The 123,648-nt window shown below is 39.9% G+C and overlaps 4 protein-coding genes across 5 annotated transcripts; 3 read left to right on the top strand and 1 right to left on the bottom strand.

The window, feature by feature from the left end:
- The first annotated feature begins 7,098 nt into the window (after nucleotides 1–7,098).
- Nucleotides 7,099–29,121, top strand: slc24a5 (solute carrier family 24 member 5). Its single transcript, XM_052040585.1, is given in 12 exon segments — nucleotides 7,099–7,161; nucleotides 7,327–7,506; nucleotides 13,120–13,202; nucleotide 13,798; nucleotides 14,485–14,588; nucleotides 17,193–17,293; nucleotides 18,526–18,809; nucleotides 23,876–23,889; nucleotides 23,891–24,064; nucleotides 24,066–24,084; nucleotides 26,868–26,969; nucleotides 28,752–29,121. Coding segments are annotated over 11 exon segments (1,266 nt in total). The 5' UTR covers nucleotides 7,099–7,161; nucleotides 7,327–7,439; the 3' UTR covers nucleotides 29,069–29,121.
- A 3,386-nt stretch (nucleotides 29,122–32,507) lies between these two features.
- On the bottom strand, nucleotides 32,508–55,450 carry myef2 (myelin expression factor 2). Its single transcript, XM_052040458.1, has 18 exons — nucleotides 55,318–55,450; nucleotides 50,921–51,126; nucleotides 44,905–44,957; nucleotides 44,438–44,445; nucleotides 43,425–43,518; nucleotides 40,412–40,606; nucleotides 40,173–40,326; nucleotides 38,963–39,012; nucleotides 38,814–38,874; nucleotides 38,575–38,676; nucleotides 38,412–38,462; nucleotides 38,247–38,336; nucleotides 38,017–38,169; nucleotides 37,566–37,679; nucleotides 35,336–35,419; nucleotides 34,319–34,539; nucleotides 34,183–34,234; nucleotides 32,508–34,095 (listed from the first exon to the last, which is right to left on the bottom strand). The coding sequence occupies exons 1-18, from the start codon at nucleotides 55,389–55,391 to the stop codon at nucleotides 33,932–33,934; spliced, it is 1,926 nt and encodes a 641-aa protein (XP_051896418.1). The 5' UTR covers nucleotides 55,392–55,450; the 3' UTR covers nucleotides 32,508–33,931.
- Nucleotides 55,451–62,081: 6,631 nt separating this feature from the next.
- clpxa (caseinolytic mitochondrial matrix peptidase chaperone subunit Xa) lies at nucleotides 62,082–98,287 on the top strand. Of its 2 annotated transcripts, XM_052040456.1 has the most exons (14): nucleotides 62,082–62,465; nucleotides 66,603–66,751; nucleotides 67,471–67,591; nucleotides 71,942–72,096; nucleotides 72,548–72,707; nucleotides 80,706–80,747; nucleotides 87,548–87,724; nucleotides 88,378–88,542; nucleotides 90,128–90,216; nucleotides 91,432–91,596; nucleotides 92,163–92,462; nucleotides 93,254–93,346; nucleotides 95,634–95,740; nucleotides 97,337–98,287. In XM_052040456.1, exons 1-14 carry the CDS (start codon nucleotides 62,387–62,389, stop codon nucleotides 97,425–97,427), a joined length of 1,893 nt encoding a protein of 630 aa, XP_051896416.1. In that variant the 5' UTR covers nucleotides 62,082–62,386; the 3' UTR covers nucleotides 97,428–98,287. The 2 variants fall into 2 exon arrangements, with proteins under 2 accessions (XP_051896416.1, XP_051896417.1); XM_052040457.1 differs by lacking the exon at nucleotides 80,706–80,747.
- Nucleotides 98,288–103,935: 5,648 nt separating this feature from the next.
- On the top strand, nucleotides 103,936–114,892 carry pdcd7 (programmed cell death 7). The gene is made up of 5 exons (XM_052040545.1): nucleotides 103,936–105,582; nucleotides 107,153–107,291; nucleotides 112,212–112,448; nucleotides 113,081–113,165; nucleotides 114,164–114,892. The coding sequence occupies exons 1-5, from the start codon at nucleotides 103,969–103,971 to the stop codon at nucleotides 114,291–114,293; spliced, it is 2,205 nt and encodes a 734-aa protein (XP_051896505.1). The 5' UTR covers nucleotides 103,936–103,968; the 3' UTR covers nucleotides 114,294–114,892.
- The last annotated feature ends 8,756 nt before the right edge of the window (nucleotides 114,893–123,648 follow it).

The following is a 123,648-nucleotide window of genomic DNA, read 5'->3' as shown; positions in this document are numbered from 1 at the left end:
TGATAGTGGCAGGGAAGCTGACTGCTTTGTTAACTGGGGTAAAGGCATCTCCTCACTTGCCTCATAGAAGTCTGCAGAACAGTGTGAGATTCTGATACGTATCAGACACCCAAGAACGATAATTTGCCAAGATCCCAATGAAAGGAATTTAAAAATCTACAGATGTTGGAAATTTGAAATTAAAAACTGAAGGTCAGGCAGCATCTGTGGAAGGAGAAACAGAGTTGATGTTTGAGGTTGGGGACCCTTCATCAGATGACTGGACATGTAAACACTATTTCTCATTCCAGCATTTTCTGTTCCCAGTGGGAGAAGTTTTGGCTCATCCAGGTCTTGAGATCACGGAGTCAATTACAAATGGGCAGTGATGAAGAGCCAAGTGTCATTGATATACGTGTTAAGGTTGACTGCTATATTTGGGAATTTATTCTCAATACTGCCTTGAGTTCAGCAGAAGTGTGCACTTCATTCCATCAGCCAGCATGTCTCTTATCCGAGTAATATAGGAAGGTGAAGGGTAACACATCACAAAGGATTACCCTCAATTTTCCAGCTTCCCATTCCATGGGACCTCCTTGCTTTCATTGATGGAAGTATGTGTGTTCTATACATTATATCCTGGACTACAGATCAGCACACATAATATCATTGAGCATTAGACAGGAAGATAAACAAGTTAGCATAAAACAATAAATATTATGACACCTCCATGGTATTGAAAACAATAAAACCAGGGCAAGCCTGGTCTAACTCTATCAGGGATACTTCCTTTATCATGGAAACATAAATGTAGAAAAATAAGAGCAGGGAGAAGCTAATAAGTCCTTTGAGCCTGCTCCACCATAAGATATAGGAGCAAAATTAGGCCATTCAGCCCATCAAGTCTGCCCTGTCATTCAATCATGGCTGATTTTTTGTTTCTCAACCCGATTCTCCTGGTTCCATCTACACACACAGTCCACCCACGGGTCCCCATCCCCTATGTGGTTCTGGTCCCACCTGCCATGCACCTCTCCCCTAATGGTTCCCATTCTCACCTCCTTTACTTATCAGAGTCTAGCACTGGTTCCCCTTTGTGTTCCTGCTCATCTCCCTCCAGCAGCTTCACACTCCCCTCCCCCACCTTGCTCCATCTGCCTTTTATTCCCCCCCTCTCTGTCTGCCTCCATCAATCATTCACCTGCCACCGTCTCTCGACTCCACCCCCGCTCACCTCCCCTACCTGACACAAACTGCCTGTCATCTTACACCCCTCCTCAGTCCACCGATCACCTCAGACTCCTGTCTTGTCACTCCCCTTCCCCTCTCTATACCGGCCATCCCGCCTTTCAACTCAGTCCTGATGCAGGGTTTTGACCCAAAACGTCGACAGTTCCTTTCCTCCCACAGATGCTGCTCGACCCACTGAGTTCTTCCAGCGGATTGTTTGTTGCTCCAGTAAGACAACACCCTTACTTTGATATGCAGATTATACAAATGAAAATATCATTGAAAATACCTATCTGACACTTAGCCTACTGAGAGTCTAACATTTCTCATGGCACAAGCAAACCATGAAGTTAAAACTTCCTGTTTTTGCTGGGGTTCATTACCAGGCGATGACAGAATGAACCAAAGGAACATGTATTCCCTGATTAATTACGTTATTACCTGAATTCAGTGAGAGAACGACCCTTTTAAGTGGTCCCATGATGGCTTAAACTTTCCCAGTTGTAAAATAAGCCAGGGGCCAAGCTACCTCAGACAGGAAAGTCCCATCTCAGGAAGGGAAGTCCTTTAAGACAGAGAAATATTTCTACACCCTAAATAGGTTTCAAGGAAGAAATTATATAACAGAAATGTTAAATTATCCTCACAAAGGGCAATTTCACAGAATCAAATTACAATTTTACTGCAAATGAAAGTGGTCTGAAGCTTGAAATGGATAACTGCAGGCTGTTCTGAAGTTTTTAATACATGTTTATTGTACTGCTTGGCATTTTTGTAGCACTCCACTGTGTGAATTGCTTAAATGTCAATAAATTAACTAGTAATTTGTTACATCTTTCAAGAGACAATAAATTTTCAGGTTTTATTTATATCTAGGATGTAGGAATATACACTTGCCTGTCCTTCATTGTCCTGATAAGGTAGGGCTTCATTTTTAATGATTGCTTTTACAGTTACTAAGATGCCAAGGGTCAACCACTTAGTGTGGAACTATGTCTTGGATCAGTTGAGGGATGATAGATTCCCTCCCCAAAAGAAAGTGAACCCACCAAAATTTTACAATAATCCAGAAGCTTCCATTTTCTTAGAAAAAATGCATTTGTACCAGTCCAAACAAACAGATCTGAAGGATTCTAATTTCATAATTCACCATAGTGAAATCTTGAGGTACGACTTCAGGTTGCTAACTCAGCACCTTAATCATTACACTACCACAGACCCTCTATGAAGGTACCCACACTCTTCAGGATACCACTAACAATTGGTCTGAGCAACCCAACTAAGGCACAGGTTATCAATGGACAAGAGCTGGGGTTATTTGGGAGATTTCTGATACTTTAGAAGGCTTAAATGTCAGTCTACAATTAGTCAAGCCATTTAGAACTGGTGACATGTGCCTTCTAGTGTGTGTGTTCTATCAAAGAGAAAACAGGGTTCTTTAATGCACTAATTATGGAAAAACATCTTAAATGATTTTTATGAAGATTATACAATCAAGTTTATATACTTTATATACAATCAAGTTTCACGTTCCTGCAACAAAATCAGTAAAACAGGACGTGACAACTATTTCATTGCTCTTATTATTTGGTGTTTATTCTGTGCGAAAAGAAAATTGGTAAGTGTTTGTTATGGAGGATAGAGATGGGATCATTGTCAGTAATAAGAGCCAGCAATTCCTGACACCAGCCACACCCCTAGCGTTTCCATTCACAGCCAGTATTGCAGCCATGTATACACCTGGCTTGGTCCTGTGCACAGCTGTGTTATCCACAGGACCTGAGTGGTTGCCAGAATGGTAGAAAAGGAGAGGAGCTCAGATTGGGAAAAGTGAGAGGGGGAACTAGGCAGGGAAAGAGGTGGAGAAAGCAGAGGATGGGCTCTGTAGGTAGAAAAAGAGAGCAAAGCAAGTTAGGAGGCATTGAGAGAAGAGTGGATACAAAGGGGTAAAGGACTGGTGATGGGAAAACCTGGGAGCAGTGAAAGGGAGGAGATTGGGAACAGATCAGCAGAAATGTAAAAAGAGACAGAGGATCACAAGGGGGAAAGAGGAACTCAGAGTGGGTGAGGGTGTGGGAGAAAATAGAGGAGAGATGTTCAAACATCTCCTGGACATTGGCAGTGCTGAAGTCCTTTCGGTAGGTAGTTCACATCCTTAAAGCACATGGGAAGGGAGGGACCACTGCTGCTCAGTGCCCATGAACTTGGTGCAGGGTTGGATCACCCAACACCCTTTGTATCAATCAGCTGAAGACTGCTAATGTGCTGCAAGTATGGGGAATTCTTCATCAGCACCCACTTTTGCTGAGAGGTGGCTTCTGAGATACCAGTGTTTTTCAGGGTTTCACTATAGATTGTGTCATAGAATCATAGTGGGCCAATGCGCCTGTTGCTGTGCTGTATGACTATGTCCATGCTGACCATCAAGTAACCATCTGTACTAATCCTATTTACCAACACCTTTTCTGTAGTCTTCTATATAATGGTGATTCAAGTGCTTGCATGAATTCTTCTTAAATGCTGTGAGTATATCTGCCCCCACCACCCCCTTGGGTCTTGTGTTCGAGATTCCAAACAACTTCTAGGTGGAAAAAAAATCCTTGTCAGATCTCTTCTCAACCTTTTGCCTCTTACTTTAAATCAATGCCCTCTAGTTTAAGAGTCATACATGGAAACAGACCCTTCAGATTACACTGACCATCAAGTACCATTTACACCAACCCTAAGTTAATCCTATTTGACTCTCCCCACATTCCCCTCAACTTCACCTAAATTCTATCAGTCACCTATCCCATAAGGACAATTTAGAGTGGCTAATTAACCTACTAATACACACACCTTTGGGACGTGAGGGGAAACCAGGGCACCTGGAGTAAATGCACACAGTTACAAGGTGAGCATGCAAATTCCATACAGATGTTTAATGCCAGGCCTGTCTTTTTGCCTGCTTCAGTGAGGGCATCAGTAATGCTTTGGAGCTCAGTCACACACTCAGAAGTTAGTTGCAAAGTGTAATTCAATGATGGAGATTGGGATGATTTTGGATCTGAGTGGAAATGAAGGTTGAACAGTTCCTTGTTCTTCCAGAAGTGGAAGGATAAGCACATTAAACATTACAGCACAGTACAGGCCCTTTGGCCCACAATGTTGTGCCAACATTTTATCCTTCTCTAAGATCGATCTAACCCTTCCCTCCCACATAGCCCTCCATTTCTCTATCATTCACATGTCTATCCAAGAGTCTCTTAAACGTCCCTAAGGTATCTGCCCCTACAACCTCTGCCAGCAGTGCGTTCCACGCACCCACCACTCTCCATGTAAAAAAACTTACCCCTGACATTCCCCTTATACCTTCCTCCAATCACCTTAAAATTATGCCCCCTTGTGTCAGCCATTGTCACCCTGGGGAAAAAGTCTCTGACTCTCCACTTGACCTATGTCTCTTATTATCTTGTACACCTCTATCAAGTCACCTCTCCTCCTCCTTTGCTCCAAAGAGAAAAGCCCTCACTCACTCAACCTATCCTCATAGGACATGATCTCCAATCCAGGCAGCATCCTGGTAAATCTCCTCTGCACCCTCTCTAAAGCTTCCACATCCTTCCTATAATGAGGCGACCAAAACTGAACACAATACTCCAAGTGTGGTCTAACCAGAGTTTTATAGACCTGCAACATTACCTCGTGGCTCTTGAACTCAATACCCTGACTAATGAAGGCCAACACACCATACACCTTCTTAACAACCATATCGACCCATGCGGCAACCTTGAGGGATCTGTGGACGTGGACCCCAAGATACCTCTGTTCCTCCACACTGATAAGAGTCCTGCCATTAACCTTGTATTCTGCCTTCCAATTCGATCTCCCGAAGTGTATCACTTTACACTTTTTCGGGTTGAACTCCATCTGCCACTTCTCAGCCCAGCTCTGCATTCTATCAATATCCTGTTGTAATCTACAGCAACCTTCTATGCTATCCACAACACCACCAACTTTTGCACCATCAGCAAACTTACTAACCCACCCTTCCGCATCCTCATCCAAATCATTTATATATTAAAAAAACACAAAGAGCAGGGGTCCCAGAACAGATCCCTGCAGAACACTAAGTGAACTTGTGTCAGTGTCCTCTCCCAGGTTAACATTCCTCAGCATCAATCCTCTGATAGCATTCAACCAGCCCATTGCCCAACACCAGACTGCTGAAACAAGTACCCCATCTAAGCTGCATCATGGGGAAAGTTTCCAGGAGGATAGAGAAAACATTCTCAAAGTTTCCTTGGAAAAAAAGGAACACTCTCATCAACTCATGGCCTGGCCCTCGACAGCTCAACATGGAGAGATAGCATTTGGAAAGGTAATAAGCATCTCAAGCTTCCACCACATGAAATTGGGAAGACCAGTCACAAATAGTGGAAGAACAGAACCACATCCCAACCTACCCACCTGCCCTATCAGTCGTCAACTGTGGTAGTCTGCTGATCCTGCAGAAAACTCTTCAATCACCTTAGAACCCACAGAACTGGAGTGGGAGTCATTCAGCCTCAACTCCACGAGCATGCCCAAAGAGGTTAATTACTGAGGCCAAATCACTGGCACGCTCACAGCAAAGATATGGTGTTTACCACAACATGGTTGATAAAAGCCAGGTCCACTCTTAATCCCTGCCAGTTTGCTTAGCAACTGGAAGAGGTGGCGTTATGAAATAAATCTCTCAACTTTAAAATTTCAGATGCATAACAGGAATTACCAGGGAAGGCAATATTTTTCCTAAGTGGGATGAAATCACTGTTAAGGTGTAATATAGCAACGTTCCCAATTTTTACGAGTTCTGACATATACTATTCATTAGGTGCTGCTTATATTAAAACATTGTAATCAGTTTTGCTAATGCAAATACTGTATTTAGCATTGCAAATTCTAGTTTGTTTTATTATACTGTAATTTATACTTTATTGCAATTTACATACCAATAAACAATAATAACTGTCCAGTTACCCTTATTATAGTAACTTCTTAAACAAAGAATTGCTACAGAATATTAGGGAAAATTTAAAAACCCAACTGTGGAGATTAGATTCCTCCCCCAATCAAACGTGCCCCCGGCTTGTCATCGAGACTCTGACATTCAGAATGGTACACGCGATCATTTCTTCTGTAAATTTGCGTATGTTTTCCGTGAAAGCCCCATTATTTTCACAGTCACGAGAAATAGTTGTGATGCAAGTTTTCAAAAAAAAGTGGGCGTGGAAACAGTTTGTTATAGAATCTAATCAGAGGCGTAAGCACAAAACCAACTGTATCTAAAATATACTTACGTTGGTCTCTGTGCAAAGCTCTTTTTCTCGCAAGACCTTTCTTTAATCTATTAAATTCAATAAAGGCTTTGGCTTTGCTCTTTAGATTTTTCTTGTTAAAACTACGTAACCAAAGCATCTAACATTCCATATTATCTAATGAAATACAACCTCCTCCTTCCCTAGGGGACCGCTCCCCTTTTCCACCTCAAACCCTTCTCCCTGGTCAAGGAGTTAATTGGCTATTTGGAAAGGCTGGTTCACTCAGATGATTAGTTAGCACAGCTCGTGACCCATGTCATCTGAGCTCCAATGCGTTCCAATCAAAAGTTCGCTGTGATGAGCGTTTGAACCCATTTCAGTGCCTAGAACCAAAGCTAAACTCATTAGTTGCCATTAAAGTGTGATGTTTGAGGTTTGCCAGTACTTCTTGCAATCGGGAAACATCGTCTAGATAAAGTTGTGAAAAGTCCAGTCAGATCAATGATGAGTACAGTAGGAATTCTGAAGCCTAGAAAAAGACGAAGCGAAGTGATCTTCCTTGCAGTAGGAATCTGCCTGGTTGTCTATGGAGTAACCCATCTCATTCACAAAGTGGTAGCCTCGTTCTCCAGTCTGGGAAACACTCAGCGAGTTCGCCGCGCTGTAACGGGTTAGTTGCTGCTCATCCCTTTCATGACACAACTGATTGTTTATACAGTTTAAACAAGTTCTTGAGGTCGCCTATTTCTCCACTGTTTAAGTTGTATTGTTTGAATTGCATTGGTATTTATCTAGTTCAATTGCAATGTTATGCTTTTTTTCTAACTTTAAGCAGATAACTTAACCAAGTGCGTAAAGTCTCCTTCATCGGAGTTCCCTGAAGGAATTTTTACGCCTGAAGAGAGACGAGAAGGAGGCATAATTATTCACTTCATCATCATTCTCTACATGCTGCTGGCTATAGACATAGTTTGTGAAGAATATTTCCTACCTTCCTTGGAGGTGATCAGTGAACGTAAGTGTGAATGTTCACTCTGGGATATAATCACTCGCACCTGCACTCACTTACAGACGACAAAGTTCAACTTCCTGTGGACACCCCTTTAGAAACTGCTGGGGCACGGTAGTATAACGAATAGAATCAAAATAATAAAACTGTAGATGCTGGAAGTCCTAAAATAAAAACAAAATGCTGGAAACACTCAGTGAGTCAGGCTGCGTCAATGGGAAGAGAAATACTGATAAAACATTAACTCTATTTTTAATGAGATTAGAAAACTAATCTGGATGTGTGGATTAAAGATTTAGATATGCTGGTACAAATGCCTCCAGCAGTTTCATTGTAGTATTTATAAACTTGGAATTAAAAAAATAATAGATTTGGTAGTGAAGTTATTGGATTCACAAATAGCCACAAAAAGGTTAATTGATTCACAACTATTCTATGGGCAGGAAGTCTGTTGCCTGTACGTGATCCTAGATAAACTACTTGGGTGATAAATGTGCTGGCAACACACATCACTGAGGGTGGGGAATCTTGACTATCGACTAGTACTCAACTTCACCACTCCAGTTACCTATTCCAACCTCCTCCCCATCCCCCCCCCCCCCCCACTGAACGCACTGCCCTCCACTCTCTCCGCACTAATCCCAATCTTACTATCAAACCCGCAGACGAGGGTGGTGCTGTTGGAGTCTGGCGGACTGACCTTTACCCTGCTGAGACAAGACATCAACTCTCGGACACCTCCTCTTACTTATCCTCAACCTGCACCCCACCAAGGAGTATCAGGCCATTGTCTCCCACACTATCACTGACCTCATCACCTCTGGAGATCTCCCTTCTACAGTCTCCAACCTCATAGTTACCCTACCCCACACTGCCCATTTCTATCTCCTACCCAAGATCCACAAACCAACTGCCCTGGCAGACACATTGTTTCTGCCTGCTCCTGCCCCACTGAACTCACGTCCTCATATCTTGACTCCATTTTGTCCCCTTGGTCCAGTCCCTTCCCACCTACGTCCATGACACTTTGCATGCCCTCCATCACTTCAATAACTTTCAGTTCCCCAGCCCTGACCGCCTCATTTTCAACATGGACATCGAGTCTCTGTACACTTCCACCCCCATCAGGAAGGCCCCAAGGCTCTCGGGTTCTTTCTCGACAACAGACCCAACCAGTTCCCCTCCACCACCATCCCCCTCTGTCTGTCAGAACTGGGACTCACCCTAAACAACTTCTCTTTTGGCTCCTCCCACTTTCTCCAAACCAAAGGTACAGCCATGGGCACTCGCATGAGCCCCAACTATGCCTGCCTCTTTGTCAGCTATGTGGAACAGTCCATGTTCCAAGCCTACACCATTAACGCTCCCCAACTCTTTGCTACATTGATGACTGCATTGGGGCCACTTCCTGCACCTGTGCTGAGCTCGTCAATTACATCAACTTTGCCTCCAACTTCCACCCTGCCCTAAATTTACTTGGTCCATCTCCGACACCCCTCTCCCCTTTCTGGATCTCTGTGTCTCCACTTCCGGAGATAGATTAACCACCAACATCCTTTATAAACCCACTGACTCCTGCAGTTACCTTGACTACACCTCTTCCCAACCAGTCACTTGCAAGGATGCCATCCCCTTCTCCCAGTTCCTCCACTTCATCTCCCATGATGAGGCTTTCCATTCCAGGACATCTAAGATGTCCTTTTTTTTCTGTAAACGGGGTTTCCCTTCCATCACTATCAATGCTGCCCTCACCCGCATCTCCTCAACTTCCCACACGTCTGCCCTCACCCCATCCCCCACCCGACATAACAGGGACAGGCTGCCCCTTGTCCTCACCTACCACTGCACGAGCCTCTGCATCCAACACATCTTTCTCCGCAACTTCTGCCACCTCCAATGTGATCCCGCCACCTCCAATGTGATCCCACCACCAGGCACATCTTCCCCTCCCACCCCCCCCCCCCCCCACCACTTTCCACAGGGATCGCTCTCTCCGCGACTCCTTTGACCACTCATCCCTCCCCATTGATGACCCTCCCGGCACTTATCCCTGCAACCGTACAAAGTGGTACACCTGTCTCTACACCACCTCCCTCACCACCATTCAGGGCCCCAGACAGTCCTTCCAGGTGAGACAGCGCTTCACCTGTGAATCTGAGGGTGTCATTTATTGTATCCGGTGCTCCCAGTGCAGCATCCTCTACGTCGGTGAGACCCCCGACGCAGATTGTCTCCAACCTGACGGCCTCTACATTGATTTCTCTAACTTCTGGTAAACCCTCTCCTCTTCCCTCCCCCTTCCACCCACCACCCACACCCCCCCCCCTCGGCTCCCTGATCTTCCCTCATTCCTGTGGCCCTCTCACTCCTTCTCTTTCCCCTCCCCTGCCCTCATGACCTACCAATCTATTCCCCACCTCATTCCCTTTTTTCCATGGTCTCTCCTACTGGATTCCTCCTTCTTCAGCCCTTTGCCTCTTCTACCCATCACCTCTCAGCTTCTTGCATCATTTCCATTCATCCCTCCATTTTTTTTTCCCTGCCCCCCCCCCCCCCCATCACCTGGACTTGCCTATCACCTGCAAGCCTGTACTCCTCCCCTTGCCCCTCCCTGACCTCCTGATTCTGGCCTCTGCCCTCTTCCTTTCCAGTCCTGACCCGAAATGTCAACTGTTTATTTCCCTCCACAGATGCTGTCTGACCTGCTGAGTTCCTCCAGCATTTTGTGTGTGTTGCTACAGATTCCAGCATCTGCAGAATCTCTTGTGTTTACTGATTATTCAGGGTATGGCGAATTTGTACAAAATGTGACATTAAAATAGTTCAATAAATAGTTGTGTAATAATCATCCCTTGAATGTCATTTAACAAATGATCATGTTAACATTTACTGGTCTGGTTTGTTCTGTAAGAAGCTAGTGATGGAAAAGTGGAGAAGACAAGAACCAAATTAGCAAGTGTCCAACAAATATGTGAAAATGCTTTATTCCTCTCCACAAGACATCTTCTGCTCCACATGTCAATTAATGAGCAAGGACACACTGCCAGTGGCAAGTCAGCCACACTCACTCCTGGCATGAGAAAATACAGACTCGCCTGTTATAGATCTGTCAAATGTCAGTGAGCTGCCTGGTGCCAACCCAATCTTAAATGGCACCGCAGCAAGGCTTTGCACAACATAATGTGGGAGACTAGAACAGCCCCTGCACATGAAGCAGCTGAGGAAATGTTCTGATGGATGGCAGATGTGCTCCAGGTTTTGATGCTGCTGAATATCCCCGATACTAAAACTGTCCAAAACAATTAAACATCAATTGAAAAGTTGAAATATTAATTATTGGAAAAGTTTAAAATACTTTTAAACAACTAAAACCATGAGAGGGAACTTGACCATAAAGCAAATTACATTGTTTCAATTACCCCTTCCCCTCATGGCCATCTTGCTGTACAAATGAATGAACTTGCTGTTGCTGCATTAGGTCCAGCAATACTCCGGGGGAATTTTGTGCTTCACTACCGGACTCTAGTGCTGGAATGAATCTGGCAAATAGCTTGCAGAGCACAGCAGCAAGTTTGCAACTTCCACATTGGAGCTGTAAGTGTCCTGACTCTTGGGACCAGCAGCATTTTCTAGTCCATCATGTAAAGTGTTTTGATGAAGTGACCAAATGCTAGGCATTGGCCCATGAATTATTTCAGCAGGTACAATGTAATCTTGAGCATTTTCACCAATTTTCTTTTGATCGTATTACCCACCGAATCTCCTACTCCTCTGGAGGCAAGAATTGGTTCAGGGTCAAACCATCCTCCAGTTAAAGGATCAGGAGCTCCAGCTGCCAAGGCACTAAGCTCTAGAATATCCTCCTTTTAAACATTCTTTGCTTCTTCTCGCAAAAGACACTTTAAACTGACCTTTTTTTTAAATTGAGTGTCTTAGTGTCATAAAGCTCTTCTTTAGAGTATTTGTAATTGGTGTTTTCTCAATCATTCCAGTGATGCTCCTTGCAATATTTGAGGCCAAATTGCTGGCATTTTACCACAGAAATATCAGGATGTCCACAACATGGACCAGCTAAGTGTGCTCTGTTGTCCATTCAGTCCGACAACTAAGCCAGAATTTGCTGAGTTGCCCAGTAGTCTCAATGGAGGATGTTTTTGCTGAATGGGGCCAAGGTTAGAACTGGTGCAGAAACAGCAAGCTGACCAGTTTCAATTAACCTTAAATTGATGCAAATTATTTGAGAGAGACCGTGCATGAAATTCAATGGGATGCATATAATTTTTGGAAAAAAAACTTTATAATTATACACTATTCAGAAGGGAAATCCTGAACACTAAGCTTCAAAAGCTTAAATCAAAAGTGAGATTCATTCTCTTGATCCAAATTGCTTTAACCAGATGCATGGATAAAAGTTGCTGCCAGTTTCAATTTCAATTGAGAGGAACAGCTACAAGGGAAAAAATCAAATTAATAAATTACAAAATCTTTTAATTGTTTGCTTTACTGTTATTACTTAAATGTCTTAAGTGATTTTAATATTCAACATTTAATTGTTTCATTGACTTTTTAAAAGCTTTTGAATTAAGGAACATTCGGATGCTTTCAACATCTTTGACAGCCAGCAAAGCCTTGGCTGTGCAGCTTTGCCAGTTGTCAGTTCTTTCTGCTGTTTTGTAGAAGGGGCTTGTCTGACCTAGCCTCCTGATAGCATTACACCATGCCACCTTAAATACCTTTGGCATTTACAGTGAGGATGACATTGAACAGCAAATCAACATTGGGAGTTCCACAAGTGATCCAGTTCCCCTATATCAATGTGAATGTTGGTAACTTGCAACTGGTAGCAACTTCTATCCATGCAGCTGGTTAAAGCAATTTGGATCAAGAGAATGAATCTCACTTTTGAATTTAAGCTTTTGAAGCTTAGAGTGTTCAGGATTTCCCTTCTGAATAGCGTATAATTATAATATATTTTTTCAAAAATTATATGCATCCCATTGAATTTTGTGCATGGTCTCTCTCAAATAACTTGCATCAATTTAAGATTTTCACATCACTGGAGTTGAATGCTCAACAATTTAACTTTTACATCTTGCATATTTTTGTAGTTGCCTTTAAGGGATGGGAAGCCTTGCATCTTGTGAAGAAAGAGTTCAATGTAGTTTTTGTTCTCTTTTTATGTCAAACTATGTGTAACATTCTCAGTTGGCCTGAATTTTCTTCTTTGGAGTATTTGTAATTGGTGTTCGAATGCTTCAAGAAACCAACTAAATAGATCTCAATAAAAATGCATTTAACAGAATTTCTGATGTTGTTCAACATGTAATTATTACAGATTGCTGAATTGAAGTTGAAATGTCAGTTTTGCTTTGATATAAAGTATGACTGCAGAATTACATCATTTTTACTCTGGAATGTATTTGTACTTGACCAAGTGAAGGCCCTTGGGATAATCGCTTCATGAGGTTTTGAGTTGCTATTCTGTGGTGCATAAAACTCCCACCACAAGGCAGTCTAAAGACAAGTTTGTACCCTTTCTTTGTGTAATGTTTCAGCAAACTTCTTTTAAATACATAATACTTTGAATTCCAATAATATAACAGCATTTGTAATTGTCAGGTCTCGGTCTCTCTCAGGACGTTGCTGGAGCAACATTTATGGCAGTTGGAAGCTCTGCACCTGAACTAGTCACTTCTTTTCTGGTAAGATTTTTATTATCCTTTTTAAAATTTTAGGCCCCCTATCTGCATGAACACAAAAACATGTTCCAATTATACTCATTGGTCACTTCCATCAGTCTAGGTTTGACTTTAGTGTTAACTGAATACCTTGAATCTTTTATATTTAATTTTTGCAACTTTATCTTTAAAGGATTCTGAGGAATATTTTTAAAACATCTTTACCATTAGTTTGAAGTTGCTTATTCTCCTAGAAATTTAGGTGTGTCCTAAAGGTAGCCAGTAACCATTGCAGATTGCTGAATTGAAGTTGAAATGTCAGTTTTGCTTTGATATAAAGTGTGGCTGCAGAATTGCATCATTTTTACTCTGGAATTAGCCATTAGCCACTGTGTCATCAGCCCACTGTGTCAAACTGGGTGTTACCTTTTTTTTTCAAAATGTGCCTCTGGGCTCCAAAGATGAGCCAGAGCCCTGACTGGAGCTGGGGACTGGGGTTGCAAGGCATTTAAGGCCTGAGTTGGTGTTTTGGGGTGGAGAAGGAGGAATGATCAGCAGAGAGAGAGTTTGGTGCCTTAGTGGGTTGGGAGTTGCTGGGGTGGGGATGGAAATGTGAGAGGGTCTGGGAGTGCATATTGGCATTTTTCAGGTTTTATTGGGCTGCAATAGGAGGAGTGGGAATTGTGGGCCAGAGTTTGAGTTTAATTCGGGGATACAGGTGGCTGATGTAAATGCAGGTCGAAAGATATAGTTAAATATTTTGCTTGTCTTGAGGCCTGCCAATTTGGCACTGCAGAAGTCTGACCACTGACCTTCTCCAGGATGTGTCCAATGTTGGCAGTCAGAAAGAAAATGTGGATCACTTTCATTGATTCATGGAAAACATTGATGTCATTGTCTGCATTGTTGCCATGGGGATAGCATTACAGGAAGTCATTGTCCAAATGATGCAAAATGACCTAGAAATGGATGCTCTTATGGTTCACTCAATGGGAAAATTGATTTTTCAATTGCATAAAGTTGTATAAAAACAGTATTAAAGAACTGAATTTCCAGGCAAATTTGTGTAAAATCCTGGAACTCTTTTGCAAAGTTGTCAACAGTAGTTGTTGGACAAAACAGGTAAACATCCCACTGATGCCACTTTTCAATAAGTTCCTATTTTGAAATATTCTTTAAAACAATCTCGAACATTTACATTTGGATTGTATGGAATTAAACCTTGCAGTTTTGGTTAAAGTATGCATTCTAATAGAATACTAAGTTGTGAAATATTGCTGTCTGATCTCTCACTCTTCGTACACAGGTGTCTTTGTGACAAAGGGAGATATTGGAATTAGTACAATAGTTGGATCTGCAGTTTACAATTTGCTTGGTATCTGTGCTGCATGTGGACTATTAACCACTATGGTATGTAAATAGAATGATGTCACTGACAATTAAGAGGTGAGATTAAACCATTATCTTGTCAAAATTTGAAGATTCTTTTGTTAATTTTATTGGTGATAACCACTCATTTTATGTTTATGATGTAGCAAAATATCCCAAGACATTTCAACAGACAATTTTCAAACAATTTGATAATATGAAATGGTGATGTAATAGACAAAGATCTAACATTCAGAGAGGTAGGTTTTAAGAGAAACAAAGGACTTCAGATGCTGGAATCTAAATATTAAAAAAAACATGATGATGCTGGAGGAACTCAGCAGGCCAGGCAGCATCTGTGGAGAAAAGCAGGCAGTCAACGTTTTGGGTCAGGACCCTTCTTCAGGACTGAAGATAGGAAAAGAGGAAGCCCAATATATAGGAGGGAAAAGCTGAGCAGTGATAGGTGGACAAAAGAGGGGAGGCAGGGTGGGCACAAGGTGCCGATAGGTGGATACAGGTAAGAGACAGTGATAGGCAGGTGCGGGGGAGGAGGGGAGAGCAGATCCACCAGGGGATGGGTCAAATGTAAGGAGGGGTAGGGAAAAAAGAGGCTGGGAAAGGGAAGAAAAGAAGAGGCATGGTGGGTGTGGAGGGGGGTAGGGGTTACTTAAAGTGGGAGAATTCAATGTTCATGCTGTTAGGCTGCAAGGTTCCAAGATGGAAAATGAGTTGCTGTTCCTCCAGTTTGCGCTTGGAATTCTCCCGGCAGTGGAGGAGGCTGATGATTGATATATCTGTGATGGAGTGGGAGGGGGGAGTTGAAGTGACTGGCAACGGGGAGATGGAGATCACAGTTATGGACGGATTGCAGGTGTTCTGCGAGATGGTCAGCTAGTCTGCGTTTGGTCTCGCCAATGTAGAGGAGGCCACACTTGGAGCACAGAATGCTGTAGATGATGTTAAGGGAGGTGCAGGTAAATCTCTGTCTCACCTGAAAGGACTGTTTGTGTCCCTGGACGGAGGTGGTGTAGGGGCAGGTGTTGCACTTAAGGTGGGGGCAGTGGAAAGTTCCCAGGGTGGGAGCGGGATGCATGGGGGAGGACGAGTGAACTAGGGAGTTGCAGAGAGAGCGGTCCCTGCGAAAGGCAGAAAGGGGTGGGGAGAGGAAGATGTGCTTGGTGGTGGGGTCCCGTGTGAAGTGATGGAGAATGATGTGCAGGTTTTAAAGTGGATTCCAAATGAGGAATGTGGTAGCAAGGTTCAGAGGGAATTCTGAGCTTGGGTCACGGAAGGCTTGAGGCACAGCCACTAATGGTGGAACAAATAAACCTGGGGATGATTGATAGGATTTGTTTGCAAGGCTGGAGATTAGATATGAGGAGGGGTGAGGTCATGAAGGGATTTGAAATCAAAGGTGAGGATTTTAAAATAGAAGTGTTGATTGACCAGAGCCATTGTAGGTTAGTATCCACGGTGACAGTAAAACAAGAGAGGCTGGGCAGGAGATTATTGGGACAGTAGATTCTGGAAGAAAGGAGTATGATAAGGTTTTCAATAATAGATGAGCTGAGGTCCTGGTAAAGTCTAGTGACATTGGAGGTGGAAATAGGTAATCTTAGTGATGTTGTCACTATGTAGTGGGAGAGTCAAATATTATACCACGTTAGTGAACTGAACTGTTTCTGATATGTGGGAGATTTCATGGAATTGGTGGTTAGTGAACGTAGTCAGTTTTGGCCTTGCCAGTGTTTAGCTGCGGGAATTTCTGCTCATTTGCCAAGTTGAAGACATGGAGGGAGGGTCTGGAGAGGAGGTGGTGAGGTGGAGCTGGGTGTCATCAGTGTACATGTAGAAACGTGAACTGTTTGCGGATCATCACTGAGGAGCAGTGTGGAAGATGGATAGGAGAAGCGTGAGGAAAGATCCTCGCAGGACACCAGAGCTGAGCATGCAGGTGTGGAAAAATAATTGGTGGAGTAGGTGCACAGGCTGCAATTGGATAGGTGAGCATGGCCCCACCCAGCTGGACAACAGTGATCGGGTTTTGGAGGCAGAAGGCATGGTCAACCATGTCAAAGGCTGCAGACAAGTTAAGGAGGGAGAGATTACCTTTAACTACATTCTACATAATCATAACAGTGACAGAAAGGCTGGAAACTTGGAAGGATTCAAACATCTGAGAAGAACAACATGAATTTTGGAGTCCACAATATTGGAGAAGAGTGGGGGTTTGGGGATGGGGCAGTAGTCTGTAAGGATGGTAGGATTAAAGTATTTTCTCTTGGAGCGTAGTGTAGACTTGGAGATGGAGCAGAAGCCAGGGAGAAGTAACACAAGCTTACTAAGGGCATGTAGGGAGGGAGTTAAAGGAGCAACAAGCAAGTTCAGTGGATCACTATAAATCTTTCCCAAACTGTGTATAAGTCATGCCAAATGTCATAATCTATCAATGGAACTTGCTCTTAAGCTCTTGCACTCGTTGAGTAAAAACCCAGTCATGGGAAGGAATTGGAAAAAGATACAAGTGGTCATTAGCATTAATAATGAATTTGTTAACTATCATGTAGAGGAAAAGGTCCTTTCATCAGTGCAGTGCAGACATGTTAAGTATTTATAATTTCTTAATTTTGTAAACTTTTCTAGGTTTGCAAGTTGACTTGCTGGCCACTGTTCAGGGATTGTGCAGCTTATGCCATCAGTGTTGCGGCATTAATTGCTATTATCTTTGATAACGTGATACACTGGTAAGACTTTTCAATGTATTATTAAAGCATAATTTGAATGTAATTTCTCCATCTAATTATTAAGTATGTAGTTGTAATTCTGGGCTGTGCATGCGAACGAGATCCCAAAATCACTGTTTTGTTTTCTTTACTCAGTCAACCAACTTTCCTAACCAGCCACCTTCATCCCAGGACTTCTCTAACGAACTAGCCAACGAGAAGCACTCAGTGACTAAAGACACTGGCTGGGGGCAGCTTGTTGCATTCAAAGCTATAGCCTCTTTAGAAAACTGGGGAATTTGATGCACAAAACACCCTTGTATATCTTGTTAGAGCTGTGCTACATTCCAGTCTATTCTGTTTCATGTAAACGTTGATAATTAGTACCATTTAATTTTTTTCAAGAGAAAAACTTTAAGACTGGACCAAGTGGTGTCATAACCATTAAACTAATATGCCACCTTCTTGGCTCTAATTTCAAATTTCATTGGGATGAATCTTATCCAAAGACTCTGTGTGAATGAGGTTAGAACAGTTTTGATTTTTGTGAGCAAAAACTATTAAATTCACCAGGGGATGATAAGATGAATGATGTGGAAAAGTGAAAGCTTCAGCAGTGCAGCTTTAGAAATTCCTCCAAGCCTGGGGGTATGGGGAAGCTTTAATCTACATCCAGCTGCACTACATGGATCATATTTGCTCATGTCCAAAAACAAGGCATTTTCTAATTAGCTTAAACATTCCTCATCTTTCATCACTAAAAATTGAATCTAAAATTCAGTAGTTGCTTGTAATTATTTAAACCAAAACTATTAAACAATTGCAACAAGGAGATGGATTTTTAAATTAAACAAATTTTTACTCCCTTCATGCTAACATTCCACATTTTCCTTCAGCTAGACAGATTTTAATAATTTGCATGATCAAATCTATGGGTTTCTCCCACCCTCCCTCACAATCTGGCCGGGAATACGCCCCAGAAAAATTCCGCTATGAGTTTGAATTTGGTTTGAAGTTCCACTTTCAATCTTTGGTCCATTTTCATGAACCCAGGATTTAGCTTATCTATGTTTTTGGTTTTTAAGGAGCTTTTAAGTTTGAGTACTGATACAGAAGTGATCACAATATTGCCCACGGTAATAAGTATTGAATATCAAGTGTACTTCATAGTACATGGGTGACTATCATTCTCAATGAAAACAGTGCTTGAGTTAATTGGTGTGCTAATTTGAAAGTTGTCTATTTTTTTCCAGGTACGAGTCTGCTTCTTTGTTATTGATTTATGCAGTATATGTTGTGGTCATGTGCTTCGACATTAAACTAAATCGGTACATAACAAAGAAGTTTAGCCCATGCTGTACTTGCCTGACACAAGCAATGGAAGAAAGCAATGAACAAGAGGCACTAATGGACTGGCAGGGGAAAACTGGACCACTAATATATCGCCGTTCTCGATCAGATAGTGGGATCTTTCGGGATGATTCTGACTATTCCCAACACTCACTCAGTTTACACGGACTCTCAGAGATTACTGAAGGTAATATTGGGATAAGCCATTTGGATGGATTGGTACATTAACATCTAAACATGTCTACTTGGATAAGAAACTTTTAGCAATGAGGGTCAATGGGAAGTGGTTCACTTTTTTTGTGCATGGTGCCAGTTTAAAACAACCAAAGGAATGTCACATTAAATGTGCATTAAGATATCAATACAAAATCCATACTGAAACCCCTATCTACCCAATAATAAACCACACCAACCCCCCCCCCCCCCCCCCCCCCCCCCCAAAGAAGGTTATTCTCTACCCGCCCAAAGAATGTCATCTAAGACTTCAGTATTGAATTTTGTGCAATGGACTCTGCTAGAAAAAAATGAGATTGGGGAAATTATTTAACATACTTTTCCCACAGAAAACCTAATGTACTTGCTAGTATTTCTAAGTGATAATTCCCTTGTTTTCATGCTTTCAAACCACTGGCCAGTTGCTCAAGAATTTACTCGTACTTTGAGTGATAGATCCAGACTATCGTGTTTTTTTGTGATTTCACTGCTTTTGATATTGTTGCTCAAATGATGTTTCACCAGCTACACAGAGATGAGGTAAGGTAAAATTAACCAAAGTATTCTTTGAAAGAGCCAACATGGGCACAATGGGACAAACAAGCTCTTTATGATTCTACTTTTTGCAGGCTACATCAGTCTAATAGTTTGTTCTTGTTTTTTTTTGACACTTGTTCAAAGAATGATTTGAAAAGGAGTGCTGAATGTACAGCTATCTTTTGAGGACATTCAATATTCAGTTTAATAATCTGTATTTGCTAAACTTTGCAGAACATTTGATGTATTCTTAAGTACATTAAGATAATTCAATCTAGTATATTAGCATTTTTGAAAGCTGGATTTTTATGGAATATTTGAACCACTTAGTAGGAAACAAGATTGGACCCAGATATGCAAGTTCATAGGTTGGTATACAGAAAATGGTGCTACAACTGTGTGTAAGGTATGATAAAAATCCTCAATCCCAAGGAAGAAAAGTAAAAGGACGATCACCTTACTATATTTTCAGAATTATTGCAGAGTTATTCATTTTGAACAAATGATTGGATAATGATTTTGTGAAGAATTTAATTATGAAGACAGGTGTAAACTTTGCAATAATCACAGACCTGATTGTAGTTGTCATTCTTCAAAAATAATGACCATTTTCCAGTTTACAATAACTTGTCCAGCTGGAGTGAAATTAAATCATTGTAGAATATGTGGTAAATATGTTTAAAAATCATGACTGCTGTAACTAAGCACAAGTGAAGAGTGCATCAGGCAACATCTCCAACCTTCAGAAATCGAGCGGTGATTTAAGCAAGGCTATTAATAGAATCAGAAAAAGGGAGAGTAAAAGGTGCAGTAATGTTACTAAAATATCTGCCCAGCTCAGTTCTATATCCTTACAAAATCATCCAACAAGGATCCAGATATGGGATCTGGTCAGTCAAGTAACAGAATGAAGATGTAAAAAGTAAAGGCAGCTCGAACGCTTGATCAAAAACTGATGATGAAGAATTGGAAAGTAAAAGCGATAGGAGGTGCTGGAAGTGTTTAGCGGTTTGGATAGCATTGCTGAGAGAAACAAAGCTGAAACTTTGGTTCTGTCAAAGTTTGCTAGTATCCTTGTATTTAAACTACAAATCAGATTCCCAGGTTATCTATATTTCCCATTGCTTTCCTTTCCCTTGAATTTGCCCCTGAGCTATTCACACCTCATTTTTAATTTTCAGTGTTGTTTCTTGTTGATCCTTCTGAGATTAAAAAGTACGTCTTGGATTTAGCTTTACCATCTACTGAAATTTATATTTTCAGTTTCCCTTTTTTTAAAAAAAATCCAAAGTTACAGCTTAAATATAATGATCAATGATTTGTGCTTTATGATGCAGGCTGACTTGGTCTTCCTGACTTCCTGGATTTTATCTAGGGGAAGTCATAAACACACTCTTTATAAACTAGTTTGCGATTCAGTTTCAAATGCATAAAAGGTTCTCATCCAAAATGATGTGTTCAGAAAGAAATTTTAAAACATGCCAGATTTTTCACTGACTTTATCTCATTATCCCATCTTGAGTAAGATTCTTATAACTTAAGTAAAGGAGAAGATATATTAAAGTTTGGCGAACACTAAGTTGCCTTTTACTTTAAATATCCAATTTAACACATGGGAGCATACTTGGAGAAGCTTTGATTAACCAACCAGCATGAGTAAATATGATTGAACTTGGCTGTGATATCCCTCCACCAGTCAAATAGCCTGTTGCATTTGGTCATCTGATGAGGTGTTGGAAAGTTGTCAACAACAAGTTTGAGTCTTAATCTTCGTAAAAACAATGAGCTGTAAATTGCACCTTGAACAATGAAGGCAGATGCTGGAAATTGGGTGGGGGGTTGGGGAAGAGGTGGTGGAGAAAGCGTGTGGGAGATTTGGCAGAGGAAGCTAAGATTTGGATGGACTTTTGTTCAGCAAGTGAATGGAAGCAAGGCTTGTAAGTAACTTTATTAAAAAAAATATCAATTATAATCTAACATTAGCAGAACCGGCTCAAGGGACTGAATGGAAATCACCTGTCCCCTAACGCTTGGGGTGGCATGGTAGTGTAGCGGTTAGCGTAACACTATTACGGCACCAGCAACCCAGGTTCAATTCCGGCCACTGTCTGTAAGGAGTTTGTATGTTCTCCCCCACGTATCTGTGTGGGTTTCCTCCGGGTGCTCTGGTTTCCTCCCACATTCCAAAGATGTACAGGTTAGGAGTTGTGGTCATGCTATGTTGGCGCCGGAAGAGTGGCGACACTTGCGAGCTGCCCGCAGCACATTCTCAGTAACACAAAGGCACATTTCACTGTGTGTTTCGATGTACATCTGACTAATAAATAAATATCTTATCATTTATCAATACTAAAAAAATTTTGATTTGTGTTCTCAACAGATGCAGACCAACCTAAATACTGGGAGAATTTTCTGCTTTTAGGAATAGCAACTTTATACACACAAAAAATGCTGGAGGAACTCAGTGGGTCAGGCAGCATCTGTGGAGGGAAATGAACAGTTGATGTTTCAGGCCAAGACCCTTCATGAGGACTGGCTGAATCCTGATGAAGAGTCTCAGTCTGAAACGTCAGTTGTTCATTTTCCTCCACAGATGCTGCCTGACCCATTGAGTTCCTCCAGCATTTTCTGTGTTGCTTCAGATTTCCAGCATCTGCGGTCTCTCTCGTGTCTCCAACAACTTTATACTATATCTTTGCATCCTCACTGGTCGGGAATAGTGCCAGATGATTTGGATGGGGACAAATATTGTTTTTTTGTTCAAGAAAGGGAGTAGGGATAACACTGGGAATCACAGGCCAGTGAGTCTTGCTTCAGTGATGGGCAAATTACTGGAGAAGATTCTTAGAGACAGGATTTATAGGCATTTTGAGAAGCATATGTTGATTAGGGACTGTCAGCATGGCTTTGTGAGGGCCAGATCGTGCCTCATGAGCCTGATTGAATTCTTTGAGGATGTGACAAAGCACATTGATGAAGATAGAGCAGTGGATGTGGTGTATGTGGATTTTAGTAAGGTGTTTGATAAGGTTCCTCATGGAAGGCTCATTAAGAAAGCCAGGAGGCATGGGATCCAGGAAAACTTGGCTGTGTGGATTCAGAATCGGCTCGCCCATAGAAGACAGGGTGGTTGTAGATGGAGTGTATTTTGCCTGGAGGTCGGTGACCAGTGGTGTTCTGCAGGGATCTGTTCTGGGACTCCTGCTCTTTGTGATTTTTTTTTATAAATGAGTTTGAGGATGTGGAAGGGTGGGTTAGTAAGTTTGCTGATGACACAAAGGTTGGTGGTATTGTGGGTAGTGTAGAAGGTTGGTGTAGGTTATAACAGGACATTGATAGGATGCAGAGATGGGCTGAGAAGTGGCAGATGGAGTTCAACCCGGAAAGGTGTGAAGTGATACACTTTGGAAGATTGAATTTGAAGGCAGGAATACAAGGTTAATGGCAGGGCTCTTAGCAGTGTGGAGGAACAGAGGGATCATGGGGGCCCACGTCCATAGATCCTCAAAGTTGCCGCACAGGTCAATAGGGTTGTTGAGAAGGCGTATGGTGTGTTGGCCTTCATTAGTCTGGTATGGAGTTCAAGAGCCATGAGGTATGTTGCAGCTCTATAAAACTCTGGTTAGACCACGCTTGGAGTATTGTGTTCCGTTCTGATCACCTCATTATAGGAAGAATGTGGAAGCTTTCAGAGAGGATGCAGAGGAGATTTACCAGGATGCTACCTGGATTGGAGAGATGTCTTTGAGGATAGGTTGAGCGATCTAGGCTTTTCTCTTTGGAGCAAAGAAGGATGAGAGGTGACTTGATAGAGGTGTACAAGATGATAAGAGGCATATATCAAGTGGACAGCCAGAGACTTTTTTCCCAGGGTGGAAAATGGCTAACGTGAGGGGCATGATTTAAGGTGATTTGAGGAAGGTATTGGGGGGGATGTAAGAGGTAGGTTTTTGTTTTACAGAGAGCGGTGTGTGCGTGGAACGCACTGCTGGCAGAGGTGGTCGAAGCAGGATACATTAGGATAATTAAGAGACTCTTAGGCACATGAATGATAAGCAAAAATGGAGGGGCAATGTGGGAGGGAAGAGTTAGATAGATCTTTAGAGCAGGATAAAATGTTGGCACAACATCATGGGCTGAAGGGCCTGTACTGTGCTGCAGTGTTCTGTGTTGTATACCTTGTGGGTATACATAAATCATCAAGGCCTTAAGTGTATGGCATCACCAGATTCTGCAGCACAAGTACCATGTGATTTTTTTTTGATGCACTGGAATTATTTAATCAAATTGTGTAATTAAAAACAGAAAATGCTGTAAACACTCAGCAAGTTAGGAGACATCTGTGGGAAGAGAAATGCGTAACATTTTAGGTCTGAGGCCCTTTATCAATGCTCCCTGACCTGCTGAGTATTTCCAGCATTTTGACTTTATTTCAGATTTCTAGCATCTACAGTTTTTTTTATTATTATATAACCAAAATGTGTGTTTTTATTTTTGGTACAGACCCATCAAATGTGTTTTGCAATGCCTGAATCTGATATGAAGCGGATTATCTGGGTGCTGTCTCTTCCTATCGCCACACTATGTTCATAACCACCCCAGGACTGTCGTAGGCATCAGCGGAGAAAATGGTTCCCCCTAACTTTCTTCATGTGTGCTGTGTGGATTTCTGGATTTACATATGTGTTAGTTCTGGATGGTAACCATTGTGGGTAAGAAGAATTGTGTTTTAGAATCTTTTTATGTATAAATGAAGTAGTACACTCTCTTTTGGCAATGGGTTTGTAAAGGTTCACTTTTCGGTTTTTTTGTATAAAAGGCACCCAAACTTGTCATATTGACTTTGTGTTTCACATTATCTAATCCACATCAGTTTTACTAGAACCCATTATGCAAAATTAATATTAACTGTTGTAGGTTCACTTAGAAGGTCACTAACTTTGCAATACGTACACAATGATTAATTTGGGTTTTGCGATGTGTTAAAAGCTACTTTGACAATATCAGGTCATGAAGTGAACCAACAGGAGGTGTGATCTCATCTTCAATTTATCCATGTTAGCATTGGCAGAAGGACTACCGCACTGTACTTGTGGGGGTAAAGTCCCTGCCTTCACAGCGAGGGCACCCTGCATTCTGTTGTGTGGCACTATGGATGTGCTAAATGAGATAGACCCAGCTCAGAAATGGGCATTCGTGGGCACTGTGGACCATCAGTAGCGGCAGAAATATGCACTAATACAATTTGCAACCTTTGGGTCTACCATTACCATGAAGCCATGGTACCAAATTTGGTCCCAATAAGGAGTGCAAAGTGGTATGCCAGCAGTAGCTACAGGCATACCTAAAAGAGGTGCCAGCCTAGTGAAACTGCATGGCAGGACTACATGCATGTTTAATAGCTGAATGAGTAGCAGTGGCCAGAGTTAAGTGATCACACAAGCAATGGAACAGATTGAAGCTCTGCAAAACTACCATATCTATTCATAGACAATTAACAAGCTGAAGTGAGGTGCCTCCTGGAACATTCCCATCCTCCACAATGGTCAGGTGCAGCATGTGAGTCATGTGCACAAGGCTGAAGCCCTTGTAACAGTGGACAAGACAGTGTGGCATTCCTCAGTGTCTGCCTCTACTTATCTGTTCAAATCTCTCATGGGATTTTAACCTGCAATCTCTGAGTTGCTGTGAGTGCTACCAGCTAAGCAATGACTGATGTGACAATTCATCTAAAATCACAGCCTCCTGCTTTAGAGATCTGAGCACAAATACTTAGGTGTTTAATCTGGTAGACATCAAAGAATCCAAGACACTATGTCTAGGAGGAGTGAGGGAGTTATCCTAAGTACTTTTCCTTGAATTGGTGGCACAGTGGTACTGAAGGAAGTGTAGCTGCATCATAACTCCAATGATCCAGGTTTGATTCTGACCTCTTGTGCTGACATGTGGTATGTTTCCCCCTGAAACTGTGGTGTACCTGTTTCTTCCTACATCCCAAAGTTGTGCTTGGTTTTTAACTGGCTGTTATAAATTACACGGGAGAATTGAGAGGGGTTAAGTGTTAAGGGGCATGTATGAGAAAATATTTGCGGGGATATATGTGGGGGAATGGGATTGCTCTGAGCACCAGCATAACTCATTGGGCCAAATGGTCTCCTTTTTATATTAGGAAAGATGAATTGGGAGATTACCCAGTCATTATCATTATTACTGTCTGTGGGAGCTTGCAGTATATAGATCGGCTTCTGGGTTTCCTCTATTTACAACTGTGACCATACTTCAGAAGCAATCCATTGGTTGTAAAGCACTCAGGGATGTCCTCAATGAGATGTAAAATTCTTTCTTTGCTACAAATCATAGAGAACCAGATTGGACCTCCATTTTTTTACTAACAACTATGCAGTACTTTGTTAAATTACCATGCTTCTGCAATGAAATGCATACAAAACAGCTTTATGAAAAACTGGTGCATATTTTGTTTTTTCTACTGATTTCAAAAAGTAGATGCTATTAAGTTGCCTTGTTGCTTGTAAGAGTATTAGAATTCATGAAAAAGGCACAGAATTTCTTTGAATAAAATGTCTAGTACCAATGAGCAATATTTAATTATGTAAATAATGCCAAGATATAAACATTAGTGGAACAAGTAGTAAGATGTTATTACAATGCATTTACATATTACAGCATGGAATTTCCTTCATGCCAATGTTCAGTGTCCTAGTTATGGCACAATAGTATTTTCCTGTTTGTTCTTAAACAATACACATACGCATCAAATCATTTTACATTCTCTAACTTCTGAAACTAAGACTGGACTGCCCCTTCATTCACAAAACTGTCACTTATGTATTTCTTTAGATTTATTGAACAGATTTTTATGAAAGCAAACATTGTAAAATTTATCCAAATATTGTATATGCACTTTTATGTACATTTTGTAGACAATTATTTTACAATTGGGGGAAGAAAACCTATAGCTTAATGTATATGCACATTTTATTACAGGGTTAATCCATAAAGAAATTCCTAAATTTCTCATCCAGGCTTTGCTAAATTTATTGACTGCAGATGGGGTGGAGGAACAAGGTGGAATAAGATTAGGAAATTAAATGTCCCCTCAATTCCTGGTGTCTCAGCTTATTTAGATCTTGAATAGCAAGGGCATTCAGAGCACTTAAGGTGGTACATGCTGCAGTTACTGTGCAGTGTTGGAAGGAATCAACGTCTAGCATGGTGCAGATGAAGGAGTTCCTTCTCTGAGATCTTGATTGACTCTGAAGTATTTTGAGAATGTCCTGAGATTGCAAAAGGCATTATATAAATGTATGATTTATCAGCTACAAAAATTGTAAAGGTGTGTCCTGCAGTTTCTTCAAACCATTGGTCTTTTGTTATTGTAAGGTTATATAACTTTACACAGTTGTACTATTAAACAAACTGATTTGGAAGTGCTGTTAACTCTGATAATCTAACACTGTTCAAATAATTAATTCAGGAGAAACTCTGGACATTCCTGAAACAGTGATGGGTCTTACACTGCTGGCAGCAGGCACCAGTATTCCAGACACAGTGGCCAGTGTACTTGTTACCAGAGAAGGTATGAATGCTTTTTAAATGTAAAATTGCAATTAGTTAATATACAGTATTAACTTTATACACTCGCTGGTGTCTTGGTTCTTGCAATCCCTTTAAACTTGCTATGTTTACAGAAATGTTACTGTGGAACACACTTTCAAAAAGTGAATGAGAAGTCTTTTTGAGTATAAATAACATCCAATAGTCCAGATAATCTGCTTGTCTGGCATCAAAGTTCTGCACATGCTGGATTAATGCAGTTTTACTGTATTAAAATAACTCCATTCAGTCACAAATGCTCTTTTAGTGAGCCAGATGTCCTGTTTTTAATCCATGTTATGTGACTTCAACCCCAGAGCTATGTGGTTGATTTTTAGCTGTTCTCTAAATGGCCAAAAAAAGGCACCAACTTTAAGGTCTTTGGATGAGCACTAAATGCCATCTTGCTAGTTAATCCAAATCTCCATGAATGAATAAAACCAGTTGCAACATCTTGGATGCAGTGTTGAGCTATAATGGGTGCTTTCTGCATTATTGAAATGGACTAATATTGTTCAGCTACAGGTGACATTACAAGCTGTTCATGACTGCTTTCAGTTATCCACAATCCTTGCTGCAGATCACATCCATAAAATGGGATAATTGTAGTTATTCTCATGCCTTGCCCGATATTATCTATATATCATAGATCAAAGCCAAAACATTAATACTGAGCAGTTTGTATATTTTTTAAAAAAGTTTTATTGGGTCAGAGGAAAAGTGAAAACCTACTTTAATGTCACAACTCAATAGTTTAAGTACTAGATTAATGTACCTAAGCAACAGATTTATTTCCCTCCAGATACTAGTTTGTTGAGTTGCAACACATACGTATACAAAAAATGAACTCATTCACAAAAGATGCAGAAAAAAGATTCCTAATAAACTGTACCAACAAAAAAAACACAAATTAACACTAAATTAGAATTTCTAAAAGAAGCCTTTGTTTTTAGTCTTGAATGCTTCTATTTAACAGATAATAACTTCATTTAAAAGTTGTTCCTCATGTGACATCCTGTTTGCAACACAAAGGGTGCAAGGAATGCTATCAGAGAAGGGACCTTGGAGGAAAATTAAATGCAATAATCATAAATTGACCTTGCATCTTAAAGGTTTCTTGACCTAGTACCTACAGCCCATTTGGATTTCTTTTAACCAGACATGGGAATAATAGATTGAAGATCGGTTTATTTACCAACTATTCTGTGGCAACATTCAAAGATTCAGCAAACCACTGCCTAGTTAATGCAACTAGGTGGATTCTGGAATATTAAACATTGTTTGAAAGTACTTCATAGCCAAACTAGTACTTCTGCACCAAAGGTATAGAACTCCCTTATTTCTGCAGTGGACTCTAATATAATACTTCAGACTAAAAGCCATACCATCATTATAATTGGAGAAGCCTGAACATCCTATCCACTAATTTATTACCTCTTAATCTTCAAGTAAGAAAAGGCTCATCCTAAAGTGCCATCTCTTGGATAGATTATTAATTATCTGAATTACATAAACATAACCTTTGTTTCTATTCCATCCAGCACGTGGCTTCTGATGCTTTAAAATTCACACACACTTGTTCAAATCTAATACCCATCCCTTATTATTCAAAATAAAAACTACCCCAACCAAAGCATTTGTCTTAGCCACTATCTGAATACACTGACATTTTTAAGTTACGTGTGCTGCATTCATGAAAGAGATTGGAAATATATTATTGCATTCACTTCAATAATGAATACAATTTCTTCCTCCTTGCCCCCAGGTAAAGGAGATATGGCTATGTCGAACATTGTGGGCTCCAATGTATTTGATCTTCTCTGCTTAGGTGCACCTTGGTTTGTTAAGACCGTATTTGTTGACTTATCACCTGTAGAAGTGAATAGCAGTGGCATAACCTACACAACCGCTTCTCTTCTCCTCTCCATCGTGTTCATATTCGCAGCAATTCATATTAATGGATGGAAACTGGATAAGAAACTTGGAGCAACATGCCTTTTTGCCTATTTAGTTTTTGTCATTATTTCAGTTCTAAATGGGCTAGGAATACTAGGCAATGTTCTGGCGAGGACATGCAATTAATTGAGCTACAATCAAGGTAGTACAATTATGACATGATTTCTAACAAAAATGAAACTTCCCCCATCATGCCCTCACCCTACCCATTTGGATAACTTTATTTCAACAAGAACCAGACCAAGCAATTGGGTACTGGTTTCCAGAGGCAAAATTGCTCCAGGATTATGTGGAACAGCAAAGAAGCTTTTCTCCAGTACCAGTCTCAAGAATTATTTTCCATGCCACCCTTAACATCGCAAATGTTAATAAAAATGACACTGAATCATCAGGAAATGGAAGACCAAAGCCCTTGGTTAAAGGGAGGCTTTAGAAATAAAAGGGTTGAGGGGAGGTGGGAATGCCATCCTAGGGCTAAAGACACTGTTATCAATGCTGAGGTGAATTTAAAATGGGTAGTTCAAAAAGTCATAGGACTGATAACATGGGCTGGGGAGAATAAGACACAGATAGGGCTCAGTATCAAGGGAGGATGCAATTGGTGGCTAGCAAGTGAAGTTTGTAACAGAATGCAAAGATAATGTGGATTTTTCTGGTAGTTACCCATTTAAATCCCAGAAAGCCTGGGCTTCAGAGTCCAACATGGGAAGTTATTTGTGGAGAAACCTTTCTACAATCCTCTGGTGGATTGTACTCCCCAGGTCATAGGTCCTGTGTTAGATTAGATCTGGTGTAGGAGCTAGAAGCCCATTAGACTTCCCTGTAGAGCTACCAGGAAGAAATGTTGAGCTCCTATAATCCATAGTTTATTAGTCAATGTGTCTAACTCCAGAGACACAAGAGACTGCAGATGCTGGAATCTGCAATTAATTTAATTCTTTGTTTTTGTTAAAGGAAGAATTAAAATACTTCTGAAAAAAAAATCAGGTGCTCAAACATCTAAACTCCAACAGCTTTGACAATTGGCAAAACCAGGAACATAGCTTTGCCAGCATTCGTGCACAGCTTAGAGCCCTAGTCACTGGACCCTAGGATGCTTGAGGCACCAAAATAGGCCCCCTCCATGTCAGAATAAGGGAGGTTTGGGAGAGCAGCAGTTGCACGTGACTAGTTTGTGTAACTGAAATCAGAGCCAATGACTTTGATCTTCCCAATGAGGAATTCCTGCTCATCTTTCTGGCTTTTGGACCATCTTGACAATTTAGAGATGGTACAGTATCAAAACCTGGTGGTTTGGCAGAATAGTTGTTGAAAATAACATTCTTCAATGTTTCTAATAAGCAACAAAATTAATAGAAACTGAATGCAAATTCTTGGAACACCAGAATAGTGCAGGCACAGATTGTCCTTCACACATGATGCACTTTCTACTAAACAAGAACAGTATTAACTATGTTCTCATCTAGCCAGAAAAATACAGGAGAGGCAGTGTGTAGATTTGGTCAGTTGTGGCAATAAGGGTTCAAATGGTTCAAAGACTGGAAGGAATTATCTTTCTCACACCCACATAATGACTGTGACGTTTGTCAAAGCTGATTGAAGGGACCCATGTGTTTCAGGTAAAACAGGCACAAATGAGAGCTATAATCTGTTCAGGGACTTGACTGACATCGTAGTGGCAGTGGTGGTTTACAAGAACTTAAAGGTAGTGAGTAGGATATTTGAAAGAGGCAGTGCACCCAAGAAGAATGCACATTTAAACATTCGCCAAGAGCAATTGGGTGGTGAGCAGTTTAGTTGAGGGAGCAAGAGTTTGCAGAGGTTCTGAGGATTGTTGGAAGAATCTTAAAGCTCATCAACTAATAAAAACTTATTTTCTGTTCCCTCCCTTTGAACCTTGTTGACACTCAGTGGAATTCAACCATTTATTTTCCCCAAACCACTTCCCCAAGCCTATCATGAGTCAAAAAAGATCAACCTCTCACAGTTGATACTAGCAATATAATAAATTATTCTCCCTTAGTTAATTTCATCATCCTTTCAGATATGCACTTACTCCACTCTTAACCAAACATGACGTCTTTAAACGACCACCACCATCTTCACTTCATTGTTCCCAAATCCCTACTCTAAAATACTACTCAAATGTTTACACCCAATTATGGTTCTGATCAGTATGTTGTGACCTCTAATCACAGTGTACCATCTCGCATCCACTTTCCTCTGTTCAAGCTGCAGCCTTGCTCAACCAGACCTTCCACTCCCCTTATCTAGCTCAATTGGGTCCACTTTCATTTAGATTCAGTTTTACCCTTCCAGACAGTATTGCAATCACTTCTTCCAGCTATTTCTTGCTACATGCTATCCCTTGGTAAGTGCTGTAGAAGACAGCTTCCACACTGTTACCAAACCTCAAGCATCAACTCTCAATCCCACTACTGCATTCAGATTATTCTTACCACATCTCATCTTAGATGAGCTAAAATCTCCTCCAGGAAACTCCAGAAAGTTAGATACTATTATTATTACTAACCAATTCCAACCTTCTGCCTGTCTACTTAGGCTGAGCTGGATGTTTGTAACATTAAGCTTCTGATTGCACCTGGTGCCCACCATAAATCCTTGTGTGTAATATTGCTGGCCTTCACTCCTGCCTCACCCAAATGACTTCAATACAATCCTGCCAACCTCTTACCTACCCTCCATAAACAGAACCTTTATTTTAACTCCCACCAGGCACCATTGTGCACTGATCGACATTGGCTCTTTGCCCACAGAAACTCATTCAGTCCTCATCCAGTTCAGAAAACATTTCTCCGTAAATCATCTTCACCCCTAAAGTAATCTGTTCCTCTCAATCCAATTGCTTGTGCAATCCTATTTTACCTCACCACCAGAAACCTTCACAGTGCCAAATTTCTGGATCTCCTTTACAGCATCTCCAATGGCTAACCTACATTAATCAAGCTTTGTCTATCACTACATGTAATTATGGGTCAGTTTGTTTCATTTCATTCCTATGAAACACCTGGGAAAAGTTTTAAGTGTTAAATGCAAGTTGCTTAAACATTTCACAGGCTAGCTCTGGCCCTAATGGACATTAAAAAAAACTATTCAAGCAAGAATGGAGGTACATTAGAGGGAATTTTCAGATATAAATGTATTACAAAACTGCTTAGTCATGTGCAATTTTAACATTACTATGTTAGTGATGTTAATAGCTTGTATTGTAGTGTATTATTTGTCAACCAATTTCATTTTGTGTTTACCCAAAAGCTTTCAGTCATCCAGAAACAGGTGTAGTAGTGACTGAAACCATGAAGAGCATTTAAATAAGAACTCTCAGCTTCAGATTAACACAAAATATTTTTGTGGGCAGAGCTGAGTATTGAACTAATAACTTGAACTTTACATCAGTATAAGCTTAAAATGTATATGCTACTCTATCTTTCCTAAAGCATGAATACAAAACGTTAGCTATAATCAATTTGAATTAAAATACTATCAAGTCATTTAAACATCCTAACATACTCCCAACAAAGTAAAAGCCAATAGTATGCAAGGAGTTGATCAGGTCATTTATTCCACATTTATCCTCATTTTACATCCTGAAAACCCTTGGTTACAGAACATGCTTGGAACTGCATTTAAAAAATAAAAAGCACTTACCACTTTATGATTCATATTCTTCAAATATAAGCACCATTCACATCATGAGCAGAATATTGTCCCTTAAATTTATCATTGGGACAACTGGTTTAATACATTTGGCACAAGAGATTAGAAGACAGTCAACAGTGAAATCAGATCAAGTGCTGTGCACTACGTTAACCTGGATTTGCAAGGCTTATGTCAGCAAGTTCATCAAGGTAGGGAATCTTACTTTTAAAAATGCAGGATCTTAATAATTGGAACCTTACTACTGGTTACATCTTCCATGAAACACTAAGCTCTGTACTGTATTTTAGAGACAAAGTGACAAATTCAAAGCACACAATCTTTCCTGGAAGCAAACAAGTAACAGGGCAAAATTAGTTTATCAAGTACCAGTGTTACTTTAACCACTGAAGATTTCCAAATATTTTTATGCATACTTAAGCAGTAAACTATTACACTACACCTACCATTAGGATGTACAAGCCATTATTAAAAATGTGCTATTCCCACCAAATTCAATCAAATGCAGTTCCACAGGATCCCCTTGTTCAGTCAGTGCAGGTTAAGGCATGCATCATCTACAGTCAAATGTGCATTTCAATTTTGCAAGATTGAGTAGGTAGAAAATCTTTTTGAATTAAAATATTCTCAGTGAACTTAGGTCCAAGAAGACTATATTCCTATTGAATGATACTTCAAAGACATCACAAGGTTTTGGCCAAACTTAAGCAAGGTTATTCAAATACAAAAATTTTGACACTGCAACAATGTCAAAACAACGATCCCTGGTGTTCAGTTTGTGGAGCGCCAAATTGTAACCTCAGGGTTTTAGGGGAATAAAAGTAATCAATATACTGCAGAGCACAGACCAATAACACAAATCAAATTCCGTTACATTATGAAGAGTAAGACCTGGTGCTTCCCCAACAGATCTTCACACTTAGAGGGAGGGAAATGTATACAAGCTTTACACACCTTTCTACAAGTGGTGATTTTACAAGTCTTGTCATAATGACATTGTAAACAAAATTCAAGTAAATTTAAAGTTGGACAACATTTTATTAAAAAGTTTATCCATTCAAACAGAAGTGACCAATGTATTATCTAAATTACTATATATATATAATATATATAAAAAAAAGTCAGTCTGATAACAGAAATTACATAAACAAGTCAATATCCAATTTAAGTTGGCAATCTTTAAAATTACATTATAGCTCACATAACAGGTAAGCTTCCACTAAAGCCGTTGGAAATCACTCCAGTACAAAACAAAGCAAAACAATAAAGCTAATCAACATGCTGTATCTTCCTATACATCATAGTCTTCATTCACGCATTACGATCCATGCGCACATCTATCTCTCTCCCGTTGATTTTTGTGCCGTTCATCATTCTGCAGGCTTTCTCTGCCACTTCTGGAGAATCAAAGCGCACAGTCCCACAACCCTTGGACTTGCCATTTTCCATTTTTATTTCAGCAAACATTACGTGACCTAAAAGGCAACACATGAAGAAAATTACTTTTCCATATATGCAGATGGAACATTAGGGCAAAATGACAAGACTACATAGATACTCACCACATTGACTGAACTTTTCTTTTAGCTTCTGCCATGTTAGATCATATGGAAGCTGAAAAATAATAAGTTCTTACAGTTCTTATTTGTGCATAAGTTTTCAAGTAAAAGTTTTAACGAAAGCAAAATAGCTACTTACATTTCTTGCAAAAATCTGACAGCCTCGAAAACCACTTCCACGGTCTCTTAATCCACTTCCCATTGTTCCAGTGTTCATACTTCCAAATCCACGATCCATATCCATGCTTCTATCAATCGCTACTCCCATTCCAGTTCCCATTCGATCAAGACTGGAACCCATACGATCCATGCCCATTGCCATACCTCCAGCCATGCTATTCATAGCAGCCATTCCAGCACCTGTGATATTCAGATCAAGAAGAAAATGCTTCATAATTTCAAATCTGAGATATCAAGTTCCTACTTTCAACCTTGGGGCAGAGATAACATTAGAATATAGAACAGTACAGCACAGGAACAGGCACTTCAGCCACGATATCTGTGCCAACCATGGTGCCAAATGCAACTAATCTCATCTGACTGCACAGGATCCATATCCCTCCATGTTCATGTATTTGTCTAAATGCCTCTTAAACATTACTCTCATGTCTATTCCTCTGCCACCCCCTTGGAAGCGTGTTCCAGGCACCTACCACTCTGTAAAAAAAAACTTGCCCTGCACACCTCTCTTAAACTTTCCCCCTTGGATACAGTACTAAGAGAGTCTTTCATTTTCTCCAACAGGCTCTGGCATTTCTAATGTTACAGTATTAGTCACTTTTGTATCCCAGCATTGAAATCATTTATGGACTACATTTGGATTCAGCATCCTACACTTATCCCACAAAGGCAAGATTTCTATGCAGGATATTTTGAACAGTAAAAGCAGGTTTTATAGCAAATGGCCACTGTGCAGTGAACTACAGTAACTGTCCCCAATGTTTTTATTTCCACCCACATGAAAGCACACCACTACATTCCTTGCTAACAGATTCTATATTGCAACCTGCAATATAACGATTGTTGAGCAATGCACTGACATCAAAACTGGCTTGCTCCCATAGGAAACAAAGCTAAAAATTTCTTGATATACATCCTGGAATTTTAGGTTTGAAGGCTGAAGTCTTAAACAGTCAAATCAGTAAATTAATCCTACCTAATGCAGAAGCCATTGGGCCCATACCAGTGGTCCCCATTCCACCTCCCATGGTTCCTCCAATACCTCCACCTATTCCACCACCTAAACAAAAATGAAAAGAGATGTTTGCCAATTATAAACAACACATTTAAACAGCAAAATGTAATATCACTCAGAATTAGATTGAACCAATTTATAATCAAGTCAACCAGCTAGGCAAATATTCATAATTACTTCCACTCAAAAAAAAAATGAAGTGATGAGTGTTATTACAATTAAATCAGAAAAACAAGGACGACAGCTTTACATGAGGTACTTCAGCCATAAGCCTTTGAGCAAAAGCAAACCCCTCTAAATATGATACAAATGAATGCCACCAAATTGTGCAAAGTATCTCCCCCATGGGACACCTGTTTCAAGTATTTCATTTGCAATTAGCAGATGGCATGGGCAAAAAATTTCCACTCCAGAGGCGATCAGTAATATGAGTGAAGTGTACAGCTTCGCCAATTAATGTACAAAAGGAGGAAAGTGAGAGGGAGATGAATATATAATCAAATTTTTAGTTTTATTTACAAGAGGTTTGCAATTAAATACATTTTAATCAGTGATACCCATTTTTGTTCTAAAAACTGATGAATTCAGCAACATGAGCATTGTTAATGCTAGGAAACGGAACACACTCCACTGGATATTCAGCTTGGTATCAATTCTGTTTACTTTGCACCAAAAGTATTCAAATCCTGCTGTGAGAAAGGTTTATTGCATCAGCCAAATAAAGGCAATGTCAGAAATTGGTGTGCTGTGCACCATGCTCATTGGTTACAGTCATACTGAGCATTAAACCAAGGTGTCTGCATCTAGAACACTAGCAACACCAAGCTCCCCATACAAAAGTAAACAAATTACACAGTAATCTTTGAATTTCACTTTTTTGGAAGTATTGCTGTTTACTTTCAGAAATTAATCAACTGACCATGCTTTTGTTAAAACTGAAGATAGGAATGTTAGTACAATTATTGTTTTGAAAGATTTATTTCCATAGAATAGGATATACCCACTATTATGCAACAAATGCTAAAAATAATGCATTGTTAATGTTTCAGGGTAGTATCTTTAGTTTTTCCCCCTGCACTGCTGCAAAGACTACTTAACATGAGCTTTACATGCAAAGAAACAGATTTTAAAAATATGCAAGTATATTAAAAAAAAGAAAATAATAGGCCACTCAACCCCTTCAAGCCTACCTTGCTGTTCAATATAATCATGGCTGATCTGCTCTAGGCCTCATCTCTTCCTTTATTCCCATTGTCCTCAATTCCCTCATCTTTCAAAAAATTCATCTAATTCCACTTTTTATAACCTCCAATGATGCAGCCTCCACAACCCTCTGGGGAAAAGACTTCCTGAGATTCACCACCCACCTGTGAGAAGTTCCCATGCACCTCAGTTTTAAATAACCGCTCCCTAATCTTGTAACCTTGTCCCCTCATTCCAGATTCTACCACTGATGGAAACAGCTGAACATTTACCTGTGATGCCTCCTTAGGATATTGTGCATTTTAAAAAAAGATTACCCCGATTCTTAACTCCAAAGAATATAGACCCATTCTGTTTTTAGCTGCTTATGATAGGACAACTCTCCCATCCCAGGAGTTAGCCTAGTGAATCTCTTTTGGATTCACTGGTCCCCAATGCTAGTGTATCCTTTCCTAAATAAAGGGACCAAATCTGTGCACAGTACTCCAGGTGTAACCTCACCAATACTCTGTACATTATTTTCCTATTTCTAAATTCCAACCCTCTTGTAATAAAAGCCAATGTGCCATTTACCATCTATCCACTTGCTGTATCTGCCTAACTTGTTGCAATTTGTGCACAGCACAAGAACAGCTAAAGGGTGGAAAGCTTTAACAAAAATTCTGAATGTGGTGCTCAAGCTAGATCTTCATAGCATTGTTTGTACTTTTAATCCAGTGCTAACTTTTTATTTTCCCACTTCAATTTCACAAAATGAGAACGTGATAAAATTAATGGCATATAATGTTGAGTACCTTAAGTTCTCACTTTGGGATCTTTCAAAGTTTATGGAACTGCACTGTGATAATTAACTAAAAGGTGTGAATGGGATGGCCTGGGTAATTTTGAAGAGAGATTTTTCAAAACAGGTCAGAATTGCTAGAATGAATGAGGAACAGAACATCTTTCAAGATCCACATCATGCATCAAGTTTTTCTTCCTTTCTTACCCATTCCACCAAATGAATCACCAAAACCACGGTTCATAGCCATGTCACTTCTTCCAAATTCTCGATCAAAACTACCTCCCATACCAGTAGATGCCATTCCTGCACGATATATATCTGGAACAAAAATACAAAGGCAACATTCCAGATTGGCAAAGCAAACTAGATTCAAAATAAATTCAAATGTTTACATTGCTATAGATTTGCATATTTAAATTTCTCCACCAAAATTCAACTCAAGGGCACCAAAACCAATCAGTTCATTTCCTTCAGTTAACGTCACAGAAAAAGTTAGATGGAATCCAGGAGATTTTTCGCATTTCAGCCATTAGTAATGACTCACTGAGGAGTCAAGTAATGTGATCATGTTTGATAACCGTTAAATCTGGAAGATGATGCAAGTACAGCTACAGCATTATTGAACTTATTACAACAGAAAGAAAAAGATCCTCACCTCCCATACTGCTTCCCATTGCAGCTACACTGTTGCTCATTCCACCAATGGCACTCATATTGCTGCCCATTCCTCCCATGTTTCCACCTATCCCTCCCATGTTTCCCAGTCCTGGGGCCATATTTCCTCTGAAGTCTTCTATTGTGCCCATACCTGCAATACGAATTAAAAGTCACCAACCTAATCAAGCATGATAAAGCCTCAAAGCAGTCAGAAGAAAAAAAAGTTACCTGCCAGTCGACCCATATTACCACCACCAAAGCCTCCCATGTTGTTCATTACGTCCATTCCACTGCTAAAACCAGTGGGTCCACTCATTCCTTTGGGCATGGAAAGAAAATGACTTTAATGAAAAAAAACAGTAAAAATTTTGGTTCTAAGAAAATAAAACTTACCTCCACCCATTCTGTTCATTCCCCCATAGGCTGGTCCATCTATTCCAACTCCTAAGACAAAGGCAAGAGGCATAGTAATTAATCAATCATGGGTAAATATATAAATTTATCATATGTAATTTCCATCTGTCATTCAGAATCTCATAAGGATCAAGTCTCATACCTCCAGATGTCATGCTGCCCATTGCACTGTTCATATTCATTTGATTTGCAGCAATAGGCTGTCCTCCAGGTCCAAGTCCCATTCCAACACCACCAAGCCCACCTGAATCCAACCGAAACAACAGGCATGAAACTATCAACTGGAATAATTTTGCAAAGCAGCAAATTTCATAACTATACTGTCGTGGCACACATATAAACAGATGAGTTTTTTGGTTTCGTGTGTTGTATTAGACTTACGAGGTAATTGAGGTGTCTTGTCAACAGAACGGAAGTCATCATGTGGAACGGATCTGTCATCCTTTATGAAAAGGAAAGAATTTGTTTGGAAATGGAAAACCAAGTTTCTTACGCGTGTATACTGTTGTAGCAACAAGACAAAATCTTACCATTTTCACGTGCATTGGTCTGTCAAACAAAAGCTGTCCATTAAACATAGCTATAAACAAGTTAAGAAAACTAACAGGAACAGAGTTCCTAATTTGGATCAAGGATTTATTAGCTCTTTCTGACATACATAAATTTGAAAAGATTTTGCCAACTACAAACAGTAAGTGTGCAGACTGGAATGCACCTTCAATTAGATTTATTTTATTTAATACCGCAGAAATACTTAAGTATCTATGCTGTGCCCACTAAAGCTACTATTTTCAGATTTTGTATTTAGTATCTTGAAGTATGCTTTCCTTGCGCCTCATAGCCATCATGCACAAAATCTTAGATCCACAACCCATGAGACAAACAATACATAGGGAATTTTAAAAATATATTTTGGGACTCTCAAGATTAAAAATTGAAGTTCATTTTCATATAATGAAGTAATTTAGTTATTGGCAAAAAAAAATGGAGAGTAGCCAAAGTAGAAATCAATTGCCCAAATACTGCCATGAGGGAATTCAATGATCCTGTATCAAACAGTATAGTTGTTATTAATGTGAAAAATTACTTGCCAGTTTGCACTGCTCTGCCATTAGTTTCATGAACAGCACCTTGTTCCAAAATTTCCTGTGATTTTCATGAAGTTGCTGGATTCGCACAGTAATTGCCCATTAAACTCAAAGTCTTAGTCATTAATAGCACAGGTATTTTAATACTATGAAGTACTTTTAATGATATAATCATTAACCACTGCATTAACTTCTTTAGATGAAGTGAATTATTAAAAGAGTAAGAGTTCATGTCTTAATCTACTTATGAGAGATGTTTTTTTTAAATGATCACCTTCTCTCTAAATCTAATTTTATTTCTATATACCCAAGTGGACAACCTCGCACACTAATTCACTCCTTGTGTAATTCTCAAATTTTATTGGTGAAGCAGACAGAAATTTGTCCTGGTGGATGACAGATCAGAGGTAATGCTGTGCGCACTATGCAGTTAACAGCAGCAATGCCAGCAACCTTGTGAACAAATCAGAGCTCGAGCATGTAGAAAAGTGAGTGAGACCCTGCTACAGCATGTCCTAGGGTCTATTTTCACTTCATATGTTTGAATATCAACATGACAACTGAAAACATTCTTTAAATTCCAGAGGTTTAAAATCATCAAAAGAATCTGGTAAACTAAATTCCAAAGCTACAACCATAAGCAAAAGGATACAGATAGCTTGAACAGCTTCAAGCGGCTGTTCGAATATCACAGTCCCTATACCACGGCTCTTGCCATCTTTGTCTTCTTTGATATCTGCACGTTTTACAGTCCCGGCCATAGAAAATACTTCTTTCAATTTCTTCCAACCCACTTTGAAGTCAAGCTGTACAAACAGAATGGAAGTTCAAAAGAGCATATTCATTTTGCAATGTTTCTCCTTTATGTCTTCCAAGAAATGAAACACTTACATTAGCAACAAATACTGTTGGTAAAAGTCTTCCAGCCTGCAGAGCAGTGAGGACTTCAGGAGGTATATTTGGATTGTTGACGAGATTAGGTGGCAAATTAACAATTGGCGAACTAATATCCAGCCCAGGTCCACCAGGGTACGAACCACCCCCTGCACGCTGCATAGCCCTGCGAGCATGTTCTCCATCAGTATCCTACAGAAAATAAAAGCACGTGTCAAAATTTTTTTAATGTTAGTACAAATGTGTATTCCAATGAAAATTAGATCAGCTCCGAAGTTTCATCCCTGCTGCAAATGAACACCGATTTAGAGGCTACCTACACAGTCATTTTGTGGTGCCAAAATTCATTTATATTTCTCAATTAAAAGCAAAATTAAAATGTTGAAAGGTAATTAGAACAATGAGTTTCTGAGCAAGGCAACATTAATAGGAATGACAAAATGGAAGGTTGGTGAAAATTTTGAAAGAAAATGGGTCAACGTCTGATTCCCCCCCCCCCCCCCCACCGAAATGTTTCAACACAGGTTGAACAGTACTAGCTACTGTGTCCCTTACAAAAAGGCTAGGTTTACTGGAATAAAATAGTTGGGGTCCATACTCAGTCTCTTCACCAGTGCCTGCTTTTTTCACACTGTTTGCAGCTCTGCTGTTTCAATCAACTTAAGGCCTGCTTGCCTTGAAATGGTGTATCCTGATGACTCACCTTTTTGACAACTCTGCTCCAAATTGGTGTTCCAATATCTCTGATACAAACATTTAAAAGCAGTTCAAATCAAATTAAAATAAAATGAAAAATACTAGGATTAAAGCTAATAGGATTGAAACACAATAATATGAAGTAATTATAAAAACCACCTCCACTTCATTTCAGAGAAAACACTACAGTAATCTGCAAATCACATTTTAATTCTGCAATGGGTACAGTGCAAACAATCAGCCTGTCAATTTTAGTTAGGTGGGGGGGTGGGGGGGGGGGGGTGGGGGGGGGAGAGAGCGGGGGCGTCCTGTTCTTGCTGTAAAAATGACATTTGGGTATGTTTTAGTGGTGTACACAACAGAAATCATATTGCACCACTTCTGAAGTATTTGAATCTCTTGATACATGGCCACATGTTTTAAGTTTTTAAAGATTATTTCTTCAATTAAATGCAAATGTGATGTCAAATTTGTATTCTTAAGTAATAAAATTTGAGGAGTGAAAAGTAGAGGCCGAATTAGTGAAAAAGTTCAAAGTCAAATTGGGTGGAATTTACAAAAGTTGAATAAAGCCTTGTGACTTCAACTTTGTACATTCCAACTCACAGGTTGTGCAATCTTGTTGGCAAGTCTAACTGCATCACGAGTGCTAGACTTCAAATCTATTGGCCATGAAGTATCTCAACTGAGGACAAAGGTGATAAGTATTATTGCGTAAATAAAAACAAATTTTAAGTTTATTTTTCTGCCATTGAAATTATGTTGTCATATGTTAATGGAAAAAAAATCAAAGTTATATTTTAAAAACTATCAAAAAGATTTTATAGCTGATAAAGACCCTAAAAAAATCTCAAAATTATGGCTAACGTAATACAATATTTTATATCCATAGTTGGTATAAGTCTATAAAATTGGCACGGCAGCTAAATTCACAAAATGTAAAAATGTTTGAAAAAAGCCTGTAAAAAAAAGGAAAACAAGGAAAATGCTGGCAGAAACTGATATTCTTTCCCCTCACTCTCTAAAATTAATATAGTTCTCTCATTAAGGATTTTTTTCTACTTTGAAAAGCATTTAAATATTGGCAAGAAAAGTTAGTTCACACAGAATGAGAGTTATTTTTTTCCACTCCCAGACTTTGCTTTTAGTAGATGGCTTTAACAGTCAAATACATCTTGAACTATTACCTTCAAGTTTACAGTTGTTTGACCATTACTTTTTAACTAAACCAAAGCATCTACCATGGTATTCGGAGAGTTTTATAAATTTAAATTATACATGCATTTATTGCAAATGGACAGTTTTAAACTGAATTCTTCTCGACATCCAAAACAGGCCAGATTCCACCTGCAATATCCTTCCATTATTATCTCAACTACACAAGTTCCATACTGTAACAATTTGAGTTTTGGCCAAAGTGATTATTAGATTTTATTATTTATCTACTCCAAAATGGAAACATTTCCATCTTTACTCTAGCAAGTGCATTCATAATTTTAATCCCCAAAATGTTGCCCTTCAATCTTTTCTTAAAAATAGCCCCTTCCTTTTTAGATGTTCCCAGAGTCAAAACCTCTCTACTCTTGCAAAAACAAAATAGTTACACATACAATTTTCAACTTACCCAGAATGCTAAACAAAAATCAATCATGCATCCCCCTTTGATTATTTTAAATGGACATGTGATGAGCAGAACAGACCATCTCAAAATTCTTTCCCCAGACCATGTTTCTCATATACAATAGGATAACTGATACATGCTTGGAACTACAAGTGTTCCATTCAAATACATGATGACTGAAAATGCTCCTAAAAGAATAACAGCCCTGGCTAGCATGCCCCTTTCTAACCTCAGTAAATTTGATGCCATTCAAGACTCTGTTCCCCATGTCCTGTTCATCCATCACCTTTGTCCTCATTGTCAATGACTGAAACTGGCTCCGAATAAAACAATTTTAAAACTTGCACCCTCAATTTAAAATCTTCCCAAAGCTTTGGCCTTTAAGATCTCTAATCCCCTTTAGCACTACAAGAAACTGCAATGTTCCAAATCCAGCCTTAAATTTCCCTCAATTTAAATGCTGTACCACTGGTGGCCAGATGTTCAGATATTAAGGCTCCATGTTCTTGAATTGGTACCTTACACCTTCCTATCTTTCCTACTTCCCTTAAGTAATCCCCAAAACCTAACTCTTTGTTCAGATGCCCCAGGTCTTATTATCAAAATTTGAGAACCTGTTAAGTACCTTCACTTTGCCCTGATAAAAATGCTGCTTAAATACAAGTTGTTATCTAGCAAGAAAATACCACTCACCTCTTTTATGGTGAGTGGTCTTCCACCAAGATCATACTTGTTCATAACATCCAAAGCCTTTGTAACTAAGTCTTCCGTTTTGAATTCTACAACACTGCAGATTTTGATCAGAAAATACATTAAAAAGAGAGCAACTAAGAGGCTTTTGATCATCAAATTAAACTTCTAATGAGAATCAATTCAAGAAATCTGCTTGCCAGATATCAAACACCATAGCACAATTTCTAGTTAGTCTATTGCTTAAAATTCCAAATTATGTGTCAAGGATTTGACAGCAGTTACATAAATATATAAATTAAGCCAGATTTCTTAAAATTATACAAGTAACATTCTGAACAATGGGCAAGAACAGTCAATATATTTTGGTTGACATTTTATGTAAATGCAACTCTCCCAGGTTTTTCCAAATGTTAATGGATTTCAAGTGTTTTTATGAACAAGATATACGAGAGTATAAATTAACAAAATAACAGTTGCATTCTTCACAGGATGCCTGGAATACAAAATGTTGTATTTACTATATTGTAACGTGGTGTAAAAAGAAACATTTCGCATACAGAAGGCCAAATTCCCAGAATTCATGGGACGCTCATACTTGGCATGTTTTTAACACTCAAGTCCTTCGTATTCAACAGTATTCGTACTCAGTGCAAATTTCTGACTCAGCAAGACCACCCACTGGCCACTGGGATCAACTTTAGTTAGTCAAAACCCTCCAGTATTCAACACCATAAAGATGTGTGATGTTGCACTTTGAGAAGTGGTAGCATATCCACCGCTCTAAAAGCGAAGATAAAAACAGCAAAACTCCGAAATATAGTTCTGAGAATTTAGTGAAAAGCTAAGGTGGTCAAATGCACAATTCTTAAATATGATGCACCCTTGGTCCGAAAGAATTCCCCCCCCCCCCCCCCCCCCCCGGAAACAAAAGCTAAATTTTAACTAGATACAAAAGCTAAATTTTAAGTAGATAACATCATGGCAGCATAACAACTGAACAGTAAGTTACTTACCCACAACCCTTGAGTCAGATGACAAGTCATGGAAAAGATGAGGGGGGGGGGGTGGTGGGGGAAGAAAGAAGATATTTTAGCACACACGATTACAACATATTGCTTTATTTTAAATCTTACTACATGTAGGAAAAAGGATTCACAAAAACAATATTTTCCATATTAGAGGCTCTTGGTGCAACTACCTCCTATATTTTATGGTTACTTTTCTGTAAAAGCAATGCATTACAACTTGTTTATAGTAACACCAGTCCAATCAATTAACATGGAAATATCCACTGCAGGCCTCCAGATTATACCACTCAACACAACCAAACTCCAGCATAAAGCCGAGTTGGCAATAAATACAAAGGGCATCCTAGCTAACAAAAACACCTTAAAAAATTGAGCTACCTGTGCTAAACAGTAAGTAAAAAATAAAACTGCTGAGGACCTTATGAAACCCCAAGCAGATTTTTCCCACTTACCCTTGACTTTCCTTCAGCATCCTTAAAGAGTTCCACGTATATAACATCACCAACTACATGAGATATACAGAGGGGAAATACCAAAAACAATGCATTTAAAAGACCACACACTTACTTCACTGTTGCCGCTTAAACAACACTACAGAGGAACAACCCATTATTCACCAACAATCAACACCAGACCAGCACACCTCCTAATAATTACAATGCATAACAATTTAAAAAATGAAAATCAACATTTGCCCCAAAGATTTGTCACCTGCATCATCCGAATCAAATTCAAACAACATTTTCCATCATATAGCAGCAAATTAAACAGATTTGGCCTGTATGATATGGTTGGTGAACAAATAACAGACATTGTTACGACCATTTAATAAGCAATCTGACATTGCTAAAACAAGTTACATTTCCTGTCAATGCCAACTTTGTGGCAGTCAAAATACACTGTTTTAAGGTGACAAAGCTTACAACCCTCGATGTGTTAAGTCACAAATACAGAAACACAATACTGCAATGAAAATGCTTATTGCACAACACACAAAAGCAATAATTCAGCCATATCATGGCATAAAATCCAAATCCAAGACATTGAGCTTCACAATTAAACTGGGTGTCACCTTACAACAGATGCAGAAATCAAAGTTACAGACATTGTTCTCAGCACAAGTTCATTTTAAGCTCCAGTTATTGGCTCAGTAATAAAGGCATTAAAGAGAGAAACTTGGAACCAAAGTCCAACTTAATTAAAAAGATGAGAAAGGATGTAAAACAACTTCCATTTTCCCCCTTTGACATAAAGGCAAGCGTCAGTAATTTTCCACATTTTCTATTCCAGTTGCAATTTCCTTACACCATAAAAAGCCTAGAAAGCCATTTGCACAATAAGGAAATTTCACTTTCACTGTATTTATAAATTACAATACTCAACTATCCATTGTAGGACTTCAATAATCCATCGAGGCCTGAACTAAAACTATACAATTGGCTGCTAAACAAAACAATTCCTTATTTGGAAGGCCTTTATGCTGATACTTTGGTCTCTGGAATGCTTACACAGCTCTGCTAATCAGTCTCAAATTGCTCTTGGTCATTCAACCACTCAAAATAAGTTTTACCAAATATGCATTGTATATTGAAGAGATTTGAAAAATTAAAATCATACTCATCCATAATAAAATTATTCAATGATTTACCACCCAAGAGAAACGTTCTTGTGTGCAGCAAGCTGCAGCCAGGTATTTCTATAATAAGAGATCACCTACCTTGGGTACATTTTACAACATTTACAAATATAGCTCAACTCACAAAAAAATTAAAACTGTTATCATTCTGTAAGGGAAAATACCAGGAACACTGTGCCTTAAGAGCTTTATGCCATGCTTTCATTAGGTGCTCAGCCAACACCTGTACACATTTAATTAACATGTGATGTATGCTTACAGTGTAAAGATGCAATTCAAAATTAAGGGCACAATAGTTTTACACAGTTGAAGGAAAAACCAAAAGAAGTTTCCATGGGAAGCTTAAATAATATTCCAAAAGGCAGAGAAAGATCAGATCTTTCTCAGGGAATTATTATTCACTTATACATCTGACTCCAGAAGTAAAATATTCATAACACAGACAAATTTGAAACACCATTGTTGTAAAATTAGCTGTCAAACCAAGGAAATAGATTGTATTATTCTAAAGGGAGGCATAATTAATAAATTTGCAGATGACACAAAAGTTGGTGGGGTTGTTGATTGCAAGGCTGCAGCAGGATATAAATCAGATGGAAAGTTGGGCAGAGCATTAGCAGGTGGAATTTAATCCTCACAAGTGCAAGGTGATGCATTTGGGAAGTCAAGTAGGGGTAGAACACACATAGTAAATGGTAGGGTGCTAAGGAATGTTAATGAACAGAGGGGCCTTGCGGTTCAAATCCACAGCTCCCTGAAAGGAGCAACACAGGTAGATATGGCAGCGAAAGGGTTTGGCATGCTTGTCTTCCTAGGTCAGAACACAGAATACAAAAGTTGGGACGTTATTTTGGAACTTTACAAAGCACTGGTCAGACCGCACTTGGAGTATCATGTGCACTTCTGGTCACCACACTATAGGAAGGACGTGGTTGTGCTGGAGAGACTACAGAGGAGGTCCATCAGGATGTTGCCTGGATTGGAGGACTTCAATTACAAGGATCAATTGGATTGGCTGGGTTTGTTTTCCCTGAAGCGATGGAAGCGGAGGGGTGACCTGATAGAGGTATATAAAATTTAACGAGGCATAGAAAGGGTGGATAGAATCTTTTTCCTATGATAGGGGTATCAGAAAAAGGAGGGCATAGGTTTAAGGTGAGAGGAAGGAGTTTAAAGGGGGTTTAAGAAGAATTTTTTTTAAAAAAACATGGCGATGGATATCTGGAAGACACTGCCAGAGGTGGTAATGGAATCAGATACAATTACTACATTTAAGAGGCATTTAGACAAGCACAAATAGGCAAGGCATAGGATGCAATCCTAATACAGGCAAATGTAAATGGGCAAAAAGGTTGGCATAGACATGGTGGGCCAAAGAGCCCGTGTCTGTGCTGTACAAATGCAGCATACAAAACTTTGAAAATATACATGGATCTTAGCAACAAGGGTACAAAAGGCCAAAAGGTGGCAAGAACTACAAAAAGGATGTACGAAAATAAGTTTACAAGGGATACCCAAGTCAATATGAATGTTTACCATGAAATTATGAAAAGAGCACTACCATAGAACAATACATCACAGGTATAGGCCCTACGGCCCATGATATCTGTGCCGACCATGATGCCAATTTATACCGTATATCTACCTGCATATAGTCTATATCCCTCAATTCCCTGCCTGTTCACAGGTCTGTCTAAGTACCTCTTAAACATCGCTATCATATATAGCAACATTGCTCTTATAAGGAGCAAAGTGGATCCCAAAGGAGGTATTGTAAATGAAAATGAAGAACTGCACATAATTACATTTTTCAGGAATATTTACAGTAGGACAGCACACCACAACTTGAAAACAAATTAATAATGAATTGGGGACAGAAACTTGAAGGAAACAAGCAAACTATTAGCGAATAACAGCACTAAAAAGGCAGGAAATCCCAGGATCAGATGGTTTCCATACTGGAATTTTAAAAGAAATCATTCAAATGTTGAAAGTGTCCCAACTCTAATCTTCGTCAGTTTTCTTGATATGGGGACATGAAAGTTTGATGTGCTGACCAAATCTTTTCAAAATTGGAGAAATAGGAAGGGAATTGCATGGATGGTAGCTAGCTTTTATTTCCCCATAAGAATTTTGCTAATCTCCTTCATAAGAAACAGTCAGCTGAAGTTGAAGCTCAGGAATCATGTACAAACCTATTAAAGTAGCCAAGCTTCACAGGCAGAAGGTAGGAATGATGAGCAGGTAATCATACTTACTAACCAAGCTGATGAGATGAAAAAAAAAGCCCCAAAATCAAATCTTCCTTTGACAAATATATCACAGATATTTTAAATAATGAAGGTGGAAGTAAGAAATCTCTAAGATTTTAGTGTAAATCTTCAATTCCCAAGATTGCCAGTGCCAGCTACCTGCCTTCAAACCGTTCTATTTCTACTAGCGTGGCACCAGAAGCCATCACCATGAAGAACTAGTTAATTGGCATGGCATACTGCACTGCACAAGTTATTTCAGTGCAAACTCAGACTCACCAGGCAGATTTCCCAGTGCGAGAGCTGGGAAGTCTGCAGAAGTTTGTGCTGCCCTATTGGATTCCATGAAATGTCACTTGTGACATTAAAAAAAGTTAAGCCAATGGTCAACTGCGGCTAACTTGACTGTAAGTAAGAATAACCAGAATAAGCCATTCAGCGCCTTGTGCCTGCTCCACTTTTCAATAGGATCATGGCCAATCTGACATTCCTCAAGTCCACTTTACTAATAACCTTTGATTCCCTTACTGATTAAAAAAAATTTCCATTCATTTATTTTGGATCCAAATGTAAAAATGGAGTATTTTCTGTATGGTTAAAAAGTAGTAGGGGTCCAAAGAGAAAGAAAATAGATTAAAGTGTCATAGCCAGTTAGAGGAGGAATAAAAGCCTAATAAGACACTGGCCTTTAAATGTAGAGGACTAGAACACAAAGGAGCAGAAATTATGCCAAAAGCTATACTGATTATGTGCACCACAACTTAAGGGTACAACAGCCTTAGAGGAAGTGCAAATGGTTGACCAGAATTATACTACATTCCAAGGCTTCAATTGCATGAACTAGGGTTGTATTCCATAGAATTTACAATACGTGTTGATCTCAATGAAGTTTCCAAAAGATTAAGGGGAACTGTGAGCAACCAGGAGCGCAAGAAAAAGGCAAAGAGCTTAATTGCGGAATTAATTGAAAACAAAATCCAGGTGGTGGGATGGGAAGGGAATGTAATTACTGCATTTTACTCTAAACCAAGCTGCTGGAATAACTGCATGCTCTCAATCATCCATGTCTTTCCTTTTGGTTACTATGAAATTGGTTGCAAGCAAATTTATTATCACAATGGTAATTGCACTTCAAAGCTTGGCTGTGAAGCATTTTGGAAAAATAATGTGACACAGCAGACATGCATGTCTAATTTTCTTCTCATGAACAAATACATTTTGGGGCTTACATGAACATCAAAACTGTCATATCCTGCCACCTTACATGCATCCCACGTTAAGGAGGTCATGCTTAACAGTGTCAATGACTAAGAACTGATTTCATCCCATCCATTGGATCCATTAACCAAGTAATCGGTAATGATTTTAATAATTTTACTTGAACCTAATTTTTATTTCATTGAGAGTATTTAAATTCAACTTGCACAACCATTTCTTATTATCGAGCAAGAGTCCAAATTTTAGAAACTAATGGTCGGAAAAACTGAAATAAGTGTCAAAATATCCTCGGTTTCAGCATTCTGTCTGGAAAATAATTTCTTTTTTGGGAGAGGGCAAAGGCACAAGTGCAGTCAAGTGAGAAATATTATAGCCTCTATTAGCAATCTTCTTCACCCTAAAGTATCAAGCCTATCTGAAATTTAATCAACAGTAATAGGTCAGTTATGATTACTACTCCAGAAAAAGATGTTAGGAGACCACCTTTTGCTACTCCCATTTTTCATACAAGTTTTGATGTAATCTACACATTTATGCCCCCTGCCAACTTCCCAGTCAAGAAAAAAAAAGCGAACTGTCTTTTAGAAAGTTCACAACATAAATGGGGGCTGAAGCTACAACTTCAGTGCCTTGGAAATAATTTCAATGCTCTCAACATAGGTTGAGAATAGCTAACATTTCAACAGGTATCTCAACAATCTACTTGAATTAGAAAAGCTCCACGCGTTGGCTTTTCAATCCCGCCAAAGGTACATTCTGTACTACAAATATCTTATGTTGCAGACTTCTTGGATACCTAGAGAACAGTAGAATAGTTTTTTTCTGAAATATGTTTTTGAGAGTCTAGGTATCAAAAAATCAGTGACAAACTTTTGGTTGGATTACGTTAACGATACAGCTCATGAAAGCTTCAATGTATTTCTGCTTGTGAAGTACAGGATATTGGAACAATTAAAGCACATGAAGCAAGCACATGGAGCTCTTAAAACAGCTTTTCTCATTTCTCCCCACTATAGGACAACAATTTTTATTTTTATGCACGGTTGATCTTATTGTTACAAATTAACTACAATAAAATATTTCACTTGTTTCAGAGCAAAAGGTCAGTTTTATGATCATATCTACAATTGCCTCAGAAACTGCTATGTTTCATGGCCTGATTTTGGTTTCACGGCCTGATTTTGGTTTCACTACCACTGCTTATAACATGTATATACAGTAAGTTACTTAAATTTTAGCTTTTTAAGTTACTTTCAATTACTATTCATCAGTAAATCAAAAACAAGCAAAACCCCAAAGTCTGAAAGACGTTAACATCTGGAAGGCATAGTTATTTTATGAAAAATTGCTTCCATAAGTTACCTTTCTCTCGCATGAGGTCTTTAATCACTTGCCACTTTGTATCATATGGAATGTTGCTGATAAAAACTCGGTTGCGGTTATAAGCCTTCTTGTCGCCATTTGCCGTCTTGTCTTTTGAATATGGATGAAATCTGTTGGACTTCTTAGTTACTACAGGTTTGTCCTTCAAACTTGATTTTTCGTTTTTTGAAGGCTCATCTTCTTCACTATGTGTTAAAGAAAAATACAAAGTCACACAAAATACTCAAATGTTCTCAAAAAGACACACCTTTCTAAAAATTACCACCCAATAACAAACAAATTTTAATGGAATTTAAGTGAGGCAACAACACAAAATTTTACAATATGTTAAACTTCGTTTCAGAATGTTCAATACATAAATATGTATTTTCAAAAAGCCAAGTGACTGCACATTGAACTATCGGTGATCAATGATTCAATTACCTCAATCCTTAATTCTGACAAAGGGTCCTGCACCTGCAAAGTTAACTGTTTCCCCTTCCACAGATGCTACCTAACCTGCTGAATGTTTCAGGCACATTTTGTTATCATTCAGTTATCCCTTGCTTGCACCCAAATTTTCACCAGGGAAACAATACCAAGCAAATTGAGGAGTTCCTGGCTGACAGGTCTCTGGGTCCTGGTGAAGTTCACCTTGGGGTCTTAAAATGAGTGACTAGAGGGACAGTTGATATGTTTCGTTTCAATTTTTCCTGAATTTCCTCAATTAAGGTTTAATTAAATTCAAAAATAACAAATGTAACTTAAATTAAGGATTTCCATTCCCAAGGGAGAAATGCAACATCCAGTCCCATCCAGCACCAAAAATAAAGGTGCCATAGTGACTAACCAATGGGACAAACCATCCCCCAATCATGATGACATCCTGGAGGAAAGGGGAAAGGTGTGACACAGGGAAGAGTGTATCTGGCCAATGGGAAGCTTGGAGGAGGGGTCAGCCCAGAGGTGGATAACAGCTTGCTGATAAGGTCTGGGGGCAGGTATTTATTTCCTTCCATCCCTTGTTCTCAGTTACTAAGCTCTGTTACAGCACATTCAACATAGGCTCTCAGAATAAAGTACAATAAAGCAAAACTCCCACAAACAATCACACCCTGGATCTGATGCAGCAGAAATCCTTTTGAAAGCTGAAGGAAACAGCAAGCCTAGTTGTGCGCTGTTGTTAATTCTGTCATTGGTGGGGCCCAGGACAAGGACGCAGCCAATAGGAGAAAAGAGCAGGAGTAAACAAAACTTTCCGTTTGACACAGCGTAAGCAATTTCATTACATCACCGATCAGCAATTACCAAAATATTTGATCCACAAGCAGCAGCATCATGGATTTTTCTCTTTTGCCTTTTAATAGATGAAATAGCACCAAAAAAATGTGACAGCATTCTACAAGCATGTCATATACTGAGTTACAAAGTATTACTGGACTTGGAAGTTCAGTCTGAGCCAAGAGAAAAACATCTGTTATTTAATCTGAGCCAAACATCTGTCATTAAGAAAATATTGCGAACTCTTACATGGCACTTTGAAAAATTCAAGGTAATCAAGCAAAGTCAACATAGTTTTGTGCAAGGAAAATCATGTTTGAAAAATTCATTACAGTTCTTTGCAGAAGTAACATACTGTGGATAACGGGGAACTGGTGGATTTACCACCTTTCCAAAAAGCATTTGAAAAGGAGCTCAGTTAAAGTTCCTTAGGGAAAATAAACACTCATGGTGTAGAGAATAACAAAATGGCTTAGTTAGAAGGTTGACACACCAAGAGAAAACAGTAGGTATATTTTTGTTTCCCATTGGTAAGATGTAATGAGTATTATTCACCAGGGATTAGTGCTGGGACCTGAACTTTTCATAATTTACAAAAATAACAGCAAAGTTAAAGATATGCAGAAAAGTAAATTGTGAAGAGAATGAAAGGAGGCTACAAGGGATGTGGGTTTAGTGAATGGGCAAAGATTTGACAAATGGAAGACACTGTTGGAAAATATCCATTTTTAGTGGGAAAAGTAAAAAAAAATCTAAATAGTGAAGATGAAGAACCCTGAGCATCCTTGTGTACGAGTTGTTAAAGGCTGGTATACAAAATACCATAATATAATGGAAAAAAAATTATTGTTAATTGCTGTGAAAAATTATAAACAGGATGGTTGTGCTTCAGTTATGAAGGGCATTTATACAATCACATCTGCAATACTGTACAGTAGTAGTCTTCTTATTTAAGGAAGATGTTAATACATTTGAAACAACAAGAGAATGCTAACTAGACTAAAACCTGGAATGGATGAAAAAGTTGGACAGGCTAGGTTTGTATCTACTGGAGTTTAGAAGAGAGAGAAGGAACTTGAATGAAATCCTGAGAGATCTTGACAGGGTGGATGTGGAAAAGGTGTTTTCTCTTTGAGGAGAATCTACAATTAGGGGTCACTATTCATTTAATGGTTGCCCATTTAAAACAGATGAGAATTTTTTTTCCTTTCAAAGGGTCTTTGGAATTCCTCCTCAAAATAGTGAGGAGGTAAGTAGATTCTTGATAAGGGGGTGAGTGAAACTTAACATGGGTAGACTGCATTGTCAACTCAAGGTTACAATCAAATCAACCATGGTCTTATTCAATGGCAGAATAGGTTTGAGGGGCAGAGTGGTCTACTCCTGCTAAATGTTCATATGTCCAAATCATGCCATTAGATTTTTTAACATGCAGCTAGACAAATAGACCCCCAATTTAATTGAAAGACCAATACCTCTAACCATATAGCACTAACCACATGCAATTCCTGGACTAGGCTTGAACTCACAGAAGATTGCTGCCAACAGAATAACAGTCACTTTGCAACACAGGTGTTGATGTGATTAAAAAGTCATTTCTTTCATGCCTACGGATCCCATAAAACATGGAACCTGGACTTCAAAGTCAGATTAGAAAACAACAAGATGCTGGAGGAACTCAACAGGCCAGGCAGCATCCATGAAGAAAAGGAGATGTTTCGGGTCAGGACCCTTCTTCAGGACTTTCCTGAGTCCTGCTGGGTTCCTCCAGCATCTTGTTTTTACATCTAGATTCCAGCATCTGCAGTTCTGTATTTCCCTTCAAAGTCAGATGCCAGGATATCTCTTGCAAGCATCACCACTGAAATACCACACATAGGTCATGTTTTTCCGAAAAGTTGGTTAAGTCAGAATTTAAAAAAAAGGAAGCAAAAATAAAGAGGATTCTGCTAGTCTGCTCAATTCACCTGTTCTAAATTGGATAGTCTATTAAGGTGCTGAAATTCAAATTTAGTTGCTGAAAAGCAGAATACTTCTTGAATAATATAGAAATTTGCGAGGAGTAACTTAACTGAAACCGCATTGGCAAGTTCTCAAAATTACAAATGCTAATTGAAAAATACCTAAACGTCACATACATCACTCAAGAGTAAATAAATGCAGACACCGTATTCTCCATATATCAGCTTTCCGCCCTTACATTTACATTTAAGTAGCAGTGGAATCTCTTCCACACACCACTATTATGCATATTCCCTCTACAAAGTACTGCTGTAAAAATGCCCATGTAAACACAGATGGAATGCTGCTTTTCCAATGTTCTGAATGAATTAAATGCAAAAAGCTTATAACAGTACACGTGGGCAACTTTGTCAGCCGTTTAATGACATAATTACTGCAATTTTCCTCAATAACAAAGATGAGAATAAAATAATTAGACCACAAATGCACAAATAAACATTTGGATCGTGGCTGCGGAATGCTTGATCCATACTGAGTATTCCATAATTAACCAGCCTTTAACATTGCCAAGATCCAAGTCTTAGGAGTCGTTTTTACAACGAAGAATCACCGAAGGGAATAAATAAAATCCCCCAATACAAAGGCACCCTGCTCAAATCAGGAGCACGATTTCCTGCATTTTCTATTCAACTCCACATTTAAATACGCATGCTGCACGCAAATTAACAAAGGGAAAAACGCTGATGTTGCGTTTGACTTTAAGGGTGCTCAATGAAAGAACAATCGTGGAGTCAAGCCCTGAGGTTTTCCCAGACGAAAAGATTCCGGACACCATATTGCAACGAAAATTTGCATTAAGATCACACGACAAAGCGAACCTTTACTCGCAGAAGGGGGGATGTGAGAACGCCGGCTGTTGAGCCTAGAGTAAAACTTTGGACCTCCGAGGAAACAAGCTGTCAGCTGAGGGGCGGTGGGGTGGAAGGGAAGGGAGGGAAGACCGTGCCCCATCCCAGCACCAGGGGCTGACGGTGCACCACCTGCAGCCGGAGGCGGGGGGCTCGCCCGCAGCCCGGACCGCGGGCCGCGCGTCCCCTCACCCAGGTTCGCCACCCAAACACCACATGGAGGGATGGAAGAGGAAAGCTCATTACGTTTTATCTGGCGTCTCGTTCTCTCCGTGCGGGCTGCTTTCGCCGTGCTGGGTCTCCTCTTTGATCTCTTCCATCACGTTCCTCCCGCAACACGGAGCCGACCGCCGTCGGACACCAGAGCTCCCCGTCCCGGGCGCTCCGCGAAGCGCTGCGCAAATCCCGCCCTCCCCGGGCGCGCAGTATCGCGAGCTTTACATTGCTCGCAACACGTCTGCCCTTTCAAACACTCCAGCGACTGGGTCGGTCCTGTGGTCCAGCATGAAGATCTGGGTTTTTTTCTTCACCTACTGCATTTCCAACTCTACTTTTTAATTTTGTCGGTATATTCAGGTTTAGATATAGTGATATGCCAAACTGCTGGCACCGGACTGCGTTTGCACTAATATGACAACTAATAATGACATGGAGAAACAGGTATTTGCACATCACCCTCCCAAGACTGCTTTACAGGCAATGGCTTACTTTTGAACTGTGGTCACTATTGCAGGAATGGCAGCAGCCGATTAGAGCGAGAGGCGGAACACCACAGGCCACCTCTTGTACTACCATGGACTTGTCTCTCTATATTTTTGCACTAATATCTTGTATTGAACACTTTTTCTTCAGTGGTATAATTTATGTGTAATTTGTGTTCTGTGTGTTGTCTGAATCTACGTGACTGCGATGCTGCTGCAAGTAAGATTTTCGTTGCACCTGTACCTCACCGTACTTGCGCATATGATAATAAACTCGACTTGACAATTTGAACATTGCTAGCTTCCATGACAGCAATTTAGTAAAGGCCAGATTTTCCATTTTAGTATAGATTGGGAGGTTTATATCGGCCAGAACATAATGAAAAACTCCATTGCTTTTCTTCGAAGTAGTCCTATGGGTTCTTTTTTTAAGTTCTCCTGAGAGAGTAGTTCATTCATCCTAAAACTAGTCTGGCACTGTAGTGTCAGCTTAGATTTTTGTTAGAAATCTTCTAATTTATAACTCAAACATAGCAGTGCTACTTACTAAAATAGATCAAGGTGAATTTCATTGGCTAATGTCAATGACTCTGAATGCAACCACCATTGTTTAGCCATTTAAATCGTAGTAAGTCAAATGGCACAATAAATAATGACACTGTTTCACAGTTCCAGAGATCCAAGTTTGACCCTGATCTTGGACACTGATAGTGTGGGGTTTGCACGTTCTCTTTGTAAACTTGTGGGTTTCCGTTGGGTGCTCTGGGTTTCTCCCACATCCCAAGGATGTGCTGGTAAGTTAATTGGCTAAACTGCCTTGTAGGTAAGTAGAAAAGAACCAAAGGGAGAAAAAGCTGCAGGAGTACGTGGAAATAAGGAGAGGGGGAATAAAACTGAAGGGATCTTTGATCTGCTGGATGCTGGTGATAGGCCTAATGGCCCCCTATGTCGTATTATGTACGTAAATCCAGAACAACCAGACTTGCGTCATCAAATGTGTAAAATCTAAAGAATGTATTACTTTTTAAAATATTTTACTTACATTTTAATAAATATTTAAAAACTGTTAAATGGTGTGAAGGTTTTACAGCTGTTATCACTGGGGACAGGGCTTTGCTAGCTATCAAAACCATAGGGGCATTTCAGGACTTTCTGACAGTGATACTTGCAATCCTGCCACTGTTCAGGTCATGTAGCTGCAGTTCAGGATGCTTTAGACCAGCAAGGGAGATTAGGCAGTTGTCAACCACTCCAGCAAGAATGGGCTCAATATTCAATATTCCTGTGTATTAAATGTACATTACAAAATCATTTCCCATTATAAACTAGTATTTGGTCAATAATTTCAGGATGATAGTGCAAAAGATATTAAGAGACATTTGCCTATAAACAACCTCTTGGCTTCTGGACTGAAGGTTGAAAGTTGCTGTAATTAGTAATCATTGCAACATGCCTCCCTCTGCAGAGATCTGGGACAAGGGTCAATGGGGTAAACAACCATGGTTATCTGCTCAACAAGACTAAAGAATGATTAACAAGACAGACAGAGTCCAAGTTGGCATAATGGCAATGCCAAATCATGTAAGTAAAGCATACAGAGGACAAGAGAAGTGAGATCAAAGTGACAGTAAGAAGTATAAAAACTATTTTTAAAATTTCTTTATTTACCTGCTCAAATTTTAATTGTGCTGTCTCATATAAAAAATGCTCAAGGGAAAATTCCTTTTAAACATTAATGAGTGGTGGAATCTGAATTGTTGCAAATGTTTAACTTGCTGTGTCAAGTTAACTTGAGATTTAATTTACGATTCACCCCAATATAAACAGTCCAGAATTTCTGCAATGCCATTATTGAGGACAAATGCTTTGAAGCTTACACCCGAAATGTCTGGTGAAAAATTTACTAGAAAAGATGTCACTATAAGGAACAGTTGTGAATCAGAATATGAAAGCCAATGAATTCTTTGATCCTAATAAGAATTCCATCTGTATGCATGGCCCATTGTTTATATTGTCAGTAATACCGTTGCCAAATGTTACCTGTAGGTAAAACTTCATGCCTATATGGAGACAGTCATAGATAACAATCAGACCTGAGCTGATGTATAACAAGTAACATTTGTGCCATTCAGGTGCACACAAAATGAGTCTGACCATCATCTCTTGATGTTCAAGGCTATTGAATTGTCACCATTAACATTCTAGGTTTTGTCATCGACAAGAAACACACTTGGACAAGTCTATTATATGCCATGGCTACAGGAGTGAGTCAAATACAAAATATTCTGCATGAATTAGCTCACCTCCTAACTCCCTAGAGTTTCACCTTCATCAACATGGTATGGGTCGTGAGTCTCTATACCCTCGAACAGTTGCAGCAGTATAACTATGCAAGGTTCTCAACACCATTTAAGGTAGACCAATCTGCTTGACCACCAGCCCATCCACCAGCTTAACTATTCACTCCCTCCACCAATACACCATGCCTGCAGTGAGTACCAACCAGGGGATGCACTGCAGCAGTTCACCAAGGCTTCCAAAAGAGCAACCCTCAAAATTATTATCTCTACTGTGTGGAAGGCGTGTCTCTACTGTGTCTTCAGGTGTAAGAGAATCTCCAAATCATGCACCATCTAACTTGAACTTGTACTGACACATCTCCATCACTACTAGTTCAAATCACTGAATCATCAAGTGGATTGTGGCCATAAAAGGAAGTGGCTGAACATCAACTTCTCAAGAGTCAACTTCAGATTGGGAATTGATTCTGGGCTTGCTATTGCATATAAATTTAAGCAGACAACAGTAATTAACAGAAAGATATGTATCTCCATTGCTATTTTCATAATCAGAGTATATTCAATATATTCTACAGTCAATGAAACACTTGCATTGTAAGAAACAGAACAGTTAATTTCTACACAGCAAGCTTCCACAAACAGCAACATGGTAACAACTAGATAATCTTTTATGAATGATTTTGGTTAAGAGATAAGTATTGACCAGGACACCCAGCAGAATTCTCCAGCTCATTTTCAAAATTGTATCATGGGATTGTTTACGTTCACCAGTGAGCTCTGGTTTATTAACCCAACTGAAAGATCGGGCAACTAACAATACATCACTCCAACAGCACTAAATTGAAGTGTCAGCCTAGATCTAACTGGTAAATTATATCACACACAGTTTACATCTAGGGTCAAAATCCTGAGCCAAATGTGATTTTAAAAATGCAATCTATGTTCATATTATGAAATCCCCATTTCCAACTATCCCAAAAGTTGAAATGGGTTCACATAAAATTTTGAAATCTTTCCTCCCATCCGTTTTGTTTATTGGTATTGGTTTATTATTGTCACTTGTACTGAGGTACAGTGAAAAACTTGTCTTGCATACTGATTGTACAGGTCAATTCATTACACAGTGCAGTTACATTTAGTACAGAATCCATTGATGTAATACAAGTAAAAACAGTGACAGTACAGAGTAAAGTGTCACAGCTACAGAGAAAGTGCAGTTGAATAAGGTGCAAGGTCACAACAAGTAGATCGTGAGGTCATAGTCCATCTCATTGTATAAGGAAACCGTTCAATAGTCTTATCACAGTGGGGTAGAAGCTGTCCTTAAGTCTGGTGGTACATGCCCTCAGGCTCCTGTATCTTCTACCTGATGGAAGAGGAGAGAAGAGAGAATGACCCAGGTGGGTTAGGTCTTTGATATTGTGTTCTCACAAAGTAAGAACTATTGTGGATATTGTGGCAGGACTCTAAAAATTGAGGATACCAATGAAATTAGGGATACGTTATAGAACTAGCTACCTAACCTGAAGCTGAGAGAATCCAAATATATGCTTAGGGTCGGATCCATGATATAGCAAACCATTTGGTTTTGGGTCTGGTTGGAACATGTTGGCCAAGACTGTTTGACTCTGTCACCAGTTGGCAGCAGTATTATTTTGGCACTCAGCTAAGGACTGAATGAAGTTCTTGATGTGGGAGGGTTATTGTTCAGATATTGATTTCAAGCTTGCCTCTGTGTCAGCAGCAGATTGCAAGATTCATCAAGATATAAGGAACGTTGCCTTCAGCCTCAATTTGCTTCAGATAGGCAGTGACATCCACCGATGGTGAGTGAACAAGGCTTGGGATACCTTTTCCAGATGCAAATGATAAGTCTGACTCAGCGTCAGTGTTGGAGCGCAATATTCTGCAAATGCCCCCAGGTTGGGCAAAAATATAGTATTTAGACTCATGTTGGATTCAGATTTGCTGTGATCAAATCAGATTTTAATCTTATTCTTGTACAGATCTCTAATTGTCCTTGGGGTGCAGTTTGTAGCTTTGATTCACCCATTTCCTTCTTCCCCAGCTGCTACCAACTACACCTCACCGGCACTTGTGAACAGATGCAATTATGTCTCAGCATACATAATTACACATTAGTTTCTTACAGAGATACAACAGACATCTCCCTTCCAACCAGGTGTTTTGTTTTCTTAAATGGCTACATCATCTTTCTCATCAAACTTCTTCAGCCCTACATTTTTCATTGAGCTCTACCGCAATGGAGTACTAAAGGAGGAGCAACTTTTGATGAAACATTAAATTGTACACCCATCTGTCTATTTAAGTAGATGTAAAATATCCCACAGCATCTTTCAGAAGAACAGAGCAAATATCCAGGTGGTTTGGTCAATATTTATCCCTCAATGAACATCCCAATACCAGTTTTTTATCACATTGCTGCTTGTGGAATGTTTCAAGAATAAGTGAGCATGTTAGCAGCATACATGTGAAGCTGGCCTGTTTTTGGATGATATCGAGATATGTCGTAGAGAATATTAAAAAGGACGCAAATGTGAATCCTTGGTGAACAACTTAAGTAGCTTTACACGTAGCTATGCTTTATTTAAAAAATGAAGATATGTCCGTGGAGTTTTGTTCCAGCTTGTCACAGGGCTACACCCAAAGAACATCTAGAACTAATTAATTAATATCTGGAATGCGCTGTTTGACAAGAGTGATACTGGCAAATTTGATCAACTTCCAAAAGAGACCTGCATAAGTACTTTAAGGGGAAGTATTTACAGGGAATGGTATGATAGGCCAAGTGTGCTCCTTAAGTGTTGTACAATTCAATGAAATGGGTTAATTTAGAGATAATATTGATTTGTAATCTTAACCCTAATGGAGAAAGTGCTGGCTGCTCTGGAAATGGTCAGCAGCTATTAAGATGCAGCAGGTCAGTCCCCATTAATATAAAATCCAGCTGTTTTTGTAAAACTGATTTAACAATTATAGCAGTAATTTTGGTTATTTGAATCAATACTGACTACTTGCCACATCATTACTCATAGAGCACATTTGGAGGGCATTAAAATACAATCGCATGCAACACTTCAGGTTGCTTGGCTCCTCTATTTAAGAAAAAAAATGACATTCTCCATCAATCGCCCCTCTTGTTTATTTGATGTTGTGCTAAAACTTGGTTCATACCATCATTCACTGCTCAAATAACAGGTATTCTAATCTCTACCACATCACTCACGGGTTTGTTGTTGGTAAATTGGCTGCTGCATTTCTTGCGGCAGGGTTTCAATGTCTGTGATGGTTTGTGGAGACTACCCTTCATCTACAAAATCTTCTTTTACTTTTAAAAAGCATTGGATTGATGAGGCTTGGAAGCATGTGACTGACTTTCCAATATGCCCAGCTGTCATCTCCACCTCATGTCCATCCACCAACCCAGTTGTCATCTCCACCACATGTCCATCCACCAACCCAGCTGTCATCTCCCCCACATGTCCATCCACCAACCCAGCTGTCATCTCCCCCACATGTCCATCCACCAACCCAGCTGTCATCTCCACCACTTGTCCATCCACCAACCCAGCTGTCATCTCCCCCACATGTCCATCCACCAACCCAGCTGTCATCTCCCCCACATGTCCATCCACCAACCCAGCTGTCATCTCCACCTCATGTCCATCCACCAACCCAGCTGTCATCTCCACCTCATGTCCATCCACCAACCCAGCTGTCATCTCCACCTCATGTCCATCCACCAACCCAGCTGTCATCTCCATCTCATGTCCATCCACCAACCCAGCTGTCATCTCCCCCACATGTCCATCCACCAACCCAGCTGTCATCTCCACCTCATGTCCATCCACCAACCCAGCTGTCATCTCCACCTCATGTCCATCCACCAACCCAGCTGTCAGCTCCACCCATGTCCACCCAGCAGAGTCTACACGGCGCATGCGCGCCTCGCTAGCGTCAACCGGAAGTCCTGCCCCCCGAACCGACACTTCCGGTGGGTAGCAGTGTGTCAGCGCCGCCGACTGAAGCGGATCGAGCGCCGGATTTGCGCCTGTTTTGATGCGTTTGAACCGGAGCCTCTGTCACCGTGCAGCCTGAACCGCGCTCCCCACCAACCCCACCCCCCTCCCCCCGTGTTAATTCCCCGCACGTTTTCCCGCAGCGGTGTTGAGGTGAGGCGTTTCCCGGCCTCTTTATACGAGGCGGCTGAGCGGAGGCAGGGAGAGGCCCGGAGTCCCCCGCGGGTGTTTGGCAGGAGCTGCGCCGGGCCCAGGGGGAGGCCGCTGGGCGCAAATGTCCTGCGTTGTGGTGATGTGTTCCTGCTCGTCGGCGGTACGGCTCCTCCGTTCGTCCATAACCACCTCGGGTCTGGGTAAGATCTCGATCGGGTTTAAAGAAGAATGCACGGCCTTCGGTATCAAAGGGGAACGTAACCAGGATCGCGGTTGTAACATCAATGGCTCTGGTTATTGTGATCTGATTCAGTGGGTTATGACCTATTGGAAACTTTTAGATCCAAGCCTCACTTATGCACATAATTTAGACTGATAGTTCAACGCAGTCGTTCAGGGAGTGTGAGGTGGGCCTTGTCTGCTGTGTCAGGTGGACGTGATAAATCCCACACCACAGCAAGCGAATTAGCCCACGATCAATGCTTAAAACTTATCATTTATTTTATTTCGTTTGTGTTTGTGGGAGTTTTATGTGTAAATTGGCTGCAACAATTCCTACATTTTAGTAATTACTGAGTCCAAAGCTACCTCATTGTTTGTAAAACATTTAAGGATATCTTGAAGTTTTGATAGTGAGTCCTTATAATTTTGTACTGCTTTTACTAAATACTGCTGGTTATAGGGAGAAACATAGCATTTTTTTAGGTGAACAATGCAATTACATAATGTATTATTGTGTCACTTATTACATGATGCAGGGTTGAACATGTACATGTTGTAATAGTGGCAAATTTAGTCAAGCTTTCCATTGTGGTCTTTTTAACATCAGAAATTATGTACTGTTAGCCTGGCTGACCTATGTTCAATCCTAAATGAATTAATTTGCTACTGTTAAATGTCACAAAGTCTATTTTCTTTGCTCTCATTCACAAACATTGTACTTTATGCAATGATTCAACCTTCATCCTCAATAGAGTTCTGGTTAAACGAAGTGTTTGTAAATTTATTATTGTATTAACAGTGGTAGGCTGTGGAATATTCATAATCTGTATGGATCCTGTACTAGATACCAGCACATTAACCAATTCTCCATTTGGTACTGTGGAATTATCTTTTGATGTATCTAATTTCATTTTTCTTGTTTATATAAAAAAAATCAAATGTTCCCTGGCATGATTAAAAAAAAAGTTACACAGTATGTGTCAGTCTTTGTCAGCTGTTAAAGACTTGGTTGTCTCAAGCCGGAAAATAGATTATTTCCTGCCTCCTTCCACTTTTTTTCATTTACTTTGATGCCACTAATTGGGAGGGTGGCTTGATCACCAAAGATTACAATTAACTTTGATATTTACCTTTTCATTGAAGATAGAAATGGTTAAGTGGGTGTCTCTAAAGTTGCACTATTGCCAAACTGAAGTTCATAACTTTAGGATAGAGTCAGCGCAGAAAGAGACCCGTCGGCCTGCCACATCCATGCCGACCTTCCTACCCATCCACATTAATCCATTAAGATTGTATCCTATGCCTTGCCTATGTAAGTGTTGGTCTAAATGCCTCTTAAACATAGTAATTGTATCTGATTCCACCACCACCTCTGGCAATGCGTTCCAGATATCAACCACTCTGTTTTTTAAAAAAAATTGTTAAGATCCAAATTACCAGCTCTGATCCCTGCGGTACACCGTTTGTCACAGATTTCCAATCAAAAAAACATCCTTCCACTACTGTCCTCTGCCTCCTATCACCAACCAGTTTTGGATCCAATTAGCCAGCTCATCTTGGATCCCATGTTTCTTAATCTTCTTGACCATCCTACCATGCAGGACCTTGTCAAATGCCCTGAAGTCCATTACAGACAACATCTACTGCCCTGCCTTTATCAAACTCATCTGTTACCTCCTCAAAAAATCTCAGTCAAACTAGTGAGACAGGATTTCCCCCTCACAAAGACATGCTGACTCTTGCTAATCTGTCTGTCTTTCCAAATAAACATAAATCCTGTCCCTTAGAATTTTCTCCAATAATTTCCCTACCACTGACATAAGGCTCACTGGCCTGTGGTTACCAGGCTTATCCTCATTGCCCTCCTGAAGTAAAGGAACAACATTAGCTGTCCTACAGTCTTCTAGTAGCCTGTGGCTAACAAAGATGCAAAACTCTCTGGCAGGGCCCCAGCAATCTCCTCCCTTGTATCCCATAACATTCTTGTATAGATCTTATTTGGCCCTGGAGATTTATCAACTCTTTATGTGTTCCAAGACATCTAATACCTCCACCTTTTTAATACTGTATGGTTCAGTAACACCTTTCTGAACTCACTGTCGTCCATGTCCTAGGCGAACAGAGGTAACATGTATTCATTTAGGACCTTGCCCAGATCCCCTCGTTCCAACATAGATTACCCCTTTGATCCTGAAGGGGACCCATTCTTTCCTGAGCTACCATCTTGCTCCTAATATAAAATGACCTGAGATTCTCCTTGATCTTAACTGCCATGGCGATTTCATGGCCAGTTTTTGCCCTCCTAATTTTCTTAAGTACTCTCCCACATCCTCTAAATTCCTCAAGGGACTCACTTGTTTGTAATTGCCTATACCTGTCATATGTTTCCTTTTTGTCTGATCAAACCTTCAATAATCTTTGTCATCCAAGGTTCCCTAATCTTTCCATCTTTTCCTTTCAGCCTTACCAAAACTTGCTGTCCCTGAACTCTTGCTAATATCCTTATAAAAGACTCGCACTTGTCAGATGTTGTTTTACCTACAAGTATAGTTCCCAATCTACTTTTGCCAGGTTCTCTCTTGTTTGACATTTCCCCCAATTTAGAACCTTAACTTGAGGACCAGCCTTCTCATTCCATCGTTATCTTGAAACTTACCGAATCATGGTCACTGTTTCCAAAGTGTTGCCCAATTGGCACTTCCATCTCCATTACCTGCCTGGTTTTATTTCCTAAAATGAGATTAAGTACAGTCCCTTCTCTAGTAGGAGTATCTACATATTGTCTCAAAAAACTATCTTGGACACAATAAATTCCACCCATCTAAGCCCCTTTGACTAAGGCAATCCCAGTCAACGTTGGGAAAGTGTTAAACTTGCCCACAATTATCACCCTGTTGCTTTTACACCTTTTTGTGATTTGCTTATCTGTATCTCTCATTCCCACTGACTATTGGGAGACCTGTAGTGTAACCCCAGTCAAGTGATCCCCCTCTCTTATTCCTGTATTCCATCTATATAGCCTTGTTGGACAATCCCTCCAGAATATCCTACCTACATACTGTTGTGATGCCCTTCTGAATGAGCAGTGTGACTCCTCCTCTTTTGCATCCTGTCACACCTGAAACTTTTATTCCTCAGAACGTTAAGCTATCAGTCCACCCTTCATTCATCTACATGTTTGTTATTGCAATGATGTCATAATTCAGGATTTTTTTTTATTCAAATGGAATAAACTTCCAAATAGAAGCAAAAACTGTGGAATCATATAAACAATTGGTAGCAGCACTTGGAAGAAGATTAGCATGCCCCTGGATGGATAAATGTAGTAATGTGAATGGCCTTAATTACTTTGTGATCATTATGCCAGCAAAAGCTAATTGCCAAGTAATGATCATCTTAAACAAAGTCCTGCATCCCTCCTTGGCATCACAGTCTGGGGTCACCGTTGATGGTGAACTGGAATGCTTATGTATCAGCTCAAAGAGCAGCTCTGAGTCTGAGTACAATGTAACAAACTACTCACTTCTTAACTCCTCAACTTTTTTTCTCCCATCTGTTCTTAAGCCAGTGTAGATACTTAAGACAGAGTCCTAGAATATTGCAAATTGGGTGCAACCTTACTCAGACTCAAGAAGTTTGATTTAGACAAGGACACAGCAGTTTGTCTCATTGTGTCCCTGATGATGGATTCAAGATTCCTCACTAGAACTCAGTAACTGAAGTATAGGCAGGTGAATCCTCCAAGTAGTAACATACATACAACATCTCCCGTTCAGTGGTGTCTACCATCACATTTGTATCAGCTCTTTGCTAGGTGTCTTGAAGGTTCACCTGGTCAACCTTGCCACCAAGATACCTTTTTATCCCCAGAAAGTTTGATTTTTGTGGGGTACAGAAGATCAAGATACACTAACCCTAAAAGTATATTGTACAATAATTACCATGATGTCATTTGAGAAGGTCAGCTGCATATTTTAATATTTGCACAATCTGATGGTGCCTACCAAATGATCAGTTGGGTGAGGAGAGAAACAGAATGGGAATAGGAAACAATATTTACACAAATGAAAAGTTAAATCTTGCAAAAGCAATGCAATTGTGAATTTCCATTTCAGGATTTGCATCTATGCGCTTCCATTTCCCATTCCTGGGAAATTTTGAAGGGCAGGGAAGAAGAAAAGTTCCTGGAAGAGCATTTCATGAGACAGTTACTGTACTTGCTTCAAAAGATGGAGGTAAAGATACATCTGGAGATAGCAGCAAGGTACATTTCTGGGTTACTGATAAAACCTACCTGTATTTTATGAAATTTGCTTTACCTTTCTGCTCAGTGTGAAGTTCGGATCACTAAAAACTCTGCTGTTGGTGACCTAACTTGCTCCATGTTCAGCTCACCAATTACCATTATTTTTGCTGACCTAAATTGGTTACCAATAAGACAACTCTTTGATTTTGGAATCATTGTACTTTAAAATCTCTTCATTGTTTTCCCCCCTCCATATCTCTGAAATCTCCTCCAGCCTTATAACCTGTCAAGGTGTCTGATCTCCTCAAATTCTGCTATGCTCGCTTCCGAAATGAATTACTTCACCACTGGCAGCAATGCTTTAAGCTGTCAAGGCTCAACATTTTCTTTGTCCCTCTTTCCTCCCTTTTAAGACGCTCCTTAAAACCTACCTCTAACTAAAGTTTTGGTCCTGTTGCTGAATATCTCCTTGTATGGCTTTCATTTAATACTGTTGGTGTGAAATACATTGTTTTTCTTTATTATGTAAACTGTGCTATGTAAATGAAAATTGTTGTTATTGCTGTTTTGTAGATCTATAACTACAATGTTTCTATAAAGTAGAATTTGCACGTGGGTTTTACTTTTTGTTTATTTACTTATGTAATTATGAAGTTTACCCAAAATCTCCAAATAGGGAGATGGATGTTTAATGTAGAATTTCTAACCCCTGAAATTCACCCCTTAATACATTGCAGAAGTCTGTCAGCGAAGGAGGCAGCAAACGATCATCTGGTTCAGGTGGTTCTGGGAAAGGCGGAAACCAGCTGCGCTGCCCAAAGTGTGGCGACCCATGCACTCATGTGGAGACCTTTGTTTGTAAGTAATAGGTTGACGTAACTTTATCTTTAGATATTGTTTTATCACAGTGAGGCATTTTGGTGTACACTTTATTTGGGAACATCCCTTAATGGCCTTTTTCTGTTGCTAGGATATTTATGCTGAGGACATGAATTTCCTGTTGTGTCATTTTTTTTTCTCCCATACACCATTGTCCCTTCATTATCATTTCTGCTAAATGTTCTAAATTCCCTAATTTGTTTTCCAAAATGTTGTCTGACATGGAAAATGGTTCCCTAGCTTTGGACACGATTCTCTTTCATGATCTGTGTCATTAACACCCAAAGTCAACCCTTCAGCACCTGCAATCTGTAAATTCAATGTTCAGCTTTCCTTACTGTTTAAAAAATCTTCTTTCATCATCTCAGATCCTACATCCATGCCCATCCCTCCCACAAATCTTTGTTTGAGTTCCTCCAGTCAGGTTTTTGTCTCTCCCACTGCACCACAAAATTCCAACACGGTCATGAAGGACTATAATTGTTTCTGTCATCTATTCCTTTCACAGTGGTACATTCATTCATATGGACCTTTTCAAATGTCTGTCCTTGGTTTTTCAACTCATAGGTTCATGTTTGGTTTTATTTTTGACTTGCTGATCGTAGCCAGTCGAGCTGCAGTAATTACTTCTCTTCCCACGTGGTCACGTCAGGAGTTTCTCAAACTTCCATGCTCGACTCATTCTTTTGCAGTTCTTTATGCTCTTGGTAACACCATTTGTAGACCCCCATGTCTCCCTTGTATGCATTGTTCAACATTTCTACTTCCTCCTTTGTTGTCATCCTATTTGCCAAACATTAAATCTTGTGTGAGTCTCAGTTTCCTCCAGCTAAATTTGGGAAAATTGAAGCCATCATCCTCAGCACATCAAGCCCCAGCACAACATTCATTCTCCACCAACACACGCAAAATGCTGGAGCAGGTCAGGCAGCATCTATGGAGGGAAATAAGTAGTTGAAGTTTCAGGTCGAGACCCTTCACCAGGGCTGGGAAGGAAGAGGGCAGAAGCCAGAATAAAAAGGGAGGAGGAAGAGCATAAGCTGGCAGGTGATAGGTGAGAGGGGGAAGGTAGGTGGGTGGAGGAGAGGGGGATGAACGGGAATGATGTAAAAAGCTGAGAGGTGATAGGTGGAAGAGGCAAAGGGCTGAAGAAGAAGGAATCCGATGGGAGTGGACAGTAGACTATGGAATAAAGGGAAGGAGATGGGGAACCAGAGGGAGGTGATGGGCAGGGCGTGAGGGCGGGGGAGGAGAAAGAGGAGGAGTGAGGGGGCCACAGGAATGAGGGAAAACAAGGGGGAGGTGGGGGGAAAATGGAAAACAGGGGAATGGTTACCGGAAGTTAGAGAAATTGATGTTGATGCTGTCAGGTTGAAGACTACAAGATGGAATATGAGGTGTTGCTCCTCCAACCTGCGTCTGGCCTCAAAGTGGCAGTAAAGGAGGACGTGGATAGACATGTCAGTATGAGGATGGGAAGTGGAATTGAAGTGGCTGTTGTGGCGGATGGAATGGAGGTGCTCAATGAAGTGGTCACCCAATCTGTGTCAGGTCTCACTGATGTAGAGGAAGCCGCACCGGATGCAATAAATGACACCCTCAAATTCTCAGGTGAAGCACTGCCTCACCTGGAAGGACTGTCTAGGGCCCTAAATGGTGGTGAGGGAGGAGGTGTAGGGGCAGGTGTAACACTTTACTCAATTACCAGGAGGGTGATTGGTGGGGAGGGACGAGTGGACAAGGGAGACGCGGAGAGAGCAATCCTTGCGGAAAGCAGATGTGCCTGGTGGTGGGATCCGGCTGGAGATGATCTGTTGGTTGCAGGGGCTCATGAGGTGGTAGGTGAGGACAAGGGGATCCCTATCCCTGTTATGTCAGAGGGAGAATGGAGTGAGGAGAGACGTGCGGGAAATGGAGAAGATTTGGGTGAGGGCTGCATTGATAGTGGTGGAAGGGAAACCCCATTTACTGATTTCTCTAACTTCCAGCCCTCGACTGCATTTGTGGCTATAGCTGTTATGTAGCTGGTCCAGTTGAGTTTCTGGTCAATGGAGAACTCATCAATGGCGATACTTTCCTGGCATTTTTGTGGTATGAATGTTACTTGGTTGGCAGGAAGCAAAGGGTGGGAATAAAAGGATCTTGTTCTGGTTGGCTACCGGTTACTAGTGGTGTTCCGCAGGGGTCGGTTTTGGGGCCACTTCTTTTTACCTTGTACATTAACAATTTGGATGATGGAGTAAATGGTTTTGTGGCTAAGTTTGTGGATGACACCAAGACAGGTGGAGGAGTAGGGAGTATTGAGGAGGCAGGAAGGTTGCAGAGAGACCTAGATAGTTTAGGAGAATGGGCAAGGAAATGGCAGATGAGATTCAATGTTGAGAAATGTGCAGTTGTATGCTTTGGAAACAGAAATAAATGGGCAGATTATTATCTAGAAGGAGAGAAAATTCACAATACAGAAGTACAAAGGGACTTGGGGGTACTTGTGCAAGATACCTTAAAGGTTAACCACCAGGTGGGATCGGTGGTAAAGAAAGCGAATGCTATGTTGGCATTTATTTCCAGAGGTATAGTGTATAAAAGAAAGGAAGTGTTGATGAGGCTGTATGGGGCACTAGTGAGGCCTTATTTGGAATACTGTGCACAGTTTTGGGCCCCATATCTTAGGAAAGATGTGCTGATGTTGGAGAGGGTTCAGAGGAGATTTACGAGGATGATTCCCGGAATGAAAGGGCTTACGTATGATGAGCGTTTGTCGGCTCTTGGACTGTACTCACTGGAGTACAGAAGAATGAGAGGGGACCTCATAGAGACATTTAAAATGTTGAAAGGACTGGACAGAGTAGATGTGGTCAAGCTGTTTCCCTTGATGGGTGAGTCCAGGACCAGAGGGCACAATCTTAGAATTAGAGGGTACAGGTTTAAAACAGAGATGAGGAGAAATTTCTTTAGCCAGAGGGTGGTGAATTTGTGGAACTCCTTGCCACGTACAGCAGTGGACGCCAGATCATTGGAGGCGTTTAAGGAAGAGGTAGATAGATATCTTAATAGTCGGGGTATCAAGGGATACGGGGATAAGGCTGGAAATTGGGGTTAGAATAGTGTCTCCCCCCCCCCATTTCTCATTTCTCTTTCTTTATTCCCTTTGGAGCAGACTCGATGGGCCGAATGGCCTACTTCTGCTCCCTTGTCTTGTGATCTTGTGACCTGATTTGTTGATTGTGAGAACACAAGAATATTTTTAAAGACAGTTAGGAACAGGAGGAGGTCACCTGGCCCTCTCAAGCCTGCCCCACTGTTCAATATTATCATGGCTGATCTGCCCCAGGCTCAGCTCCTCTTCTATGCTGGTTCCATTGAGCCTTCATTTACTGGATTTTTCAATAAGTTATCTACCTCTTTAAATATCTCCAGTGATCTGAACTCCAGAAACATCTTGGCTTGAGACTTCCAGTAGTTCTGTTCCCTCTGTGAGAAGAAATTCCTATGCATCTCAGTTGGAAATGACTGCTGTATCATGTAACTATGTCCTCTTATTTGAGACTCTCCCACTAGTAGAAATCTAGCCTCTCGTGTTTCCTTAGAACCTTATATGCTTCAAAAGGATCACCCTCGTTGTTCTAAGAATGCTTAGCTCAGTGTATTTCTGCTCTCTAGTACACAAATTGTCCTGTTGTGTCTTCATCGGGTTGACACTTCATTTTCAGCTATGACTAGTGCTGCCTCTGGCATGCTCTTCAATGAACCAGGCTTCATATCTGGTTTAATTGTAATGGTGGAGTGAGGGTGATGAGGTTGTGGTGGTGTACTTTTTTCATCAGTGTCCAGTCTTGAGCTATCTGAGTGTACCCCATTTCGTTAAAGCTGAAATATCTTTTTAAGGAAGGAATTATTGGAGTTATAAAGCTACTGTCATTCAGCATTGCCCTATCAGCTTGGAGATGTGACTGAAGGGAGAATTTGCGTAGTCTTTAGAGGTTACCTCTTAACCTGTATTGTTGACTCACAGTTATTGGCAAAGCTGCTGCAGAGGGATTTGTATCGATGTGAGTTTGTTTATGAATTTGTTCCCATTATTTCCCTTCTTCCACCGAGGTCATTTGCCATATTAAGGCAGACAGGCATTTATTAATTTTGGGAGCACTAGGGATCTACCAACTTTTTGGTAAATTGGAAAGTAAAATATTGAAGTTGGTTAAAAGCCTAGATGGAAATAATTGTTGACCTGGTTTGACATCTAACAATATCCAACGTGTGTTATTGTGACTCTAATTAAAGCTAATCATCAAAGTTGATGTTACAGAACTCTTGTTATTTTACCCTCAGCTTCAACTCGCTTTGTGAAATGTGAAAAATGCCACCATTTTTTTGTGGTGCTATCTGAAGCAGATTCCAAGAAGAGTTTAAATAAGGAGCCAGAATCAGCAGCTGAAGCTGTGAAACTAGCTTTCCAACAGAAACCACCACCACCTCCAAAAAAGGTAAAGTTTGCCTATGTGCTGTTGTATAATTCTTAAGAGCAGGTTGGAAATTGCTCTCTGGCTTCAGCCTACATCTTGCTACTTGAGCAAAGTTTGCAAGAAAGTTATTTAAGTTACATTATTGGAGTGCAAAGTAGCAATTTAAAAAAAAATTTGAACAATGAATTAGATAAATACCAATTTTAAAATAGATTAGATTAGCTATGATTCTTCAAATGGTATATTTGTATTAACATAATGACATATTTGTCATATGTGACATTTAATTTGCCTGTGCATGGAATGATTTATTCATTTACAGTGTGTCCTTTATTAAATGACATGATTGTCTTTTTTTGATTTGGTTCTAGTCTTACGTGTTCAGTTGTTGTGTATAATATCACTTCCTTTCATTGTATGCAAAAGTCTCATTAAGTATCCTCACCATGGTCCTATTTTAATTTTGTTTCAGATATACAGTTATCTCGACAAATATGTAGTTGGTCAGTCTTATGCTAAGAAAGTGCTTTCAGTTGCTGTGTACAACCATTACAAGCGCATTCACAATAATATTCCAACTGCTCTAAGGCAGCAAACAGAAGTGGAGAAACAAGCCTCTCTGACACCTCGCGGTCAGTATTTATCATCTATCTCAACACATCGATAATTTTTCTAATACGTGGCTTGAATTGAACTGGAGCTGATGTGCTGATATCCCTAATTTATTAGTGTCTTTCAAAATTATTGGTGTTGAAAAGTAATTGTTCATATTTTCAGATTGATTAATATTTGGCTTTGTACTTCATGCTATTGATTATGGGACAAAATAGACATTAATACCTTGCAGTGCTATATTTATTACACAGTCCAGTAACTCTGCAGAACAGATGCAAGCAAAATAATTGCCCAGAAAAGATGAAAATCAAGGCTAAGTAAATTGAATGAAATTATAAAGATTGAGAAGCATGGAAGCAGGCCATATACCCTACTGCCAACAAAAGCTATGTAGTAGAAGACAATTCAAAATGGAATAATTTGTGAATCTTGATTGTAATCTACAATTGCTACGTATCCATTCTTGTATGTGCATAGAAGTGACCTGCAAATCTATAGAATGCATGCTTCATTGATTTTGCATATGATATTGAAAGGGATGATTCATCTTCATAAACATGAATTAAGTTAAGATGTGAAACACAGAATGACTGTAATTTATTCACTTATTTTTAAGCTTCTTGTGAATAAAAACAGTATTTTACATCTTAATTTCTTTTCTGCATATATGTATCAGTTTAGGCCTGTAATCAATCAATTTCAGTCACAGAATCAGGTGGAATTGATGGGCATGTGAGAGAGAATGGGTTACAAGGAAATAAGTCAAGGAATGGGATTAATGGAATTGCTCTGAGAGCTGGCATAGTTTAGATGGGCTAAATGGCCTCCGAGTCAAGAAAATATGAGATGATGTCATGAATATTGTGTTCTTGCTGACTGAGCTCAGCAATAGCTACATCATTATCCATTGCTGGTATGTTCTGAAAGCATGAGGTTATTTTTCTTACATTCTTGACAGCAGTGTAGCACTGTAAACTAAAGATGTGTGTTATTCCAGATAATTATGACTTGATGTTAGTCATATAAATTCAGCTGAAGGCATTGCTGCATAGTTCATGAATAAGGGTCATGTTATCAGTTATGACAGCTGGATCCACAACTATTGCAGAAAATGAAATCTTTGCTTATTAGATCTGTGGCTTTATCATCTGTGAGATAACCAATGATAAACATTCACAAACTACTAAATATTGTTTAAAATATAATTTAAGTATCAATTTCTAGAATAAACCATAAACTGATCAGTTGGTTAATAATGTACATCTGTTACTACTGATCCAATATCCTGATTTTTTTTTAAGTTGACAGTAAATAAGAGAGAGATTAAATTATCCACCATTTTGGAATTTATTCTACAGGTAATTTCCACATATGTAAACAGAGTAGGATATTTAAAAGTTTTATTATCCTTAAAATCATTCCACACAGTTGAAGATTGGTCCACTCTGGAGCTTGCTTCTTTCTGTGAGCTACAGCAATTTGTTTTTCTGTCAGTCCTATGTCATGGGGAATTATCCTAAGGACCTTCATAGAACTACAATTAAATAATTTTTAGCACTGAATCAAGTGAGTAGGTATTTGGCAGATGGCAAAAAGCTTGGTCAAAGAGCGAGGTTTTAAGGAGTGCCTTGAAGCAGTCGAAGTGGGGGTAATAGAATTCATCTCAGGATTGCAGAAAGATTGTGTTTGTGATGTTGCAGATGTGTGGTCAGAAGCTCGTCCTGGGTCATGTCCAGATTGTGAACAGTCCGATTCTTTTTCAGAGAGATGTGCTTGATGGATAGGAAACAAAGTTGGTCGTCAGGACAGCAGTCAATGGTTTTATTTGTTCCTAATATTTTGGTGGAGTGAATTTCTATTCATTCTGTCCTGACATATCAGCAGAACGTAAAATTCTGGCTGTGGCGTTGTTCTTATGATTTTATTTTAGTCAAACAATCGGTGTGTAAGTTAACCTTCAATGGATCAAGAATATAATTACAAAGATTAATTGTCTAATATTCGGTTAACCAGATTTCAAAGAATTTGAAGTGGCATGTCAAATTTCTGCCTGTATTTCATGTATTTATCTTTGTTTTTATTCTTAGTCTTTGCCAGGAAGTATGTCATTGAACCATCAAGGTTAAAACTAATGGTTGTTAATTTTATTTGTCGTGCTATAAAGAGAATTTTTTTGTATGCATCATTCTGCAAAGTAATTCATTATTATACAGAACTTGGCAGGCAGGTTGGGCTGAGGGAAAGAGAGAGGGAGGAAAAGTTTTCAAAAAATGGTTAGATCGTGCATCTTGGAAAAAGAATTAAAGAGAAGCTTTTGAAGGCATTCTTAATTTTGAAGCTTTTCAAATAGCATTTCATGCTGTCTGCGGCTGTGAAAGATTGTAGATTAATGTGTATATATAAAAAAAATGTCTTTTCTGACAATTTCAAATGTTTTTTGTTTTACTCTGTATTTTCATAAGAGGACAGAATTTGTCCTTTTCTATTTGAGACGAAAGATCAGAGAAGCAGGTCTCTGAAAGTCTGCATGACTATTCTTCCCCCAAACCCCTCCTCTCAGAATATGGCCTCAATGGCATTTATTATCTATAGCCTTGAGTTGATGTGCACAGTGTCACTTTTTAAACTGCTGCAACCCATGTGATGACAGATTCTGCATGTTGCTGTTAAGTAGGAGTAATAGAATTCATCTTGGGATTGCAGAAAGATTGCGATATGTTTCCAAGTCACAATGTGTGATTGAGGGGGGGGGGGGAAGGGAGGGTCTGCAGGGATACACGGGGAGAAACTTAGAAATGGTGGTTTGCCATGTGCCTACTTTCTGTCTTTCTAACTGGTAAATGTGAAAAATAAAGGAGAGGTCAACTATCCAGCATTTGCTTATCAGTCTGAGCAACTCCAAATTAAAAGATATGATGTGGCAATGTTGCATTTGACCTGTGCACACAATAAAGATGCGGCCCCAGCCTGAAGTAACCAAGTGACTTTTGTCATGATTGTGTAATCGACTCCATCAATAAGAGTTGATCAGAGGCCACAGATCCAATTCTGTGTATAGTGTGAGAAAGAGTTGTAATTTAGGTTTCAGTGAGAACCAATTTGTTCCTTATTCGACCTCTAGGCCTGATAATATGGAGAATACAAATACTGCAAGCCAGACTGATGGTTTACAAGGTGTTGTTTTGTGAAAGGATCCAGCTGATTTGCAAGTTGGCAAATTGGAGGTGACTTGCAGACTACAAGTGGGGTGGAAGAATCTGGGTGTGAAATGATGGTTAGAGATGGTTTCTTTCCTATGCCATTTGGAGAGGAGGATGATTGCTTGCTTTCTTCCTCTGGCAATCTTGGAGGATTTGGAACTTGGAGATAATTCTTTGAAGCAGAATTGAAGGAATCACAATTCTAACATTTTAACAGTTTAAGTATGATCTTAAAAGCTAAGCATTATGGAAATAATGTAATCAACAGTAAAGGCGAATTGAGTGCAGTGGGATTTAGAATTGAAGTATGAGGCCACTTAGACCATTGAGTCCATTGCAAATCTTTAATGCATTTTGCATTCAATAAATTTTTTTTATTAAGTGAGGAACATTGGGTCTTTTTAAAAAAAGAAGTCTTATTTAATAAATCCACCACCCTTGTCTTGCTCTGGCTGTCAATATTTGTCTGCAAATGACAATCATTCAAGTTATTTTTCCCTGCAGGCATGATCACCTGTTTATATTAAAGTAATTTTAAGAAATAGAATCTGCAGTCCTCCCATTGCAAGTGGGAAAATTCTTTCCTGTTTAAGATTTTGGCAAATACCTCAGTGGTTGGTAATTCTCCATCCGTCTCATTGAAGAGTCCATTGCTCAAAAATTGGATTGCTACTAACTATCAGAAGAGGTCTAGCCAAACACTGACCTCATTCCACTCCATTAGTGGGGGGGGGGGAGGGGGGGCTATAGTGTGAAAGGCCATAAAATATTTACGGCTGACATGAGCATTAAAGTGTGTGGCACTGAAGTGCTTACTAGCCATCCACCCTGTATTAGTGGAGTTTTTTTTTGTGATTAATATATTTCACAAGCTGTTGTCTAATTATCTGAAATCATCTAAGAGCATATTTGTGCTGGGGATTTCTACTATCTAAGCACAAATATCTCTGAAGAAATTAAGCCCAGAGAGTGTGAAAAAAACTGTGCCATAAGGATAGTGAAGCATTTTATGTAGGGCATTTTTATAAATGACAAACAGGTCTGTTTAATACTGTGTTTTAATTGTAAGATAATCAAATTACCCTATGGTAAATAAGTTGTAGTATGTCCATTCCTGATGTTTGGTGAATAATAATAATAGATAAGAAAAGATATTTTTTTAAAAAAGTAGGTATTGTTGCAATTTTTAATCTGGTGTTTCAGTTTCTATTTAATTATCTAAAAAGAAATAATCAATTTCTCACAAAACTTAAAACATTTGGTGAAGATCTTAATAGTTTTTACTTTGTATGTCACTAAACCTTGCATAAGTGATCACAGCATTCACAAAGAACAGTCACGCTAAATTTCTGCCCACAATTATTCATGCCATTTACGGCATTTATTGGGAGTTGCTCAATGCAATACAAGACTCCACATCATAAGACGCTGTCTTCTGTTTTAGTTGTTAAATATGTTTAAGGCATTTATTATTGGAATGTGTTGAAAAATATTAACAACTAAATATATATTTAACATCTCACCTGAGGAGCATAAAATTTTCATGTCTTAATGAATATAACAATTAATACAAAACATTTTCAGTATTTGATTTAAAATATAAATTGTGATCATTGTGTTTGATATTCATGAGGTGTAGCCAATCTGTTAATATCAGCAAAATCACAAATGAAGAACCACTGCAAGTGTTGTTTAAGTTGAAAGTAAATTGCCTTATTTCTACCAAGAACATGAGCTGCAATCTTTTTGTACAATATTTTTCAGTTTGGTGCAAGTTCAAAATGTTTTCACTCATTGCCAGTAGTGAACTTTCAGGCTTTACTGCCTGCCTAATTCTTGACCAGTCATTCACTTGGAACTTTGCCCCTTGTGTACAGAAGATTAAGTATGATAAACCATCTTTTTCTGAATCAAAGTTCCTGGAATATAGATTATGCAAAGGATAATCTGATGATTCTTTGTGACTTATGATCCCAGCCACTATTTATTTTGAAGATGTAATATGGTACAATATCTTTCATTTACTGCATGTTATTCAAATTTGCATATTTAAAAGTTAACTTTAAAAGTACTGGATACAGCTTTATCAATTTGAGAGGAATGGAGAGGGGAGATTGGGAGTATTTGGCATTCAGGTGAACATTTTACATTTGTTTCAGGTGATCCCTAGGGCTAATTTTCCCATGCAGCCTGGAAAAGCAGGTCAATCTGGGAGAGGGAACCCCAGAAAGCCACTCAGCTTTTATATGTACATATAGAAACCTATAATGTCCTGCAGGGGTGGCAGAAGGATGCCACTTCTTTGTCATTTTGGCATTATTTTGGGGGGCCCAAGTTATACACTACTTCATGAACAATATATAATAGAACTAGGTCATTTTCTGAATTGTAAACAGCTCTATTTAGTCATCAAAATTCTGTTTGCTTTACTTGCCTCTGCTATGTTTTGATTTGGCATGTTTAATGCTATGTGTATTCATCTCAACTTTAGCTGTGCCATGTACTGCATACTTCTAACACCTAACTTTCTTTCCATTGTGTAGTGTCTTGCATTTGTCTGTTGTGTTTCATCTACTGATAAGCATATGTAAAGATTATTAATTTTAGGGACACTCTCTTGGTTAAATATTCTACAAATTTGGAATTAGTAAGAAAAGAAAGGCAAATCTTTGAAAGAAAAATGCAGCAGCCCTTTACATTCTGAGTACATGAATAAGTTCCTAAAAAAAAAGGCATTCAAGACATAAGTGAAATGAAAGCGATTGAAATTTTGCCTTTTAAGTTTTATTTTAATCCCACGTGAATTTCTTGGAGAGAACCTGGATGTAAGCAACAAATTGGTAATGTAGATTTTTTTGAAGAACTTATTGTAAATGATTTAGTTGAGGAACTTAACAGAATGATGCATTTTAATCAAGTTGGAGAAATAATAGAGTATATATTTTTCATCTGTTCATGAGGGACAGAACGTAAATGTGCATCAAGCAGTTTAGGAAGGAAAATGATATGTTGCCCTTTATTGAAGGAGGTTGGAGTACAAAAGTAAGAAAGTCCTACTGAAATTATGTAGGGATTGGCATAGATGGAAGATAGAGTGTCCAACAGGAAATAGAATAGGCATAATTTGTTGTTGCTTGGCAAGATGTAATGAGTAGTATGCTGCAGAGATTGGTGCTCTGCAGGGATTAGTGCTGCGTCCTCAATTGCCAAAAGTTTGTGTCATCAGCAGATTTAGCAATCAAAAATAAAGTTGTAAAGAGGAAATACGGAGTCTGCAAAGTCATATAGTTAGGTTAAGTGAATAGGTGAACATTTGGCAAATGGAATATAATGTGGGAAAATGAGAAGTTGTCCATTTGGCAGGAAAAATGAAGCATATTATCTAAATGCTGAAAGCTTGCAAAGTTCTGAGATGCAGATGGATCTGGGAGTCCTGCTGCATGTTCACAAGATTACAGGTATGGCAAATTACTAAGAACTATAACAATGTTGTTTATTGCTCAGTGGACTGAATACAGAAGAAGGAAGATCATGCTTCAGTTATGTAGGGCATTGATGAGACCATATCTGGACTATGTAGTATTCTTATGCTTATTTAAAGATGGATTTTAATGGGTTGGAAGCAGTTCTGATAAGGTTTGCTAGATTGATAGCTGGAATGGTGGGTTGCTTTATGAGAACAGGGTTGCACAGACTTGGCTTTTATCCACTGGAGCTTAGAATGGTGAGACATGACTTGATTAAAGCATAGGAGATCCTGAGGGGCCTTGACAGAGTGTATGTGGAGAGGATGTTTCCTCTTGTGGGAGAATTTGGAATTAGGGGTCACTATTTAAAAATAAAAAGGTGCCCATTTGAGACAGACAAACCATTTATTTTCTCAGAGTGTGGTGAATTTTTAGAATTCCCTTCAAAGGATGTTAGAAACCGTCTTTCAAAAATTGTAAGGCAGATGCAGATAGTTTTTGATGAGCAATGGGGTGACATGCTATTGTAGATTCTTGGGAATGTGGTGTTGAGGTTACAATCAAATAAACCACAACCTCATTGAGTGACAGAGCAGGGTTGAAACTGATTAGCCCACTTCTGCCAATTAATATATTTGTATGTACCCGGGATCCTAAGAGGGATAGATGGCAGGTTCTTTCCTCTGACTGGAGAAGCTAGATCTGTGGTGCATTGAGATTGAAGGGTTGGCCACGTAGGACTGAAATGAGCAGAAATGTCTTTATCCAGCTGATTAGAAATTTTTGGATTCTCTATACTGTAGATGCTCAGTCATTGAGAATGTTTAAGTCAAAACTTGATAGATTTTTTGGAAATTGTAAGATGTGAGGATCAGGAAGCAGAGTGGACAAGGCATAGAATTAGTATTGAGCTCATTGAATAGTGAGATAGACCCGAGGAGTCATATGGCATACTACTCCTTCTATTTCATTTCTCATGAAATACAATATTAACTGATGTCTGTTGTGGTACACTGAGTCTTTGCAAAGGATGTTTTTGAGTTGCAGCTTTATTTTTGAGTTTTTGCCTCTCACTAAATTGTCATGCCAATCCATGCTATTACATATTCAAATATCAGTTTTGTGTTGGTTTCAACTCTTGTGCATTATTTTAATCACGTTTCTGTTGGGGAGGTGTTGGTTAAAGCTAAAATCTGTTCTGTATGTTAATTGTACAAGATCTGTGGTCTTTGTAAAGAAGCAATATGCAACAGATATATTTATTAAATGTGCAGATTGAACATTCATCAATGCCTGTTGCTGCCTTTAGTTAGTTCGCTCTTTGATATTATTTCTAACCTTTCTCTAGAGTTAGAAATCCGAAGACGAGAGGATGAGTACAGATTTACAAGTAAGTTGACTCCATCTTCTCACCTGTGCCCTCTTTTTGGTTTTTCTTTCTTTTTTTTATTTGAAAACAGTCTTGATTTTTAACTGAATTGTGTATCCAGCCACACAGATAGTCATTGGTGGTCTAAAAATGGACACAGGTGATAAAGAGAATCATAAATATAAAATGCAGTATTAATAAGTGAAATGAACTAAATGCAGACAAAGTTGAAGTTTCTGAAACTTAGTGAAAATTTTTGATAGGGAACCTGAACTTCATCACTGTTTTCCATAAATTGATCACAATTTTCTGTGCTCCAAAGCTGACTGTTCCTTATTTTACGGGAGCATTTCCTATCTTTCATGTTCTAACTCTCCTGAAACAGAACCTTAATTCATGAATTATAATTGCTTGTGCCATGAATTGGAAGATTAGTTTGAGAAAGGCTGGCTTATTTTTCCCATGATATATAAGGCAATAGGCTGTGCTGGTCAAACATTATTCTGATAGGTGTCTCTCAAATTCTTCATTGTGGTAAAATCCAGCCAACAGGTTTAATGGCAAACGTATCATTTCATGATACTCCAGTTTTATGCAGTAAATTGATTAAGCGGATGTAGTATGTGGGAACCACAAGAAGTGGTATTTATACCCTAGCCTTTATAGAACATAATTTTACCATTTCAATTCTCCCAAAAAATTTTGCTTTCCAGTATGTTATATCTGTTGGTGTTTATTTATCCATTCATTAAGGTCATTATTTGAATGACAATTTAAAATCCATCTTTGTAACCCCACAGATCTGCAGCATTGTGTTTTGTGTATATCTGTACTTGTGTGTAGAAGCATGATGAGATAAATAATGCTACGTTACTGTGCTATGCTTTTTACTCATTAAAATGCCAGCTGCATTTTTTTTTAAACTAGCTTGATTTTTAGAACTGTAGCAGTGTTGTCTTTTGATATTGACCACTTTGGTACGTGTATAGTACAAATGCTTGGCAGGCAGAATCACTTTTATATTTACTTATTCCTCCATGTCAAGGACTTCAACAGTCCTGTTCAGGAAAGATGGCTATACTAGTTGTACTTGTGTAACATAAAACTTAGGACCAGGAGTAGGCCATTCAGCCTTTCACATCTGCTCCACCATTCAACATGACGATGGCTGGTCATCCATTTCAGTACCCTGTTCTTGCCTTCTCCCCATATCTTCATTCCTTTAGCATTAAGCAATATATTTGTGCCCTTCATGACTTCCTGAATACCTTTAGGACCTGGCTTTCTCTATCGTCTGTGGTAGAAAATTCCGCAGAGGATAATGGAGGCCAGGTCATTAAATATATATTCACCCATTCTTGAGTGAAGAAATTTCTCCCGACCTGTTCTTATTTGCGTATCCTATACCTTGAGGCTGTGGCCTCTGATTCTGGACTCTCCAGCTACTGGAACATCCTCCCTAGTTTCTAGTCTGTTTAGTCATGTTAGAATTACATGAGCATAAATGACCCAATCTCTTCTTATACGTTAGTCCAGCCATCTCAGGAATCAGTCCAGTAAATCTTAATTGTACTTCCTCAATGAGAACTTCTTGCCTCGGGTAAAGAGACTAAAACAGAGTACAAAACACCAGGTGGGCTCTTGCTAAGCCCCTGTATATCTGCAGCAAGATGTCTTTGCCTCTGTGCTCCAATCCTCTTGCATTTACCTTCTAACTGCTGGCTGCACCTGAACACTTGTTTTCATTGACTTGTGTATAAGGACATCCAGGTCTCATTGCACCTTCCCTGTTCCCATTCTATAACCTCATGTGCAGAGCTCTACCCTGTTGGTTCAAAATTTTATTAGTAGCAATGCAGATCCTGCAGTGAGTACATCATAAACCACATCAGATTCCATACTTAGTGTTAAAGTAAAACTTCAGGGTATGGAAATGAGCCTGATTTGATTTTACAATGTTTAGGTCAATTTTTGATCTCTATAGGCCCTGTATTACAAAAGCAGTAGTATAATCATCAAGCTAGGATTGACCAATCATTTTCAATATCAAAGAGAACAGTTAGCTGTAAACCCTCTACAAAGTTGTGACTACAGTAGCATCACATAAAAATTGACACATCAACTAATGTTTTATGCCTGTGGAGCTTTTAATTTCAATTCAGATGATAAAATCAATCTGCATAGCAGACCAGCTTCTCCCACTGTTCTTAACGAGAAAACTTTTTCCTAGGAAGCATTGCCACTCTGTAGTACCTCTCAGTAGCAAAGTCCAAATGTGAAGTTGACCGAATTGCTGAATCAGGATTCCTGGATTATTGCAGTCTCTGGGAAACCTAACACCCTGTGTAACTTCTCCAGTCTTCTGTCAGTAGTTGCCAGAGTGAAATTTATAAGTTGCATTCATTTGAAAGTTGTGACAGCCTCTAAATGCATGATGGATATGCTTTAAATGAAAGTGATTTTGTCACGATCGAGTGTTTTACATTTCTCCATTTTAAAAAATGTTTTGCATAATATAGTTCAATGATGACTAAAAAAAATAATTTGTTTGGATGTGTACATAGTATACATTTTGAGAATGGGGATGCTTTCTGGTGGGTTCATAATGACAGGTTGATATCTGCAGCAAATATATATTTTGAAACAAATATATTCTTTGTCTTCTATCCATCTTATTCAGTTTTTATAACTACTGTTGACTTCTCATTTTTTTTGGCTCGTAAGTAATCAACCCAACATTCAATCAATGCACTTGGGATCTGGGGATATTTGAAATATGACTCTGTCTATTGAAAGGATAAACCACTCAAATGGACACAATGATGTATTATCCAATTTACTGGTGAGATTGACAAATAATTTAGCTTAAGTTCATTTCTGGTGGACCTTTTAAAATCTAGCCGTTGTTTACAGATGATTTTTATTTGCCAAGTATGTAGTTCTTGTTGCACTGTTTGCACAAATATAATCTCTCTCTCTTTCTCTTTATTAAAAAAAACTATTTGACCTTTGTTGCTATTGTTTGTCATCTTCTCACAAGGCTACTTTCTCCTTTAAAGACACTGTAAACGAAAGTTGTTGATGCATTTAGGTGCCAAGACTCCTTATAGAATTGGTCATTCGTTTTTAGAAATGTAAGTCATCACTCTATTCAGGGACTTGAGTTCTGCTTCTGATTCATTAGTTGGTTTTCTTGTGAATAACTATCAGTTTGTGTTGACAAATTCTGTGTGTGTAAGAGATGTATTGTGAATTATACCTTTCAGTTTGTTGTAATAATCTACAATAATAAAAACAGAAAATGCTGGAATTACTTAACAGCATCTGCGGAGAGAGAAACAGAGTTACCATTTCATTAAAATTAGGAAAAGTTAGAAATCAATCATGTTTTAAGTTGCAGAGAAGGCTGGGGTTGGGGTGGTGGTGGAATGGGTGGTGTGGATAGTGAGAAGAAAGGAAATGCCTTATAGTGTGGAAACCAAGAGAAGATTAATTAATACAAGTGGCGTTGGCTAAGAGAAGTTGGCGAGGGCTTGTTAATCATAAATGATCTGTCTGGAGCTAATGTCAATAGAAAGAGAGGAATGAATGAGAATGCAGGAAAGAGGGGGGAAAACAACAAAACTTGAATTGTGGCATACAAAACTGCAGTTGCTGGAACTGTGAAATAAATGCTGGAAATGTGCTGCAGGTTAGGCAGCATCTGTGGAGAGAGAAAAACAGAATTAACATTACAGGTTGGTAACCTTCCTTCAGAACTGGCCTGAACCAATAGAAACTGGAAAGGCTGGTTATCTGAGGTTATTGAACTCTGTGTTGGGTCTGGAGGGCTGTAATGTGCTTAGTTGGAAGATGAGATGCTGTTCCTCCCATCTTACTTTGGGCTTCACTGAAATGCTGTAAGAAGATAAAGGCAAAGAGGTCTGAGTGGGAATGAAATGGAGAGCTAAAGTGATGGGCAACTAAAAATTCAGAGTTGCCTTTGTGGACAGGACAGAGGAGTGCCACAAAATGACCGCTCAAACTACATTTGGTTTCTCCATTGCTAAGGAGACCACATTGTGAGCATTAAAGCACACTAAACTGGAAGAAAATCAAGTTAATCTCTGATTCATCTGAAAGCAGTATGTAGGTCCCTGGTCAGTAGGAGGGGAAGAGATCAAAGGGTAGGTATTGCCTGGGTGTTGGTGGTGATAGAAGAGTAAACCAAGCAGTGTAGGTAGCAGTTCATTCAGAATGTTAAAGAAGTGGAAGTGTCTGGTGGTTGAAAATGGTGGAAATTACAGTGATTTATTGGTTGTTGAGGCTTGTATGGTGGAAGGTGGAGACACCTTGCTGTATGCGTGGGGAGAGGTGAGAATGGATGTGTGGGCAATGGAACAGACATTGTCTTGACCCCTGTTAACTATGGTGGGAGGGGATACCACAGTTAAGGTAAAACAAAAATGTCCCAGAAGGACTGATGTGGAATTAACTCCATCTCAGGGATGAATTCTGAAGTGAGGAAAAGGAAAGAGTCAGAGATGGACTTGTATGACAGTGGACTAGGGTGGAAACTGGAACTAAGATGAAGTACAGGACATAGTGCCAGCACTCTCCAATGCACTGGGCAGAAAAAAGGCAAGGGAGGGGCTTGAATAGGCCTGAAACAAGGACTTTTCCACATATCCCACAAAGTGACCAGTTAGTTTGGACCCATGTGAGTATCAATAGCTACACTTTCGATTTGGAAAACTGAGTGGAGTTCATGGAGAAATAGTTCAATGTGAGACTAAATTCAACCAGATGAAGGAGGGGTGGGGACAGATTGAGACTGGTTGGGCCTCTGTTGATAAACCTCCCATGCCTTTAGGTGTGTATAAACCTTGATAATCAGTATCAGATTACACCAAAAAGGGACCCTTCAAGTAGGATGGAAGGTTTCAGATCTTTTGCATGAGATAGATATGATACTGTCTTCTTGTATTGTTTGTCTTTCTAGTGAAGCAATTCTTCAGTGCTGTTAGGTAAAGAGTTCTATGCCTTTTATTGACCATTGATGAAGAAATGGAAGTATATTTCTACATTAGTTTGGTTGGAAGGAAACTTGAAGGAGTTAGAAAGTTCTAATGTGGCTGCTACCCTGGCATGTTGATTTGCAAAGTGGTTTGATGAAGTCTTGGTATGTTGCAGCAGTGCATTTTGCTGATTGTACACTCTGCAGTCATAGTGGTGAAAAGACAATATATTTCGAGAGGTGGATGGGATACCAATTACAAAGCAGATTTAGATGGATTTGAGCTGGAACTTCTTGGGCATTGCTGGAACTGCACTCATCCAGACAGTTGAACTGTATTCCACCACACTCCTCACTTAAGCGTCGCATATCACCATAGAAGAGTTTCAGAGATTTTACAAAAAATGTGGATGCTTGCACACATGCAAGCACACACACATACCCTTACCATAGAACGGACAGGCAGTACAATTTTAAACCATTAATTTAAAATAAGGTATTGCTTGAGAGTGGTTTTGTTACCAGTGTCAATTAAGGATGCTGATATTGCTAAATAGACTCATCACATATTGTCGCAGGTTACAGAGTAATTTGGGGTGGGAATGAGGCAAGTGGTCACCTGTTAAAGTTGGAGACTTGCTTACATAACAGCAATTTCAACTTGTGTTGCAGATGAGGGGAGGAAAAAATTCCTTGGTGTAAATAACTGAGGGAAGAGATGAAGAATGAACTGTAGTACTTCCATCTGATGCAAATACTGAAAATGTATATTTAAATATCTAAAATGTAAATTTAAAGATCTAAAAAAAAATTTGGAAGGAAGAACAAAGTCATCTGAATATTGAGCAAATTAGTACTGCAAATATATGTGAGGTCTTGTATCTTGTAAGCATCAGTCTGCATTTTTCATCCATATATGCATGTTTCCAGCAAGAAATTGAGAAATATTAGCCTGCTTGTTTTACCTAAATTTGGCGGGTGGGGGGAGAGATCCTGACAATTCTCCAGCAGATTTCTTCAAGTGACAGTTATAATTACAACTCCTGCAGATGGTAAGTGCTGTATTTTGCTTTGGATCATATGATTGATGAAGATTTGTGTACAGATATTAAAATCTCAATTCTAGCATTTTTTAAATTTCAGTTTCCATATTTTCAGTTTGGTTAACTCAATCATGAAGTGAAAAGTAATTTACTCGGTGAATAAACTTCACTTCCGTGGATTGGGATGTGTGTTTTATTTTTGTCATCTTTACTCTATTTCTATTATACCTGACTAGTGCTGGTAAGAGTAACCAGTCTTTCCTTTCCCAACACTTATTGCTAAATCTTTTCCCACTATATCCACACTTACCCCAAAACATCCACTTCCATTTAATTAGCTTTTTCTTTTGTTATTTTTGGACCTAATCATTGAAAATTTTATTTATGTATGTAATCACATGAATCTTAGAAAATGCAATGCATTTACAAGTTGTATAAATGCAACAGTCAAATTTGAGACCTAGTTTGTATTACAATTTTGAAGTCGCTATCTTGTAATTTTCTTTACAATCTGTCCTATTTCATGCAACTTTGCTATTTGTGCCAGCAGAGGTATTAAGACCCATATTGCACACTTTACAATTGATGTAAATAATATGTATTCTTTTACATTTGATGCATTGACTGCCAGTCACAAATACAAAATACGGCTTATAAGTATGTTGCTAGCCCCTGCAGAGGAGATTTCTGGAAGTATTTGCAAAATATTGAGATTCTGTTATTGTTTGTATCAATTATCTGAAAGAGTAAATTATCTGAATACTTCATTTTCTTTCCTGCAGAGCTACTGCAAATTGCAGGCATTAGTCCACATGGTAATGCCCTTGGAGCTTCCATGCAGCAGCAGGCAAGTCAGTCAATTCCCCAAGAGAAACGAGGAGGCGAGGTGCTTGATTCAGCTCATGATGATATAAAGTTGGAGAAGAGTAACATTTTATTGCTTGGTCCCACAGGATCAGGTCAGTTTAACAAAATATCTTTACGTTGCTGCTTTGAGCTTTATTATGCCCATACTCTGCAATCCTCCTGTTTTAATTTAGCAAATATTATGAAAATTATATATGATTTGAGTTCTTAAAAAACCAGGGAAACACACAGACTGCAAAGAAGAAAGCAAACTTTACTTGAAGTATTGATTCTGCATGGGACTAATTCAATATTGCTGACTGCTTTTTGCATATTGAATTTTAAATGTTATAATGTATTTTCATTGACACCCCTTGTGAATGGAATCATTGATAATTAATTGAGAAGTGAAAAAACTGCAATGCTGGAAGTTTGAAACAAAAACATAAGTTGTGTGAAATACACAGTGAGCCAGGCAACATTGATGGAAAGAGAAATTAAGTCAACATTCAGATTGATGAACTTGCTCCGACAAAATAAGGCAGTGATTTCTGTTGTTGAAAATCATTATTGTCTTTTAGGTATTAATTTTCTAGTGCAAAGTGATTTATTTGTTGTGCTTTTTCTTTGCACACAAAATATTTATTTTCCTGAAGCTGCAAATTTGTTACAATTGCACAGTATTGTTTATTTTAATATTTGGAATTAAAGTGTTGCTGTGAAGATGTAAGATAAGCAAGGTATTAAGCACTTTTCTTATTTTTAGGCAAGACCTTATTGGCCCAGACCCTTGCCCGATGTTTGGAGGTTCCGTTTGCCATTTGTGACTGTACTACCCTGACGCAAGCTGGATATGTGGGTGAAGATATTGAATCGGTTGTTGCTAAGCTCTTGCAGGATGCCAATTATAATGTGGACAAAGCACAGCAAGGTGAGATTTGTGGAGCATTAACTGCAACCATAAACAGATCCTCAATTATTGAATTTGTGGGCTTTGCAGTGTTGCCTGGGTAGATATTCAAATTATATGGCCAAAGTTGTATTCTCGCAGCATGTGTTGCAATCTTTGCCAGATGTTTAATTCATTAAATTAGTAGTGATTATTGTTTATTGCCCTCATGCTTTTCACAGATTATAAAAGGATGTTTAATTCCATACTAAACTCAGTGGCTGGATTTGGCATTCTGCATGAAGTACAAAGCATGCCTGTGCTCTGAGGAAGCTGTGCACATCTTTCGGTCATTGTGATGTGGATTTGCCCTCTTCTGATGTGCATTGCTGTTACATATCGCTAGGGAGTCCCAAACAGCTAGTAACGATGATGCCATTGGACTGGATGCCAAGTTGTTTAGAAGAGTTTTCTGGATACAAGGATGTAAAGAGATTGAGGAGGAAGATGGCATATCATAGTCAAATCTTTCTAAAGTATACATGAAAGTAGTAAAGATTGCTATGTTTAGAGACATTTATCTGAGGAAATTACACTAAAAGTTACTCTTGGGGTAAGAGGTTGCTAATGTTGCTTTCAGTGGTGCGTTAAGCAATAATTTTGTGCTACTGCATGCTTAAAAATAATTTACTCATGGATTAGAGTAATATTTTCAGGATATTTTCTGATGAGAGTAGTTCATAAATGCTTGAAGTTCTCCTCAGTTCAAAGATTTCTGGAGATTATGCTTGGACTCAGTGAAACAGGAACCTGGAATCATAAAAAATGACTTTCTGCATTTAACTGCAAACGTGCATACTCCAGAAGCAGCTGTCAGCTTCATGCTACGATGATTGCAAACACTAACAGTTTTAACATCATCAATATGCCACCAGTATTTTGCCATTGTAATAGTTGAAGTTTTTGTCTTTTATGTTGGTAACTTTTAATATTATCATGTTTAGAAATGCTACTTAAAAAATACATGCTACTTGTGAAGCAAAATAATGAGAGGTGAAACTAATTTTAACAAAGCCAACAGTAATGCTCAGAGTCTTTCCACCCCATGCTTTATCTGAGCAGGTACTTGAACTGTGAGCCTATACTGGATTGTTCGTAAAATGTGACATTAAAGTTAATCCCCATTTATTTGTTCATGAAAATCAAAAGAACTGCAGATGCTGAAAATCCAAAATAAAACCAAAAATTTCTGGAAAAACTGGGTAGGTCAGGCAGCATCTATTGAAAGAGAAACAGAGTTAATGTTGTGGGTTGAAGAACCTAGTCAATGAAGGGTCATTGACCTGAAACATTAACACTGTTTCTACTTCCACAGATGCTGACAGACCTTTCAAGTATTTCTGTTATTTCATATCTTCAGCTTCTGTAGTTTTTGGCTTTTAAATTAAATTGCATTTATCTACCTGCTCAGGTGAATGTTAAATATTCAAGTGCACTCTTCAGTGAGGATCAGGGATATCCTCCTAGTGTCTTGTCATTTATTCTACAGCCATCACCAAATACGTGTGCTGCTTATTTAATTTTATGCAATTTGGTTATCATCTTAATAAAATTAATTTATTTGCAGGAATAGTATTCTTGGACGAAGTAGATAAGATTGGCAGTGTTCCAGGGATCCATCAATTACGTGATGTGGGTGGTGAAGGTGTTCAACAGGTCGGTGATAAGGAATTTCAATTAAATAAATAGATTAATGAAAAAATGTTTTTAAACAGTGTTCAGCATGCTCACAATAAAAATAATCGACTGATTTCGTTTTTTGTTTTAGTTCCCTGTAGATTCCCTGCAGAACCAATAGAAATATACTAAGTTATGGATGTTGATTAGCTTAGAGAGATGATGGTGTGCCTTATAGAGAAACTTAGTTTTATTTAGCTGTACATACAAATTAGAAATGGGCCACTTGGCCCATCAAACCTTCTCCACTATTTAATAGCATCTCTGCATTCTCATTTACCTCCAGTAACCTTTCACCCTTGTTTCTTATCAAGAATCTATCTTTGCCATAAAAATACTCAAAGACTCTGCTTCCAGTGCTCTTTGAGGAAGAGAATTCGTAAGATTCATGACGGCAGACTATGCTTGCAGCTCCACAAGAGCTGGCCAATCCATCTCCCTGTTTGTATGTATGGGCTGTTCACAGGTCAGGTGTTCATAAGCTGTAGATGGAGGAGATCATTGCAGTTGATAGATTTTCAGAAGGCTTTTGATAAGGATCGATAATCAGAGGATAGTGTTTTAAGACTATGAACAAATGAACCAGAAGTCCCATAAGAAAAGTACTTCACAGGTAGCTTAGATGAGAGGATTGGTGTTCAAAGAGGGGGCCGCAACCCTCTGGTGGCTCACGGGATGTTTTAAAAACAAGAAATGGGCCGCTAATTCCCACTCGTTTAAATAAACAATGCCCACACACTAGAGAGCTACTTGTTATTAGGTTGCATGGGTGTACCACTTCGTGGTTGTGGTTGCACAACATTGTGGGCTGAAGGGCCTGTTCCTGTGCTGTATTGTTCTATGTAAGTGTTAATGCTTTGCATGTAGTTCTTGAGAAGATGATGGGTACAGATTCATTAGTAACCTTCAAAGAATGAATGAAAAAGAGAATGAAAGAGAAATTTCAGAGATGTGGGCAAAGGTTGATGATTGCTCTTTCAAAGAACAGTGAAGACTTGAGGGCTGAAGGTCGTCCTCCTGTGTTGTACTGTGATTGCTGGATGCTATTTGACTATTTTAGTGTCCCCTTCCTTTAAAATAGTGGCACCGTAGGAATACAACAATCTTGGAAACATTCCTGATATTTCTGATTTGAATTATTTGAATAGTTGTGTATATTTTATTTTAAAGGACTTCCTTTTTTCCCTGACTTAGGGGCTGCTGAAGCTACTTGAGGGGACAATTGTAAATGTTCCAGAAAAAAATTCCAGAAAATTACGTGGAGAAACAGTTCAGGTGGATACGACCAATATTTTATTTGTGGCGTCTGGTGCTTTCAATGGTCTGGATAGGATTATCAGCAGGAGAAAGAATGAAAAGGTAATGTTTCTGGGGTATGTTCTTCATGCACCTTGGCTTTGAACAATAGTTAATACTAAATTGATTAGTCTTTGTCTTCTACTGTGTTCTGTTGATCACAGTTACCTGAAATCATTACTGCTTTACCCCTAAACTTTTTTCCTGTACAAATTCAGACTGGAGCTTACAGTTCTCCCAAGTGGCCATCTCTATGCAACTATGGACAACTAACATCAGGGACTAGCTTGCTTATACCTTGATTACAGCCAGACCTAATCTTGACCTTGCATTATAACTTCCATGTGTATTTGTAAATTGCTGATAGTGGATGATGACACATTGGGATACTATTAAAAGTCTTAATTAAATACAACTCTCTGGCAAGGTCGGAAAGCATTTTAACAAAGTTATTTTTGTAAAAATCTAGTCCTTTCTCTTTTGAGAGCTATAAGCCATCCCATAACTTAAATATTCACTATTTGTGTGAAGAATTATTGTTAAGTTATAATGTTTTTTTGCTAATTTATAAATTGCTTACATTAACTCTCTCTTTCTGTCTCTTTCTTTCTCTCTCTCTTTCTATGCAGTATCTTGGATTTGGCACTCCCTCAAATCTTGGCAAGGGGAGAAGGGCAGCAGCAGCTGCTGATTTAGCAAATATGAGTGGTGACAACAATACAGTCCAGGAAATGGAAGAAAAAGATAGATTACTTCGCCATGTTGAGGCCCGGGACCTGATAGAATTTGGAATGATACCAGAATTTGTAGGACGTCTGCCTGTGATAGTTCCACTACATAGTCTAAATGAGGACACATTGGTGCGGATTTTAACAGAACCTCGAAACGCTGTCATCCCACAATACCAGGCTTTGTTTAGTATGGATAAGGTGTGAATTACCACTCTTCTCATTGTTTTATTTCACTAACCAAGGAAAGAAGAGATTATTTTGAGACAATTCTTTTTAATAAATATTGGTAATTTTCCACCTATGTCGATATTTGCATTGGATATAAAATGTGGGAGGGAAATATCGTAAAGCCTCTTGTCCCATCTAAACATGTCCTTTTTGGGTCCACTTACATAACTAGATCATTTTCCATCCCAATATTTCTTATAAAGGATGCAAGCTCTCTGGGAATCACTGTCTGATAATACATGTCCTTGTGTTGTCTTTTTTAAAATGCCTACTATTTCCCTTAAAATTCTCTTTGCTGGGAAAGCAAGTATGTAGCTTCCTTCTAAAACCAGTTAATAAAGTGGTACAGAAATGACACTTCAATTTTAGCTACTGCTTATCCATTTTGTTAAAGCTTCAGGCCTTTGGTGAAAATGGTGCTTTGCTAAGTGAAGTGCAATCCATCTTACCAGTTAACACAATTGCAAGCCATGGTTTAAATGGAAAAATGTAATTGCTCAAACACCAGAGAATTTATTACTATAGAGTGATACCCAAAAGGCTGCTGAATAGACAGAAGGTAATGTGAAATAATTGAAAGACTTGAAACAAATAATTTTCAAAAATTGAAAGTTTCCTTGAGGCTTTCATTTAAAGTCCTGCATGTACATTTTGGATCTAACCATTTTTCTGAGAAATTGTATCCAGAGGCAATAATTTGTAATGTGAATATTTGTCTTTGTTATTGTTACTGATCTTTCAACTTTTAACACTCTGTTTAGTGTGATCTTAATGTATCTGAGGATGCCTTGAGAGCTATAGCCCGCCTTGCCCTGGAAAGGAAGACTGGTGCCCGAGGTCTTAGATCAATCATGGTAAGTTTCCGAAAATATTCCCTAACAGGCCTGGTTTACAGTTCTTGGTGTTTGTGCTTGCTTACTACTGTGTTCTAACAGGGGTCAAGAGATGGGGTTAAGACAACGTAATTTTCTAAATGGGTAGTTTAGATTAGAGAATTGGTGTTCAAAGAGGGGGCTGCAAATGTCTGATGGATCACGGGATGGTTTAAAAAAAAATGGGCTGCTCCTTCCACTCCAAGGAGCTATTTCTTATTTAGTTCCATGGGTGAACCATTGGTTAAAATTGGTCACCTGAAAAAAAAAGTTTGAAAACCACTGAATAAGAAGATCTACTTAAGTCCAAATAATTTCTGTTATATCCAATATATAATCCAAACACAACTATTTATTGTTAGATTACAAGTGTGTGACAAATGTTGTAATTTATTTCTATTATTGTCAGTTTTATGAAATCTCATTGGGCTGGATTGTACTGGATCCCTAGGCACCTCTCAGTCTGCAGTAACTTGATCCAGTTAGGGGGCTGGCTAAGCTGACCGTCCATACCTGAGAGGCCTCCTTCAAAGCTGAGGCCCCACCCTGGAACACCCCGATAATCTTTTGAGAATTCCCTGCTATGTAGTACTATATATATGCCACAGAAACCAGCTCTTGGACCCAATCAGTACATAACGGCATTTGTGCTCTACTCAAGCATTCTCCCATTTTTCTTCTTCTAAATTTGTCTGCGTAACCTCTATTCTCCTTCGTGCTTGTCCTGCTTCCTTTTTAACGTACCTATACTTTTTGCTTGAATCACTCTGTGTGGTAATCAGTTCTATGTTCTCATCACTCTTTAGATAAAGAAGTTTCTATTAGAGTTCTTGGTGACTATCTTGATGGTGTCTATTTCTGCTCCTTCCCCCAAAAATGCTATCTGGATTCACTCTGTCCTAACCTCTATTAGATCACCCGTTTTGTCTCAAAGTCACCTTGAAATCCATTCTGCCACTTGGCCTCTGACCCTGTTCATCAGTCTACTATGGGGTATTCCATTGAACGCATTTTGAAAATATTCATAGAGCGTAGAAACAGGCCCATCTAGGTAAATTGAATCTACTGTATTAGCATTGTCTACTCTCTCTGTTACCTCTTCAAACAAAACAATAATGTCAGTCAAGCAAGATCATTTCTTTTGAAATTCTTGTCAACAATTCACTATTATTCATTCTTTCAATGTGTTCTGTGATCTTTAGTGGAATTCCATTATCATTCCCACCACCAGTTATAATTCCCTCAACAAGTTTTATCTCACTTGTCAAATACAAGCATTGTATAAACTATCCATCGGTCTTCTGGCACTACACCCTTCCCTAATAAATTATCAAAATTGAGCAGTGGTGCCTCTACTTTCTTTTCCCTAGATTGTTTAATAATGTGTGTGTGTAGCCATTCTGGACTGAGGGTTTTATCATCATTTGAGCTTGATTAGTTTATTTATCTCCATTTTTAATTTGCTTATCTCATTACTCATCACATCATTCAGTGCTATGTCCATATATTCTATCTCCCTGATAAATCAATTTTCTGCTTTGATATTTAATATTTCTTCCATCTTCCTGTGGCCTCTCCGTTACTGGCTGTATTCCCATCACAACTCTATTTTTTGTTTTGTCTTTGTTGATAATTTAATTTCATTGTTCCTCTTTACTTTAATAATTGTTTTCTTGGCTTCCTTCCTTTTCCCTCCATAACTTCTCTTAGCATAGACTTCACTGCTGTCCTTATACTTAATGAATGCCTTGTTTCCTTACCCTCAATTGTTCCCTTATGTTTTTATTCATCCATAGAGTATTATGAGTGTTTGGTTTGTTATTTCCTTTTAACAGAATGTATTTTCCTGGACTCTTTTGAACACAGTTTAAATGTTTCCATTGCCCTACATTTTTGTTAATATTACTGTCTGATGGCATTAAATGTCATTGACAATCAGAGTAAAGTAGGAGGTCAAATGCGCTGGTATCTGACCTCCAGCTCATCTGTGTTCCACATTTAAATGCACAGACACTGAAACAAGAATGAACTGGACCCCAAGGAAGAGATAACTGGATGTTCCCTACAAAGGTCCCAGCCAGAGATGAGCATAATCCAGCCCAATGAGAGAGATTGTATGATATTTCAGTTATTTGCCAATAATGCATATTAAAGCACCTTGCCTGAGAATTAAATATTGTTAAATACCACATTTCTGAGTGCAGAAAATCTGGTTTGTTTTTGTGGCTGAGGTAAAACTGCAACTACTAAAAGTAAGATGTGTTTTCAGGAAAAATTGCTGTTGGAGCCAATGTTTGAAGTGCCAAATTCTGACATTGTTGCTGTAGAAGTGGACAAAGACATAGTTGATGGAAAGAAACCACCTGGATATATACGGTAAATTTTCAGTGGTCATTTATGTCTGGGGAAAGTGACAGTGACGAAGTTTAAAATCTCCTGCATGGACTGCAAAGATTGTGCTTTGTCCTGCACATTTCTACCCTGGAAGTAGAGTACATCAATTGTAAGATAGGCAGGAGCTTCTGCTTGCATTGTTGGCCTTTATAGGTCATCCATAGAACAAGAAATGATCACAGAGAAAGTCACTTAATGATTGTAGGTGATAACACAAGATTCTCAAAAGTACATTTCCCAGTAAACTCACTAAAAATCATGAGGTTGTCATTGCCTGTGTGATCTTTGCTTGCCTGCATATCAGTTCTGAAAAAAACTGGGATGATCTATTTATAATCTTTCATAAATTTAGTGTTCACTGGGCCTTGTTTCCATATGGTCAAATCCTATTTTGAAGCCTTGGGACTATATAATGTTCTTCTTCATAGTTCCTTTTTAAGTAGCTTCTCCCATTGCCTGTCAAAATGCTCTTCAAATTAACTCAATAAATCTTCACAATTCCTGAGGAAATATGGCAGTACATTTTTTTTCATAAACTCCATGGGGAATTCACGTCAGGCAAATATCACAATTAATGGCCACATTGCAGAACAGAAAGCTGGAAAATATTATGGATGACTTAAACCAGTTTTCTATTGGAATCAGAGAATGGAACATTCCTTTTGATTTGCAGAAGGACTAAACTGAAAGAACACAATTCTGGTTACAACATTGCAGTCAAGGGCAAGGCAAACTTATCTTTTGTACCCATTGGACCTCATTTATAACAATAGCAGTTCTTAAAAATTCCACGTGTTAGCTAGAATGTATTGTTGCAGTAACAAAATTCCAACTACAACTTTTGCTGATGGCTTGGTTCTTAGTAAGAAACTGTTATATGATGTTTTGTCTTCCTATTGGGTACTCTGATAACCTATGAAAAATATTTTCCATGAAACCATACAGCAGTATTTGCTCTCTTGTCTCCTCCCTCCTTTGTATCCCAGTGTATGTAAATGTCAAAGAAAAGCACATCAAAAGGAGGTCACTCTTTCACTGCACCATTGCTTTTAAGTGCAGACTCATTTTGGGCTGTTTGTCTAACAGGTGGGTATGGATAGCACTTTTGTTACATGCCCAAATTTGAATAGCAGCTGCAGCTCCAGTTCAGCAGCACTGTTAGTCATGAGAAACAGCTCTATTGCAGTTTCTCCTCTCAGAGTCATAGTGTTATACAGCGCAGAAATAGGGTCTTTGGCCCAACTCGTCCATGCCGACCAACTCCTAAGCCAGTCCGATTTGCCTATGTATTCCTCTAAACTTGTTCTATCCATGTACTTGTCCAAATGTCTTTTAAATGTTGTAATTATACCTGCCTCTACTGCTTCCTCTGGCAGTTCATTCGATATACCCACCACCATCTATGTGGGGGAAAAAAACTTGCCCCTCAGGTCCCCTTAAAAAAAGTCCCCTCTCACCTTGATTCTCTTTTATATAATAACTCCTTTTTTTAAAAAAAAGTCTTAAAGTTTGAAGTTTTTTTAAATATAAATCCCTTGAAAATTGCTTTCAACTGAATACATATTTCCTTTTATTTAGAGCCCCACCGAAGGAACCTGTTGAAGAGGAGTATGATTCTGGAGTGGACGATGATCGATGGCATCGCCAAGTAGATGCCGCCAACAACTGAACATCGTAATACGGAGCAATGTGTGCAAAGATGAGCCTTGTACAACATTGAAACTAGTTTTATTTTGATTAATTTTAAGGTGTTATTAACCTGTTACTCTCACCAGAGAGTTACTGTTTGAAGAGAATAGATTTTTGGTAGGGGTTGAAAGTCTCCATCCCCTTAGCATGATCTCAGCAGACCTGGAAACTGATCATGTCATTGTAAAATAGAAAATCTTTGTACAGTGGACATTATGCCATCTTTGAATCTTACTGTAAACACATTTCTCAGTGTGTTTATTATATGTTACAATTTTTAGCAGCTGCTTCCCTACATTTCAAAAAAACAATGTTCAGGAACAAACTGTGCAACCCTTGTACTATGAGAGCAAGAACTTATTGAACATCCCTTTACTTTTCATTAATGCATCTGAACATTTACGGTTTCTTTGTGCTAGAGGTGCTATAGCTGTATTACAAAGATTTACTTTCATTTGAAAAAGTAGAATTTCATATTTGTGTTCAAAATGTAGGAATCAGATTGAACTGTAGCAAAGGTCAATGAAATTGAAAATAGGTTTTACTAACAGCTATTGTGGGGATTTCAGTTTTGATTCTTGATCTATAATGTTTTGGCCATGATTTTGGGTCAGTTCTGCTTGTGCTAAAATATACATAATGTTGTTTTAGATATCTTTGATATTAAGCACAATACACATGTACTATATTTTTTCTGTACTTCCTTCTGTGCTATTGTGACCAGCAACAGAATTGATTTTAATCCTTTAGAAATTCACTTTATTGTAACACTAAAGGATATGAAGATGAATTACTGTAAATCCCTGGTTGTATAAATAAAGTGTACAAATTAAGCACTTACCAGATTGCAACATTTGTGACCATGGCACTTGTTAGAACAATTAATGAACAGGCAGACTTAGAACTATTCAAACAAAGAGACTTCAAGAAGAATCATGGGATCTGACATTAACAGTACTTTCACAGGTGTTTGCGTCGTCCAGAATTGTAACTGCACACAGCATTTGGATCACAGAAATCCTACATGACATTGTGTTCTATATTTTTAAAAATTGAGAGAATTTTGATGCAGAATATTCCGATAAGTTCATTTTCTACCTAAGTGATCCAAATTAGACTTCAGAACAGAAAATGATAAAAAGGGATGATAAAAGGAATCTTCTAGCCTTTACTTCCTGATCTGCAAGAAATATTTTCAGCTGTCTTTGGATACTTTGGCAAATAACAATCTTCATGTGTGTAGACAGACAAGGAGCTGTTCGATGATGAAGCATTAGATAAAATTAAGAATGATTCGGATTGCAAATCTATTTCAAGTAATTGAATTTTCTTTTTATTTGTTTCATTTCCATTCACAACCTCATGATTTCCATTCCTAAAATGATTTCATAGTTCCTGTTTCATGTCAATTCCACTTGCTCATGAGATCCAAAGACTTGAAAAGCATGTGAACACTTCTAGCACACCATATGTTCTTAAATGTAATTCTGAATATGACATACCTGTTCTCCTTTGGAAAGTGATAAATCTCAAGAGACTCCACCTGCTGTTTGGAGCAATGGGCTACGTTGTCAGTGAGAATGACTGAGTCACAGGATAGAATGGAACCAACGATGCTCATCCCATTGCACAATTTAGTCCATCAGGGATAGTAAACCAAATACAAAGACCTTAAAACATTTGCATAATTCACTAGAAATATTTCAGATCAGTTGTGAGTTCAATCTACTCTGTTGTTCACAAGCTGCTTGGTTCTCACACTCGATGAACCAGATTTCCTGGATAATAATACCGTTTTGGGTACTTGGTTTGGATTGTTGATGATAAAAAGCTGGAAGCTTGGGACAAATGCCAAATGTCCACAATTAGCTTATTTTCTATGATTCTAGTGTCTCTCAAGGAGCTAGCTCAAGTTGAAAATGGAGCTTCACTGTGATTGGGGAGTTACAATGAGAACTTCCAGAGCCACTACACTTGAACAAAAATGGAGTCAAACCAAATATTTGGTAATTTGATGCTAAAATGTTCTTCTTCTTGTGGATTCTGAACTACCTTGTTCCACATAATTAAAGATATGCAGTGTACTTAAAAAGTTTAAAGTAGCTGTCTTCATTGATAAGAAACTCAATGGTGTTTGCATTTCTTTGGAGAAGTTTGTGAACTGCTATTGATTGAATTATATGAATTGTATTATTTTTATTCTCTTGTATTATTTGTAGATAGGTTTTAAAAGTAGCATGATCAATTTGAATAGTTATATATCACATTTCTACTTGATCATAAATTATAAAATAGTTCCTTCAGTCTGATTAACAATTCCTAAGAGAGGTGGGTGGTATGATGCAAAATTACTTCCCCAGTGTAAAGATTCTTGCAAGTGGGTACTTGTAATTACTGTTAGGCATCATGTATAAGAGCAAGTTATTGGAAAAAAATAAGTTCCATGACTGTGGGAACCAGTCTTAGTTTGTAGGAATGTCTATAAACCTCATTCTATAAAAACTCAAATCATGACGCTTGAAAAGTTTCACAATCTCTGCACCAAGAAGGCACACTGATGAATCTCAGGCAAAAGCTATGGAGACCAGCAATTAGAAGAACCTGGATCAATCTGTTTTGTGCAAAGACCAAAGAGGGGCATGACCAGTAACACAATGCATTTTCTGCATGTTACTAAATATACTGGACATCCTTGAAAGATATCCTTTCAAGTAGCTTTAAAACCTCTTCTGCTTAACCTGTTAATTCATTTCCACATTCTATTGGACAATATAAATGATCAGCAAATAACTAAATCAAATATAACCTAATAGCAGATTTGATTTTTTTTTGTTACTAAAGAGACATAGCTTAAAAACATTGGAAAGGAAAATGACGCCTCTCAATACTCAAGTAATCAAAGTGCTTTCTTTTCAGGTTCATTGTAAGTAATTCCCTAGACTCCTAGGAGTTAAGGATTTATCCATGCCACAATGCCAAATATTGGCAATTAATCTTAAGGGAAAGTAGTATATTCCATTTATTCCCATATATTCAATAAATTCAAAGGCCAGGGAAGTTCATTTTGTGGTAATGTCCAGAAAATGTCATTAATTTAGATTAACGTGCAGCAAAGTGAAGAGCACTGTTCAACCTATTGCAATATCTACAAAACCTATGAAACATGATGTTAATTACATAATATGCTTTTTGATTCACTTAGTGATCTAATTTCATCCAGGTACTGCTCATATTGAAAATACTACGCTTTGGGTAGGTTTAAAGTTTCAGGAGGTTTCTGCAGTTGTTTCTGGAAAAAAAATGTATTTCCAATTTTAATGGCAACAGTGTTCTCTTTCCAAACATGTATTTTCTCAATAATACTGGAAGAGCCTAGTGGCAGCTATATTTAAACATTTGAAGATTTACTTACTCATCAAGGTTTAACTCAGTAAATTGCTCCTGATTGTCAGATGTTGCAGATAAAGAAGTCAGTTTTGATCACATTCAGCATTTTCTAGCACACAAACAGTAAAACATTATTTGCATTCCTGATACTTTTATTAAACTAAGTAAATTCTTTTGCTATTTCTTGTTGTTAGATTAAATGGAATGAACAATTTATAAATTATGGCAAATATTAACCTCATTTCATACAGTTGGTATGAAATGGATTAGTAATAGACTGGTTACACTGGATTTGAAAAGCAGTGAGTGGTATTTTGTTTTAGTTGATGAACAGCAATCCTCCACCCCACCCACCTCTTTATTTTGCTGTGAAGGAATCCAAGTGTGCACAGTGTTATGGACTCAGTGAAAGTCCCTTTAAGATAGAGAGTGTGTGTGTATGTGTGTGTGGGGCGTGCTTACGTCAATAGAAGATAAAGGACGTAATGACGTTGTTGAAGAAGTCAGAAGAAGAAGAAAGAGAGAGAGAGAAGGGAGAGAGACACCAGCCTGCTTGTTTTCTCTATCGATGGATGAGAAACAATAACTGTGTTTGCCACTGAAATCCATGTATGGAAGTTGGAAGTAATCCGGTGGAGTTCACTTTGTTGCTGACCTGTAGAAGGAAACAGGTATTTGTATGTGGACGACCACGGTTCGGATGCTTTTCGGGGTGAGGAAGTCACTACCGAGTAAACACTGAAGTGTCGTTTGGGTTCCATCGTGGAACATTTGGATTTCGTATGTACTCTCTCTATGTTTTTCTACATCTACATCTTATCTTCAGACAACGGTGGTTGTTGAAGAAGCCCTTGCTCATGTTTCACCTTATGGCTTGCGGAACTGAACTTTAAGAACCATTCCGGAACTGGGAGTTTTGGACTTTGTCACACACACACACGAAGAGTTTAGTTTTGGGGTTAACGTTCGAGGTTTAACATTTTTGAATTCTAACATACTAACATTTTTACTTTTATTTTACGTATTATCATAAGTAGTGATTAATAAAATAGTTTTTAACACTGAATCATGCTCAGTGTGTTTCTTTTGTTGCTGGTTTGTGACAACAGCCATGTAAAAACAATCTACTCTATGGATTAGAAGGCAAGTACCCACTTGAACAAGTTTAATTTAACCCTTAAATTTTAAGGTACAATTCTCTTGTGGGATTAGCAGTACATATATCCCTTGATTTATATAGAGTTTACATTCCAGGAAAACATTGTGTTAGGTAAAAATCTGTAATTTGAAAAAGCGATTCCCATTAGTTTCAACATGTATACTATAAAAAAAAGTTCCATAATCTGGCACTTTGGGAGTCTGGTGGTGCCAGTTTAGCAGATTTTCCGGACTATTGAATGTGACACCTACTAATACCCAAACATATTTTTATTTCATTTTTCTTTTATATGTTACACAGTAGTATAATGAATCTTACAGTGAGTTTAAAGGGAACAGGAAATATACAAGCACATCTGAACCTGGTTTCTGGCTGCAAACCTAGTATGCAAGGATTAATGTTCCTGAACCCTGGTATCCAGACCACAACCACGGCTCTGGCCGCGCACACCCAGCCTACAGTCTTTCTCCTGGCCTCAGCTGCACTCCAGACCCCCAGCTCCAGCTGCATAGCCCACTTGCACTCTGGACTTCCAGCTCATATTTCAGACCAGTGAGTGAGCAACTCTGTTCCTTCTGCACCCCCCCCCCCCCCACACACACACACACACCTTCTCCCCTACACTCCCACACCACTGCTCGCCACTTCCCCACCATGGTCCCTTCCACACCCCACCCCTGCAACTGCAAGTCATAGAACAGTACAGCACAGAACAGGCCCTTCGGCCCACAATGTTGTGCCAACATAGCTAATCCCTCCTACCTACAGAATGCCCATATCCCTCCATGTTCCTCTCATTCATGTGCCCATCCAAGCCCCTCTTAAAAGCTAATGAATTTGCCTCCACCACCCTATCAGGCAACGCATTCCAGGAATCCACCACTATCTGAGTAAAAAGCTTACCCCTCATGTCTCTTCTGAACCTACCCCCTCTCTCAATAGCTGCATTAAGGAAGGTAGTCCTCAATTCAAGTCGAGTTTATTGTAATATGCACAAAGACAGTGAGGTACAGGTACAATGAAAAACTTGCTTGCAGCAGCATCACAGGGACATAGATTCAAACACACAGAACATAAATTATACAAGCAAGTGAAGAAAAACACTGTGCAAAACAAGACAGCAAAAAAAACAATTAGAAACAAGTCCGTGGTAGTGCAAGAGGTGGTCCGTAATGTTCGGTTGCTGAGGTAGGATTAGGTTGTGCAGCTTGGTGCAAAAACCTGATGGTTGTAAGAAAGTAGCTGTTCCACTGGACTGGCATTCCATTTGTCTTATATTTCAGATGCTAACTTTAAATATTGTCGGTTATAGAGGAAAAAATCGAAGCCAACCCTAAATGATACCAAAGGTGTACAGGTTAGGAATTTGTGGGCATGCTATGTTGGCGCCGGAAGCATAGCGACACTTGCGGGCTGCCCCCAGAACACTCTACGCAAAAGATGCATTTCACTGTGTGCTTTGATGTACATGTGACTAATAAAGAGATCTTATCTTAGAAAATCCCTATCTATGTAGACTCCCCTACCCTGTGATAAAGACTGTGACCTTTCATCTTATCTATTCCCCTCATAATTTTACATACCTCTATAAGGTCACCCCTCAGCCTCCTATGCTCCAGGGAGAAAGTCACAGCCTATCCAGTCTCTCCTTATAACTCAAGCCTTCCAAAACTTACTAACCATGTTAACAACATTGTCATCCAAATTGTTAATATAGATGACAAACAGAGAAAGCTGTAGGCACGGGTACAATTACAACATTTAAAAGACAATTAGACCGAAAATGGAACGTTCAAAAGTTGAGGGATACTTGTCCTCCTGTGGCCGTAGTTGGTCTGGGCGACTCCAGGCGGCGCTCAAGCCCAAACTCCGAGCACCGCCTCGTTAACCCGCCCTTGCAGTGTGTTGATTGGTCGGTCATTGCTGTCAATTAGATGACGCTGGGCGGCGGGCGTGTCGGCCGTTCCGGGCGGCGATGGAATGGGCACCGCCATTTTACCGTGGGCTACCCGATCGGTGTAACGTCCCGCCGGCCGCGGCTTTCACCCCGCAGTGCCAAGGCCGCGACTCGTTTTATAACCCTGCTGGTCGGAGCGAGGAGAAGGCCGGCGCCGCGTATCCACTTACCCGAGGCCAGCATGGGTTCCCCGGGCCGGAGAGGAACCGGGCCGGGGGCGACTGGAGGCCTGGTGCCCCCTCCTACCAAGGCGGCCGGGACCGAGGGCCCCCCGGAGGCCCGGCGGCGTCTCTGGGCAGAGTGGAGCGGCTAGAGGAGCAGCCCTGGGACCAGGGGCGTCAGGAGCATCGGGACCAGTACCCGGCCCAGGGGGACAAGCCCCTGGAATGCTCTCCCCGCCCATGGGGGCGCGACCACCCCCCTTACCCTCACCAGGACTTCCCTCCTCGCCCGCAGGAGCATCATCAGGACCACCCGCCTCACGCATCTGAACGTCCTCCCAACCCCTGGGATCAGGGTCACCAAGGGCAGCTACCCCGCCCGCAGGACTACCCTCCCCACCTGCGGGCTCCTGAGCAGAAGGAGCCCCCGTCCCATCAGCAGACATATCAATGCAGAGACCAGCCCTGCGTCCCTGGGGCATTTCTACGACAGGACCATCCAGCGTATCCGTATCAAGATTATCCCCAGCAGGGACAGTCGTATCATCTTCCTCCACACCCCTACCAACAGAAACACCTGGATTCTCAGCAACAGTATCCCTTTCGGGCGCATTCGCATCCCGAGCAACACCCACCCTTCCCAGAGAGAATTGGTCCACCTCCTAACATTCAAAATGTGACTTCTCAAGGTGAAAACACTTCGTGCCAGAACCAAACTATACCTCAAAGTGGAGGTCTTAACTTATCCACTGGATATGGACCCCAAAATTCTCAATTAATGAATCAGAGCCATAATAATCAACAGAACTTCCCAAATTTATCAGTGGATGTACCATCTTGGAAAAATGAACATGGCATACAGTACAAAAGTGATGAAATGGCAATGCCTTGGCCCAGTATTACTAATTTCCCACAAGGTTTGAAAGATAGCAGTATGGTGCAGCAACAGAGAAATGAATCAATGACCAAATTCTTGTCACCAGAACTATTCTCTCATGACTTCAAAAACAGTGAATCGACAAATGAGCAAGATGAATTGTGGCTAATGAGGTTTGTGTCAAAATGTAAACTGCAGGCTTCAGAGATTAAAAAATCCAAACCTGTGCCATTAGTTAGTGAAGTGAAAGAATCTGTGCTAAGTGCTTGTAAACTTGTGGCTGAGCTTACTGCTTTATGTCAGCAATTAAGACAAAATGTAGAAAATGAAGAGATTTGGACAGAATCGTACCTAAAAGCAATTGAGATAAAAAATGTTTTACAGGAAAAATTAAAGACTCTGACAGATAGTGAGTACCTCAGTTCTGTGAAAAAGAAACTGGAAGCAATTAAAAAGAAAAGAAAAAATATTCAAAGGAAGAAGCAAGAGTGGTGCTTAGAAAAACAGGAGCAAAAGGCAAGGATGGCAGAAAAGGAAGCAAAAATTGACACATGGAGAATGAAGTGTGTCCGAGAAGTTGAAGAGAAGAAAAGGGTATTTAATCAAATCTTCACTATATTATGTGTATGGCTGTAGCTTAATGATCTCCATATCTTATTAATTGCATTATCTAGGCACTTGCAGAAATACATTGTTTACTAGGTAAGTAAAACATACAGATTTGAGGTAGACCATGTAAGTAGATTACTTCAGTTTGTAAATAGTTTAAATCTCATGTTTGGAAATCCATGTCTTTTGTTTAAGAATATTGATTGGAAATCTATTCAGATATGCCAGAATTTGGCATTATGGTATTGCACAATGGCATTGTTGCTCATACAAGCATCTAAGTGTGTGGAACTGAATACCAGTCACACTTTTGGCTAAGTTGGGTGTCACATTCAAGCCCAATTTCAGATGGTGTCAATGCACTGTGTTTGTGGCAAAGACAACAGATAGTAATTAGAAATGCCTGCCAAGGTTTTTGAGCCACTGTACATTAAGGCCAACTGTTGCATCTGGCAGAGGCTCCATAGAGATCAATTTACTCATAGTTTGCCAGGTCATCTTTAATTAATGGATAAGACATTGGTTGATTAATTTACAATTGCTCCAGCTGTTGAATTTTTTTAGTTTGTTTAGTTATTAAATTGCAACTACAGTCTGGTAGTTACAAAAGACTGGCAACTACAAAAGACTGCCAGTGTTGAAAGAAATGCGTGGTGATCCTTTACCAGTAGAATGACAGGCATGCTTTGTTTGGACAATTCTGAACTGAGATTTATTGATTCTCCAATGGATAATAATGAATGGAGAGTTACCCAAAAGGTTGTTTAATTTTGTGGGCTTTAGTCTGTTTCAAAGCCTAGTTGTTTTTAATCAGTTGAATGTTTAGCTGATGTGATTGTAAGAATTGTTGAAATTATTCTATGCTACTTCACAGAACATTAGAAATAATTAAATCTGTATGTTGGTATAACTGTGGTATTCTGATAATTTAAAGATGATGTTTATCTTGTAAAACTAAGTGTATGATCAAAAGCTATCATTCCTAAGGAGTTTCATAGCCTGTTAAACCATAGCTACAGTTTGGGAATAAAATTAAAATCCAAAGTTTGGTGGGTCATTAATGGCCTTAACTTTGTACTCCAGCTTGAGACTATACTTTCTTAATGCTCTTTTATTTGCTGATACAAACAAGGATGGCTAGCGGGGTATGTGTTATGGATAATTAAGGAATTTCTGGAGCAAATTAGAGCAGGTGAAATGCTTGCCACCACTACTGAGTGTCAATGTTACTGAGTGTCAAAAGTTGTTTTATTCTCAAAACCATAACAGTCCTACTTTGGAGCAAAGAAATGTCACTTTTTCTTTTGAAAGTTATAGTGTATATCTGTAACAAATCTGCAAACCGGTAGAGATGAGGAATTTGCATTGTTTTCTTGGATCAATTAACGGAAAAGATCCTAATTTTTTTTTTCTTGTTTGTGTGTGGGTGGGGGCAGGATTGAAGGGAATGAAGGAATGGCTGTCACTCTTTCAAATCATTTAGTTTTCAAGTCTACTCTGCAGTGCTTTAAATATTAAGAGCCACTGGATTTAATTTTGTGTTTTTGCTTTCTAGGAACGTGAACTAAAAGCTGCAGCAGACAGTGTCTTGTCAGAAGTGCGGAAAAAACAGGCGGATGCAAAAAGATTAGTGGATGTCCTCCGGGCTCTGGAAAAATTACGGAAACTAAGGAAGGAAGCCGCAGCTAGAAAAGGTGTGCAGTGCATTACACCAACAGGGTCAATTGCACAATATTTTACATTAGGTTGGCTGACAAAGGATGGATCGGCTTTGTACAAATCTACTTGAAGAGCATTTCTCATTTACAGCTCAGAAGACCACACTAAGCTCTTTTGTGTTTTCTGTGCTTTCCTTAGAAGCCAAAGCTTCTTCTGTTTTTATCTATTAGTCCTTTAACATGATGTGGTTCAGGCAAAGGCCATAACATGTTGCTACTGTTGTTCATTCTACTAGGTTCCTTTGATTCATTTACAGGAGTGTTTGGGGTGGTCTGTATCTCAGTGGATGAGATATAGAACCCAGTGACAGCCCACCCCCCACCCCCAAATGTGTCCTTTTGCTAGTTGGCCCCACCACTGACAGGCCCAGCTTATTTGGTGTTCACTCTCATCCAGGCTGGAGTGACTGCCTGCCTTCTGATGCTCTTTCCCTGTCTCGAGGCTCAGTCTGCTTGGCTTTCAAGGTTATGGAACTTGGTGTCTTTGCCATAACTCGGATCCCTTCCTGTCTATTTTTCCAATACATTTCTATTCTGATCTATATCACTAAACATTTAACTCCCAGAACCAACCTTGGTTACAAAGTACAATTACCATTATACTTTAACACTTTAGTCACTGTTTGCTGATGCATGCTCTCCCTGTCCATCCGTCTGTTTCCATCAGGAGTCAAATGTAAAACAAAAAGCAGCTGTTTGTCATTTAAGTTCCCTGTAACAAGATTGTTAGTGGGGGGACTTGGTCCTTTGGTTTGCCTGTGTGGAGGAGAAAATTGTGAGTAATAATGTTTAACCTGAGTCCAGTGTTTCCACTGGCTCTCTCTGGGTCCGCACACACACAGGTGTCATTTGTCGGTGGCACCACCTGTGATCCTATCCACGTGGAATGAACCGTGCCTTTTCAAGCAGCTCCCTTACCATCACTTGTTCACCTGGTTCTAGGAGGATTACTTTCTCTCCCTTGGCTCTTTCTCATCAGCAATATGTTGCTGCTGCTTTTCTCAGTCCCTCAACATTTTAAGCTGGTTACAGAGGTCTTTCACATTCCATATAATTTTACTGAATTGGCTTCAGCAGTTTCTTTCTCTACTCTAGTCATTTCTGTCATTTCCTGTTCTGCTGCTCTTTTTGCCCTGAGGTCTGCTCACTCGTTCTTTCTGCTGCTTACTCTCCCCTTTCTGGTGTATCCTAAATCGCTGCTACCTCTGCAGGTGGTTGCATTTGGTTCTCCCTGGGAACTCCTGGCATCCATACACACCATGGTGGCTCCAGTTCCTGATTGGGGCTGCTGTGGCTCGTGGGCCATATTGTCTGCTCTGTGGATCATACATGTTTGCTGACCCTAACTTGTCTATGTAGTCTCTCCCGTCTCGGAGTCTATGATAATGTCTTTCATATGAAGTATATCTATCCTCAAGGACAGTGCCCTCATTGTTTGGGGATACCCAGAGATCCACTGAAAGATGCATTCCCTCTATCTCAAGTACCTAACCTCTCTCTGCCCTCAATGTTTCCCAACACTCCCCCCCCCCCCCCCCCCCCATCCCCTACCCCCCCCATAACATATCAGCTATAACATAACATCTCTTTTACCCTTCTATATCTAGTGTGGCAGACCCTTGCTAAGTGCACTGAGCACTGACATACAAAACAAATTCTTTGTGTTCTCACAGCAGCTACATTTACTACAGCCATCTTGCAACTTCTCTTCCCTCTCCTCCTGTGTATCTCCCTGGCACATGATACTATAGCTGAATAGGTGGATCCCACAGCTGTCCCCAAGTCTAAAACCTCCTGCTGGGCTGAGCTCAACCCTTAAGTATCTTATCTGAAAGTTGCGATATCTCTCCTCATTACTGGCACTCCCGCTAGTCGTTCAGGTACCATACTGTCTCACATAATAAAGCACATAGCTTTAACAAACACATATATGTCTTTAGGGTGCATCTGGTGAATTTCTATCATCTCATCTAATTTGTGCCAAAATTCTGCATTCCCACATGCAACTCTAAGTGAGGGCAGCTCAGACAAAATGCTCTGCTTCTCCTCAGGGGTGAAGGGTTTATGGATGGTGGTAATCAGTGTAAGGTGCTTGCTGGGGTTGTCAGAGTTCTGGGCCTGTTGTCTGAACTCAGCATGTGCCATCCCAACATGCATGAATGGGTATAACATCTACTTCAAATACTTCCACACTAATTCCCATGTTAAAGCAAAAGGGAAGGACAAAAATAGAGCACATACTTAAAACCAGAGAGTATGTACTCTGTGATCTTCCCCTTCTGTGCCGCTGAGATCTTTATGCCTTCATATGAAAGATTAAAAGTTTCCACTTTATAACCCCACCTGGGTCTTACTTCAAAGATATTCTTTGCACATACAAACACACTTACAAACAAGTGAACTGCTATATAGTCTCCCCAATGAGTATACACGCATCCTGAACAGTCAGTAACCACCTTTCACAAGTGGTGGCCCTGTCTCATCAAACTACCCAGTGCTGTCTGATAGCTGGTCCCTTGCACAAATACACCTCGCACTTTTATATCTACCATTTCAGCTCTCCGCCGTGTTCTTTGATACTTTGTTGTCACGTGGTCATTGGCTTAAACAAACTACACTTAAAAGTACTTACCCCCTTAGACTGCTGATGTTGCTGGCCATGTAACAGGTCATGAATATGTCCCAGATGAGCTCCCAAATGTTGTGACTGTGATCTTAGTCGCACGGAGACTGATGCTGGTTAATATCAGAGCTCTTTATTCATCACGACAAGCAGGCATTCTCTTGGAGACCCTCTCAGTAGAGTCTCTCCGAACTCAAAGTACATCATTTTTATACTCTTAAGAACAAAGATAACAGCAGGTGGTTCAATAGCTGTCATGATATTGTTTACTTCGATATTTTAAGTCTGACAAATGGTTCCGTTACATATTTACAGTGGAAGCACACTACCTGAGAAGACACCACTGGAGTGTTCAAACACCCTTGTTGGGACTAATTAGTCCACAAGGATGGTCTAAAAGTTTCTGAGGACAGACAGCTCAGACATCCAAAATTAATGTGGTAGGGGCTGACTCTCTGAGTGCACAAATATCCCAATTATTTGATATACAGAGAAGATATGCCTTTGATGTGCTAAGTGACAAAATAACTTAGCTGGTGTCTGATGCCTGGTTTGATGTAGGTTAATTAACATACTCTACTGTTTTACATTTGGCTGATACATATGAGAACATCTCATGGTTGTGTCAGTTTTCAACCATATCTCCTGAGCAGCCAACCTCTTGCTGTGTACCAGTAGCCTGTGCTCTGTAGACAGCACTGTTTGTTTACAAAGCTGTCACTCTTAATTTCAAACTGATTACTGCTTGCAGTGTACATTAGAACTGAATTTGAATTAATGCCTGCTATATTCACATAATTCCGTAACTCCAGAATCCTGAACAGAGTGCATTAGCTATAACTTGCACCAGGAATTGCATTGTGGAATTTGAAATGAGTACTGAGCAATGATTAAAGCATGCATTAATGCTACAAAATATGAGAAGCTTATTTCTTAGTATATCATAAAGGTTCTTCTGGCTCTCAGCTGGCAGCAGTTACTAATCATTTTCAAGCTGTCTGTTCTTTCGATTGCTTCCTACAGACAGCACCAAAATGTGTATTATTTATAATACAAGCATAAACTGATATGCTTTACTCATGTACTGATTGCTTTCAAGCATTGAAAAGCCTATTTACTTTTCCCTGGAGAGTGCAGTCGGTTTATTTATGCCTATGTTGACAGCTTAGAATTCTATGCTTGTGTACAGGAGTTTTTAATAAGTGTATGTAATTTGTTCATAAGAGCATAAAACATTTAGAAGTGAGAAAAGGAAAGTTACAACATAGAAATTCATCTTGCTAGTTCCTGTTTTGGATTGTTTTGTAATTTGGAAGTCATAATAGGCTGCTGGCCTCATTAATCCTGTCTCTTCCAAACAACTTTGGCAAGCATAGGTTGTAGAGATGATGATAAACCTTCAGTCCTTGATTGACTGGTTATATTGCTAAGATGCAAAAGGCCTTATACTACTTATTCGTTATGTGTAACTTCATAGTGCAAATATTTGAATATATTGCTTTTTTCACTAAATATAGTATTTATAGGTTGAAATGTAATTCAAAATAGACTAATATTTTCCCCACTTGGAATGAAATTCGCTGTTATCATAAATATTTATTTACATTTGGTACTTGGCCTTAACGACCAGCACTTCTGTAAAAATCATCTTCTGGCTTCAAGAAAATGTTTCATTCAAACACTTTTGTTTGACTTACTGTCAATATGGAAGACTACAAAAAGATCAGGAATAGAAAAAATATATTCTGTTTTTGCACACTGAGGAAATAAAATAGTGTGAATTTTAATACTGAAGCTTTAAGCTAATTAAGGGGCAATTAGAATTGTAGAAATGTACAGCACAGAAACGAGCTCTTTTGGCCCACCTCGTCCATGCCAGCTATGATGCCTGTCTGCACCGATCCCATTTGCCTCTATGCCTTTCCCGTCCAAGTACCTGACTAAGTGCCTTTGAAAAATTGTAATTCTGGTGGATTTCACTCTGGTAGAAAACACTTAATAGTGGTTATTTTTGTCACTGAGATTCTTTGTTGATGTGTTGTTTTGTACTCCCAGTTCTAAACAGCAAATTTTATGGAATAAATTTATAAACTTCAGAATATTCTGAGTCTCAGAATTTAATGATACCAGCTTCTAGATGTTATGTAAAAAATTACTAACTGTAGATACAAACTAGTAAACAAAGTTTCCTTCACAGATTTTTATTTGTAAGCACTCAGTTTGTAAGAATATAATTAATTCCGTTTGATGATTCATATGATGTGTTTGTACAGGTGTTCATCCTCCTCCTTCAGCTGATGAAAACTTTGAGCATCATATTGAAAGGCTTAGAAAATTAATTAAAAAACGCAGTGATCTGTATGATGCAGAAGAAAGAGCCTTGAGAGTGATGCTAGAAGGAGAACAAGAAGAAGAAAGGAAAAGAGAAAATGAGAAAAAGTTGAAAAAAGAAAGAGAGAAACTAGAAAAACAGCAACGTGAAGTTGAATCCATGCTTTTTGGAGATCCAGGTACTTGTAATAGCTGGATTTACCACTATATCAAATCAAACAACTGCATTGCTGTAACAATCAAGCAACTGTTCTTATCTTATTAATGACAGTGATTGAAGCCCAATATATTTTCTGGAAGAGATGAGAAAGAGGAGAAATTCAGTTAAAGAATATATAATTAAATACCCCGGTGTTTCAGATCAACCACCTTTGGTTAGCACTGGCTACCATTGTACTCTAACCAGTTCTAACCAAAGGTTGCTGACCTGAAACATCAACTCTGTTGTTCTCTTCGTAGATGCTGTTTGACTTACTGGGGCCCTGCAGCATTTTCTGCTTTTATTTCAGAATTACAGCATCTGCAGTGTTTTTATGTGGATGGATTTTAATCATAATATTTGTTGTCCCTCATTGTTTTTTAAAAATAACTCATTGGAGGAACTCCATGGAGTGGGTGCAACAAAGTGAAGTTTCCTTATTGTAAACCTATGCTGCAGAATCGAGAACAGTCCCAAATATAATTAAGCCTGTTAATATACCTCTTCCTATCCCAGACATTAATGTCACTGCTTAACCTTTGAAAGTAACATTGTCATCCACAATACAAGAAAACACTGGGTGATTTTTGTACGTTTTACTTTTTGTAATAGAATTGCCTGCAGACCACCCACTACAGCCGTTTCGCCAATATTATCTGCAAGCTGAACATTCTTCTCATGTTCTTGTGCAAATCAGGTAAGGATTAATTCATTTTACCATGTTCCAAATATTGGTATCCTTATGTGTAATTGGTACTCCTAAAAGAATGAGGAAAAAGTGATTATTTAAACTGATGGAATATTTTACACAATTTGGAGAATTTATTGATTTAGCACTTTCAAGATGGTACTTTATGTTTAAACACCATAGTAGTATGTATTCAGCAAGGAATTATTCTTCATCTTTGAGTGAGGACTGTATCAGTACTTTGGAATTAAGTAATGAGAAGTTTCCCTATAATTTTGCATTTTTACAAAAGTTAATTGAATAGCACCAAGACATCAAGTTGTTTGTAAAAGGAAATTTTTAGCCATCAGATGCTTGGAAGGAGACAAGGCATTCACCTGAAATAAAAACAGAAAATGCTAGAAGCGGGTTAGGCAGCATTGGAGCCGATGAACTGATGTAGGGTCTATAACTTGAAACGTTAACTCTAGTTCTCTTTCAACAAATGTTATTACATCGAATTTTACATATCTTCAATTTTTTTGATTTTTTAAAAAATTTACCTAACAATGCCTTGCATTCTATTAACCTTCTTGGGATATTTTTCCTTATCAATTCATTTAACAGTTGTTAAGAAAAGCTAGTTTGTTGGATGAGGCACTGTAATAATATTTGCCAGCTTCCATGTTATTCTCCAAAGGATCTGTTGTTAGACACCCATTTCTTTATGTGGAGAGTTACACTGCCACTTTTCTGCCTTCATATGAAATGAGCTGGTGATATCTAACAAGAGTAAACGTAGTTGATTTTACTTTTGTTAGGTAGATATTAATTTTTCTTTAATTTCTACTTTGGATTAAACAGAATCCTTTAGCACCCCCCACCCCTTCAAAAACTTACGGTGCAGTTATACAGGTGCTGTTTGAAATCTGTTTTGAGATTGTTGGAACAGGCAGAATGAAGTACACATTATGGTGCATTTCTAAAGAAGTACATGGTGATAATGCAATTTGTTTTCTTCCTACAAGGCAAGAATGGGATCGATACCTTGTCCCAGGAGATCATCCTGATGGGAGTAGTATTCCGCAAGGTTGGGTCTTTCCATGCCCACCTTCATCAGACGTATGGGGAACTGCACTCAAACAGAATGAGAGTTGATGTTGTTCTCTTCAGCCTGAGCTATTTTGTTAAAGATTAGTATCTGTTTTATAATAAATAGATGTGCATTTACCTCATTTAGAGTCTGTGACTGTTTGATACTATATGAAATTCATAAAACTGATGGCTTTGCAAGCAAAGGTGGTACAAAACAAGTCTCCCGAGGTGCTTTATGATGCTGTAGGTCTCTAAGTGATCAGCAGTTATGAAGCCGTGTCACTAAAGCAGCTGTGCCAAGTAAGAAATGCGGTAAAACTCAGATAATCTGTTATCTGATCATTCAGAAGTGCTGATGGTGTGGCATCTGGCTGACCAGGTAACATTTACCACACTCTAACTGGCCAGGGGCCTGGTTCCTGTGCTCCCTACCACTTACTGGGGCCCTGTATCCCATGCACACTTTAAACTTACCTGGTTCACTGGGAAGTTTACAGTATTACTGTATTACATCTGAACAAGTGAATTAAAAATGTGTTGAGCTATTAATATTAACAATATATAATGGTCCAGAAAATTTGCTAATCCAGCACCACCAATGTCCTGAGCATGCTGGATTATTGGAGTTTTACTGTGTATGAAACTTATAACTAGTTGAATAAACTACTGATTGATCTTTTAGGGCATTGCACAGAGGTTGAGATCAGAGATGGTCTTCTGCTGAAATGTGTTTGAAAGTCATGAGATGGAAAATTAAAATATTGTAGCGGTTGCTACCGCGGAATAAAACAAGACTCTACTCGGAGGATTGCCAAACAGAACTGGTTTATTTTCCCGCCTTGCGCGGGGCCCTTTAAGGGAGAATGTTCCCGCCCAAAACAACCGGTAATGACGTAAGTCCTACGTCATCAGGACTTTCCCGCGCGCGGGTTCTCCCCGTCGCTCGGAAAGACGAGGCCCGCCGCCATCTTGGGCCTCGTCACTCCAACGCTGCGTGACCCGACTGCCGAGCCAGTTCGCCCGACTAGACGGTGAGTCGCCACACAACCCCCCCCCCAGAACCGGCGATACAGTCCCCAAGGTCCGTGGGCTGTGCCAGCTGCCGCTTAGGGGGGCGGCCTCTGCATCGCATCGCAGCGTGGCAACCTCGACAGGCTGTTGCAGATCCAAATGGGCCGGTTTGAGACGGTCCGCTGTGAAAACCTGTTCCCTGCCTCCAATGTCCAAAATAAAAGTGGATCCGTTATTGCGTATGACCTGGAACGGTCCCTCATATGGTCGTTGCAATGGCACCTGAGGTGTGCCCCTGCGAACGAAAACAAACTTACAGTCCCGTAGTTCCTTGGGCTGGCAGGATGGGGCTTGACCGTGCCGTGAGGTGGGAATCGGGGCCAAGTCGCCAAGCTTCTCGCGCAGTCTTTGTAGGACTGCTGGGGGTTGTTCCCCTTGGTCCTGAAGGGCAGGTATGAAATCCCCGGGGACAACTAGTGGCGCCCCATATACAAGCTCAGCTGATGAAGTGCGGAGGTCTTCTTTGGGGGCAGTGCGTATGCCGAGCAGGACCCAAGGCAGCTTGTCAACCCAGTTAGGACCCTTCAGGCGGGCCATCAAGGCCGATTTCAGATGGCGGTGAAAACGTTCCACCAACCCGTTTGATTGAGGATGGTAGGCCGTGGTGGTGTGCAGCTGCGTCCCTAGCAGGTTCGCTAATGCAGCCCAGAGACTGGAAGTGAATTGGGTGCCTCTGTCTGAAGTGATGTGGGCCGGAACGCCAAAACGTGAGACCCAAGTTGTGAGCAGCGCCCGGGCGCAGGAATCAGTGGTGATGTCAGTCAGGGGGGTTGCCTCAGGCCACCTCGTGAACTGGTCCACGATGGTAAGGAGGTACCGGGCTCCTCTTGAAACCGGCAGAGGGCTCACGAGGTCGACGTGTATGTGGTCGAACCTCCTACGGGTAGGCTCGAACTGCTGTGGTGGGACCTTGGTGTGTCGCTGGATTTTTGACGTCTGGCAGTGCGGACAAGTCCTGGCCCACTCACTGACCTGTTTGCGCAGGCCATGCCAGACAAAATTGCTGGCGACCAGTCGGACAGTAGATCTGATGGACGGGTGCGCCAACCCATGTACCGAGTCAAAAACGCATCTCTGCCAGGCTGCAAGGACTATAGGGCGGGGCTGACCAGTTGCAACGTCGCAAAGTAGGGTCCGCTGACCTGGACCAACCAAGAAATCTCGGAGCTGCAGACCCGAGACTGCGGTTCTGTAGCTGGGCAGTTCGTCGTCGGCTTGCTGTGCGTCAGCTAGGGCCGTGTAGTCGACACCCAAGGATAGGTTGTGGATGGTTGGTCTGGAAAGTGCATCAGCAACGACATTATCCTTTCCGGAGACATGTTGGATGTCAGTTGTGAACTCGGAAATGTAGGATAAATGTCTCTGCTGACGAGCTGACCAGGGATCGGAGACTTTGGAGAAGGCAAAGGACAGAGGCTTATGATCGGTGAAAGCGGTGAAAGGCCTGCCTTCTAGAAAGTATCGGAAATGTCGGACCGCCAGATACAGCGCTAGAAGTTCCCGATCAAAAGCGCTGTACTTCAGTTCGGGCGGTCTAAGGTGCTTGCTGAAAAATGCCAAGGGTTGCCAGCGGCCTTCGAGTAGCTGTTCCAGTACCCCACCCACCGCAGTGTTGGACGCGTCTACCGTGAGGGCAGTCGGGACGTCAGTCCTGGGGTGTACCAGCATCGTGGCGTCTGCCAGGGCATCTTTGGCCTTAACGAAAGCAGCCGCAGCCTCGTCAGTCCAGGTGATGTCCTTGCCCTTACCAGCCAGCAGCGAGAACAGAGGGCGCATGATACGGGCTGCTGCAGGGATGAAACGATGGTAAAAGTTGACCATCCCAAGGAATTCCTGTAGGCCTTTGACTGTGTCAGGGCGGGCAAAATGGCAAATAGCATCCACCTTGGCGGGTAGGGGTGTTGCCCCGTCGCTGGTGATTTTGTGGCCGAGGAAATCGATAGAGTCAAGTCCGAATTGGCACTTGGACGGGTTGATCGTGAGGCCGAAATCGCGGAGGCGGGAATACAGCTGGCGGAGGTGGGAAAGGTGTTCTTGGCGGTTACGGCTGGCGATCAGTATGTCGTCCAAGTAAATAAACACCAAGTCCAGGTCTCGGCCTACCACGTCCATCAGCCGCTGGAAGGTCTGCGCGGCGTTCTTAAGGCCGAACGGCATCTGAAGGAATTCGAACAGGCCGAATGGGGTGATAATCGCAGTTTTGGGGACGTCATCCGGATGGACCGGGATTTGGTGGTATCCCCTAACGAGGTCCACTTTGGAAAAGATGCGGGCCCTGTGTAAGTTCGCTGCGAAGTCCTGGATGTGAGGGATGGGATAGCGGTCCGGGGTGGTGGCGTCATTCAGCCTGCGGTAGTCGCTGCAGGGCCTCCACCCTCCGGTGGCTTTGGGGACCATGTGCAGGGGGGAGGCCCAGGGGCTGTCTGACCTGCGAACAATCCCCAGCTCCTCCATGTGACGGAACTCTTCCTTTGCCAGGCGGAGCTTGTCTGGAGGTAATCGTCGTGCTCGGGCATGAAGGGGTGGCCCTGTGGTAATGATGTGGTGTCGTACCCCGTGTGTGGGCCTAGAATTTGTAAACGAAGGTGCCAAAATCGATGGGAATTCGGCTAGGAGCTTGGCAAAATCGTCGCCAGAAAGGGAAATGGAGTCCAGGCACGGGGCTGGTGGGCTGATTTCTCCCAGGGGATAGGTCCGGAGAGTGCCAGAGTGGACTAACAGCTTCCTTCGCAGGTCGACTAACAGGTTGTGGGCCCGAAGGAAATCGGCTCCTAGGAGTGGTCGGGCAACGGTGGCAAGAGTAAAGGTCCAGGTAAAACAGCTGCCGCCAAAGTGTAATTGAAGCTTACAGGTGCCGAAAGACCGTATCGTTGTACCGTTGGCGGCATTGAGTAGAGGACCTGGTGGCTTGTCACAAGTGTGGCGCCCTGTCGGGGGCAAAATACTGACCTCCGCTCCAGTATCAACGAGGAAACGCCGTCCAGATTTCTTGTCCTGAATGAATAGGAGGCTCTGTCGGCGGCCAGCCGCCGTAGACATCAGCGGCGGCTGGCCCTGGCGTTCCCCTGAAACTTGCAGGGTGGGCAGCATCAATGGGCCTCCGCACCCCACCTCTGATGGTAGAAGCACAGCTGGTCACCCGTGTCGTCGTCTGCGTTCCTGGGGCGTGGTTGCTCGATTGCTGGGGCCAGGTGAGGCGGGCGTTGGGCTCGCGGCCTGGTGATTTGACTGACGGACAAGCCGCTCTCGCGCTTGGCCCTCCACAGGACATCTGCCTGGGCAGCCACCTCACGGGGGTTGCTGAAGTCGGCGTCAGCTAACAACAACTGGATGTCATCGGGGAGCTGTTCGAGGAAGGCCTGTTCGAACATCAGGCATAGCTTGTGTCCCTCGACCAATGCCAGCATCTCATTCATTAGGGCGGATGGGGATCTGTCCCCCAGGCCGTCCAGATGAAGCAGGCGTGCAGTGCGCTCACGACGGGAGAGGCCGAAAGTCTGAATCAAAAGGTCTTTGAAAGCCGGGTACTTATCTTCCTCCGGAGGCGACTGGCTGAAGTCTCCAACCTGGGCGGCTGTCTCCTGGTCCAGAGAGCTAACCACATGGTAGTACTTCGTGGAGTCGGAGGTGATCTGCCGAAGGTGGAATTGCGCTTCGGCCTGGTCAAACCAGACGCTGGGCCGAAGTGTCCAAAAGGTGGGCAGCTTGAGGGTCACTGCGTTGGCTGCTGCGCTGTCATTCGTTTCGCGGGTCCAAAAGCCGTTTGGACCGTCGGGGTCACCAATGTAGCGGTTGCTACTGCGGAATAAAACAAGACTCTACTCGGAGGATTGCCAAACAGAACTGGTTTATTTTCCCGCCTTGCACGGGCCCTTTAAGGGAGAATGTTCCCGCCCAAAACAACTGGTAATGACGTAAGTCCTACGTCATCAGGACTTCCCCGCGCGCGGGTTCTCCCCGTCGCTCGGAAAGACGAGGCCCGCCGCCATCTTGGGCCTCGTCGCTCCGACGCCGCGCGACCCGACTGCCGAGCCGGTTCGCCCGACTAGACGGTGAGTCGCCACAATATCTTTTTTATATCCCTTATAAATTCTCATATTGAGAAATGAAAATGACCTGTATGACCTGTGCATCTCAGCACACCCTCCTTCCAGTGGTGGCCTCCAGTCAAAGTGGCATTATAATCTCATCAGTTTTACGAAGGAGGTTTTATTACAATGTGGATATAAGAAGTTGTTAGAAAATGTATTGATAGAAAGTACAAATATGACAATTAATGGCCAATGTTTCTAATCTGGATCTCATTCCCTCATGTCCCTGTGCTTTAACTCCAAATTGGATAATGAACATACATAAATCTAGCAAAATGGCACTCCGGTAAAATGGGATAATAAGCAGCTATATTTCAAAGACATTTTTGATTGTGTGGGGGGTGTGGTTTAAAAAATACATATGACAGAAGGGGGCTCACAGCAGCTGACAAGGCTATTAAGACTAATTCAACCCTCCAGTTTTTGATCCATAGCCTTGTTTGCTGCACATCACTCAATGAATTGAAGGGGAGACGGAGTTAACATTTCAGGTTGAAGACCCTCCATCAGAACTAGGAAAGTGAGAAAACAAGTTAGTTCTAAGTTTCTGAGAGAGTGGAGGAGGGATCGATAGAACAAAGGGAATACTTCAGATAGGGTGAGGTGAGACTTGCTGTGGTGAAAAGCAGTGGATTATACTATCTGTTGAAATGTTAATGAGGGAAGTCAGAGAGAGTGAACACAAATGAACATGTAAAATCTGTGAAATGCAAAGCTGTAAGAAGTGCCCATCAGATGAATCCATACTAGTGGAGAGAGAAAACAGTCATTATTCCAGATGGGTGACCTGCTAGTTCTGATGTAAACAAATTAACTGAAGTTGACTTCAGTATCAAGTCTGCAAGGCTACAATTTTCTCATCCAGGTGCTGTTACTCAAGCTTATATTGAACATTGTTATAACTGTGCAGAAGGCTGCAGGTGGAGTGGAATGGAGAATTTAAAATCTAAAGACACTGGAAGCTCAGGGTTGCTCTTGCAGATGGAATCTAAGCATTGTGCAAAGTCATTGCCTGATCTGTGTTTGGTTTCTTTGATACTGGGGTGACCACATTGTGAGCACCACACTAGATTGGAAGAAGTGCAAGTGAATTGTTGCTTCATCTGCGGGGACTGTTGGGGTCCCTGGATGGTGGGAAGGAAAGAGCTAAAAGGACAGGTGTTGCATCACCTGCAACAGCATGTCTATTGAATGCAGATGCTGGTGGGGTGCAAAGTGAGGGACAGGGGAACTCTTATCCTCGCTCTGTTCTGGAAAAGAGGATAAGAGTATAGATGTGGGAAATATGAGATGTGGTCAAGGGCTCTGTCAAGGGATGAGGTTCAGGAAGAAGTAAGAGATCTCAGAGGCCCCTGTGTGGAAAGTCTCAGAGAGATACAATGGAGATAGGAAATGGGAACGTGGAATAGAGACATGCTGGGGAGGAACTGTCGTAGAGATAGCTATGGAAGTCTGTGGGATTGTAATAGTCATTTGTAATAGAAATGGGGTCTGACTGTCTGTGAAATAATGGCCTGATGTTCAGTGATGAGGTCATGATCCAGAGGAAGGTATGAGATGTCTTGAGAGCTGACATTTGGCCTCTGCAAGAAAGAGGTCAGTTCGCCAGACTGCAATAGCACAACCCTTGTCAGCAGATTTGATGATAATGGTGATATTCAGAAGGGAGTAGCTTAGAGTGAGTAGGGGAGTGGAAAAAAACAAGAGTGTTTCATTGGCACCTACCGATGAATAGGTTTAGAGAGGCTAAGAGGCCAGATGCAGAGGTCCAGCAAGATCAGGAATTCTGGAAATGGGAGAAAAGGTCAGACTGAAGACACCTGGCCAAAGAAACAGGTCCTGAGGCAGAGACAATGGAAGAGTTTATTTACATGGAGATGTAGCCTTTGTAGCCTCTACTGAGGACTGATCATTCAGGATCAGAGAGAAGAAGTCCATAAGGGATAGTGAAAACACTGCAGAGGTTGGAAATGCAAAGGAGATGGAGTCAGAGGGAAGTGAAGGGGGAAAAATTCTGGTGGGTATTGCAATTCAGAAGCTGTTTAAGTTTCCTTCCATTGAATGTAGAGGATGGTCAGGGAAGTGAGGACTGGGGAACTCTATCTTCTGGTACCCTGCCACCCACCTTTTACTGGGGATAATTTACAGTAGCCAAATTAATACTCCCAGAAGGATATTAACAAACAGAATTTGGTGCCACTTGAAGTAATAAAACTGTTGATGCTGGAAATCTGAAACAAGAACAGAAAATGCTGGAAACGCTCAGCAGGTCAGACAGTGTCCATGGAGACAGAAAAGCAGTCAACGTTTCAAGTCAGTGGTCCTCAGAACAGTGTCATTGACCTTAAACATTGAGTCTGTTTCTTCATGGATGTTGCTTGACCTGCTGAGTGCTTCCATTATTTTCTCTTTTTTTGTTTCAGAGTTTGGCACCAAGTTACTTGAGTTTTTAATGTAGATGACCAAAAGCTTGGAGAAAGTGGTAGGTTTTAAGAAATCTCTTGGAGGAAATAAGAATGGTTTAGGGAAAGAATTCCAGATCTTAGAGGTTGCTGGATCCTTGTGTGTAATTCCAGCTATGAGGATTGTAGAACAAGAAATTAGAGAAAAGGAGGAGCAAGACAATTAAAGGATTGGAAACAAAGATAAGAATTTTGAAATCAAGATCTTACTTACTGGGAGCCAATGTATCTCAGCTAGCCCACCAATGATAGAACACAAAAAACAGGTAGAACTGTTTTGCATGATCTGAACTCTACAGAAAATAGCTTGAAAGAAATTGGTTAGGATTGTGTTGGAGTAGTTATGTCTAGAGGTAACAAAGCAATGGATGGAGGTTTCAGCAAAAGATCATTTGTGGCAGAGGCAGAGTTGGCTGACATTCAGGAATGGAAGAAGCTTCTTAGTGTTGAGACAGGCATGCAGTTGAAAGTACATCTCAGAGTCAAATATGACACCAGCATTGGAAAATGGTCTGAATCAGTCTCTGATAGCTGCCAGAGATAGGGCTGGAGGTTATGGCCAAGGAATAGAGGCAGGACTGAAGATAATGGCCTTAGTCTTCCTTATACTTAGAGGACATTTCTATTATCCACTAATGGATGTTGAACGGGAAGTTTAACAGTATGAATGATAACAGATTATTTATTGTATTATCATGCCTTATTGTATTACAATATAGGAAGAGGCCATTTAGCTCATTGAGGCTATGCCAGTTCTCAAGGCATTCGGAGCCATCCATTCCCCCACAATCTATTTTCTCCCACATGCCCACCAATTTCTTCTGATTCTTCTGCCATCACCTACACAAGGTTTAATTTGCAATAACAAATTAACCTAAAGCAGTTCTTTGAGATGTGGGAGGAAACCAGCACATCGAGAAGAAACCCGTGTAGTCACAGGAAGAACACACAGAGACACACAGACAATACCCAAGGTTGCTGGAGTTATGCAGGAACTCTGGAGAGCTTGGGATATAATGAAACCCAGGGTTGTAATATGATTTCTTAACACTAAAAAACATCCCAGATGTTCTTTAAAATCAAACATTGATCCTGATAAATATCCCAATGAATGAAGTTCTGTTTTGGGGAGAGGCAGAATGAAACAGATTCGGGAGGGCCCACATTGTTAGGCAAAAAGTGATGTGCTGGGAGTGAGATAATTTACATTGTGGTGATCTAGGCTGAAGTACAGCCCGATCTTAAAAGAAGGTGGGATTGATTAAGTTGTCGGAAGATTTGGAATAAGCAGGATGACAGCATGTTTGACTAGTTTTTTGAGGATGTCCTAAAATGTACATGGGAACTTCCAGAAATTATTTTGATAAAACACCACAGCAGGAATGTGATAAAATTTAAGTCATTTCGATGTTGAAGGGAAAAGAAACCACGTGGGTAGAGAGGTCAATAGGAAACAGTCAAGGGATAAATGGATACTGTTACGGACTCAGTGAAAGTCCCTTTAAGATAGAGAGTGTGTGTGTATGTGTGTGTGGGGCGTGCTTACGTCAATAGAAGATAAAGGACGTAATGACGTTGTTGAAGTAAGAAGAAGAAGAAGAAGGAGAGAGAGAGAGAAGGGAGAGAGACACCAGCCTGCTTGTTTTCTCTATCGATGGATGAGAAACAATAACTGTGTTTGCCATAGAAATCCATGTATGGAAGTTGGAAGTAATCCGGTGGAGTTCACTTTGTTGCTGACCTGTAGAAGGAAACAGGTATTTGTGTGTGGACGACCACGGTTCGGATGCTTTT

The sequence above is a fragment of the Pristis pectinata genome, chromosome 28 (assembly GCF_009764475.1).
Source record: "Pristis pectinata isolate sPriPec2 chromosome 28, sPriPec2.1.pri, whole genome shotgun sequence".
In the NCBI taxonomy this organism is placed as follows: Eukaryota; Metazoa; Chordata; class Chondrichthyes; order Rhinopristiformes; family Pristidae; genus Pristis; species Pristis pectinata.
This window is presented reverse-complemented; position numbering and strand designations above follow the sequence as displayed.

What these genes read in the sequence shown, in the direction of transcription:
- myef2 (XM_052040458.1), bottom strand. Translation starts at nt 55,391, where the DNA reads ATGGAAGAGATCAAAGAGGAGACCCAGCACGGCGAAAGCAGCCCGCAC. An exon ending in TAATATGGGTCGACTGGCAG is followed by an intron (nt 38,170 to 38,246) that starts GTAACTTTTTTT and finishes TTCGTATTGCAG; the next exon opens with GTATGGGCACAATAGAAGAC. An exon ending in AGAAAAGTTCAGTCAATGTG is followed by an intron (nt 34,096 to 34,182) that starts GTGAGTATCTAT and finishes GTTGCCTTTTAG; the next exon opens with GTCACGTAATGTTTGCTGAA.
- clpxa (XM_052040456.1), top strand. Translation starts at nt 62,387, where the DNA reads ATGTCCTGCGTTGTGGTGATGTGTTCCTGCTCGTCGGCGGTACGGCTC. An exon ending in AGCCTCTCTGACACCTCGCG is followed by an intron (nt 72,708 to 80,705) that starts GTCAGTATTTAT and finishes ACCTTTCTCTAG; the next exon opens with AGTTAGAAATCCGAAGACGA. An exon ending in GCAGGAGAAAGAATGAAAAG is followed by an intron (nt 91,597 to 92,162) that starts GTAATGTTTCTG and finishes CTTTCTATGCAG; the next exon opens with TATCTTGGATTTGGCACTCC.
- pdcd7 (XM_052040545.1), top strand. Translation starts at nt 103,969, where the DNA reads ATGGAATGGGCACCGCCATTTTACCGTGGGCTACCCGATCGGTGTAAC. An exon ending in CATGCTTTTTGGAGATCCAG is followed by an intron (nt 112,449 to 113,080) that starts GTACTTGTAATA and finishes TTTTTGTAATAG; the next exon opens with AATTGCCTGCAGACCACCCA. An exon ending in CATGTTCTTGTGCAAATCAG is followed by an intron (nt 113,166 to 114,163) that starts GTAAGGATTAAT and finishes TCTTCCTACAAG; the next exon opens with GCAAGAATGGGATCGATACC.